Source organism: Pristiophorus japonicus, chromosome 1, assembly GCF_044704955.1.
Source record: "Pristiophorus japonicus isolate sPriJap1 chromosome 1, sPriJap1.hap1, whole genome shotgun sequence".
Taxonomy (NCBI): domain Eukaryota; kingdom Metazoa; phylum Chordata; class Chondrichthyes; family Pristiophoridae; genus Pristiophorus; species Pristiophorus japonicus.
Genome location: NC_091977.1, coordinates 1,397,091 through 1,519,913, shown reverse-complemented (window position 1 = coordinate 1,519,913; position 122,823 = coordinate 1,397,091). Strand labels below are relative to the sequence as shown.

Here is a 122,823-nt window from a genome sequence, read left to right as displayed (position 1 = left end):
AGACCATTGAATCAGATGGTAGACAGAGGATGAAGAGAGAATCGGATACATTCCCAGAGAGAGGAGGGATTGAGAAAGTAAAACAAAGGGGAAGAATGAGCAGGGGACAGTGGAATGGGTCTGAGGGAATCCTGAGCCCAGCGCTCACCTCCATGGGAGCCAGGCTGCTGTCCAGAATGGCTGGTGTGGGGCAGGCACAGAAATACTGGTTTACCCTCATTCTCTGCACATAGCTCTTATTGTCAGTCTTTACACTTTTGGGTCCTGTTGCTATTTATTGTTAAAGTGAAAATTAAAAGTAAAAAATTAGTCTCATCGACACGAAATAATGTTTTTTTATTTGTTCACAGGATGTGGGCGTTGCTGCCAAGGCCGGCATTTATTGCCCATCACTAACTGCCCCTTGAGAAGGTGGTGGTGAGCTGCCTTCCTGAACCGCTGCAGTCCGTGTGGTGAAGGTGCTCCCACAGTGCTGTTAGGGAGGGAGTTCCAGGATTGTGACCCAGTGACAATGGAGGAAAAGCAATATATTTCCAAATCAGGATGGTGTGTGACTGGGAGGGGAACGTGGAGGTGGTGGTCTTCCCATGGACCTGCTGCCCTTGTCCTTCTGGGTGGTCGAGGTCGTGGGTTTGGGAGGTGCTGCCGAAGAAGCCTTGGCGAGTTGCTGCAGTTCATCTTGTAGATGGTACACACTGCAGCCAGGGGGCGCCGGTGGTGGAGGGAGTGAGTGTTGAAGGTGGTGGATGGGGAGCCAATCAAGCGGCTGCTTTGTCCTGGATGGTGTCGAGCTTCTCGAGTGTTGTTGGAGCTGCACTCATCCAGGCAAGTGGGGAGTATTCTATCACACTCCTGACTTGTGCCTTGTAGATGGTGGAAAGGCTTTGGGGAGTCAGGAGGTGAGACACTCACCACAGAATACTCAGCCACTGACCCGCTCTTGTTGCCACAGTATTTATGTGGCTGGTCCGGTTAAGTTTCTGGTCAATGGTGATACCTAGGATGCTGAAGGTGGGGGATTCGGTGATGGTAATGCTATTGAATGTTAAGTGGCAGTGGTTAGACTCTCGGTAGTCATTGCCTGGCACTTGTGTGGCATGAATGTTACTTGCCACTTATCAGCCCAAGCCTGAATGCTATCCAGATCTTGTTGTATGCAGGCATGGACTGCTCCATTATCTGAGGAGTTGTGAATGGAACTGAACACTGTGCAGTCAGCAGCGAACATCCCCCACTTCTGACCTTATGATGGAGGGAAGGTCATTGATGAAACAGCTGAAGATGGTTGGGCCTAAGACACTGCCCTGAGGAACTGCTGCAGCGATGTCCTGGGTCAGGGATGATTGAACTCCAACCACCACAACCATCTTCCTTTGTGCTGGGTATGTCTCCAGCCAGTGGAGAATTTTCCCCCTGATTCCCATTGACTTAATTACTAGGGCTCCTGGATGCCACACTTGTTTGAGAGGAGACCGATGGGGCGGTAATTGGTCGGATTGGATTTGTCCTGCTTTTTGTGGACATTGTCAGGTACACGCCAGTGTTGTAGCTGTACTGGAACAGCTTGGCTAGAGGCGAGACTAGTTCTGGAGCATGTGTTCAACGCAACAGCCGGGCTGTTATCGAGGCCCATAGCCTTTGCTGTATCCCGTGCACTAAGCCACTTCTTGGTGTCACATGGAGTGAATCGAGTTGGCTGAAGACCGGCTTCTGTGATGGTGGGGACCTCAGCAGAAAGCCACTCAGTACTTCTAGCTGAAGACGGTTGCAAAGGCTTCAGCCTTGTCTTTTACGCTCACAGCTGGTTTCCGCCATCATTGAGGATGGGGATATTCGTGGAGCCTTCTCCTCCCATTAGTTGTTTAATGGTCCACCACTAAACAACTAATGGGAGGAGGAGGCTCCATGAATTCACGTCTGGATGTGACAAGACTGCAGAGCTTTGATCTGATCCGTTGATTGTGGGATCGCTTAGCTCTGTCTATAGCATGCTGCTTCTGCTGTGTAGCATGTATGTAGTCCTGTGTTGCAGATTCTCCAGGTTGGCACCTCATTTTTAGGTTTGTCTGGTGCTGCTCCTGGCATGCTGTTTCTCCACTCCTCATTGAACCAGGGTTGGTCTCCTGGCTCGATGGTAATGGTAGAGTGAGGGATATGCCGGGCCATGAGGTTACAGATTGTGGTGGAATACAATTCTGCTGCTGCTGATGGCCCACAGCGCCTCAGGGATGACCAGATTTGATCTTCTAGATCTGTTCTGAATCTATCCCATTGAGTACGGTGGTAGTTCCACACAACACGATGGAGGGTGTCCTCAGTGTGAAGACGGGACTTTGTCTCCACAATGACTGTGTGGTGGTCACTGCTACCAATGCTGTCATGGACAGATGTATCTGTGACAGGTAGATTGGTGAGGACAAGGTCAAGTAGGTTGCTCTCTCGTATTGGTTCTCTCACCACCTGCCGCAGGCCCAGTCTGGGAGCTATGTCCTTCAGGACTCGGCCAGTTCGGTCAGTAGTGGGGCTACCGAGCCACTCCTGGTGATGGACATTGAAGTCCCCCACCCAGAGTACATTCTGTGCCCTTGCTACCCTCAGTGCTTCTACCAAGTGGTGTTGAACATGGAGGAGAACTGATTCATCAGCTGAGGGAGGGCGGTAGGTGGGAATCAGCAGGAGGTTTCTGTGTCCATGTTTGACCTGAAGCCATGAGACCTCATGGGGTCCGGAGTCAATGTTGAGGACTCCCAGGGCCACTCCCTCCACACTGTATACCACTGAGCCACCACCTCAGGTGGGTCTGTCCTGCCGCTGGGATGGTGATGGAGGAGTCTGGGACATTGTCTGAAAGGTATGATTGTGTAAGTATGAGTACGTCAGGCTGTTGCTGAACTAGTCTGTAGGACAGCTCTCCCAATTTTACCACGTCCCCAGATGTGGGTGAGGAGGACTTTGCCGGGTGGGCTGGGCTGGGTGGGCCGTTGTCGTGTGTGAAGCAGGTACCGAGGTCGATGTCGGGTGGTCCGTCCAGTTTTATTCTTCTTGTTTTTCGTAGCGGTTTGTTACAACTGAGTGGCTTGCGCTGTGATTGCAGAGGGCAGTTAAGGTCAACCACATTGCTGTGGGTCTGATTTCCTTTCAATTGGATTAATGTAGAAGCAAATACCAAAAAAACACCAGGAACATCAGTCCACCTGGTCTCAGGCACCATTTGCCAGTTACATTCGAGTGTGTGGAGAAGGAGCTGTCCATCAGATGTACGGGCAGGCAGTAACACGGGGGGGGAGGGGGAGTGTGTGGGGGCAGGGGGAGGGCGTGGGGGGGGGAGGGGGAGTGTGTGGGGGGAGGGGGAGGGCGTGGGGGGGAGGGGGAGTGTGTGGGGGGAGGGGGAGGGCGTGGGGGGGAGGGGGAGTGTGTGGGGGGAGGGGGAGGGCGTGGGGGGGGCAGGGAAGGGGAGTGTGTGGGGGGAGGGGAGGGCGTGGGGGGGGGAGGGGGAGTGGAGGAAGGGTGGGGACGGTACAGGGGGGAGGGGAACGGTGTGGGGGGAGTGGGAGGCGGAGGGGTTGGTGCGGGATGGGGAGAGGGCAAGTGTGAGGAGGGGGTGGAGGATGGGGATTATGGGGCGGGGGGGCGGTGGAGGAGAGGGAGTGGAGAGGGGGAGTGTGGGGGAGGGGAAGTGAGGTGGAGGGGGAGTGTAGGGGTAGTGTGGGGGAGGGGAAGTGTGGGGGGAGTGTGGGGGAGGGGAAGTGTGTGTGGTGGGGGAGGGGGAGTGTGGGGGGAGTGTGGGGGTAGTGGGGGGGAGGGGGATTGTGGGGGAAGTGTGGGGGAGGAGGAGTGTGGGGGAGGGTGGGGGGAGTGGGCGGGAGGGGGAGTGTGGGGGAGGGGGAGTGTGGGGGGAGGGGGAATGTGGGGAAGGGGGAGTATGGGGGAGGGGGAGTATGGGGGAGGGGGAGTATGGGGGGAGTGTGGGGGAGGGTGTGTGGGGGAGTGGGAGGGGAGCAGGACGTCAGTCACCATGACGACGGGTTCACAAGTTGGGAAATTATTTGTGTTTAAAACGTTCCACTTTCCTCGTACATCCTCCATTGTACTCCGATGCTGATGTTACAGAATACACCCAGACTTTCACAATCTGTGAACAGAACTAATGTGGTCTGTTTATGGCCAGGCTGAGTTGCTGGCTTTTCTCTGAAACCTGTCTGCAGCACTTCCTGTGCTGAAGGGGCATCATTTGTAAAACGTATGTTACAGCAAGCAAACCCTCTTTACACACAGGCTGGTGAAAATGTGGAACTCACTGCCCCAATAGTTTGTGGATGCTGCGACAATTGAAATGTTCAAGGCTGAGGATGGAAGATCTTTGTTGCGTAAATGTATCAAGGGATATGGAGCAACAGTGGGTGAATGGAGTAGATCGAGAGATCAGATATAATCTAATTGAACGGCAGTTAATAGGCTCAAGGAGCCTGTTCACAATTTGAGTTAGTGACTATTCATTTGTGTATTCTGAGTTATAATTAAAACTTACCAAATAAACCTCTGATCTGGGTTAAAATATTTCATATAAGGACCATCAAGTGACCTGCGCTCCGTGGTCACACTCTCGCCTCTGAGTTGGATGGTTGGAGGTTCAAGGGCGTTAAGTACAAGACATTGTTCACATTGATCAGTTAAAAACTGCCAAAGAGTAAATACTACACTGATGGTGTTTCCCACAGACCATGATACGGAGCCTTATGGTTGCCGGGACAACACTGGCCACGACCAAAGCTGAGGGAAGATGGAGAACATCAATGTGCTTTGAGATGCGATGGTGCACTGAAGATACGGGAAGGGGAGAGTCTCCGCTGGAGATGTTATTGTTCTGTAATAAATCCCCTACGTGTGGCTACACATTACGGGGTGGGGACCGAGTCAGGTCATCCACCTTTCTCTCTCTCTAAATGTAAAACCCATTATACAGCGGCCATCCACCTCACAGAAACAGAAACAGCAGAGCGATCAGAACCCTCTCAATGTTTGTGATATATGAGCCCTGAGGAGCCCTGTTCTTTCTAAAACAACATGGTTATCTCATCATCATCATCATCATAGGCAGTCCCTCGGAATCGAGGAAGACTTGCTTCCACTCCTCAAGTGAGTTCTTCCGTGGCTGAACAGTCCAATACGAGAACCACAGTCCCTGTCACAGGTGGGACAGATAGTTGTTGAGGGAAGGGGTGGGTGGGACTGGTTTACCGCACGCTCTTTCTGCTGGCTGCGCTTGATTTCTGCACGCTCTCTGCGTTGAGACTCGAAGTGCTCAGCGCCCTATACCTGGCCTTTTTCAGCTTATAAAGGCCTTGGCGAGGATAGACTGGCAAATGATACTTAAAGGATTGACAGTGGATAGGCAATTGCAGACATTTATAGAGTACTTGGATGAACTTCAACAATTGTACATTCCTGTCTGGAGTAAAAATAAAAAGGGGAAGGTAGCTCAATCATGGCTAACAAGGGAAATTAAGGATAGTGTTAAAGCCAAGGAAGAGGCATATAAATTGGCCAGAAAAAGCAGCAAACCTGAGGACTGGGAGAAATTTAGAATTCAGCAGAGGAGGGCAAAGGGTCTAATTAAAAGGGGGAAAATAAAGTGTGAGAGGAAGCTTGCACGGAACATAAAAACTGACTGCAAAAGCTTCTATAGATGTGTGAAGAGAAAAAGATTAGTGAAGACCAACATCGGTCCTTTGCAGACACAATCAGGTGAATTTATAATGGGGAACAAAGAAATGGCAGACAAATTGAACAAATACTTTGGATCTGTCTTCACTGAGCAAGACACAAATAACCTGGAAATCCTCGGGGTTCGAGGGTGTAGTGAAAAGGAGAAACTGAAGGAAATCCTTCTTAGTCAGGAAATTGTGTTAGGGAAATTGATGGGATTGAAGGCCAATAAATCCCCAGGGCCTGATAGGCTGCATCCCAGAGTACTTAAGGAAGTGGCCCCAAAAATAATAGTGAATGCTTTGGTGATCATTTTCCAACATTCTATTGATTCTGGATCAGTTCCTATGGACTGGAGGGTAGCTAATGTAACACCATTTTTTTAAAAAGTAGGGAGAGATAAAGCCGGTAATTATAGACTGGTTAGTCTGACATCGGTGGTGAGGAAAATGTTGGAATCAATCATTAAAGATGAAATAGCAGCGCATTTGGAAAGCAGTGACAGGATCGGTCCAAGTCAGCATGGGTTTATGAAAGGGCAATCATGCTTGATAAATCTTCTAGAATTTTTTGATGATGTAACTGGTAGAGTGGACAAGGGAGAACCAGTGGATGTGGTGTATTTGGACTTTCAAAAGGCTATTGACCAGGTCCCACACAAGAGATTGGTGTGCAATGTCAAAGTGCATGATATTGGGGGTAATGTACTGGCGTGGATGGAGAACTGGTTGGCAGAGAGTTGGGATAAACGGGTCCTTTTCAGAATGGCAGGCAGTGACTAGTGGAGTACCGCAAGGCCCAGTGCTGGGACCCCAGCTCTTTACAATATACATTAACAATTTAGATGAAGGAATAGAGTGTAACATCTCCAAGTTTGCGGATGACACTAAACTGGGTGGCAGTCTGATTTGTGAGGAGGACGATAAGAGGCTGCAGAGTGATTGGACAGGTTGTCCACTCTCCTAGTTATATCCTCTAAAAATTCCAGAAGATTTATCAAGCATGATTTCCCTTTCACAAATCCATGCTGACTTGGACCTATCATGTCACCTCTTTCCAAATGCGCTGCTATGACATCTTTCGTAATTGATTCCATCATTTTACCCACTACCGATGTCAGGCTGACCGGTCTATAATTCCCTGTTTTCTCTCTCCCTCCTTTTTTAAAAGTGGGGTTACATTGGCTACCCTCCACTCCATAGGAACTGATCCAGAGTCTATGGAATGTTGGAAAATGACTGTCAATGCATCCACTATTTCCAAGGCCACCTCCTTAAGTACTCTGGGATGCAGTCCATCAGGCCCTGGGGATTTATCGGCCTTCAATCCCATCAATTTCCCCAACACAATTTCCCGACTAATAAGGATTTTCCTCAGTTCCTCCTTCTTACTAGACCCTCTGACCCATTTTATATCCGAACGTTGTTTGTGTCCTCCTTAGTGACAGAGGGAAGTAGAATGGGGGCAGAAGCAAAAGATAGAAAGAAAAGTGGAGGGCAGAGAAATCCAAGGAAAAATCAAAAAGGGCTACATTACAGCAAAATTCTAAAGGGGCAAAGTGTGTTAAAAAGACAAGCCTGAAGGCTCTGTGCCTCAATGTGAGGAGTATTCGTAAGAAGGTGGACGAATTAACTGCACAGGCAGCAATTAATGAATATGATATAATTGGCATCAAACACACAAGTTGGTCTGCAGGTACAATAATAATCAGGAAGGCAAATGGAATGTTGGCCTTTATTGCAAAAGCAGAGCAGTCCTGCTACAACTGTACAGGGTATTGGTGAGGCTATACCTGGAGTAGTGCATACAGTTTGGTCTCCGTATTTAAGGAAGGATATACTTGCATTGGAGGCTTTTCAGAGAAGGCTCACTCGGTTCACTCCGGAGATGAGGGAGTTGACTTATGGAGATAGGTTGGGTAGCTTGTGCTGATAAACATTGGAGTTCAGAACAATGAGAGGTGTTCTTATTGGAACATATCATATAATGAGGGGGCTCGACAAGGTGGATGCAGAGAGGATATTTCCACTCATAGTGGAACTAAAACTAGGGGACATTGTCTCAGAATAAGGGTTCACCCATTTAAAACTGAGTTGAGGATTTTCTTCTCTCAGATGGTTGTAACTCTGTGGAATTCACCTGTGTAGGGTGGGTCATTGAATAAATTTAAGTCGGAGATCGACAAATTTTTGAGCGACAAGGAAATAAAGGGTTAGAAGTAAAGAAACCTCGAAACATAGAAATGTACAGCGCAGAATGAGGCCATTCTGGCCCATTGTGTCCGCGCCGGCCGACAAAGAGCCACACGGCCCTCGGTCAGCAGCCCTGAAGGTTACATATAAACCTATAAACAATGGCGGAAAGGCAAAGAGCACCCAGCCCAACCAGTCCGCCTCACACAACTGCGACACCCCTTACACTGAAACATTCTACACTCCACCCCAACCGGAGCCATGTGATCTCCTGGGAGAGGCAAAAACCAGATAAAAACCCAGGCCAATTTAGGGAGAAAAAAACCTTCGAAAATTCCTCTCCGGCCCATCCAGTTGATCGAAACTAGTCCAGGAGATCACCCTGGCCGTATTCGATTCCCTGCAGTACTTACCATTATATCTGCACCGTCCAACAAGAGGTCATCCAGTCTAATCCCAATTACCAGCTCTAGGTCTGTAACCCTGCAGGTTACTGCACTTCAAGTGCCCATCCAACCATCTCTTAAAAGTGGTGAGGGTTTCTGCATCCACCACTCTTCCAGGCAGTGAGTTCCAGATCCCTACAACCCTCTGTGTAAAGAAGCGCCCCCTCAAATCCCCTCTCAACCACCTTAAAACTATGCCTCCTTGCAATAGCCCCCTCTACCAATCGAATAGACCGTTACTATCCACTATGTCCAGGCCCCTCAATATTTTGTATACCTCGATGAGGTCTCCTCTCAACCTCCTCTGTTCGAATCAGAACAAACCCAGCCTATCCAATCTGTCCTCATAACTAAGATTCTCCATTCCCGGCAGCATCCTAGTAAATCTCCTCTGCACCCTCTCTAGTGCAATCATGTCCCTCCTATAATACGGCAACCAAAACTGCATGCAGTACTTCAGCTATGGCCTAACGGAATTATTATATAATTTAAGCATAACCTCCCTGCTCTTGTATTTTATGCCTCGGCCAATAAAGGCAAGCATTCCGTATGCCTTCTTAACCACCTTATCCACCTGGCCTGCTACTTTCAGGGATCTGTGGACAAGCACTCCAAGGTCCATTTGTTCATCTACACTATTAAGTGGCCTCCCACTTAATGTGTATACCCTTTCCTTATTAGCCCTCCCAAAGTGTATTACCTCACACTTCTATGAATGAGATTGGGAACATTCTTCCTGCACCTAACCTGTCTGAACCCATCATAATTTTAAACGTTTCTATGAGGTCCCCTCTCATTCTTCTGAACTCCAGTGAATACAAGCCCAGTTGATCCAGTCTTTCTTGATAGGTCAGTCCCGCCATTCCGGGAATCAGTCTGGTGAACCTTCGCTGCACTCCCTCAATAGCAAGAATGTCCTTCCTCAGCTTAGGAGACCAAAACTGTACACAATACTCCAGGTGTGGCCTCACCAAGGCCCTGTACAACTGTAGCAACACCTCCCTGCCCCTGTACTCAAATCCCCTCGCTATGAAGGCCAATATGCCATTTGCTTTCTTAACTGCCTGCTGTAACTGCATGCCAACCTTCAATGACTGATGTACCATGACACCCAGGTCTCGTTGCACCTCCCCTTTTCCTAATCTGTCACCATTCAGATAATAGTCTGTCTCTCTGTTTTTAACCACCAAAGTGGATAACCTCACATTTATCCACATTATACTTCATCTGCATTTACCCACTCACCTAACCTATCCAAGTCGCTCTGCAGCCTCATAGCATCCTCCTCGCAGCTCACACTGCCACCCAACTTAGTGTCATCCGCAAATTTGGAGATACTACATTTAATCCCCTCGTCTAAATCATTAATGTACAATGTAAACAGCTGAGGCCCCAGCACAGAACCTTGTGGTACCCCACTAGTCACTGCCTGCCATTCTGATAAGTACCCATTTACTCCTACTCTTTGCTTCCTGTCTGACAACCAGTTCTCAATCCATGTCAGCACACTACCCCCAATCCCATGTGCTTTAACTTTGCACATTAATCTCTTGTGTGGGACCTTGTCGAAAGCCTTCTGAACGTCCAAATACACCACATCAACTGGTTCTCCCTTGCCCACTCTACTGGAAACATCCTCAAAAAATTCCAGAAGATTTATCAAGCATGATTTCCCTTTCACAAATCCATGCTGACTTGGACCTATCATGTCACCCCTTTCCAAATGCGCTGCTATGACATCCTTAATAATTGATTCCATCATTTTACCCACTACCGATGTCAGGCTGACCGGTCTATAATTCCCTGTTTTCTCTCTCCCTCCTTTTTTAAAAAGTGGGGTTACATTGGCTACCCTCCACTCGATAGGAACTGATCCAGAATCAATGGAATGTTGGAAAATGACTGTCAATGCATCCGCTATTTCCAAGGCCACCTCCTTAAGTATTCTGGGATGCAGTCAATCAAGCCCTGGGGATTTATCGGCCTTCAATCCCATCAATTTGCCCAACACAATTTACCGACTAATAAGAATTTCCCTCAGTTCCTCCTCCTTACTAGACCCTCTGACCCCTTTTATATCCGGAAGGTTGTTTGTGTCCTCCTTAGTGAATATCGAACCAAAGTACTTGTTCAATTGGTCCGCCATTTCTCTGTTCCCCGTTATAACCTCCCCTGATTCTGACTGCAGGGGACCTACATTTGTCTTTACTAACCTTTTTCTCTTTACATATCTGCAGAAACTTTTGCAATCCGTCTTAATGTTCCCTGCAAGCTTCTTCTCATAGTCCATTTTCCCTGCCCTAATCAAACCCTTTGTCCTCCTCTGCTGAGTTCTAAATTTCTCCCAGTCCCCGGGTTCGCTGCTATTTCTGGCCAATTTGTATGCCACTTCCTTGGCTTTAATACTATCCCTGATTTCCCTTGATAGCCACGGTTGAGCCACCTTCCCTTTTTTATTTTTACGCCAGACAGGAATGTCCAATTGTTGTAGTTCATCCATGCGGTCTCTAAATGTCTGCCATTGCCCATCCACAGTCAACCCCTTAAGTATCATTCACCAATCTATCCTAGCCAATTCATGCCTCATACCTTCAAAGTTACCCTTCTTTAAATTCTGGACCATGGTCTCTGAATTAACTGTTTCATTCTCCATCCTAATGCCGAATTCCACCATATTATGGTCACTCTTCCCCAAGGGGCCTCACACAACGAGATTGCTAATTAATCCCTCTCATTACACAACACCCAGTCTAAGATGGCCTCCCCCGTAGTTTGTTCCTCGAGATATTGGTCTAGAAAACCATCCCTTATGCACTCCAGGAAATCCTCCTCCACCGTATTGCTTCCAGTTTGGTTAGCCCAATCGATGTGCATATTAAAGTCACCCATTATAACTGCTGCACCTTTATTGCATGCACCCCTAATTTCCTGTTTGATGCCCTCCCCAACATCACTACTACTGTTTGGAGGTCTGTACACAACTCCCACTGACGTTTTTTGCCCTTTGGTGTTCTGCAGCTCTACCCGTATAGATTCCACACCATCCAAGCTAATGTCCTTCCTAACTATTGCATTAATCTCCTCTTTAACCAGCAATGCTAACCCACCTCCTTTTCCTTTTATTCTATCCTTCCTGAATGTTGAATATCCCTGGATGTTGAGTTCCCAGCCCTGAACATCCTGGTTTCCCTTGTCCTCACCTTTCTCCACCAGCCTCCACGCTCAACGGATCATCCTCCGGCATTTCCGCCACCTCCAGCGTGATCCCACCACCAATCACATCTTCCCCTCCCCTCTCAGTGTTCCGAAGGGACCGCACCCTCCCTGACACCCTGGTCCACTCCGCAGTCACCCCGAGCACTCCCTCCCCTTCCCACAGCACCTTCCCGTGCAAGTGCAGGAGATGCAACACCTGCCCTTTTACCTCCTCCCTTCCCACTATCTAGGGCCCCAAATACTCCTTTCAAGTGAAACAGCGATTTACTTGTACTTCTTTCAGTTTAGTATACTGTATTCACTGCTCACGATGTGGTCTCCTCTACATTGGCTGACCACTTTGTGAAACACCTCCGTTCAGTCTGTAAAGGTGACCCTGAGCTTTCGGTCACCTATCACTTTAATTCCCCGCTCCACTCCCACTCTGACCTCTCCGTCCTCGGTCTCCTAAACTGTTCCAACGAAGCTCAACTCAAGCTCGAGGAACAGCGCCTCATCTTTCGTTTAGGCACTTTACAGCCTCTGGACTCAACACCCAGTTCAACAATTTCAGCCGTAACCCCTGCCCATCTTTTGCTCTCTTTCCTCCTTTTTTAACCCCTCCCCCCTCCCCCCCCCACACCCCCCCCTCCCCCTCCCCCCACACCCCCCAACCTCCCCTCCCACCCCCCCACCCCCGCTGATCTTATGTATTTTTTCTCTGTCTCTGTTTCCGATGGCAGCTGGTAATTATTCCACTGTTCACACCCAATCTAGACTCATCTTTTCTAACTTCCACCATCATCATCTCAAGGCGGCCCATTTTCCGTTTTCTCTCTCTAATCTCTCCTGTCTTCCACCCGATCACAGACCTTCCCTGTTGTTCTTTCCTCCCCTCCCCCTTTCAGTGCTTTTAAAGAATCTGTTCCTTTTGTACATTCACCGGTTCTGACGAAGGGTCATCGACCTGAAACGTTAACTCTGTTTCTCTCCACAGATGCTGCCTGACCCGCTGAGATTTCCAGCATTTTCTGTTTTTATTTCAGATTCCGGCATCCGCAGTATTTTGCCTTTGTGTTCAGTAATGGCAGACTTGCTGAATAATTACTTTGTGTCAGTTTTCACAGCGGAGGAGTAGGATAATATACCTGACATTCCAGGCAAACTAATAAAGTATCAAGGAGCGGAACTCACTAAAGTTAATGTAAGCAAGAAAATAGTATTAGAAACAATGATGGCACAACAGAGCACCAATCTCCAGGACCTGGAGCGAGCAGCAGTTTCACGGAAAGCCATGAACTCCGCCCGCATCAGACCCTCCGAGCCGGCAACGTTCCGGCCAGTGTGACTGAGCACAGGGAGACATTTCAGCTGATTGGAGAGAGCCAACGTGGATTTGTAAAGCCTTTGTCATCTCTAACAAATTCATTGCTTTTTTTGAGAAAGTAACTAAAGTGGTAGAGGAATGTCTGTGGATGTAGTTGAACATCCAGAAGACATTAGATAAGGGAAGGGGAAGGCTGCAAAGCCCAAGAAGACATCGGGTGAACAATCAAGGAACAGCAAGAGGCAACGTGCAATCCTCATTGGGGCCTCCACCTTCAGGCACACAGACAGCACCCTTTGTAGTTGACCAACTGACTATTGAGGCGCCACAGGGATCAGTGCTGGGGCCTCAACTATTTACAATCTATATTAATGACTTGGATGAAGGGACCGAGTGTAACGTAGCCAAGTTTGCTGATGATACAAAGATGGGTGGGAGAGCAAGTTGTGAGGAGGACACAAGAAATCTGCAAAGGGATACAGGCAGGCTAAGTGAGTGGGCAAAACATAGTTGTATGGAGATGGAGTATAATGTGGGAAAATGTGAGGTTATCCACTTAGGCAGAAAAAAATAAAGAAGCAAATTATTATTTAAATGAAGAAAAATTACAAAGTGCTGCAGTACAGAGGGACCTGGGGGACCTTGTGCATGAAACACAAAAGGTTAGTATGCAGGTACAGCAAGTGATCAGGAAGGCCAATGGAATGTTGGCCTTTATTGCAAGGGGGATAGAGTATAAAAGCAGAGAAGTCTTGCTACATTTATACAGGGTGCTGGTGAGGCCACACCTCGTACTGCGTACAGTTTTGGTCTCCTTATTTAAGAAAGGATATACTTGCATTGGAGGCAGTTCAGAGAAGGTTCACTAGGTTGATTCTGGAGATGAGGGGGTTGACTTATGAAGATAGGTTGATTAGGTTGGGCCTCTACAAATTCGAGTTCAGAAGATGAGTGGTGATCTTATTGAAACATGTAAGGTAAAGAGGGGCCTCGGAATAAGATGGATGAATTAACTGCGCAGATAGCAGTTAACGGATACGATGTGATTGGCATCACGGAGACATGGCTCCAGGGTGACCAAGGCTGGGAACTCAACATCCAAGGGTATTCAGCATTTAGCAAGGATAGACAGAAAGGAAAAGGAGGCGGGGTGGCGTTGCTGGTTAAAGAATAAATCAATGCATTTGCCCACTCACCTAACCTGTACAAGTCACCCTGCAGCCTCTTAGCATCCTCCTCACAGCTCACACCGCCACCCAGCTTAGTGTCATCTGCAAACCTGGAGATATTACACTCAATAACTTCATCTAAATCAATAATGTATATTGTAAAGAGCTGGGGTCCCAGCACTGAGCCCAGCGGCACCCCACTAGTCACTGCCTCCCATTCTGAAAAGAATCCGTTAATCCCGACTCTCTGCTTCCTGTCTGCCAACCAGTTCTCTAACCATGCCAATACACTACCCCCAATCCGATGTGCTTGGATTTTGCAAACCAATCACTTATGTGGGACCTTGTCAAAGGGCTTTTGAAAGTCCAAATACACCACATCAACTGGTTCTCCCTTGTCCACTCTACTAGTTACATCCTCAAAAAATTCCAGAAGATATGTCAAGCATGATTTCCCTTTCATAATCCATGCTGACTTGGACCGATCCTGTCACTGCTTTCCAAATGTGCTGCTATTTCATCCTTAATAATTGATTCCAATATGTTCCCCACTACTGGTGTCAGGCTAACCGGTTTATAATTAACTGATTTCTCTCTCCCTCCTTTTTTAAAAAGTGGTGCTACATTAGCTACCCTCCAGTCCATAGGAACTGATCCAGAGTCAATAGACTGTTGGAAAATGATCACCAATGCATCCACTATTTCTCGGGACACTTCCTTAAGTACTCTGGGATGCAGACTATCAGGCCCCGGGGATTTATCGGCCTTCAATCCCATCAATTTCCCTAACACAATTTTCTGACTCATAAGGATTTCTTTCAGTTCCTCCTTCTCACTAGACCCTCGGTCTCTCGTATTTCCGGAAGGTTATTTGTGTCTTCCTTAGTGAAGACAGAACCAAAGTATTTGTTCAATTGGTCTGCCATTTCTTTGTTCCCCATTATAAATTCGCCTGAATCTGACTGCAAGGGACCTACGTTTGTCTTCACTATTCGTTTTCTCTTCACATATCTATAGAAGCTTTTGCAGTCAGTTTTTATGTTCCCTGCAAGCTTACTCTCAAACTCTATTTTCCACCTCCAAATTAAGTACTCCCAGAGTACTTAAGGAAATGGCCCTAGAAATAGTGGATGCATTGGTAATCATTTTCCAACAGTCTCTCGACTCTGGATCAGTTCCTATGGATTGGAGGGTAGCTAATGTAACACCACTTTTTAAAAAAGGAGGGAGAGAGAAAACGGGTAATTATAGACCGGTGAGTCTGACATCAGTAGTGGGGAAAATGTTGGAATCTATTATTAAGGATGAAGTAGCAGCACATTTGGAAAGTGGTGACAGGATCAGTCCAAGTCAGCATGGATTTATGAAAGGGAAATCAAGGGAGAACCAGTGGATGTGGTGTATTTGGACTTTCAAAAGGCCTTTGACAAGGTCCCACATAAGCGATTGCTGTACAAGATCAAGGCACATGGTATTGGGGGTAATGTACTGGCAGGGATAGAGAATTGGTTGGCAGACAGGAAGCAGAGAGTCGGGATAAACGGTTCCTTTTCGGAATGGGAGGCATTAACTAGTGGAGTACCGCAGGGCTCAGCGCTGGGACCCCAGCTCTTCACAATATACTTTCATGATTTGGATGAAAGAATTGAGATATCTCAAAGTTTGCAGATGATACGAAATTGGGTGTCGGTGTGAGCTGTGAGGAGGATGCTAAGATGTTGCAGGGTGACTTGGACAGGTTACAAGAGTGGGCAAATGCATGGCAGATGCAGTATAATGTGGATAAATGTGAGGTTATCCACTTTGGGAGCAAAAACACGAAGGCAGAATATTATCTGGATGGTGGCAGATTAGGAAAAGGGGAGGTGCAACGAGACCTGGGTGTCATGGTACATCAGTCATTGAAAGTTGGCATGCAGGTACAGCAAGGGTTAAAAAGACAAATGGTATGTTGGCCTTCATAGCGAGGGGATTTGAGTATAGGAGCAGGGAGGTCTTACTGCAGTTGTACAGGGCCTTGGTGAGGCCTCACCTGGAATATTGTGTTCAGATTTGGTCTCCTACTCTGAGCAAGGACGTACTTGCTATTGATGGAGTGCAGCGAAGGTTCACCAGACTGAATCCAGGGATGGCTGGACTGACATATGAGGAGAGACTGGATACTGGGCGTTTATACATTGGAGTTTAGAAGGATGAGAGGGGATCTCATAGAAACGTATAAGATTCTGACGGGACGGGACAGGTTAGATGCGGGAAGAATGTTCCCAATGTTGGGGAAGTCCAGAACCAGGGTACACAGTCTTAGGATAAGGGGTAGGCCATTTAGGACTGAGATGAGGAGAAACTTCTTCACTCAGAGAGTTGTAAACCTGTGGAATTCCCTGCCGCAGAGAGTCGTTGATGCCAGTTCATTGGATATATTCAAGAGGGAGTTAGATGTTGCCCTTATGGCTAAATTGATCAAGGGGTATGGAGTGAAAGCGGGAAAGGGGTACTGAGGTGAATGATCGGCCATGATCATATTGAATGGTGGTGCAGGCTCGAAGGGCCGAATGGCCTACTCCTGCACCTATTTTCTATGTTTCTATGTTTCTATGTAAACCCTTTGTCCTCCTCAGGTTTGCTGCTTTTTCTGGCCAATTTATATGCCTCTTCTTTGGATTTAACACTATCCCTAATTTCCCTTGTTAGCCACGGTTGAGCCACCTTCCCCATTTTATTTTTACTCCAGATAAGGATGTACAATTGTTGAAGTACAAACATGTGATCTTGAAATGTTTGCCATTGCCTATCCACTTTCAACCCTTTAGGTATCATTTGCCAGTCTATTCCAGCCAATTCACGTCTCATACCATCGAAGTTACCTTTCCTTAACTTCAGGACCCTAGTCTCTGAATTAACTGTGTCACTCTCCATCCTAATAAAGAATTCTACCATATTATGATCGCTCATTCCCAAGGGGCCTCGCACAACAAGATTGCTAATTAGTCCTTTCTCATTACACATCACCCAGTCTAGGATGGCCAGCTCTCTAGTTGGTTCCACGACATATTGGTCCAGAAAACCATCCCTAATACACTCCAGGAAATCCTCCTCCATCGTATTGCTACCAGTTTGGTTAGCCCAATCTATATGTCGATTAAAGTCGCCTATGATAACTGCTGTACCTTTATTGCCCATCCCTAATTTCTTGTTTGATGCTGTCCCCAACCTCACTACTACAGTTTGGTGGTCTATACACAACTCCCACTAGCATTTCCTGCCCTTTGGTATTCTGTAGCTCCACCCATATAGATTCCACATCATCCAGGCTAATGTCCTTCCTTACTATTGCATTAATCTCCTCTTTACCCAGCAATGCCACCCCGCCTCCTTTTCCTTTTTGTGTATCCTTCCTGAATATTGAATGCAACTTGATGTTGTGTTCCCAGCCTTGGTCACCCTGGAGCCATGTCTTCGTAATCCCAGTTACATCATATCCGTTAACAGCTATCTGCGCAGTTAATTCAGCCTCAATGCGAGGAGTATTCGGAATAAGGTGGATGAATTAACTGGGCAGACAGCAGTTAACGGATATGATGTAATTGGCATCACGGAGACATGGCTCCAGAGTGACCAAGGCTGGGAACTCAACATCCAGAGGTATTCAACATTTAGGAAGGATAGGCAGAGAGGAAAAGGAGGCGGGGTGGCATTGCTGGTTAAAGAGGAAATTAATGCAATAGTAAGGAAGGACATTAGCCTGGATGATGTGGAATCGGTATGGGTGGAGCTGCGGAATACCAAAGGGCAGAAAACGCTAGTGGGAGTTGTGTACAGACACCAAACAGTAGTAGTGAGGTTGGGGACAGCATCAAACAAGAAATAAGGGATGTGTGCAATAAAGGTACAGCAGTTATCATGGGCAACTTTAATCTACATATTGATTGGGCTAACCAAACTGGTAGCAATGCGGTGGAGGAGGATTGCCTGGAGTGTATTAGGGATGGTTTTCTAGACCAATATGTCGAGGAACCAACGAGAGAGCAGGGTGATGTGTAATGAGAAGGGACTAATTAGCAATCTTGTTTAATGAGGCCCCTTGGGAAAGAATGACCATAATATGGTAACATTCTTTATTAAGATGGAGAGTGACACAGTTAATTCGGAAACTAGTGTCCTGAACTTAATAAAAGGTTACTTCGACAGTATGAGGCTTCAATTGGCTTGAATAGACTGGTAAATGATACTTAAAGGGTTGACGGTGGATAGGCAATGGCAAACATTTAAAGATCACATGGTTGAACTTCAACAATTGTACATCTCTGTCTGGAGTAAAAAATAAAACGGGGAAGGTGGCTCAACCGTGACTAACAAGAGAAATTAAGGATAGTGTTAAAGCCAAGGAAGAGGCAGATAAATTGGCTGGAGAAAGCAACAAACCTGAGGACTGGGAGAAATTTAGAATTCAACAGAGGAAGACTAAGGGTTGAATTAAGAGGGGAAAATAGAGTACGAGAGGAAGCTTGCAGGGAACATAAAAACTGACTGCAAAAGCTTCGATAAATATGTGAAGAGAAAAAGATTAGTGAAGACAAACATAGGTCCCTTGCAGTCGGATTCAGGGGAATTTATAATGGGGAACAAAGAAATGGCAGACCAATTGAACAAAGGGTTCTTTCTTCACGAAGGAAGACACAAATAACCTTCCGAATGTACTAGGGGACAGTGGGTCTAGTGAGAAGGAGGAACCGAAGGATATCCATATTAGGCGGGAAATTGTGTTCGGGAAATTGATGGGATTGAAGGCCGATAAATCCCCGGGGCCTGATAGTCTGCATCCCAGAGTACTTAGGGAAGTCGCCCTAGAAATAGTGGATGCATTGGTGATCATTTTCCAACAGTCTATCGACTCTGGATCAGTTCCTACGGACTGGAGTGTAGCTAATGTAACACCACTTTTTAAAAAAGGAGGGAGAGAGAAAACGGTTAATTATAGACGAGTTAGCCTGTCATCAGTAGTGGGAAAAATGTTGGAATCAATCATTAAGGATGAAATAGCAGTGCATTTGGAAAGCAGTGACAGGATCGGTCCAAGTCAGCATGGATTTATGAAAGGGAAATCATGCTTGACAAATCTTATGGAATTTTTTGAGGATGTAACTAGCAGAGTGGACAAGGGAGAACCAGTGGATGTGATGTATTTGGACTTTCAAAAGGCTTTTGACAAGGTTCCGCACAAGAGATTGGTGTGCAAAATCAAAGTGCCTGCTATTGGATGTAATGTACTGACGTGGGTAGAGAACTGGTTGGCAGACAGGAAGCAGAGAGTCGGGATAAATGGATCCTTTTCAGAATGGCAGGCAGTGACTAGTGGAGTGCCGCAGGGCTCAGTGCTGGGACCCCAGCTCTTTACAATATACATTAACGATTTAGATGAAGGAATTGAGTATAATATTCTAAGTTTGCGGATGACACTAAACTGGGTGGCGGTTTGAGCTGTGAGGAGGATGCTAAGAGGCTGCAGGGTGACTTGGATAGGTTAGGTGAGTCAGCTAATGCATGGCAGATGGAGTATAATGTGGATAAATGTGAGGTTATCCATTTTGGGGGCAAAAATACGAAGGCAGAATATTATCTGAATGGCGGCAGATTAGGAAAAGGGAAAAGGGGAGGTGCAACAAGACCTGGGTGTCATGGTTCATCAGTCATTGAAAGTGGGCATGCAGGTACTGCAGGCAGTGAAGAAGGCAAATTGTAAGTTGGCCTTCATAGCTAAGGGATTTGAGTATAGGAGCAGGGAGGTCTTACTGCAGTTGTACAGGACCTTGGTGAGGCCTCACCTGGAATATTGTGTACAGTTTTGGTCTCCTAATCTGAGGAAGGACGTTCTTGCGATTGAGGCAGTGCAGCGAAGGTTCACCAGACTGAATCCAGGGATGGCCGGACTGACATATGAGGAGTGACTGGATCAACTGGGCCTTTATACATTGGAGTTTAGAAGGATGAGAGGGGATCTCATAGAAACGTATAAGATTCTGACGGGACTGGACAGGTTAGATGCGGAAAGAATGTTCCCGATGTTGGGGAAGTCCTGAACCAGGCGACACAGTCTTAGGATAAGGGGTAGGCCATTTAGGATTGAAATGAGGAGAAACTTCTTCACCCGGAGAGTTGTTAACCGATGCAATTCCCTGCCGCAGAGAGTTGTTGATGCCAGTTCATTGGATATATTCAAGAGGGAGTTAGATATGGCCCTTGCGGCTCAGGGGATCAAGGGGTATGGAGAGAAAGCAGGAAAGGGGTACTGAGGGTGTGATCAGCCATGATTTATTGAATGGCGGTGCAGGCTCGATGGGCTGAATGGCCTACTCCTGCACCTATTTTCTATGTTTCTATGTTTCTATCCACCTTATTACGAATGCTCCTCGTATTGAGACGCAGAGCCTTCAGGCTTGTTTTTTTAAGCCTCTTTGTCCTTTTAGAATTATGTTGTAATGTGGCCCTTTTTGATTTTTGCCTTTGATTTCTCTGCTCTCCAGCTTTCCTTATCTCCTTTCTACCTTTTGCTTCTGCCCCCATTTTACTTTCATCTGTCTCCCTGCATAGATTCCCATCCCCCTGCCATATTAGTTTTAACGCTCCGCAACAGCACGAGCCAACACTCCCCCCAGGACATTGGTTCCGGTCCTGCCCAGGTGCAGACCGTCCGGTTTGTACTGGTCCCAGCTCCCCCAGAACCTCTTCCAATTATTTCCCTTTCATAAAACCATGCTGATTCTGCTTGATAGAATTATGCTTTTGCAAGTGTCTCACTGCTGCTTCCTTCATAATGGACTCCAGCATTTTCTCAACGACAGTTGTTAGGCGAACTGGTCAATAGTTTACTGCTTTTGCTCTGCCTCTTTTTAAAAAAGTGGCATTACATTTGTGGTTTTGCAATCCACTGCGACCGCCCCAGAATCCAGGGGAATCTGGTAGATTACAACCAATGCATTCAGTATCCCTGCCGTTACTTCCCTTAAGACCCGAGGGTGTAAGCATCAGGTCGAGGGGACTTGTCCGCCTTTAGTCCCATCATTTTAACGATTACTACTTCATTACGAAGGAAGACACAAATAACCTTCCGGAAATATTTGGGGACTGAGGGTCTAGTGAGAATGAGGAACTGAAGGAAATCCTTATTAGGCGGGAAATAGTGTTTGGGAACTAGATGGGTTTGAAGGCCGATAAATCCCCAGAGTACTTAAGGAAGTGGCACAAGAAATAGTGGATGCATTGGTGATCATTTTCCAACTGTCTATCAACGCTGGATCAGTTCCGATGGACTGGAAGGCAGCTAATGTAAAGCCACTTTAAAAAAAATGAGGTATAGAGAAAACAGGTAATTATAGACAGGTTCGCCTGACATCAGTAGCGGGGAAAATGTTGGAATCAATTATTAAAGATGAAATAGCAGCGCATTTGGAAAGCAGTGACAGGATCGGTCCAAGTCAGCATGGATTTATGAAAGGGAAATCATGTTTGACAAAGCTTCTAGAATTTTTTGAGGATGTAACTGGTAGAGTGGACAAGGGAGAACCAGTGAATGTGGTGTATTTAGAGTTTCAAAAGGCTTTTGACAAGGTCCCACACAAGAGATTAGTGTGAAAATTAAAGCACATGGTATTGGGGGTAATGTACTGACATGGTTAGAGAACTGGTTGGCAGACAGGAAGCGGAGATTCGGGAAAAACGGGTCCTTTTCAGAATGGCAGGCAGTGACTAGTGGGGTACCGCAGGGCTCAGTGCTGGGACCCCAGCTCTTTACACTATACATTAATGATTTAGATGAAGGAATTGAGTGTAATATCTCCAAGTTTGCAGATGACACTAAGCTGGGTGGCGGTGTGAGCTGTGAGGAGGACGCTAAAAGGTTGCAGGGTGAATTGGACAGGTTAGGCGAGTGGGCAAATGCATGATAAATGCAGTATAATGTGGATAAATGTGAGGTTATCCACTTTGGGGGTAAAAACACGAAGGCAGAATATTATCTGAATGGCGGCAGATTAGGAAAATGGGAGGTGCAATGAGACCTTACTTGAATCTATTTTCCCAGTCCACTTTAGCCAACTCTGCCCTCATACCTTTGTTTTCTCCTTTATTTAAGTTTAGGACACTGGTTTGAGAACCAACTTTCTCATCCTCCCAACAGAATGTGAAATTCAACCACGTTATGGTCATTCATTCCACATCTAAGATAGCCTGCTCCATGGTTGGTTCCGCAACATGCCGTTCAAGGAAACTATCCAAGATACACTCTATCAACTCTTCCTCAAGGCTACCCTGGCCAATTTGCATTGTCCAATTAATATGAAGGTTAAAATCGCCCATGATTATTTCCGTTCCTTTATTACAAGCCTCCATCTGCCACCATCTTATTGAATGCAGAGCAGGCTCGAGGGGCTCAATGGACTACCCCTGCTCCATTTATTATGCTCTTATGTTATAGTCGGACAAGCTCGAGAAAATCATGCAATCTGTTTTTCGTATTTTGTTAATAAATGTTATTAGAGTCGATGTTAATCTCCAAAGGGCCACAGCTGTTTCAAAAACGCAATTATACGTTTCTCGTGTGAGGAGTTTTTTCTGTCAGGTTTAGTTAGGAAATATCAGGTTCATTGCACAATCAGGATGTGTTACTGTTGGAGATTCGTCGGGGCAATAATGGAGGGTGAAACATTCGGCAATATTCCATGTGAGTGTTAATAGCCAATTGTCCTGGGGAATTAGCTCAAATGGTAGAGCGCTCGCTTTGCATGTGAGCGGTAGCGGGATCAATGCCTGCATTCTCCACTATTCTTTTAAAGACAAACGTCGGTCCCCTGCAGTCAGAATCAGGGGAAGTCATAACGGGGAACAAAGAAATGGCAGACCAATTGAACAAGTACTTTGGTTCGGTATTCACTAAGGAGGATACAAACAACCTTCCGGAGATAAAAGGGGTCAGAGGGCCGAGTAAGGAGGGGGAACTGAGGGAAATCTTTATTAGTCGGGAAATTGTGTTGGGGAAATTGATGGGATTGAAGGCCGATAAATCCCCAGGGCCTGATGGACTGCATCCTAGAGTACTTAAGGAGGTGGCCTTGGAAATAGCGGATGCATTGACAGTCATTTTTCAACATTCCATTGACTCTGGATCAGTTCCTATGGAGTGGAGTGTAGCCAATGTAACCCCACTTTTTAAAAAAGGAGGGAGAGAGAAAACAGGGAATTATAGACCGGTCAGCCTGACCTCCGTAGTGGGTAAAATGATGGAATCAATTATTAAGGATGTCATAGCAGTGCATCTGGAAAATGGTGACATGATAGGTCCAAGTCAGCATGGATTTGTGAAAGGGGAATCATGCTTGACAAATCTTCTGGAATTTTTTGAGGATGTTTCCAGTAAAGTGGACAAAGGAGAACCAGTTGATGTGGTATATTTGGACTTTCAGAAGGCTTTCGACAAGGTCCCACACAAGAGATTAATGTGCAAAGTTAAAGCACATGGGATTGGGGGTAGTGTGCTGACGTGGATTGAGAACTGGTTGTCAGACAGGAAGCAAAGAGTAGGAGTAAACGGGTACTTTTCAGAATGGCAGGCAGTGACTAGTGGGGTGCCGCAAGGTTCTGTGCTGGGGCCCCAGCTGTTTACATTGTACATTAATGATTTAGACGAGGGGATTAAATGCAGTATCTCCAAACTTGCAGATGACACTAAGTTGGGTGGCAGTTGAGCTGCGAGGAGGATGCTATTAGGCTGCAGAGTGACTTGGATAGGTTAGGTGAGTGGGCAAATGCATGGCAGATGAAGTATAATGTGGATAAATGTGAGGTTATCCACTTTGGTGGTAAAAACAGAGAGACAGACTATTATCTGAATGGTGACAGAATAGGAAAAGGGAAGGTGCAACGAGACCTGGGTGTCATGGTACATCAGTCATTGAAGGTTAGCATGCAGGTACAGCAGGCGGTTAAGAAAGAAAATTGCATGTTGGCCTTCATAGCAAGGGGATTTGAATACAGGGGCAGGGAGGTGTTGCTACAGTTGTACAGGGCCTTGGTGAGGCCACACCTGGAGTATTGTGTACAGTTTTGGTCTCCTAACTTGAGGAAGGACATTCTTGCTATTGAGGGAGTGCAGCGAAGGTTCACCAGACTGATTCCCGGAATGGCGGAACTGACCTATCAACAAAGACTGGATCAACTGGGCTTGTATTCACTGGAGTTCAGAAGAATGAGAGGGGACCTCATGGAAACGTTTAAAATTCTGACGGGTTTAGACAGGTTAGATGCAGGAAGAATGGTCCCAATGTTGGGGAAGTCCAGAACCAGGGGTCACAGTCTGAGGATAAGGGGTAAGCCATTTAGGACCGAGATGAGGAGAAACTTCTTCACCCAGAGCGTGGTGAACCTGTGGAATTCTCTACCACAGAAAGTAGTTGAGGCCAATTCACTAAATATATTCAAAAGGGAGTTAGATTAAGTCCTTACTACTCGGGGGATCAAGGGTTATGGCGAGAAAGCAGGAATGGGGTACTGAAGTTTCATGTTCAGCCATGAACTCATTGAATGGCGGTGCAGGCTAGAAGGGCTGAATGGCCTACTCCTGCACCTATTTTCTATGTTTCTATGTTTCTATGACAGTGGAGGCAACAAAACTAATATATTAGCGACTATTAGCAAGGTCACGGGAACTCTCTCAGATTGTGCAGGTCATCTTGTTCCTTGTTAACAGTAAACTTCAGGCTAAATTGATTCGCAGTTAAACATTCAAGATGGCCTTTATGTCAAGGTGTGCAGGTTTGGAGAAAAGGGACGTCACTTCTGTGTAGATTCTGGGCAAAGGCTCACACATTGCATGCTACCTCACCATGTTGGTATGACACGCTTTGCCTTCAACAACTCAATCCTGGCTGTCTCTTATTAATCCTTCTGAACCACAGGAGCAGATTTAAATTCTCATCTCAAAAAAACATAGAATGGATATTGTTTTTGGAAGGAAAACACTTGATTATCCGAATGATTGTTCTGTAAAATATTTTTAATTATTAAACCAGACACTAGCATTAACATTGTTTCCAACATTTGTTGGGACGTGTTGAGAATGTAAAGCTGAACTAACATGCACTCAGTCTAAACATCAACCCACACAAGCCTCAAGCCTTTAGTGCTCTCAGTTATTTCTTAGGTTTAACACCATTTTTTCATTGAAGTGCTCCCAAAACAACTTTCCATGGGAACAAATGCGCTTGTAGAACTGTAGCCTAATTGAATATTAAAAAGCGCTTCCCTCCCGCCCTGGTCTTGTTCAGCTTTAATCAGACAGACACTCATTCACATCAACATTTCCAGTTCAGGCCCGGCTTGTTGGGTTACATCTCCACAGTTCAACTTTGTCACCATTACTGCCGATAACGTGAAACACTAGGAATGGTTTACCTGAAAAGGATCAACAAGGTATTCGCTGTCCAGAGATCGGGATCATTTTGTTTACAGAACAATTAACCAAATAATAAATATATTCCAACTCTCACCCAGTGCCCAGTGCTTTCCCCTCAGCCCCAGGATCCTGATCTGCCCGGGCCGGGCCTGGAGGTGCAGCACAACACAGCGTTAATGTAGATGATGCGGATGTTAATGTTTAGGTTTCCATTATATCTCCAGGTGGCTATCCACGACACATCTTGTAGGATATCCTCTATATCTCCTGTAGCATGTCGACTATATCTTCTGTAGGATATCCGTTTTATCTCCTGTAGGATATCGACGATATCTTCTGTAGGATATCCGTTTCATCTCCTGTAGGATACCCAATAAGTCTGCAGTGCGATATCCACCATATCTCCTGTAGGATATCCTCGATATTTCCTGCAGGATACCCACTATATCTCCTGTAGGATATCCTCGATATTTCCTGCAAGGTACCCACTATATCTCCTGTAGGATATCCTCGATATTTCCTGCAGGGTACCCACTATATCTCCTGTAGGATATCCTCGATATTTCCTGCAGGATACCCACTATATCTCCTGTAGGATATCCTCGATATTTCCTGCAGGATACCCACTATATCTCCTGTAGGATATCCTCGATATTTCCTGCAGGGTACCCACTATATCTCCTGTAGGATATCCTCGATATTTCCTGCAGGATACCCACTATATCTCCTGTAGGATATCCTCGATATTTCCTGCAGGATACCCACTATATCTCCTGTAGGATATCCTCGATATTTCCTGCAGGATACCCACTATATCTCCTGTAGGATATCCTCGATATTTCCTGCAGGATACCCACTATATCTCCTGCAGGATATCCTCGATATTTCCTGCAGGATACCCACTATATCTCCTGTAGGATATCCTCGATATTTCCTGCAGGATACCCACTATATCTCCTGTAGGATATCCTCGATATTTCCTGCAGGGTACCCACTATATCTCCTGTAGGATATCCTCGATATTTCCTGCAGGATACCCACTATATCTCCTGTAGGATATCCTCGATATTTCCTGCAGGGTACCCACTATATCTCCTGTAGGATATCCTCGATATTTCCTGCAGGGTACCCACTATATCTCCTGTAGGATATCCTCGATATTTCCTGCAGGATACCCACTATATCTCCTGTAGGATATCCTCGATATTTCCTGCAGGGTACCCACTATATCTCCTGTAGGATATCCTCGATATTTCCTGCAGGGTACCCACTATATCTCCTGTAGGATATCCTCGATATTTCCTGCAGGATACCCACTATATCTCCTGTAGGATATCCTCGATATTTCCTGCAGGGTACCCACTATATCTCCTGTAGGATATCCTCGATATTTCCTGCAGGGTACCCACTATATCTCCTGTAGGATATCCTCGATATTTCCTGCAGGATACCCACTATATCTCCTGTAGGATATCCTCGATATTTCCTGCAGGGTACCCACTATATCTCCTGTAGGATATCCTCGATATTTCCTGCAGGGTACCCACTATATCTCCTGTAGGATATCCTCGATATTTCCTGCAGGATACCCACTATATCTCCTGTAGGATATCCATTACCTCTCAGAACTCTGAAATGATTCTAAACACTAGAATACTTTCCACAGACTGAACTACTGACCACACCACTTCATACTTTACAGGACCAGAAGGAAAGGCAGAATTTTCCACAGCAGTTAAACATTAGCAGGACTGACACTGGAACAGTCCATTGCTTACCCAGTGCCAGGTTGAGTGGCATTTATGTAAAGCGTGGTCGACAGGATCTGCCATGGGACCTGGTGTTGGACCTCCTTACTGTGCTGGGTTACGGGGATTGGTGCAGGCCACCAGCTGGGCCGAGCTGCTCCCCTTAGCCACTCGACCACTTCTTGGGTGAACAAACCGCTATCTGCCGCTGCCCTCGACTGCCGCTGCAAATCACCTGGCCTCACTTCTGGGAAGGGGAAGGGTCAATGACATCAACCAGCCGATGGGAAATGACCCTGCCGCCAGCTTTGTGCTGGGTACCAGAGCTGTATATGCTGTGCCGAGCGCGAGTGAGGACATACATAAGTGAGGCAGGGAGGGGTCCTGAGGAACACCATCCGATTGTCTAGACAAGGGATGTCGCCATCTTAGTGCAGGCGGGAGACCAGCTGCTTTAGGCGGTGTGTTAGGGGACACCATCCTTTCCAGAGGATCCTGACAGATCGCCACTCCCCTCCCAGGGAGCCCTGTGTAGACAGTGTGTGAGTGAGTGTGATAATATTCACCATGAGGGAGAGTGGCTCGGACACAATGGGCCTGAAATTCCGGCCTCGCTGGGTCCAGATGGAATGTGCATGGACCCGCCAACGCCTTTAAAAAGCCAGTTTTTGGGGTGTGCTGTGCATCACTGAAAACTGGCTTTTCCGATCTGTCAAAGATTTCTCCATATGGATTCTCCATATCCCGGGGAGAAGAACATTTGTGTGGGTGAGATTGGGGCATTTGCCCAAATCATGTCCAGTGAATGTCCTTCAAACTCTTACACCAGGTAAAAGCAGGTCGATAAATTACTTTTACCAGCAGAAGAGTTTTAAAACATATGAAAAATAAATTTAAATACATATTTTTACAGTAAAAACCCTATCCACTGAGCTACATTTATTTTAAACCCTATTAAAACATGTTAAAAAAATACCCAAAAATATTTTTTTTTCCAAAACATTTAATTAACTTTAATTTCAATTCATTTTCAATATGTGAGGTGTTTTTTAATTTATTATATTGCGTTTCATTTTTTAGGGAGTTATTCTCATTGATAATAATGGGACACATAAAAGCGAGGTTCCCATTATTATCAATGAGAATACTGCAGAGTGATTGGTGGCCCAGGCCCATGTGACTCCAGCTTTACTGTATGTATGGGGAAGTCGCTTTCCCGGACGCTACACATGAAATGAAGGCCTCAGACGGGAATCGAAGGCGTCTCCGGGACCACCAGGTGTTTTTGTAAAAAATGTTCCAGTCGGAGGCGTTTGTCGGAAGGTGCCTCCAACCGGAATTCCCCCCGCGACCCCCCCATTATCAGGCAGCATTGAGTTCTGAGGCTGGAAAGTCTCCACTGCTTCTTATCGTTTAATGAATTTTACAATTACAAGAAAGGGATATTTCACCACATTCCTAAACTGCTCCCGGAACTTAGTCTGTGTCACGGCATAAATACCAGTGTTTGTGCAACAACTCAGCTGCTGCAGCATGAATCCTATTTCATCGACAAACAGAGGTATACCTACATGACGTGTAATCCAACCAATCCGGTTTGCCACAAGAACCAGCATATACACTGTCCATAACAGTATGAAATTCCCCGAGATAACAAACAGTGAAATGATGGATTTCATGCGACTCTCCATCTCGGGGTCTCTGGGACTCTCCCCACTGCTGTGACCACGGAGTCTCCTGCGGGCTCTACTGGCCTCTAAAATGTGTCTGACGGTGAGAGCATTGAGCAGCAGGATCAGAACAAATGGGACACACGGGGTTAGAATATAATGAAGGAGCTCGAATGCTGCCCAGCCCAGTGATGTATAATTAGTGATTTTGATATCACAAAACCAGGGTTTGTTGCTAAGCACATACCTACTTGTGAACATAAAATACCAGGGTATGTTCTTTAAACAGCTCAGCACAGTCACTGTTCCCAGAACCACAGCCGCCATTCTCTCGGTGCAATATTTAGTTTTCAGCTTTTGGCAACAAATGGCCACAAATCGATCAAAAGTGAAAGTGACGGTGAACCAGACAGAACAGTCTGTGGCTGCATAAAGCAGGGCGGCGTGGATATTACACAGGGGGATGGACCGGATGAAAAGAAACTGTTCCATATAACGAATCGGAATGTGCCTCAGTATCAGATCCAGGATCACGACCAGTAGATCCGCTGTTGCCATGGTCACCAGGTAGCGAGTGACACATTTGGAGAGTCCGCACTTTCCCCGGGACAGGATCACTATCGTCACTAGGTTCACTGTGAGGAAAGCAAATAACCAGGTAAATTAAACATCCGGCTGTGAGCAAGAGCAGAAGATTGATGGAATTCGGTCTGCAATCTGCAAATCATTAGCGACATGAAATGATATAATCTAATTCTAGTACCTGAGGAACTGAATACAGGGTTAATTGCAATAATAATAAGGAATCAATAAATGAAATGGGGATCGAGACAGCATGAAATTAACAGATGTTTGATCAATGAGAGATTAAATGATAGATCTAACTTTAGCCCAGCAGGCAACAACACCGCCCAAGGTAACAGGGACACAAGGGTCAAGAACCTCTGAGGAAGCCTCCGTGTGGCGGGATCAGTCAGCACCGAGAGCGGTGCGATTCGCTTCTGTACCACTGTGTTGGCGGAGGGGGAGGGCGGGGGGGACCTGATTGAATTCTTGCTCCTGCTGAGGATATGGATTCTAATTAGAACTGAAAATGAGTGCAACAGAAATTAACATCTACTGCAATTTTGGCATGCAATAATTACAGGTACTTCTACTTATAATGTATGAAGCTAATATGACGATGTTAAGGTATTAAATACAAGTGTACAATAGTTAGAAAGATAACTGGGCTGTAGTAAGTCTTTTGACCAATGAGTTTTCCATCTTTTTGTTGAAATTGTCACTCATTGAAAGTAAGAATTTCCGAATAACATAGCAAAGAATGGACTCTGAATAAAATAAATAGTTATCATTGACCAGGGAATGTCCAACTAAATGCATTTTTTAGCATCAAAATTGGACGAATAATTCATAGAAACACAGAAAATAGGTGCAGGAGTAGGTCATTCAGCCCTTCGAGCCTGCCCAACATTCAATAAGATCAGGGCTGATCATTCCTTCAGTACCCCGTTCCTGCTTTCTATCCATACCCCTTGATCCCTTTAGCCGCAAGGGCCATATCTAACTCCCTCTTGAATATATCCAATGAATTGGCATCAACTACTCTCTGCGGCAGGGAATTCCACAGGTTAACAACTCTCTGAGTGAAGAAGTTCCTCCTCATCTCAGTCCTAATGGCTTACCCCTTATCCTAAGACTATGTCCCCTGGTTCTGGACTTCCCCAACATCAGGAACATTCTTCCTGCATCTAACCTGTCCAGTCCCATCAAAATTTTATATGTTTCTATGAGATCCCCTCTCAGCCTTCTAAACTCCAGTGAATACAGGCCCAGTCGATCCAGTCTCTCCTCATATGTCAGTCCTGCCATCCCGGGAATCAGTCTGGTGAAACTCCGCCGCACTCCCTCTCTAGCAAGAACGTCCTTTCTCAGGTTAGGAGACCAAAACTGAACACAATATTCCAGATGGGGCCTCACCAACACCCTGTACAACTGCAGCAAGACTTCCCTGCCCTTATACTCAAATCCCCTTGCTATAAAGGCCAACATACCATTTGCCTTCTTCACCAACTGCTGTACCTGCAAGCCAATCTTCAATGACTGATGAACTATGACACCCAGGTCTCGTTGCACCTCCCCTTTTCCTAATCTGCCGCCATTCAGATAATATTCTGCCTTTGTGTTTTTGCCCCCAAAGTGGATAACCTCACATTTATCCACATTATACTGCATCTGCCATGTATTTGCCCACTCGCCTAACCTGTCCAAATCACCCTGCAGCCTCTTAGCATCCTCCTCACAGCTCACACCGCCACCCAGTTTAGTGTCATCTGCAAACTTGGAGACATTACACTCAATTCCATCATCCAAATCATTAATATATATTGTAAAGAGCTGGGGTCCCAGCACTTAGTCCTGCGGCACTTCACCAGTCACTGCCTGCCATTCTGAAAAGGACCCGTTAATCCCGACTCTCTGCTTCCTGTCTGCCAACCGTTCTCTATCCACGTCAGTATATTACCCCCAATATTATGTGCTTTGATTTTGAACACCAATCTCTTGTGTGGGACCTTATCAAAAGCCTTTTGAAAGTCCAAATACACCACATTCACTGGTTCTCCCCTGACAACTTGACTAGTTACATCCTCAAAAAATTCCAGAAGATTTGTCAAGCATGATTTGCCCTTTGTAAATCCATGCTGACTTGGACTAATCCTATCACTGCTTTCCAAATGTGCTGCTATTTCATTCTTAATGATTGATTCCAACATTTTCCCCACTACTGATGTCAGGCTAACTGGTCCATAATTACCCGTTTTCTCTCTCCCTCCTTTTTCAAAAAGTGGTGTTCCATTAGCAACACTGCAGTCCATAGGAACTGATCCAGAGTTGATAGACTGTTGTAAAATGATCACCAATGCATCCACTATTTCGAGGGCCACTTCCTTAAGTTCTCTGGGATGCAGACTATCAGGCCCTGGGGATTTATCGGCCTTCAATCCCGTCAATTTCCCTAACACAATTTCTCGCCTAATAAGGATATCCTTCAGTTCCTCCTTCTCACAAGACCTTTGGACCCCTCGTACATCCGGAAGTTTATTTGCATCTTCCTTTGTGAAGACAGAACCAAAGTACTTGTTCAATTGGTCTGCCATTTCTTTCTTCCCCATTATAAATTCACCCGAATCCGACTGCAAGGGACCTACGTTTGTCTTCACTAATCTTTTTCTCTTCACATATCTATAGAAGCTTTTGCAGTCATTTTTTATGTTTCCGGCAAGCTTCCTCTCGTACTCTATTTTCCTCCTCTTGTTAAACCCTTTGTCCTCTTCTGCTGTATTCTAAGTTTCTCCCAGTCCTCCGGCTTGCTACTTTTTCTGGCTAATTTGTATGCCTCTTCCTTGGATTTAACACGATCCTTAATTTCCCTTGTTAGCCACGGTTGAGCCACTTTCCTCGTTTTATTTTTACTCCAGACAGGGATGTACAATTGTTGAAGTTCATCCATGTGATCTTTAAAGGTTTGCCATTGCCTATCCACTGTCAACCCTTTAAGTATCATTTGCCAGTCTAATCTAGCCAATTCACGCCTCATACCATCAAAGTTACCCTTTCTTAAGTTCAGGACCCTAGTTTCTGAATTAACTTTGTCACTCTCCATCTTAATAAAGAATTCTACCATATTATGGTCACTCTTCCCCAAGGGGCCTCACACAACAAATGTTCTAATTATTCCCTTCTCATCACACATCACCCAGTCTAGGATGTCCAGCTCTCTGGTTGGTTCCTCGACATATTGGTCTTGAGCCTGTCCAAGTCACCCTGCAACCTCTTAGCAATCTCCTCACAGCTCACACCGCCACCCAGTTTAGTGTCATCTGCAAACTTGGAGATATTACACTCAATTCCATCATCTAAATCATTAATATATATTGTAAAGAGCTGGGGACCCAGCACTGAGCCCTGCGGCCCTCCACTATTCACTGCCTGCCATTCTGAAAAAGACCCATTAATCCCAACTCTCTGCTTCCTGTCTGCCAGCCAGTTCTCTATCCACGTCAGTACATTATCCCCAATACCACGTGCTTTGATTTTGCACACCAATCTCCTGTGTGGGACCTTGTCAAAAGTCCAAATACACCACATCCACTGGTTCTCCCTTGTGCACTCTACCAGCTACTTCCTCAAAAAATTTCAGAAGATTTGTCAAGCATGATTTCCCTCTCACAAATCCATGCTGACTTGGACCGATCCTGTCACTGCTTTCCAAATGCACTGCTATTTCATCCTTAATGATTGATTCCAACATTTTCCTCACCACCGATGTCAGGCTAACCGGTCTATAATTACCTGTTTTCTCTCTCCCTCCTTTTTAAAAAAGTGGTGTTTCATTAGCAACCCTCCAGTCGATAGGAACTGATCCAGAGTCGATAGACTGTTGGAAAATTATCACCAATGCATCCACTATTTCTAGGGCCACTTCCTTACGTACTCTGGGATGTAGACTATCAGGCCCTGGGGATTAATCGGTCTTCAATCCTGTCAATTTCCCGAACACAATTTCCTAACTAATAAGGATATCCTTCAGTTCCTCCTTCTCACTAGACCCTCGGTCCCTGAGTACATCCAGAAGGTTATTTGTGTCTTCCTTTGTGAAGACAGAACCAAAGTACGTGTTCAATTGGTCTGCCATTTCTTTGTTCCCCATTATAAATTCACCCGAATCCGACTGCAAGGGACCTACGTTTGTCTTCACTAATCTTTTTCTCTTTACATTTCTACAGAGGCTTTTGCAGTCAGTTTTTATGTTTCTGGCAAGCTTCCTCTCATACTCTATTTTCCCCTCTTAATGAAACCCTTTGTCCTCCTCTGCTGAATTCTAAAATTCTCCCAGACCTATGGTTTGCTGCTTTTTCTAACTAACTTAGAAACATAGAAACATAGAAAATAGGTGCAGGAGTAGGCCATTCGGCCCTTCTAGCCTGCACCGCCATTCAATGAGTTCATGGCTGAACATGCAACTTCAGTACCCCATTCCTGCTTTCTCGCTATACCCCTTGATTCCCCCTAGTAGTTAGGACTTCATCTAACTCCTTTTTGAATATATTTAGTGAATTGGCCTCAACAACTTTCTGTGGTAGAGAAATCCACAGGTTCACCACTCTCTGGGTGAAGAAATTTCTCCTCATCTCGGTCCTAAATGGCTTACCCCTTATCCTTAGACTGTGACCCCTGGGTCTGGACTTCCCCAACATTGGGAACATTCTTCCTGCATCTAACCTGTCTAACCCCGTCAGAATTTTAAACATTTCTATGAGGTCCCCTCTCATTCTTCTGAACTCCAGTGAATACAAGCCCAGTTGATCCAGTCTTTCTTGATAGGTCAGTCCTGCCATTCCGGGAATCAGTCTGGTGAACCTTCACTGCACTTTCTCAATAGCAAGAATGTCCTTCCTCAGGTTAGGAGACCAAAACTGCACACAATACTCCAGGTGTGGCCTCACCAAGGCCCTGTACGACTGTAGCAACACCTCCCTGCCCCTGTACTCAAATCCCTTCGCTATGAAGGCCAACATGCCATTTGCTTTCTTAACTGCCTGCTCTACCTGCATGCCAACTTTCAATGACTGATGTACCATGACACCCAGGTCTCGTTGCACCTCCCCTTTTCCTAACCTGTCACCATTCAGATAAGAGTCTGTCTCTCTGTTTTTACCACCAAAGTGGATAATCTCACATTTATCCACATTATACTTCATCTGCCATGCATTTGCCCACTCACCTAAACTATCCAAGTCGCTCTGTAGCCTCATAGCATCCTCCTCGCAGCTCACATTGCCACCCAACTTGGTGTCATCCGCAAATTTGGAGATACTACATTTAATCCCCTCGTCTAAATCATTAATGTACAATGTAAACAGCTGGGGCCCCAGCACAGAACCTTGCGGTAACCCACTAGTCACTGCCTGCCATTCTGAAAAGTCCCCATTTACTCCTACTCTTTGCTTCCTGTCTGACAACCAGTTCTCAATCCATGTCAGCACACTACCCCCAGTCCCATGTGTTTTAACTTTGCACATTAATCTCTTGTGTGGGACCTTGTCGAAAGCCTTCTGAAAGTCCAAATATACCACATCAACTGGTTCTCCCTTGTCCACTCTACTGGAAACATCCTCAAAAAATTCCAGAAGATTTGTCAAGCATGATTCCCCTTTCACAAATCTATGCCGACTTGGACCTATCATGTCACCTCTTTCCAAATGCGCTGCTCTGACATCCTTAATAATTGATTCCATCATTTTACCCACTACCGATGTCAGGCTGACCGGTCTATAATTTCCTGTTTTCTCTCTCCCTCCTTTTTTAAAAAGTGGGGTTACATTGGCTACCCTCCACTCGATAGGAACTGATCCAGAGTCAATGGAATGTTGGAAAATGACTGTCAATGCATCCGCTATTTCCAAGGCCACCTCCTTAAGTACTCTGGCATGCAGTCCATCAGGCCCTGGGGATTTATCGGCCTTCAATCCCATCAATTTCCCCGTCACAATTTCCCGACTAATAAGGATTTCCCTCAGTTCCTCCTCCTTACTCGACCCTCTGACCCCTTTTATATCCGGAAGGTTGTTTGTGTCCTCCTTAGTGAATACCGAACCAAAGTACTTGTTCAATTGGTCTGCCATTTCTTTGTTCCCCGTTATGACTTCCCCTGATTCTGACTGCAGGGGACCTACGTTTGTCTTTACTAACCTTTTTCTCTTTACATATCTATAGAAACTTTTGCAATCTGTCTTAATGTACCCTGCAAGCTTCTTCTCGTACTCCATTTTCCCTGCCCTAATCAAACCCTTTGTCCTCCTCTGCTGAGTTCTAAATTTCTCCCAGTCCCCGGGATCGATGCTATTTATGGCCAATTTGTATGCCACTTCCTTGGCTTTAATATTATCCCTGATTTCCCTTGATAGCCACGGTTGAGCCACCTTCCCTTTTTTATTTTTACGCCAGACAGCAATGTACAATTGTTGTAGTTTATCCATGCGGTCTCTAAATGTCTGCCATTGCCCATCCACAGTCAACCCCTTAAGTATCATTCGCCAATCAATCCTAGCCAATTTACGCCTCATACCTTCAAAGTTACCCTTCTTTAAGTTCTGGACCATGGTCTCTGAATTAACTGTTTCATTCTCCATCCTAATGCAGAATTCCACCATATTATGGTCACTCTTCCCCAAGGGCCTAGCACAACGAGATTGCTAATTAATCCTCTCTCATTACACAACACCCAGTCTAAGATGGCCTCCCCCCGAGTTGGTTCCTCGACATATTGGTCTGGAAGCCCATCCCTTATGCACGCCAGGAAATCCTCCTCCACCGTATTGCTTCCAGTTTGGTTAGCCCAATCTTTGTGCATTTTAAAGTCATCATTGTAACTGCTGCACCTTTATTGCATACACCCCTAATTTCCTGTTTGATGCCCTCCCCAACATCACTACTACTGTTTGGAGGTCTGTACACAACTCCCACTGATGTTTTTTGCCCTTTGGTGCTCTGCAGCTCTACCCATATAGATTCCACATCATCCAAGCTAATGTCCTTCGTAACTATTGCATTAATTTCCTCCTTAACCAGCAATGCTACCCCACCTCCTTTTCCTTTTATTCTATCCTTCCTGAATGTTGAATTCCCAGCACTGATCATCCTGGAGCCACGTCTCTGTAATCCCAATCACATCATATTTGTTAATATCTATTTGCAGAGTTAATTCTTCCACCTTATTGCGGATACTCCTTGCATTACGACACAAAGCCTTCAGGCTTGTTTTTTTTAACACCCTTTGTCCTTTTAGAATTTTGCTGTACAGTGGCCCTTTTTGTTCTTTGCCTTGGGTTTCTCTGCCCTCCACTTTTCCTCATCTCCTTTCTGTCTTTTGCTTTTGTCTCCTTTTTGTTTCCCTCTGTCTCCCTGCATTGGTTCTCATCCCCCTGCCATATTAGTTTAACTCCTCCCCAACAGCACTAGCAAACACTCCCCCTAGGACATTGGTTCCGGTCCTGCCCAGGTGCAGACCATCCGGTTTGTACTGGTCCCACCTCCCCCAGAACCGGTTCCAATGCCCCATGAATTTGAATCCCTCCCTGCTGCACCACTGCTCAAGCCACATATTCATCTGCGCTATCCTGCGATTCCTACTCTGACTTGTATGCCTCTTCTTTGCAATTAATACTATCCTTAATTTCCTTTGTGAGGCACGGTTCAGCCACCTTCCCCATTTTATTTTTACTCCAGACAATTGCTGAAGTTCTTCCATATGATTTTTAAAGGTTTGCCATTGCCTAGCCACTGTCAACCCTTTAAGTATCATTTGCCAGTCTAATCTCACCAATTCACACCTCATACCAATTAAGTTACCTTTCCTTAAGTTCAGGACCCTAGTTTCTGAATTAACTTTTCACTCTCCATCTTAATAAGGAATTCTACCATATTATGGTCACTCTTCCCCAAGGGGAAGACTGCTAAGAAAACAACAAGATTGCTAATTAGTCCCTTCTGATTAGACATCACCCAGTCTAGGATGGCCATTTCTCTGGTTTGTTCCTCGACATATTGATCTAGAAAACCGTCCCTCATACACTCCAGGAAATCCTCTTTCTCCACATTGCTACCAGTTAGGTTAGCCCAATCAATATGTAGATTAAAGTCGCCCATGATAACTGCTGTACCTTTATTGCACACATCCCTTATTTCTTGTTTGATGCTGTCCCCAACCTCATGACTACTATTTGGTGGCCTGTACACAACTCCCACTCGCGTTTTCTGCCTTTTCGTATTCCGTAGCTCCACCCATACCGATACCACATCATACAAGCTAATGTCCTTCCTTATTATTGCATTAATTTCCTCTTTAACCAGCAACGCCACCCCCACTTCCTTTCCTTTCTGTCTATCCTTCCTAAATGCTGAATACCCTTGTATGTTGAGTTCCCAGCCTTGGTCACCCTGGAGCCATGTCTCTGTGATGCCAATCACATCGTATCCGTTAACTGCTATCTGCGCAGTTAATTCATCCACCTTATTCCGAATACTCCTCGCATCGAGGCACAGAGCCTTCCGATTTGTCTCTTTAACACACTTTGACCCTTTAGAATTTTGCTGTAAAGTGGCACTTTTTGTTTTTTGCCTTGGATTTCTCTGCCCTCCGCTTTTACTATTCTCCTTTCTATCTTTTGCTTCTGTCTCCATTTTATTTCCCTTGGTCTCCCTGCATAGGTTCCCATCCCCCTGCCATATTAGTTCAACTACTCCCCAACAGCACGAGCAAACACTCCCCCTAGGACATTGGTTCCGGTCCTGCCTAGGTGCAGACAGCCCGGTTTGTACTGGTCCCACCTCCCCCAGAACCGGTTCCAATACCCCAGGAATTTGAATCACTCCCTTCTGCACCACTGCTTAAGTCACATATTCATCTGAGCTATCCTGCGATTCCGACTCTGACTAGCATGTGGCACTGGGAGCAATCCTGAGATTACTACCTTTAATGTCCTGCTTTTTAATTTAGCTCCTAGTTCCCTAAATTCATTTTGTTGGACCTCATCCTGTTTTTTAACCTATATCGTTGGTACCTATATGTACCACGACAACTGACTATTCACCCTCCCTTTTCAGAATGTCCTGCACCCGCTCTGAGACATCCTTGACCCTTGCACCAGGGAGGCAACATACCTTCTTGGAGTCTCGGTTGCGGCCGCAGAAACGCCTATCTATTCCCCTTACAATTGAATCCCCTATCACTATAGCTCTCCCACTCTTCTTCCTGCCCTCCTGTGCAGCAGAGCCAGCCACGGTGCCATGAACTTGGCTGCTGCTGCCCTCCCCTGATGAGTCATTCCCCTCAACAGTACCCAAAGCTGTGTATCTGTTTAGCAGGGGGATGACCGCAGGGGACCCCTGCACTACCTTCCTTGCACTGCTCTTCCTGTTGGTCTTCCATTCCCTATCTGGCTGTATACCCGTCTCCTACAGTAAGACCAACTCACTAAACGTGCTATTTACGTCATTCTCAGCATCGTGGATGCTCCAGCGTAAATCCAGCCGCAGCTCCAGTTTCGCAATGTGGTCCGTCAGGAGCTGCAGGCGGATACACTTCCCGCACACGTAGTCGTCAGGGACACCGGAAATGTCCCTGACTTACCACATAGTACAGGGAGAGCATAACACGTGTCTGAGCTGTCCTGCCATTGACTTAACCCTTAGATAAACTTAATGTGGCAACAACAAGGCTAAAGGTTAGTTACTGATATAGAAAAGAAAAAAGAAAAGCTACTTACCAATCACCAGCCAATCACTTACCCCCTTGGCTGTGACGTCACCTTTTAATTTCTTTATACTTCTTTTTTGCCTTCTCTCCCCGCTGCAGCTGCACAAGCCAGGCCTTTATAGGCCTCACCAACACCACGCACTCCCACCTCTCGGACTGCCGCCGGGCCTTTATAGGCCTCACCAACACCACGCACTCCCACCTCTCGGACTGCCGCTGGGCCTTTATAGGCCTCACCAACACCACGCACTCCCACCTCTCGGACTGCCGCTGGGCCTTTATAGGCCTCACCAACACCACGCACTCCCACCTCTCGGACTGCCGCCGGGCCTTTATAGGCCTCACCAACACCACGCACTCCCGTCTCTCGGACTGCCGCCGGGCCTTTATAGGCCTCACCAACACCACGCACTCCCGCCTCTCGGACTGCCGCCGGGCCTTTATAGGCCTCACCAACACCACGCACTCCCACCTCTCGGACTGCCGCCGGGCCTTTATAGGCCTCACCAACACCACGCACTCCCACCTCTCGGACTGCCGCCGGGCCTTTATAGGCCTCACCAACACCACGCACTCCCACCTCTCGGACTGCCGCCGGGCCTTTATAGGCCTCACCAACACCACGCACTCCCACCTCTCGGACTGCCGCCGGGCCTTTATAGGCCTCACCAACACCACGCACTCCCACCTCTCGGACTGCCGCTGGGCCTTGATAGGCCTCACCAACACCACGCACTCCCACCTCTCGGACTGCCGCCGGGCCTTTATAGGCCTCACCAACACCACGCACTCCCGCCTCTCGGACTGCCGCTGGGCCTTTATAGGCCTCACCAACCACGCACTCCCGCCTCTTGGACTGCCGCTGGGCCTTTATAGGCCTCACCAACCATGCACTCCCGCCTCTCGGACTGCCGCTGGGCCTTTATAGGCCTCACCATCCACGCACTCCCAACTCTCGGACTGCCGCTGGGCCTTTATAGGCCTCACCATCCACGCACTCCCAACTCTCGGACTGCCGCTGGGCCTTTATAGGCCTCACCAACACCACGCACTCCCACCTCTCGGACTGCTGCTGGGCCTTTATAGGCCTCACCAACACCACGCACTCCCGCCTCTCGCTGCCGCTGGGCCTTTATAGGCCTCAGCAACACCACAAACTCCTGCCTCTTGGACTGCCGCCGCCTCTTGCTGCCGCTGGGCCTTTATAGGCCTCCCGACTCGACGAACTTCCGTCTCTAGGACTGCCATGATCAGCCATGATCATATTGAATGGTGATGCAGGCTCGAAGGGCCGAATGGCCTACTCCTCCACCTATTCCACAGGTAAAGTGCTGCCAAATGCTTCTGTAAAGTATCGGAACACAAATGGATATGATTTATTCTTGCTTTCTTTCACATGTTGGTTTTCAACTTGTGCATATTATATTAGATGGAAAAATATCAAAGGATTGTGTTGTCATGAATACTTCAGTTACAACCACTGGCATTCTTCATGCTGAATTAAAGCAGGGTACAATAGAGAATTGCTCCGATTCTCACTGAGAGACCCACTGAGCTGTGGCAGACCTGCATGAGATTCAGTTGCAAACTCAAAACAAAGATTGCAAATAAATGTCTTGAAATCTGGCTCAATGAGCATTTTGTGAGATTGAAAATGATCCTGATAAATCTGGTCCAACCATCAGAAGCAGTGGCAGTAATGCAACACTGGAGAATGTGGAAAATGAGGCAGTGGCTGGAACTGAATGATTAGAAACATGGAACCACAGAAATTAGGAGCAGTGGTAGGACATTCGGCCCTTCGAGTCTGCACCGCCATTCAAAATAATCATGGCTGATCCTCTATCTCAACACCATACCCCACGTTTTCCCCGTAGCCCGAGAGAAACACAGTGACCGCTTCAGGTCAAGGACCTGTCATCATTTGGTGACGTCCCTAAACTTAGAAAACCTTCTTCTGATATAATACAAATGAGCAGTGCAGCGAGCATTCTGAAATTCTGAAAATAAAGTGTCCTATCCGATACCTTTGCTTGAGCTGAACAGAGAACATTTTAATCTTGATGTCAGAATACAATTTACTGAATCAATAGCCGACAGCACGCAACGGACAGGGAAAGACAAGGAGAGAAATAAAGTTAAAATGATTAACAGAATGAATAGCCGTGTAAAGAGACTTGCCCGGAACACCAACAGCAGCGAGGAACCAGGGACACTAACAGCGAGGTACCAGGGACACGAACAGCGAGGTTCCTGGGACATTAACAGCGAGGTACCAGGGACACTAACAGCGAGGTTCCTGGGACATTAACAGCGAGGTACCAGATACACGAACAGTGTGATACCAGGGACACTAACAGTGAGGTACCAGATACACTAACAGTGAGGTACCAGATACACTAACAGCGAGGTACCAGATACACTGACAGTGAGGTACCAGATACACTAACAGTGAGGTACCAGATACACTAACAGTGTGATACCAGGGACACTAACAGCGAGGTACCAGATACACTAACAGTGAGGTACCAGATACACTAACAGTGAGGTACCAGATACACTAACAGTGAGGTACCAGTTACACTAACAGTGAGGTACCAGATACACTAACAGTGAGGTACCAGATACACTAACAGTGAGGTACCAGGGACACTAACAGTGAGGTACCAGATAAACTAACAGTGAGGTACCAGATACACTAACAGTGAGGTACCAGGGACACTAACAGTGAGGTACCGGATACACTAACAGTGAGATACCAGGGACAAAAACAGTGAGGTACCAGGGACACTACCAGTGAGGTACCAGGGACACTAACAGTGAGGTACCAGATACACTAACAGTGAGGTACCAGATACACTAACAGTGAGATACCAGGGACACTAACAGTGAGGTACCAGGGACACTAACAGTGAGGTACCAGATACACTAACAGTGAGGTACCAGATACACTAACAGTGAGGTACCAGATACACTAACAGTGAGGGACCAGGGACACAAACAGTGAGGTACCAGATACACTAACAGTGAGATACCAGGGACAAAAACAGTGAGGTACCAGGGACACTAACAGTGAGGTACCAGGGACATTAACAGTGAGTTACCAGATACACTAACAGTGAGGTACCAGGGACACTAACAGTGAGGTACCAGATACACTAACAGTGAGGTACCAGGGATACTAACAGCGAGGTACCAGATACACTAACAGCGAGGTACCAGATACACTAACAGTGAGGTACCAGGGACACTAACAGTGAGGTACCAGGGACAATAACAGTGAGGTACCAGGGACACTAACAGTGAGGTACCAGGGACACTAACAGTGAGGTACCAGATACACTAACAGTGAGGTACCAGATACACTAACAGTGACGTACCAGGGACAATAACAGTGAGGTACCAGGGACACTAACAGTGAGGTACCAGGGACACTAACAGTGAGGTACCAGATACACTAACAGTGAGGTACCAGGAACACTAACAGCGAGGTACCAGATACACTAACAGCGAGGTACCAGATACACTAACAGTGAGGGACCAGATACACTAACAGTGAGGTACCAGGGACACGAACAGTGAGGTACCAGATACACTAACAGCGAGGTGCCAGGGACACTAACAGTGAGGTACCAGATACACTAAAAGTGAGATACCAGATACACTAACAGTGAGGGACCAGATACACTAACAGTGAGGTACCAGGGTCACTAACAGCGAGGTACCAGATACACTAACAGTGAGGTACCAGATACACTAACAGTGAGGTACCAGATACACTAACAGTGAGGTACCAGATACACTAACAGTGAGGTACCAGATACACTAACAGTGTGATACCAGGGACACTAACAGCGAGGTACCAGATACACTAACAGCGAGGTACCAGGGACATTAACAGTGAGTTACCAGATACACTAACAGTGAGGTACCAGGGACACTAACAGTGAGGTACCAGATACACTAACAGTGAGGTACCAGATACACTAACAGTGAGGTACCAGATACACTAACAGTGAGGTACCAGATACACTAACAGTGAGGTACCAGGGACACCAACAGCGAGGTACCAGATACACTAACAGCGAGGTACCAGGGACATTAACAGTGAGTTACCAGATACACTAACAGTGAGGTACCAGGGACACGAACAGTTAGGTACCTGATACACTAACAGTGAGGTACCAGATACACTAACAGTGAGGTACCAGGGACACTAACAGTGAGGTACCAGGGACACTAACAGTGAGGTACCAGGGACAATAACAGTGAGGTACCAGGGACAATAACAGTGAGGTACCAGGGACACTAACAGTGAGGTACCAGGGACACTAACAGTGAGTTAAAAGATACACTAACAGTGAGGCACCAGATGCACTAACAGTGAGATACCAGGGACAAAAACAGTGAGGTACCAGGGACACTAACAGTGAGGTACCAGGGACATGAACAGTGAGTTACCAGATACACTAACAGTGAGGTACCAGGGACACTAACAGTGAGGTACCAGATACACTAACAGTGAGGTACCAGGGACACTAACAGCGAGGCACCAGATACACTAACAGCGAGGTACCAGATACACTAACAGTGAGGGACCAGATACACTAACAGTGAGGTACCAGGGACACTAACAGTGAGGTACCAGATACACTAACAGCGAGGTACCAGGGACACTAACAGTGAGGTACCAGATACACTAACAGTGAGATACCAGATATACTAACAGTGAGGAACCAGATACATAGAAACATAGAAACATAGAAAATAGGTGCAGGAGTAGGCCATTCGGCCCTTCTAGCCTGCACCGCCATTCAATGAGTTCATGGCTGAACATTCAACTTCAGTACCCCATTCCTGCTTTCTCGCCATACCACTTGATCCCCCTAGCAGTAAGCACCTCATCTAACTCCTTTTTGAATATATATAGTGAATTGGCCTCAACAACTTTCTGTGGTAGAGAATTCCACAGGTTCACCACTCTCTGGGTGAAGAAGTTCCTCCGCATCTCGGTCCTAAATGGCTTACCCCTTATCCTTAGACTGTGACCCCTGGTTCTGGACTTCCCCAACATTGGGAACATTCTTACTGCATCTAACCTGTCTAACCCCGTCAGAATTTTATATGTTTCTATGAGGTCCCCTCTCATTCTTCTGAACTCCAGTGAATACAAGCCCAGTTGATCCAGTCTTTCTTGACAGTGAGATACCAGATACACTAACAGTGAGGTACCAGATACACGAACAGTGAGGTACCAGGGACACTAACAGTGAGGTACCAGGGACACTAACAGTGAGGTACCAGGGACAATAACAGTGAGGTACCAGGGACAATAACAGTGAGGTACCAGGGACACTAACAGTGAGGTACCAGGGACACTAACAGTGAGGTACCAGATACACTAACAGTGAGGTACCAGATACACTAACAGTGAGGTACCAGGGACAATAACAATGAGGTACCAGGGACACTAACAGTGAGGTACCAGATACACTAACAGTGGGGTACCAGATACACTAACAGCGAGGTACCAGATACACTAACAGCGAGGCACCAGATACACTAACAGTGAGGTACCAGGGACACTAACAGTGAGGTACCAGGGACACTAACAGTGAGGTACCAGATACACTAACAGTGGGGTACCAGATACACTGACAGTGAGGTACCAGGGACACTAACAGTGAGGTACCAGATAAACTAACAGTGAGGTACCAGATACACTAACAGTGAGGTACCAGGGACACTAACAGTGAGGTACCGGATACACTAACAGTGAGGGACCAGGGACACAAACAGTGAGGTACCAGATACACTAACAGTGAGATACCAGGGACAAAAACAGTGAGGTACCAGGGACACTAACAGTGAGGTACCAGGGACATTAACAGTGAGTTACCAGATACACTAACAGTGAGGTACCAGGGACACTAACAGTGAGGTACCAGATACACTAACAGTGAGGTACCAGGGACACCAACAGCGAGGTACCAGATACACTAACAGCGAGGTACCAGATACACTAACAGTGAGGTACCAGGGACACTAACAGTGAGGTACCAGGGACAATAACAGTGAGGTACCAGGGACACTAACAGTGAGGTACCAGGGACACTAACAGTGAGGTACCAGATACACTAACAGTGAGGTACCAGATACACTAACAGTGACGTACCAGGGACAATAACAGTGAGGTACCAGGGACACTAACAGTGAGGTACCAGGGACACTAACAGTGAGGTACCAGATACACTAACAGTGAGGTACCAGGGACACTAACAGCGAGGTACCAGATACACTAACAGTGAGGGACCAGATACACTAACAGTGAGGTACCAGGGACACGAACAGTGAGGTACCAGATACACTAACAGCGAGGTGCCAGGGACACTAACAGTGAGGTACCAGATACACTAACAGTGAGATACCAGATACACTAACAGTGAGGGACCAGATACACTAACAGTGAGGTACCAGGGTCACTAACAGCGAGGTACCAGATACACTAACAGTGAGGTACCAGATACACTAACAGTGAGGTACCAGATACACTAACAGTGAGGTACCAGATACACTAACAGTGAGGTACCAGATACACTAACAGTGTGATACCAGGGACACTAACAGCGAGGTACCAGATACACTAACAGCGAGGTACCAGGGACATTAACAGTGAGTTACCAGATACACTAACAGTGAGGTACCAGGGACACTAACAGTGAGGTACCAGATACACTAACAGTGAGGTACCAGATACACTAACAGTGAGGTACCAGATACACTAACAGTGAGGTACCAGGGACACTAACAGCGAGGTACCAGATACACTAACAGCGAGGTACCAGGGACATTAACAGTGAGTTACCAGATACACTAACAGTGAGGTACCAGGGACACGAACAGTGAGGTACCAGATACACTAACAGTGAGGTACCAGATACACTAACAGTGAGGTACCAGGGACACTAACAGTGAGGTACCAGGGACACTAACAGTGAGGTACCAGGGACAATAACAGTGAGGTACCAGGGACAATAACAGTGAGGTACCAGGGACACTAACAGTGAGGTACCAGGGACACTAACAGTGAGGTAAAAGTTACACTAACAGTGAGGCACCAGATACACTAACAGTGAGGTACCAGGGACAATAACAGTGAGGTACCAGGGACATAACAGTGAGGTACCAGGGATACTAACAGTGAGGTACCAGATACACTAACAGTGAGATACCAGATACACTAACAGTGAGGGACCAGGGACACCAACAGTGAGGTACCAGATACACTAACAGTGAGATACCAGGGACAAAAACAGTGAGGTACCAGGGACACTAACAGTGAGGTACCAGGGACATGAACAGTGAGTTACCAGATACACTAACAGTGAGGTACCAGGGACACTAACAGTGAGGTACCAGATACACTAACAGTGAGGTACCAGGGACACTAACAGCGAGGTACCAGATACACTAACAGCGAGGTACCAGATACACTAACAGTGAGGGACCAGATACACTAACAGTGAGGTACCAGGGACACTAACAGTGAGGTACCAGATACACTAACAGCGAGGTACCAGGGACACTAACAGTGAGGTACCAGATACACTAACAGTGAGATACCAGATACACTAACAGTGAGGAACCAGATACACTAACAGTGAGGTACCAGGGACACTAACAGCTAGTTACCAGATACACTAACAGTGAGGTACCAGATACACTAACAGTGAGGTACCAGATACACTAACAGTGAGGTACCAGGGACATTAACAGTGAGGTACGAGATACACTAACAGTGAGATACCAGATGCACTAACAGTGAGGAACCAGATACACTAACAGTGAGGTAGCAGGGACACTAACAGCTAGTTACCAGATACACGAACAGTGAGGTACCAGGGACACTAACAGTGAGGTACCAGGGACACTAACAGTGAGGTACCAGGGACAATAACAGTGAGGTACCAGGGACAATAACAGTGAGGTACCAGGGACACTAACAGTGAGGTACCAGGGACACTAACAGTGAGGTACCAGATACACTAACAGTGAGGAACCAGATACACTAACAGTGAGGTACCAGGGACAATAACAATGAGGTACCAGGGACACTAACAGTGAGGTACCAGATACACTAACAGTGAGGTACCAGGGACACTAACAGTGAGGTACCAGGGACAATAACAGTGAGGTACCAGATAAACTAACAGTGATGTACCAGATACACTAACAGTGAGGTACCAGATACACTAACAGTGAGGTACCAGATACACTAATAGTGAGGTACCAGATACACTAACAGTGAGGTACCAGATACACTAACAGTGAGGTACCAGGGACACTAACAGTGAGGTACCAGGGACACTAACAGTGAGGTACCAGATACACTAACAGTGGGGTACCAGATACACTAACAGCGAGGTACCAGATACACTAACAGCGAGGTACCAGATACACTAACAGTGAGGTACCAGGGACACTAACAGTGAGGTACCAGGGACACTAACAGTGAGGTACCAGATACACTAACAGTGGGGTACCAGATACACTAACAGTGAGGTACCAGATACACTAACAGTGAGGTACCAGATACACTAACAGTGAGGTACCAGGGACACTAACAGTGAGGTACCAGGGACACTAACAGTGAGTTACCAGATACACTAACAGCGAGGTACCAGGAACATTAACAGTGAGGTACCAGGGACACTAACAGCGAGGTACCAGGGACACTAACAGTGAGGTACCAGGGACACTAACAGCGAGGTACCAGATGCACTAACAGCGAGGTACCAGATACACTAACAGTGAGGTACCAGGGACACTAACTGTGAGGTACCAGATACACTAACAGTGAGGTACCAGATACACTAACAGCGAGTTACCAGATACACTAACAGTGAGGTACCAGATACACTAACAGTGAGGTACCAGATACACTAACAGTGAGGTACCAGATACACTAACAGTGAGGTACCAGGGACACGAACAGTGAGGTACCACGGACACTAACAGTGAGGTACCAGATACACTAACAGTGAGGTACCAGATACATAACAGTGAGGTACCAGGGACACTAACAGTGAGGTACCAAATACACTAACAGTGAGGTACCAGATACACGAACAGTGAGGTACCAGAGACACTAACAGTGAGGTACCAGGGACACTAACAGTGAGGTACCAGATACACTAACAGTGAGGTACCAGATACATGAACAGTGAGGTACCAGGGACTATAACAATGAGGTACCAGGGACACTAACAGTGAGGTACCAGATACACTAACAGTGAGGTACCAGGGACACCAACAGTGAGGTACCAGAGACAATAACAGTGAGGTACCAGATACACTAACAGTGAGGTACCAGATACACTAACAGTGAGGTACCAGATACACTAACAGTGAGGTACCAGATACACTAACAGTGAGGTACCAGATACACTAATAGTGAGGTACCAGATACACTAACAGTGAGGTACCAGATACACTAACAGTGAGGTACCAGGGACACTAACAGTGAGGTACCAGGGACACTAACAGTGAGGTACCAGATACACTAACAGTGGGGTACCAGATACACTAACAGCGAGGTACCAGATACACTAACAGCGAGGTACCAGATACACTAACAGTGAGGTACCAGGGACACTAACAGTGAGGTACCAGGGACACTAACAGTGAGTTACCAGATACACTAACAGCGAGGTACCAGGAACATTAACAGTGAGGTACCAGGGACACTAACAGCGAGGTACCAGGGACACTAACAGTGAGGTACCAGGGACACTAACAGCGAGGTACCAGATGCACTAACAGCGAGGTACCAGATACACGAACAGTGAGGTACCAGGGACACTAACTGTGAGGTACCAGATACACTAACAGTGAGGTACCAGATACACTAACAGCGAGTTACCAGATACACTAACAGTGAGGTAGCAGATACACTAACAGTGAGGTACCAGATACACTAACAGTGAGGTACCAGATACACTAACAGTGAGGTACCAGGGACACGAACAGTGAGGTACCACGGACACTAACAGTGAGGTACCAGATACACTAACAGTGAGGTACCAGATACATAACATTGAGGTACCAGGGACACTAACAGTGAGGTACCAAATACACTAACAGTGAGGTACCAGATACACGAACAGTGAGGTACCAGAGACACTAACAGTGAGGTACCAGGGACACTAACAGTGAGGTACCAGATACACTAACAGTGAGGTACCAGATACACTAACAGTGAGGTACCAGGGACACTAACAGTGAGGTACAGGGACACTAACATTGAGGTACCAGGGACATTAACAGTGAGTTACCAGATACACTAACAGCGAGGTACCAGGGACACTAACAGTGAGGTACCAGGGACACTAACAGTGAGTTACCAGATACACTAACAGCGAGGTACCAGGTAACACTAACAGTGAGGTAACAGGGACATTAACAGTGAGGTACCAGGGACACTAACAGTGAGGTACCAGGGACATTAACAGTGAGTTACCAGATACACTAACAGTGAGGTACCAGGGACATGAACAGTGAGATACCAGATACACTAACAGCGAGGTACCAGATACACTAACAGTGAGGTACCAGTGACACTAACAGTGAGGTACCAGATACACTAACAGTGAGGTACCAGATACACTAACAGTGAGATATCAGGGACAAAAACAGTGAGGTACCAGGGACACTAACAGTGAGGTACCAGGGACATTAACAGTGAGTTACCAGATACACTAACAGTGAGGTACCAGGGACATGAACAGTGAGATACCAGATACATTAACAGCGAGGTACCAGATACACTAACAGTGAGGTACCAGTGACACTAACAGTGAGGTACCAGATACACTAACAGTGAGGTACCAGATACACTAACAGTGAGATATCAGGGACAAAAACAGTGAGGTACCAGGGACACTAACAGTGAGGTACCAGGGACATTAACAGTGAGTTACCAGATACACTAACAGTGAGGTACCAGGGACACTAACAGTGAGGTACCAGATACAATAACAGTGAGGTACCAGGGACACTAACAGCGAGGTACCAGATACACTAACAGTGAGGTACCAGATACACTAACAGCGAGGTACCAGATACACTAACATCGAGGTACCAGATACACTAACAGTGAGGTACCAGATACACTAACAGTGAGATACCAGGGACATTAACAGTGAGATACCAGATACACTAACAGCGAGGTACCAGATACACTAACAGTGAGGTACCAGATACAGTAACAGTGAGTTACCAGATACACTAACAGCGAGGTACCAGATACACTAACAGTGAGATACCAGATACACTAACAGCGAGGTACCAGATACACTAACAGTGAGGTACCAGGGACACTAACAGCGAGGTACCAGATACACTAACAGTGAGGTACCAGGGACACTAACAGTGAGGTACCAGATACACTAACAGTGAGGTACCAGGGACACGAACAGTGAGGTACCACGGACACTAACAGTGAGGTACCAGATACACTAACAGTGAGGTACCAGATACACTAACAGTGAGGTACCAGGGACACTAACAGTGAGGTACCAGATACACTAACAGTGAGGTACCAGATACACTAACAGTGAGGTACCAGATACACTAACAGTGAGGTACCAGGGACACTAACAGTGAGGTACCAGATATACTAACAGTGAGGTACCAGATACACGAACTGTGAGGTACCAGAGACACTAACAGTGAGGTACCAGATACACTAACAGTGAGGTACCAGATACACTAACAGTGAGGTACCAGATATACTAACAGTGAGGTACCAGATACACGAACTGTGAGGTACCAGAGACACTAACAGTGAGGTACCAGGGACACTAACAGTGAGGTACCAGATACACTAACAGTGAGGTACCAGATACACTAACAGTGAGGTACCAGGGACACTAACAGTGAGGTACCAGGGACACTAACAGTGAGGTACCAGGGACATTAACAGTGAGTTACCAGATACACTAACAGCGAGGTACCAGGGACACTAACACTGAGGTACCAGGGACACTAACAGTGAGTTACCAGATACACTAACAGCGAGGTACCAGGGACACTAACAGTGAGGTAACAGGGACACTAACAGTGAGGTACCAGGGACACTAACAGTGAGGTACCAGGGACATGAACAGTGAGATACCAGGGACACTAACAGCGAGGTACCAGATACACTAACAGCGAGGTACCAGGGACACTAACAGTGAGGTACCAGATACACTAACAGTGAGATACCAGATACACTAACAGTGAGGAACCAGATACACTTACAGTGAGGTACCAGGGACACAACAGTGAGGTACCAGATACACTAACAGTGAGGTACCAGATACACTAACAGTGAGGTACCAGATACACTAACAGTGAGGTACCAGATACACTAACAGTGAGGTACCAGGGACACTAACAGTGAGGTACCAGATACACTAACAGCGAGGTACCAGCGACATTAACAGTGAGTTACCAGATACACTAACAGTGAGGTACCAGGGACACTAACAGTGAGGTACCAGATACACTAACAGTGAGGTACCAGATACACTAACAGCGAGGTACCAGATACACTAACAGTGAGGTAGCAGATACACGAACAGTGAGGTACCACGGACACTAACAGTGAGGTACCAGATACACTAACAGTGAGGTACCAGATACATAACATTGAGGTACCAGGGACACTAACAGTGAGGTACCAAATACACTAACAGTGAGGTACCAGATACACGAACAGTGAGGTACCAGAGACACTAACAGTGAGGTACCAGGGACACTAACAGTGAGGTACCAGATACACTAACAGTGAGGTACCAGATACACTAACAGTGAGGTACCAGGGACACTAACAGTGAGGTACAGGGACACTAACATTGAGGTACCAGGGACATTAACAGTGAGTTACCAGATACACTAACAGTGAGGTACCAGGGACATGAACAGTGAGATACCAGATACACTAACAGCGAGGTACCAGATACACTAACAGTGAGGTACCAGTGACACTAACAGTGAGGTACCAGATACACTAACAGTGAGGTACCAGATACACTAACAGTGAGATATCAGGGACAAAAACAGTGAGGTACCAGGGACACTAACAGTGAGGTACCAGGGACATTAACAGTGAGTTACCAGATACACTAACAGTGAGGTACCAGGGACATGAACAGTGAGGTACCAGATACACTAACAGTGAGGTACCAGATACACTAACAGCGAGGTACCAGATACAATAACAGTGAGGTACCAGGGACACTAACAGCGAGGTACCAGATACACTAACAGTGAGGTACCAGATACACTAACAGCGAGGTACCAGATACACTAACATCGAGGTACCAGATACACTAACAGTGAGGTACCAGATACACTAACAGTGAGATACCAGGGACATTAACAGTGAGATACCAGATACACTAACAGCGAGGTACCAGATACACTAACAGTGAGGTACCAGATACACTAACAGTGAGGTACCAGATACACTAACAGTGAGATACCAGATACACTAACAGCGAGGTACCAGATACACTAACAGTGAGGTACTAGGGACACTAACAGCGAGGTACCAGATACACTAACAGTGAGGTACCAGGGACACTAACAGTGAGGTACCAGATACACTAACAGTGAGGTACCAGGGACACGAACAGTGAGGTACCACGGACACTAACAGTGAGGTACCAGATACACTAACAGTGAGGTACCAGATACACTAACAGTGAGGTACCAGGGACACTAACAGTGAGGTACCAGATACACTAACAGTGAGGTACCAGATACACTAACAGTGAGGTACCAGATACACTAACAGTGAGGTACCAGGGACACTAACAGTGAGGTACCAGATACACTAACAGTGAGGTACCAGGGACACTAACAGTGAGGTACCAGATATACTAACAGTGAGGTACCAGATACACGAACTGTGAGGTACCAGAGACACTAACAGTGAGGTACCAGGGACACTAACAGTGAGGTACCAGATACACTAACAGTGAGGTACCAGATACACTAACAGTGAGGTACCAGGGACACTAACAGTGAGGTACCAGGGACACTAACAGTGAGGTACCAGGGACATTAACAGTGAGTTACCAGATACACTAACAGCGAGGTACCAGGGACACTAACACTGAGGTACCAGGGACACTAACAGTGAGTTACCAGATACACTAACAGCGAGGTACCAGGGACACTAACAGTGAGGTAACAGGGACACTAACAGTGAGGTACCAGGGACACTAACAGTGAGGTACCAGGGACATGAACAGTGAGATACCAGGGACACTAACAGCGAGGTACCAGATACACTAACAGCGAGGTACCAGGGACACTAACAGTGAGGTACCAGATACACTAACAGTGAGATACCAGATACACTAACAGTGAGGAACCAGATACACTTACAGTGAGGTACCAGGGACACAACAGTGAGGTACCAGATACACTAACAGTGAGGTACCAGATACACTAACAGTGAGGTACCAGATACACTAACAGTGAGGTACCAGATACACTAACAGTGAGGTACCAGGGACACTAACAGTGAGGTACCAGATACACTAACAGCGAGGTACCAGCGACATTAACAGTGAGTTACCAGATACACTAACAGTGAGGTACCAGGGACACTAACAGTGAGGTACCAGATACACTAACAGTGAGGTACCAGATACACTAACAGCGAGGTACCAGATACACTAACAGTGAGGTAGCAGATACACGAACAGTGAGGTACCACGGACACTAACAGTGAGGTACCAGATACACTAACAGTGAGGTACCAGATACATAACATTGAGGTACCAGGGACACTAACAGTGAGGTACCAAATACACTAACAGTGAGGTACCAGATACACGAACAGTGAGGTACCAGAGACACTAACAGTGAGGTACCAGGGACACTAACAGTGAGGTACCAGATACACTAACAGTGAGGTACCAGATACACTAACAGTGAGGTACCAGGGACACTAACAGTGAGGTACAGGGACACTAACATTGAGGTACCAGGGACATTAACAGTGAGTTACCAGATACACTAACAGTGAGGTACCAGGGACACTAACAGTGAGGTACCAGGGACACTAACAGTGAGTTACCAGATACACTAACAGCGAGGTACCAGGGACACTAACAGTGAGGTAACAGGGACATTAACAGTGAGGTACCAGGGACACTAACAGTGAGGTACCAGGGACATTAACAGTGAGTTACCAGATACACTAACAGTGAGGTACCAGGGACATGAACAGTGAGATACCAGATACACTAACAGCGAGGTACCAGATACACTAACAGTGAGGTACCAGTGACACTAACAGTGAGGTACCAGATACACTAACAGTGAGGTACCAGATACACTAACAGTGAGATATCAGGGACAAAAACAGTGAGGTACCAGGGACACTAACAGTGAGGTACCAGGGACATTAACAGTGAGTTACCAGATACACTAACAGTGAGGTACCAGGGACATGAACAGTGAGATACCAGATACATTAACAGCGAGGTACCAGATACACTAACAGTGAGGTACCAGTGACACTAACAGTGAGGTACCAGATACACTAACAGTGAGGTACCAGATACACTAACAGTGAGATATCAGGGACAAAAACAGTGAGGTACCAGGGACACTAACAGTGAGGTACCAGGGACATTAACAGTGAGTTACCAGATACACTAACAGTGAGGTACCAGGGACACTAACAGTGAGGTACCAGATACAATAACAGTGAGGTACCAGGGACACTAACAGCGAGGTACCAGATACACTAACAGTGAGGTACCAGATACACTAACAGCGAGGTAGAGATACACTAACATCGAGGTACCAGATACACTAACAGTGAGGTACCAGATACACTAACAGTGAGATACCAGGGACATTAACAGTGAGATACCAGATACACTAACAGCGAGGTACCAGATACACTAACAGTGAGGTACCAGATACAGTAACAGTGAGTTACCAGATACACTAACAGCGAGGTACCAGATACACTAACAGTGAGATACCAGATACACTAACAGCGAGGTACCAGATACACTAACAGTGAGGTACCAGGGACACTAACAGCGAGGTACCAGATACACTAACAGTGAGGTACCAGGGACACTAACAGTGAGGTACCAGATACACTAACAGTGAGGTACCAGGGACACGAACAGTGAGGTACCACGGACACTAACAGTGAGGTACCAGATACACTAACAGTGAGGTACCAGATACACTAACAGTGAGGTACCAGGGACACTAACAGTGAGGTACCAGATACACTAACAGTGAGGTACCAGATACACTAACAGTGAGGTACCAGATACACTAACAGTGAGGTACCAGGGACACTAACAGTGAGGTACCAGATACACTAACAGTGAGGTACCAGGGACACTAACAGTGAGGTACCAGATATACTAACAGTGAGGTACCAGATACACGAACTGTGAGGTACCAGAGACACTAACAGTGAGGTACCAGGGACACTAACAGTGAGGTACCAGATACACTAACAGTGAGGTACCAGATACACTAACAGCGAGGTACCAGCGACATTAACAGTGAGTTACCAGATACACTAACAGTGAGGTACCAGGGACACTAACAGTGAGGTACCAGATACACTAACAGTGAGGTACCAGATACACTAACAGCGAGGTACCAGATACACTAACAGTGAGGTAGCAGATACACTAACAGTGAGGTACCAGGGACACTAACAGTGAGGTACCAGATACACTAACAGTGAGGGACCAGATACACTAACAGTGAGGTACCAGATACACTAACAGCGAGGTACCAGCGACATTAACAGTGAGTTACCAGATACACTAACAGTGAGGTACCAGGGACACTAACAATGAGGTACCAGATACACTAACAGTGAGGTACCAGATACACTAACAGTGAGGTACCAGATACACTAACTGTGAGGTAGCAGGGACACTAACAGTGAGGTACCAGGGACACTAACAGTGAGGTACCAGGGACAATAATAGTGTGGTACCAGGGACAATAACAGTGAGGTACCAGGGACACTAACAGTGAGGAACCAGGGACACGAACAGTGAGGTACCAGATACACTAACAGTGAGGTACCAGATACACTAACAGTGAGGTACCAGGGACAATAACAGTGAGGTACCAGGGACACTAACAGTGAGGTACCAGGGACACTAACAGTGAGGTACCAGATACACTAACATTGAGGTACCAGATACACTAACAGTGAGGTACCAGGGACACTAACAGCAAGGTACCAGATACACTAACAGCGATGTACCAGGTACACTAACAGTGAGATACCAGGAACACTTACAGTGAGGTACGAGATACACTAACATCGAGGTACCAGGGACAATAACATCGAGGTTCCACGGACAATAACAGCGAGGTACCAGGGACACTAACAGCGAAGTACCAGATACATGAACAGTGAGGTACCAGATACACTAACAGCGAGGTATGAGGGACACTAACAGTGAGGTACCAGATAAACTAACATTGAGGTACCAGGGACACTAACAGCGAAGTACCAGGGACACTAACAGCGAGGTACCAGATACACTAACAGTGAGGTACCAGGGATACTAACAGCGATGTACTGGGGACACTAACATGGAGGTACTGGGGACAGCAACAGTGAGGTACCAGATACACTAACAGCGAGGTACCGGTGACAGTAACAGTGAGGTACCAGATACACTAACAGCGAGGTACCAGATACACTAACAAACAGGTACCAGATACACTAACAGCGAGGTACCAGATACACTAACAAACAGGTACCAGATATACTAACAGTGAGGTACCAGATACACTAACAGTGAGGTACCAGATACACTAACAGTGAGGTACCAGATACACTAACAGTGAGGTACCAGATACACGAACAGCGAGGTACCAGATACACTAACAGTGAGGTAACAGTGAAACTAACAGCGAGGTACTAGATACACTACCAGCAAGGTACGACATACACTAACAGTGAGGTACCAGGGACACTAACAGTGAGGTACCAGATACACTAACAGTGAGGTACCAGATACACTAACAGTGAGGTACCAGATACACTAACAGTGAGGTACCAGGGACACTAACAGTGAGGTACCAGGGACACTAACAGTGAGGTACCAGGGACAATAACAGTGAGGTACCAGGCACAATAACAGTGAGGTACCAGGGACACTAACAGTGAGGTACCAGGGACACTAACAGTGAGGTACCAGATACACTAACAGTGAGGTACCAGATACACTAACAGTGAGGTACCAGGGACAATAACAATGAGGTACCAGGAACACTGACAGTGAGGTACCAGATACACTAACAGTGAGGTACCAGGGACACTAACAGTGAGGTACCAGGGACACTAACAGTGAGGTACCAGATAGACTAACAGTGGGGTACCAGATACACTAACAGCGAGGTACCAGATACACTAACAGCGAGGTACCAGATACACTAACAGTGAGGTACCAGGGACACTAACAGTGAGGTACCAGGGACACTAACAGTGAGGTACCAGATACACTAACAGTGGGGTACCAGATACACTAACAGTGAGGTACCAGATACACTAACAGTGAGGTACCAGGGACACGAACAGTGAGGTACCACGGACACTAACAGTGAGGTACCAGATACACTAACAGTGAGGTACCAGATACATAACAGTGAGGTACCAGGGAGACTAACAGTGAGGTACCAAATACACTAACAGTGAGGTACCAGATACACGAACAGTGAGGTACCAGAGACACTAACAGTGAGGTACCAGGGACACTAACAGTGAGGTACCAGGGACACTAACAGTGAGGTACCAGATACACTAACAGTGAGGTACCAGATACACTAACAGTGAGGTACCAGGGACAATAACAATGAGGTACCAGGGACACTAACAGTGAGGTACCAGATACACTAACAGTGAGGTACCAGGGACACTAACAGTGAGGTACCAGAGACAATAACAGTGAGGTACCAGATACACTAACAGTGAGGTACCAGATACACTAACAGTGAGGTACCAGATACACTAACAGTGAGGTACCAGATACACTAACAGTGAGGTACCAGGGACACTAACAGTGAGGTACCAGGGACAATAACAGTGAGTTACCAGATACACTAACAGCGAGGTACCAGGAACATTAACAGTGAGGTACCAGGGACACTAACAGCGAGGTACCAGGGACACTAACAGTGAGGTACCAGGGACACTAACAGCGAGGTACCAGATGCACTAACAGCGAGGTACCAGATACACTAACAGTGAGGTACCAGGGACACTAACTGTGAGGTACCAGATACACTAACAGTGAGGTACCAGGGACACGAACAGTGAGGTACCACGGACACTAACAGTGAGGTACCAGATACACTAACAGTGAGGTACCAGATACATAACAGTGAGGTACCAGGGACACTAACAGTGAGGTACCAAATACACTAACAGTGAGGTACCAGATACACGAACAGTGAGGTACCAGAGACACTAACAGTGAGGTACCAGGGACACTAACAGTGAGGTACCAGATACACTAACAGTGAGGTACCAGATACACTAACAGTGAGGTACCAGGGACACTAACAGTGAGGTACCAGGGACACTAACATTGAGGTACCAGGGACATTAACAGTGAGTTACCAGATACACTAACAGCGAGGTACCAGGGACACTAACAGTGAGGTACCAGGGACACTAACAGTGAGTTACCAGATACACTAACAGCGAGGTACCAGGGACACTAACAGTGAGGTAACAGGGACATTAACAGTGAGGTACCAGGGACACTAACAGTGAGGTACCAGGGACATTAACAGTGAGTTACCAGATACACTAACAGTGAGGTACCAGGGACATGAACAGTGAGATACCAGATACACTAACAGCGAGGTACCAGATTCACTAACAGTGAGGTACCAGTGACACTAACAGTGAGGTACCAGATACACTAACAGTGAGGTACCAGATACACTAACAGTGAGATATCAGGGACAAAAACAGTGAGGTACCAGGGACACTAACAGTGAGGTACCAGGGACATTAACAGTGAGTTACCAGATACACTGACAGTGAGGTACCAGGGACACTAATAGTGAGGTACCAGATACACTAACAGTGAGGTACCAGGGACACTAACAGCGAGGTACCAGATACACTAACAGTGAGGTACCAGATACACTAGCAGCGAAGTACCAGATACACTAACATCGAGGTACCAGATACACTAACAGTGAGGTACCAGATACACTAACAGTGAGATACCAGGGACATTAACAGTGAGATACCAGATACACTAACAGCGAGGTACCAGATACACTAACAGTGAGGTACCAGATACACTAACAGTGAGGTACCAGGGACACTAACAGTGAGGTACCAGATACACTAACAGTGAGGTACCAGGGACACTAACAGTGAGGTACCAGATACACTAACAGTGAGGTACCAGGGACACTAACAGTGAGGTACCAGATACACTAACAGTGAGGTACCAGGGACACTAACAGTGAGGTACCAGATACACTAACAGTGAGGTACCAGGGACACTAACAGTGAGGTACCAGATACACTAACAGTGAGGTACCAGATACACGAACTGTGAGGTACCAGAGACACTAACAGTGAGGTACCAGGGACACTAACAGTGAGGTACCAGATACACTAACAGTGACGTACCAGATACACTAACAGTGAGGTACCAGGGACACTAACAGTGAGGTACCAGGGACATGAACAGTGAGTTACCAGATACACTAACAGCGAGGTACCAGATACACTAACAGTGAGGTACCAGGGACACTAACAGTGAGGTACCAGATACACTAACAGTGAGGTACCAGATACACTAACAGTGAGATATCAGGGACAAAAACAGTGAGGTACCAGATACACTAACAGTGAGGTACCAGATACACTAACAGCGAGGTACCAGATACACTAACAGCGAGGTACCAGCGACATTAACAGTGAGTTACCAGATACACTAACAGTGAGGTAACAGATACACTAACAGCGAGGTACCAGATACACTAACAGCGAGGTACCAGCGACATTAACAGTGAGTTACCAGATACACTAACAGTGAGGTACCAGATACACTAACAGTGAGGTACCAGATACACTAACAGTGAGGTACCAGATACACTAACTGTGAGGTAGCAGGGACACTAACAGTGAGGTACCAGGGACACTAACAGTGAGGTACCAGGGACAATAATAGTGTGGTACCAGGGACAATAACAGTGAGGTACCAGGGACACTAACAGTGAGGAACCAGGGACACGAACAGTGAGGTACCAGATACACTAACATTGAGGTACCAGATACACTAACAGTGAGGTATCAGGGACACTAACAGCAAGGTACCAGATACACTAACAGCGATGTACCAGGTACACTAACAGTGAGATACCAGGAACACTTACAGTGAGGTACGAGATACACTAACATCGAGGTACCAGGGACAATAACATCGAGGGTCCACGGACAATAACAGCGAGGTACCAGGGACACTAACAGCGAAGTACCAGATACATGAACAGTGAGGTACCAGATACACTAACAGCGAGGTATGAGGGACACTAACAGTGAGGTACCAGATAAACTAACATTGAGGTACCAGGGACACTAACAGCGAGGTACCAGGGACACTAACAGCGAGGTACCAGATACACTAACAGTGAGGTACCAGGGACACTAACAGCGATGTACTGGGGACACTAACATGGAGGTACCGGGGACAGCAACAGTGAGGTACCAGATACACTAACAGTGAGGTACCGGGGACAGTAACAGTGAGGTACCAGATACACTAACAGCGAGGTACCAGATACACTAACAAACAGGTACCAGATACACTAACAGCGAGGTACCAGATACACTAACAAACAGGTACCAGATACACTAACAGTGAGGTACCAGATACACTAACAGTGAGGTACCAGATACACTAACAGTGAGGTACCAGATACACTAACAGTGAGATATCAGGGACAAAAACAGTGAGGTACCAGGGACACTAACAGTGAGGTACCAGGGACATTAACAGTGAGTTACCAGATACACTGACAGTGAGGTACCAGGGACACTAATAGTGAGGTACCAGATACACTAACAGTGAGGTACCAGGGACACTAACAGCGAGGTACCAGATACACTAACAGTGAGGTACCAGATACACTAACAGCGAGGTACCAGATACACTAACATCGAGGTACCAGATACACTAACAGTGAGGTACCAGATACACTAACAGTGAGATACCAGGGACATTAACAGTGAGATACCAGATACACTAACAGCGAGGTACCAGATACACTAACAGTGAGGTACCAGATACACTAACAGTGAGGTACCAGATACACTAACAGCGAGGTACCAGATACACTAACAGTGAGGTACCAGGGACACTAACAGTGAGGTACCAGATACACTAACAGTGAGGTACCAGATACACTAACAGTGAGGTACCAGATACACTAACAGCGAGGTACCAGATACACTAACAGTGAGGTACCAGGGACACTAACAGTGAGGTACCAGGGACACTAACAGTGAGGCACCAGATACACTAACAGTGGGGTACCAGATACACTAACAGCGAGGTACCAGATACACTAACAGCGAGGTACCAGATACACTAACAGTGAGGTACCAGGGACACTAACAGTGAGGTACCAGGGACACTAACAGTGAGGTACCAGATACACTAACAGTGGGGTACCAGATACACTAACAGTGAGGTACCAGATACACTAACAGTGAGGTACCAGGGACACGAACAGTGAGGTACCACGGACACTAACAGTGAGGTACCAGATACACTAACAGTGAGGTACCAGATGCATAACAGTGAGGTACCAGGGAGACTAACAGTGAGGTACCAAATACACTAACAGTGAGGTACCAGATACACGAACAGTGAGGTACCAGAGACACTAACAGTGAGGTACCAGGGACACTAACAGTGAGGTACCAGGGACACTAACAGTGAGGTACCAGATACACTAACAGTGAGGTACCAGATACACTAACAGTGAGGTACCAGGGACAATAACAATGAGGTACCAGGGACACTAACAGTGAGGTACCAGATACACTAACAGTGAGGTACCAGGGACACTAACAGTGAGGTACCAGAGACAATAACAGTGAGGTACCAGATACACTAACAGTGAGGTACCAGATACACTAACAGTGAGGTACCAGATACACTAACAGTGAGGTACCAGATACACTAACAGTGAGGTACCAGGGACACTAACAGTGAGGTACCAGGGACACTAACAGTGAGTTACCAGATACACTAACAGCGAGGTACCAGGAACATTAACAGTGAGGTACCAGGGACACTAACAGCGAGGTACCAGGGACACTAACAGTGAGGTACCAGGGACACTAACAGCGAGGTACCAGATGCACTAACAGCGAGGTGCCAGATACACTAACAGTGAGGTACCAGGGACACTAACTGTGAGGTACCAGATACACTAACAGTGAGGTACCAGGGACACGAACAGTGAGGTACCACGGACACTAACAGTGAGGTACCAGATACACTAACAGTGAGGTACCAGATACATAACAGTGAGGTACCAGGGACACTAACAGTGAGGTACCAAATACACTAACAGTGAGGTACCAGATACACGAACAGTGAGGTACCAGAGACACTAACAGTGAGGTACCAGGGACACTAACAGTGAGGTACCAGATACACTAACAGTGAGGTACCAGATACACTAACAGTGAGGTACCAGGGACACTAACAGTGAGGTACCAGGGACACTAACATTGAGGTACCAGGGACATTAACAGTGAGTTACCAGATACACTAACAGCGAGGTACCAGGGACACTAACAGTGAGGTACCAGGGACACTAACAGTGAGTTACCAGATACACTAACAGCGAGGTACCAGGGACACTAACAGTGAGGTACCAGGGACACTAACAGTGAGTTACCAGATACACTAACAGCGAGGTACCAGGGACACTAACAGTGAGGTACCAGGGACATTAACAGTGAGTTACCAGATACACTGACAGTGAGGTACCAGGGACACTAATAGTGAGGTACCAGATACACTAACAGTGAGGTACCAGGGACACTAACAGCGAGGTACCAGATACACTAACAGTGAGGTACCAGATACACTAACAGCGAAGTACCAGATACACTAACATCGAGGTACCAGATACACTAACAGTGAGGTACCAGATACACTAACAGTGAGATACCAGGGACATTAACAGTGAGATACCAGATACACTAACAGCGAGGTACCAGATACACTAACAGTGAGGTACCAGATACACTAACAGTGAGGTACCAGGGACACTAACAGTGAGGTACCAGATACACTAACAGTGAGGTACCAGGGACACTAACAGTGAGGTACCAGATACACTAACAGTGAGGTACCAGGGACACTAACAGTGAGGTACCAGATACACTAACAGTGAGGTACCAGGGACACTAACAGTGAGGTACCAGATACACTAACAGTGAGGTACCAGGGACACTAACAGTGAGGTACCAGATACACTAACAGTGAGGTACCAGATACACGAACTGTGAGGTACCAGAGACACTAACAGTGAGGTACCAGGGACACTAACAGTGAGGTACCAGATACACTAACAGTGACGTACCAGATACACTAACAGTGAGGTACCAGGGACACTAACAGTGAGGTACCAGGGACATGAACAGTGAGTTACCAGATACACTAACAGCGAGGTACCAGATACACTAACAGTGAGGTACCAGGGACACTAACAGTGAGGTACCAGATACACTAACAGTGAGGTACCAGATACACTAACAGTGAGATATCAGGGACAAAAACAGTGAGGTACCAGATACACTAACAGTGAGGTACCAGATACACTAACAGCGAGGTACCAGATACACTAACAGCGAGGTACCAGCGACATTAACAGTGAGTTACCAGATACACTAACAGTGAGGTACCAGATACACTAACAGCGAGGTACCAGATACACTAACAGCGAGGTACCAGCGACATTAACAGTGAGTTACCAGATACACTAACAGTGAGGTACCAGATACACTAACAGTGAGGTACCAGATACACTAACAGTGAGGTACCAGATACACTAACTGTGAGGTAGCAGGGACACTAACAGTGAGGTACCAGGGACACTAACAGTGAGGTACCAGGGACAATAATAGTGTGGTACCAGGGACAATAACAGTGAGGTACCAGGGACACTAACAGTGAGGAACCAGGGACACGAACAGTGAGGTACCAGATACACTAACATTGAGGTACCAGATACACTAACAGTGAGGTATCAGGGACACTAACAGCAAGATACCAGATACACTAACAGCGATGTACCAGGTACACTAACAGTGAGATACCAGGAACACTTACAGTGAGGTACGAGATACACTAACATCGAGGTACCAGGGACAATAACATCGAGGTTCCACGGACAATAACAGCGAGGTACCAGGGACACTAACAGCGAAGTACCAGATACATGAACAGTGAGGTACCAGATACACTAACAGCGAGGTATGAGGGACACTAACAGTGAGGTACCAGATAAACTAACATTGAGGTACCAGGGACACTAACAGCGAGGTACCAGGGACACTAACAGCGAGGTACCAGATACACTAACAGTGAGGTACCAGGGACACTAACAGCGATGTACTGGGGACACTAACATGGAGGTACCGGGGACAGCAACAGTGAGGTACCAGATACACTAACAGTGAGGTACCGGGGACAGTAACAGTGAGGTACCAGATACACTAACAGCGAGGTACCAGATACACTAACAAACAGGTACCAGATACACTAACAGCGAGGTACCAGATACACTAACAAACAGGTACCAGATACACTAACAGTGAGGTACCAGATACACTAACAGTGAGGTACCAGATACACTAACAGTGAGGTACCAGATACACTAACAGTGAGATATCAGGGACAAAAACAGTGAGGTACCAGGGACACTAACAGTGAGGTACCAGGGACATTAACAGTGAGTTACCAGATACACTGACAGTGAGGTACCAGGGACACTAATAGTGAGGTACCAGATACACTAACAGTGAGGTACCAGGGACACCAACAGCGAGGTACCAGATACACTAACAGTGAGGTACCAGATACACTAACAGCGAGGTACCAGATACACTAACATCGAGGTACCAGATACACTAACAGTGAGGTACCAGATACACTAACAGTGAGATACCAGGGACATTAACAGTGAGATACCAGATACACTAACAGCGAGGTACCAGATACACTAACAGTGAGGTACCAGATACACTAACAGTGAGGTACCAGATACACTAACAGCGAGGTACCAGATACACTAACAGTGAGGTACCAGATACACTAACAGTGAGGTACCAGATACACTAACAGCGAGGTACCAGATACACTAACAGTGAGATACCAGATACACTAACAGCGAGGTACCAGATACACTAACAGTGAGGTACCAGGGACACTAACAGCGAGGTACCAGATACACTAACAGTGAGGTACCAGGGACACTAACAGTGAGGTATCAGATACACTAACAGTGAGGTACCAGGGACACGAACAGTGAGGTACCAGGGACACTAACAGTGAGGTACCAGATACACTAACAGCGAGGTACCAGATACACTAACAGTGAGGTACCAGGGACACTAACAGCGAGGTACCAGATACACTAACAGTGAGGTACCAGGGACACTAACAGTGAGGTATCAGATACACTAACAGTGAGGTACCAGGGACACGAACAGTGAGGTACCAGGGACACTAACAGCGAGGTACCAGGGACACTAACAGCGAGGTACCAGATACACTAACAGTGAGGTACCAGGGACACTAACAGCGATGTACTGGGGACACTAACATGGAGGTACCGGGGACAGCAACAGTGAGGTACCAGATACACTAACAGTGAGGTACCGGGGACAGTAACAGTGAGGTACCAGATACACTAACAGCGAGGTACCAGATACACTAACAAACAGGTACCAGATACACTAACAGCGAGGTACCAGATACACTAACAAACAGGTACCAGATACACTAACAGTGAGGTACCAGATACACTAACAGTGAGGTACCAGATACACTAACAGTGAGGTACCAGATACACTAACAGTGAGATATCAGGGACAAAAACAGTGAGGTACCAGGGACACTAACAGTGAGGTACCAGGGACATTAACAGTGAGTTACCAGATACACTGACAGTGAGGTACCAGGGACACTAATAGTGAGGTACCAGATACACTAACAGTGAGGTACCAGGGACACTAACAGCGAGGTACCAGATACACTAACAGTGAGGTACCAGATACACTAACAGCGAGGTACCAGATACACTAACATCGAGGTACCAGATACACTAACAGTGAGGTACCAGATACACTAACAGTGAGATACCAGGGACATTAACAGTGAGATACCAGATACACTAACAGCGAGGTACCAGATACACTAACAGTGAGGTACCAGATACACTAACAGTGAGGTACCAGATACACTAACAGCGAGGTACCAGATACACTAACAGTGAGGTACCAGGGACACTAACAGTGAGGTACCAGATACACTAACAGTGAGGTACCAGATACACTAACAGTGAGGTACCAGATACACTAACAGCGAGGTACCAGATACACTAACAGTGAGGTACCAGGGACACTAACAGTGAGGTACCAGGGACACTAACAGTGAGGCACCAGATACACTAACAGTGGGGTACCAGATACACTAACAGCGAGGTACCAGATACACTAACAGCGAGGTACCAGATACACTAACAGTGAGGTACCAGGGACACTAACAGTGAGGTACCAGGGACACTAACAGTGAGGTACCAGATACACTAACAGTGGGGTACCAGATACACTAACAGTGAGGTACCAGATACACTAACAGTGAGGTACCAGGGACACGAACAGTGAGGTACCACGGACACTAACAGTGAGGTACCAGATACACTAACAGTGAGGTACCAGATGCATAACAGTGAGGTACCAGGGAGACTAACAGTGAGGTACCAAATACACTAACAGTGAGGTACCAGATACACGAACAGTGAGGTACCAGAGACACTAACAGTGAGGTACCAGGGACACTAACAGTGAGGTACCAGGGACCCTAACAGTGAGGTACCAGATACACTAACAGTGAGGTACCAGATACACTAACAGTGAGGTACCAGGGACAATAACAATGAGGTACCAGGGACACTAACAGTGAGGTACCAGATACACTAACAGTGAGGTACCAGGGACACTAACAGTGAGGTACCAGAGACAATAACAGTGAGGTACCAGATACACTAACAGTGAGGTACCAGATACACTAACAGTGAGGTACCAGATACACTAACAGTGAGGTACCAGATACACTAACAGTGAGGTACCAGGGACACTAACAGTGAGGTACCAGGGACACTAACAGTGAGTTACCAGATACACTAACAGCGAGGTACCAGGAACATTAACAGTGAGGTACCAGGGACACTAACAGCGAGGTACCAGGGACACTAACAGTGAGGTACCAGGGACACTAACAGCGAGGTACCAGATGCACTAACAGCGAGGTGCCAGATACACTAACAGTGAGGTACCAGGGACACTAACTGTGAGGTACCAGATACACTAACAGTGAGGTACCAGGGACACGAACAGTGAGGTACCACGGACACTAACAGTGAGGTACCAGATACACTAACAGTGAGGTACCAGATACATAACAGTGAGGTACCAGGGACACTAACAGTGAGGTACCAAATACACTAACAGTGAGGTACCAGATACACGAACAGTGAGGTACCAGAGACACTAACAGTGAGGTACCAGGGACACTAACAGTGAGGTACCAGATACACTAACAGTGAGGTACCAGATACACTAACAGTGAGGTACCAGGGACACTAACAGTGAGGTACCAGGGACACTAACATTGAGGTACCAGGGACATTAACAGTGAGTTACCAGATACACTAACAGCGAGGTACCAGGGACACTAACAGTGAGTTACCAGGGACACTAACAGTGAGTTACCAGATACACTAACAGCGAGGTACCAGGGACACTAACAGTGAGGTACCAGGGACACTAACAGTGAGTTACCAGATACACTAACAGCGAGGTACCAGGGACACTAACAGTGAGGTACCAGGGACATTAACAGTGAGTTACCAGATACACTGACAGTGAGGTACCAGGGACACTAATAGTGAGGTACCAGATACACTAACAGTGAGGTACCAGGGACACTAACAGCGAGGTACCAGATACACTAACAGTGAGGTACCAGATACACTAACAGCGAAGTACCAGATACACTAACATCGAGGTACCAGATACACTAACAGTGAGGTACCAGATACACTAACAGTGAGATACCAGGGACATTAACAGTGAGATACCAGATACACTAACAGCGAGGTACCAGATACACTAACAGTGAGGTACCAGATACACTAACAGTGAGGTACCAGGGACACTAACAGTGAGGTACCAGATACACTAACAGTGAGGTACCAGGGACACTAACAGTGAGGTACCAGATACACTAACAGTGAGGTACCAGGGACACTAACAGTGAGGTACCAGATACACTAACAGTGAGGTACCAGGGACACTAACAGTGAGGTACCAGATACACTAACAGTGAGGTACCAGGGACACTAACAGTGAGGTACCAGATACACTAACAGTGAGGTACCAGATACACGAACTGTGAGGTACCAGAGACACTAACAGTGAGGTACCAGGGACACTAACAGTGAGGTACCAGATACACTAACAGTGACGTACCAGATACACTAACAGTGAGGTACCAGGGACACTAACAGTGAGGTACCAGGGACATGAACAGTGAGTTACCAGATACACTAACAGCGAGGTACCAGATACACTAACAGTGAGGTACCAGGGACACTAACAGTGAGGTACCAGATACACTAACAGTGAGGTACCAGATACACTAACAGTGAGATATCAGGGACAAAAACAGTGAGGTACCAGATACACTAACAGTGAGGTACCAGATACACTAACAGCGAGGTACCAGATACACTAACAGCGAGGTACCAGCGACATTAACAGTGAGTTACCAGATACACTAACAGTGAGGTACCAGATACACTAACAGCGAGGTACCAGATACACTAACAGCGAGGTACCAGCGACATTAACAGTGAGTTACCAGATACACTAACAGTGAGGTACCAGATACACTAACAGTGAGGTACCAGATACACTAACAGTGAGGTACCAGATACACTAACTGTGAGGTAGCAGGGACACTAACAGTGAGGTACCAGGGACACTAACAGTGAGGTACCAGGGACAATAATAGTGTGGTACCAGGGACAATAACAGTGAGGTACCAGGGACACTAACAGTGAGGAACCAGGGACACGAACAGTGAGGTACCAGATACACTAACATTGAGGTACCAGATACACTAACAGTGAGGTATCAGGGACACTAACAGCAAGATACCAGATACACTAACAGCGATGTACCAGGTACACTAACAGTGAGATACCAGGAACACTTACAGTGAGGTACGAGATACACTAACATCGAGGTACCAGGGACAATAACATCGAGGTTCCACGGACAATAACAGCGAGGTACCAGGGACACTAACAGCGAAGTACCAGATACATGAACAGTGAGGTACCAGATACACTAACAGCGAGGTATGAGGGACACTAACAGTGAGGTACCAGATAAACTAACATTGAGGTACCAGGGACACTAACAGTGAGGTACCAGATACACTAACAGTGAGGTACCAGGGACACTAACAGTGAGGTACCAGATACACTAACAGTGAGGTACCAGATACACGAACTGTGAGGTACCAGAGACACTAACAGTGAGGTACCAGGGACACTAACAGTGAGGTACCAGATACACTAACAGTGACGTACCAGATACACTAACAGTGAGGTACCAGGGACACTAACAGTGAGGTACCAGGGACATGAACAGTGAGTTACCAGATACACTAACAGCGAGGTACCAGATACACTAACAGTGAGGTACCAGGGACACTAACAGTGAGGTACCAGATACACTAACAGTGAGGTACCAGATACACTAACAGTGAGATATCAGGGACAAAAACAGTGAGGTACCAGATACACTAACAGTGAGGTACCAGATACACTAACAGCGAGGTACCAGATACACTAACAGCGAGGTACCAGCGACATTAACAGTGAGTTATCAGATACACTAACAGTGAGGTACCAGATATACTAACAGCGAGGTACCAGATACACTAACAGCGAGGTACCAGCGACATTAACAGTGAGTTACCAGATACACTAACAGTGAGGTACCAGATACACTAACAGTGAGGTACCAGATACACTAACAGTGAGGTACCAGATACACTAACTGTGAGGTAGCAGGGACACTAACAGTGAGGTACCAGGGACACTAACAGTGAGGTACCAGGGACAATAATAGTGTGGTACCAGGGACAATAACAGTGAGGTACCAGGGACACTAACAGTGAGGAACCAGGGACACGAACAGTGAGGTACCAGATACACTAACATTGAGGTACCAGATACACTAACAGTGAGGTATCAGGGACACTAACAGCAAGATACCAGATACACTAACAGCGATGTACCAGGTACACTAACAGTGAGATACCAGGAACACTTACAGTGAGGTACGAGATACACTAACATCGAGGTACCAGGGACAATAACATCGAGGTTCCACGGACAATAACAGCGAGGTACCAGGGACACTAACAGCGAAGTACCAGATACATGAACAGTGAGGTACCAGATACACTAACAGCGAGGTATGAGGGACACTAACAGTGAGGTACCAGATAAACTAACATTGAGGTACCAGGGACACTAACAGCGAGGTACCAGGGACACTAACAGCGAGGTACCAGATACACTAACAGTGAGGTACCAGGGACACTAACAGCGATGTACTGGGGACACTAACATGGAGGTACCGGGGACAGCAACAGTGAGGTACCAGATACACTAACAGTGAGGTACCGGGGACAGTAACAGTGAGGTACCAGATACACTAACAGCGAGGTACCAGATACACTAACAAACAGGTACCAGATACACTAACAGCGAGGTACCAGATACACTAACAAACAGGTACCAGATACACTAACAGTGAGGTACCAGATACACTAACAGTGAGGTACCAGATACACTAACAGTGAGGTACCAGATACACTAACAGTGAGATATCAGGGACAAAAACAGTGAGGTACCAGGGACACTAACAGTGAGGTACCAGGGACATTAACAGTGAGTTACCAGATACACTGACAGTGAGGTACCAGGGACACTAATAGTGAGGTACCAGATACACTAACAGTGAGGTACCAGGGACACTAACAGCGAGGTACCAGATACACTAACAGTGAGGTACCAGATACACTAACAGCGAGGTACCAGATACACTAACATCGAGGTACCAGATACACTAACAGTGAGGTACCAGATACACTAACAGTGAGATATCAGGGACATTAACAGTGAGATACCAGATACACTAACAGCGAGGTACCAGATACACTAACAGTGAGGTACCAGATACACTAACAGTGAGGTACCAGATACACTAACAGCGAGGTACCAGATACACTAACAGTGAGATACCAGATACACTAACAGCGAGGTACCAGATACACTAACAGTGAGGTACCAGGGACACTAACAGCGAGGTACCAGATACACTAACAGTGAGGTACCAGGGACACTAACAGTGAGGTATCAGATACACTAACAGTGAGGTACCAGGGACACGAACAGTGAGGTACCAGGGACACTAACAGTGAGGTACCAGATACACTAACAGCGAGGTACCAGATACACTAACAGTGAGGTACCAGGGACACTAACAGCGAGGTACCAGATACACTAACAGTGAGGTACCAGGGACACTAACAGTGAGGTATCAGATACACTAACAGTGAGGTACCAGGGACACGAACAGTGAGGTACCAGGGACACTAACAGCGAGGTACCAGGGACACTAACAGCGAGGTACCAGATACACTAACAGTGAGGTACCAGGGACACTAACAGCGATGTACTGGGGACACTAACATGGAGGTACCGGGGACAGCAACAGTGAGGTACCAGATACACTAACAGTGAGGTACCGGGGACAGTAACAGTGAGGTACCAGATACACTAACAGCGAGGTACCAGATACACTAACAAACAGGTACCAGATACACTAACAGCGAGGTACCAGATACACTAACAAACAGGTACCAGATACACTAACAGTGAGGTACCAGATACACTAACAGTGAGGTACCAGATACACTAACAGTGAGGTACCAGATACACTAACAGTGAGATATCAGGGACAAAAACAGTGAGGTACCAGGGACACTAACAGTGAGGTACCAGGGACATTAACAGTGAGTTACCAGATACACTGACAGTGAGGTACCAGGGACACTAATAGTGAGGTACCAGATACACTAACAGTGAGGTACCAGGGACACTAACAGCGAGGTACCAGATACACTAACAGTGAGGTACCAGATACACTAACAGCGAGGTACCAGATACACTAACATCGAGGTACCAGATACACTAACAGTGAGGTACCAGATACACTAACAGTGAGATACCAGGGACATTAACAGTGAGATACCAGATACACTAACAGCGAGGTACCAGATACACTAACAGTGAGGTACCAGATACACTAACAGTGAGGTACCAGATACACTAACAGCGAGGTACCAGATACACTAACAGTGAGGTACCAGGGACACTAACAGTGAGGTACCAGATACACTAACAGTGAGGTACCAGATACACTAACAGTGAGGTACCAGATACACTAACAGCGAGGTACCAGATACACTAACAGTGAGGTACCAGGGACACTAACAGTGAGGTACCAGGGACACTAACAGTGAGGCACCAGATACACTAACAGTGGGGTACCAGATACACTAACAGCGAGGTACCAGATACACTAACAGCGAGGTACCAGATACACTAACAGTGAGGTACCAGGGACACTAACAGTGAGGTACCAGGGACACTAACAGTGAGGTACCAGATACACTAACAGTGGGGTACCAGATACACTAACAGTGAGGTACCAGATACACTAACAGTGAGGTACCAGGGACACGAACAGTGAGGTACCACGGACACTAACAGTGAGGTACCAGATACACTAACAGTGAGGTACCAGATGCATAACAGTGAGGTACCAGGGAGACTAACAGTGAGGTACCAAATACACTAACAGTGAGGTACCAGATACACGAACAGTGAGGTACCAGAGACACTAACAGTGAGGTACCAGGGACACTAACAGTGAGGTACCAGGGACACTAACAGTGAGGTACCAGATACACTAACAGTGAGGTACCAGATACACTAACAGTGAGGTACCAGGGACAATAACAATGAGGTACCAGGGACACTAACAGTGAGGTACCAGATACACTAACAGTGAGGTACCAGGGACACTAACAGTGAGGTACCAGAGACAATAACAGTGAGGTACCAGATACACTAACAGTGAGGTACCAGATACACTAACAGTGAGGTACCAGATACACTAACAGTGAGGTACCAGATACACTAACAGTGAGGTACCAGGGACACTAACAGTGAGGTACCAGGGACACTAACAGTGAGTTACCAGATACACTAACAGCGAGGTACCAGGAACATTAACAGTGAGGTACCAGGGACACTAACAGCGAGGTACCAGGGACACTAACAGTGAGGTACCAGGGACACTAACAGCGAGGTACCAGATGCACTAACAGCGAGGTGCCAGATACACTAACAGTGAGGTACCAGGGACACTAACTGTGAGGTACCAGATACACTAACAGTGAGGTACCAGGGACACGAACAGTGAGGTACCACGGACACTAACAGTGAGGTACCAGATACACTAACAGTGAGGTACCAGATACATAACAGTGAGGTACCAGGGACACTAACAGTGAGGTACCAAATACACTAACAGTGAGGTACCAGATACACGAACAGTGAGGTACCAGAGACACTAACAGTGAGGTACCAGGGACACTAACAGTGAGGTACCAGATACACTAACAGTGAGGTACCAGATACACTAACAGTGAGGTACCAGGGACACTAACAGTGAGGTACCAGGGACACTAACATTGAGGTACCAGGGACATTAACAGTGAGTTACCAGATACACTAACAGCGAGGTACCAGGGACACTAACAGTGAGGTACCAGGGACACTAACAGTGAGTTACCAGATACACTAACAGCGAGGTACCAGGGACACTAACAGTGAGGTACCAGGGACACTAACAGTGAGTTACCAGATACACTAACAGCGAGGTACCAGGGACACTAACAGTGAGGTACCAGGGACATTAACAGTGAGTTACCAGATACACTGACAGTGAGGTACCAGGGACACTAATAGTGAGGTACCAGATACACTAACAGTGAGGTACCAGGGACACTAACAGCGAGGTACCAGATACACTAACAGTGAGGTACCAGATACACTAACAGCGAAGTACCAGATACACTAACATCGAGGTACCAGATACACTAACAGTGAGGTACCAGATACACTAACAGTGAGATACCAGGGACATTAACAGTGAGATACCAGATACACTAACAGCGAGGTACCAGATACACTAACAGTGAGGTACCAGATACACTAACAGTGAGGTACCAGGGACACTAACAGTGAGGTACCAGATACACTAACAGTGAGGTACCAGGGACACTAACAGTGAGGTACCAGATACACTAACAGTGAGGTACCAGGGACACTAACAGTGAGGTACCAGATACACTAACAGTGAGGTACCAGGGACACTAACAGTGAGGTACCAGATACACTAACAGTGAGGTACCAGGGACACTAACAGTGAGGTACCAGATACACTAACAGTGAGGTACCAGATACACGAACTGTGAGGTACCAGAGACACTAACAGTGAGGTACCAGGGACACTAACAGTGAGGTACCAGATACACTAACAGTGACGTACCAGATACACTAACAGTGAGGTACCAGGGACACTAACAGTGAGGTACCAGGGACATGAACAGTGAGTTACCAGATACACTAACAGCGAGGTACCAGATACACTAACAGTGAGGTACCAGGGACACGAACAGTGAGGTACCACGGACACTAACAGTGAGGTACCAGATACACTAACAGTGAGGTACCAGATACATAACAGTGAGGTACCAGGGACACTAACAGTGAGGTACCAAATACACTAACAGTGAGGTACCAGATACACGAACAGTGAGGTACCAGAGACACTAACAGTGAGGTACCAGGGACACTAACAGTGAGGTACCAGATACACTAACAGTGAGGTACCAGATACACTAACAGTGAGGTACCAGGGACACTAACAGTGAGGTACCAGGGACACTAACATTGAGGTACCAGGGACATTAACAGTGAGTTACCCGATACACTAACAGCGAGGTACCAGGGACACTAACAGTGAGGTACCAGGGACACTAACAGTGAGTTACCAGATACACTAACAGCGAGGTACCAGGGACACTAACAGTGAGGTACCAGGGACACTAACAGTGAGTTACCAGATACACTAACAGCGAGGTACCAGGGACACTAACAGTGAGGTACCAGGGACATTAACAGTGAGTTACCAGATACACTGACAGTGAGGTACCAGGGACACTAATAGTGAGGTACCAGATACACTAACAGTGAGGTACCAGGGACACTAACAGCGAGGTACCAGATACACTAACAGTGAGGTACCAGATACACTAACAGCGAAGTACCAGATACACTAACATCGAGGTACCAGATACACTAACAGTGAGGTACCAGATACACTAACAGTGAGATACCAGGGACATTAACAGTGAGATACCAGATACACTAACAGCGAGGTACCAGATACACTAACAGTGAGGTACCAGATACACTAACAGTGAGGTACCAGGGACACTAACAGTGAGGTACCAGATACACTAACAGTGAGGTACCAGGGACACTAACAGTGAGGTACCAGATACACTAACAGTGAGGTACCAGGGACACTAACAGTGAGGTACCAGATACACTAACAGTGAGGTACCAGGGACACTAACAGTGAGGTACCAGATACACTAACAGTGAGGTACCAGGGACACTAACAGTGAGGTACCAGATACACTAACAGTGAGGTACCAGATACACGAACTGTGAGGTACCAGAGACACTAACAGTGAGGTACCAGGGACACTAACAGTGAGGTACCAGATACACTAACAGTGACGTACCAGATACACTAACAGTGAGGTACCAGGGACACTAACAGTGAGGTACCAGGGACATGAACAGTGAGTTACCAGATACACTAACAGCGAGGTACCAGATACACTAACAGTGAGGTACCAGGGACACTAACAGTGAGGTACCAGATACACTAACAGTGAGGTACCAGATACACTAACAGTGAGATATCAGGGACAAAAACAGTGAGGTACCAGATACACTAACAGTGAGGTACCAGATACACTAACAGCGAGGTACCAGATACACTAACAGCGAGGTACCAGCGACATTAACAGTGAGTTACCAGATACACTAACAGTGAGGTAACAGATACACTAACAGCGAGGTACCAGATACACTAACAGCGAGGTACCAGCGACATTAACAGTGAGTTACCAGATACACTAACAGTGAGGTACCAGATACACTAACAGTGAGGTACCAGATACACTAACAGTGAGGTACCAGATACACTAACTGTGAGGTAGCAGGGACACTAACAGTGAGGTACCAGGGACACTAACAGTGAGGTACCAGGGACAATAATAGTGTGGTACCAGGGACAATAACAGTGAGGTACCAGGGACACTAACAGTGAGGAACCAGGGACACGAACAGTGAGGTACCAGATACACTAACATTGAGGTACCAGATACACTAACAGTGAGGTATCAGGGACACTAACAGCAAGATACCAGATACACTAACAGCGATGTACCAGGTACACTAACAGTGAGATACCAGGAACACTTACAGTGAGGTACGAGATACACTAACATCGAGGTACCAGGGACAATAACATCGAGGTTCCACGGACAATAACAGCGAGGTACCAGGGACACTAACAGCGAAGTACCAGATACATGAACAGTGAGGTACCAGATACACTAACAGCGAGGTATGAGGGACACTAACAGTGAGGTACCAGATAAACTAACATTGAGGTACCAGGGACACTAACAGCGAGGTACCAGGGACACTAACAGCGAGGTACCAGATACACTAACAGTGAGGTACCAGGGACACTAACAGCGATGTACTGGGGACACTAACATGGAGGTACCGGGGACAGCAACAGTGAGGTACCAGATACACTAACAGTGAGGTACCGGGGACAGTAACAGTGAGGTACCAGATACACTAACAGCGAGGTACCAGATACACTAACAAACAGGTACCAGATACACTAACAGCGAGGTACCAGATACACTAACAAACAGGTACCAGATACACTAACAGTGAGGTACCAGATACACTAACAGTGAGGTACCAGATACACTAACAGTGAGGTACCAGATACACTAACAGTGAGATATCAGGGACAAAAACAGTGAGGTACCAGGGACATTAACAGTGAGTTACCAGATACACTGACAGTGAGGTACCAGGGACACTAATAGTGAGGTACCAGATACACTAACAGTGAGGTACCAGGGACACTAACAGCGAGGTACCAGATACACTAACAGTGAGGTACCAGATACATAACAGTGAGGTACCAGGGACACTAACAGTGAGGTACCAAATACACTAACAGTGAGGTACCAGATACACGAACAGTGAGGTACCAGAGACACTAACAGTGAGGTACCAGGGACACTAACAGTGAGGTACCAGATACACTAACAGTGAGGTACCAGATACACTAACAGTGAGGTACCAGGGACACTAACAGTGAGGTACCAGGGACACTAACATTGAGGTACCAGGGACATTAACAGTGAGTTACCAGATACACTAACAGCGAGGTACCAGGGACACTAACAGTGAGGTACCAGGGACACTAACAGTGAGTTACCAGATACACTAACAGCGAGGTACCAGGGACACTAACAGTGAGGTACCAGGGACACTAACAGTGAGTTACCAGATACACTAACAGCGAGGTACCAGGGACACTAACAGTGAGGTACCAGGGACATTAACAGTGAGTTACCAGATACACTGACAGTGAGGTACCAGGGACACTAATAGTGAGGTACCAGATACACTAACAGTGAGGTACCAGGGACACTAACAGCGAGGTACCAGATACACTAACAGTGAGGTACCAGATACACTAACAGCGAAGTACCAGATACACTAACATCGAGGTACCAGATACACTAACAGTGAGGTACCAGATACACTAACAGTGAGATACCAGGGACATTAACAGTGAGATACCAGATACACTAACAGCGAGGTACCAGATACACTAACAGTGAGGTACCAGATACACTAACAGTGAGGTACCAGGGACACTAACAGTGAGGTACCAGATACACTAACAGTGAGGTACCAGGGACACTAACAGTGAGGTACCAGATACACTAACAGTGAGGTACCAGGGACACTAACAGTGAGGTACCAGATACACTAACAGTGAGGTACCAGGGACACTAACAGTGAGGTACCAGATACACTAACAGTGAGGTACCAGGGACACTAACAGTGAGGTACCAGATACACTAACAGTGAGGTACCAGATACACGAACTGTGAGGTACCAGAGACACTAACAGTGAGGTACCAGGGACACTAACAGTGAGGTACCAGATACACTAACAGTGACGTACCAGATACACTAACAGTGAGGTACCAGGGACACTAACAGTGAGGTACCAGGGACATGAACAGTGAGTTACCAGATACACTAACAGCGAGGTACCAGATACACTAACAGTGAGGTACCAGGGACACGAACAGTGAGGTACCACGGACACTAACAGTGAGGTACCAGATACACTAACAGTGAGGTACCAGATACATAACAGTGAGGTACCAGGGACACTAACAGTGAGGTACCAAATACACTAACAGTGAGGTACCAGATACACGAACAGTGAGGTACCAGAGACACTAACAGTGAGGTACCAGGGACACTAACAGTGAGGTACCAGATACACTAACAGTGAGGTACCAGATACACTAACAGTGAGGTACCAGGGACACTAACAGTGAGGTACCAGGGACACTAACATTGAGGTACCAGGGACATTAACAGTGAGTTACCCGATACACTAACAGCGAGGTACCAGGGACACTAACAGTGAGGTACCAGGGACACTAACAGTGAGTTACCAGATACACTAACAGCGAGGTACCAGGGACACTAACAGTGAGGTACCAGGGACACTAACAGTGAGTTACCAGATACACTAACAGCGAGGTACCAGGGACACTAACAGTGAGGTACCAGGGACATTAACAGTGAGTTACCAGATACACTGACAGTGAGGTACCAGGGACACTAATAGTGAGGTACCAGATACACTAACAGTGAGGTACCAGGGACACTAACAGCGAGGTACCAGATACACTAACAGTGAGGTACCAGATACACTAACAGCGAAGTACCAGATACACTAACATCGAGGTACCAGATACACTAACAGTGAGGTACCAGATACACTAACAGTGAGATACCAGGGACATTAACAGTGAGATACCAGATACACTAACAGCGAGGTACCAGATACACTAACAGTGAGGTACCAGATACACTAACAGTGAGGTACCAGGGACACTAACAGTGAGGTACCAGATACACTAACAGTGAGGTACCAGGGACACTAACAGTGAGGTACCAGATACACTAACAGTGAGGTACCAGGGACACTAACAGTGAGGTACCAGATACACTAACAGTGAGGTACCAGGGACACTAACAGTGAGGTACCAGATACACTAACAGTGAGGTACCAGGGACACTAACAGTGAGGTACCAGATACACTAACAGTGAGGTACCAGATACACGAACTGTGAGGTACCAGAGACACTAACAGTGAGGTACCAGGGACACTAACAGTGAGGTACCAGATACACTAACAGTGACGTACCAGATACACTAACAGTGAGGTACCAGGGACACTAACAGTGAGGTACCAGGGACATGAACAGTGAGTTACCAGATACACTAACAGCGAGGTACCAGATACACTAACAGTGAGGTACCAGGGACACTAACAGTGAGGTACCAGATACACTAACAGTGAGGTACCAGATACACTAACAGTGAGATATCAGGGACAAAAACAGTGAGGTACCAGATACACTAACAGTGAGGTACCAGATACACTAACAGCGAGGTACCAGATACACTAACAGCGAGGTACCAGCGACATTAACAGTGAGTTACCAGATACACTAACAGTGAGGTAACAGATACACTAACAGCGAGGTACCAGATACACTAACAGCGAGGTACCAGCGACATTAACAGTGAGTTACCAGATACACTAACAGTGAGGTACCAGATACACTAACAGTGAGGTACCAGATACACTAACAGTGAGGTACCAGATACACTAACTGTGAGGTAGCAGGGACACTAACAGTGAGGTACCAGGGACACTAACAGTGAGGTACCAGGGACAATAATAGTGTGGTACCAGGGACAATAACAGTGAGGTACCAGGGACACTAACAGTGAGGAACCAGGGACACGAACAGTGAGGTACCAGATACACTAACATTGAGGTACCAGATACACTAACAGTGAGGTATCAGGGACACTAACAGCAAGATACCAGATACACTAACAGCGATGTACCAGGTACACTAACAGTGAGATACCAGGAACACTTACAGTGAGGTACGAGATACACTAACATCGAGGTACCAGGGACAATAACATCGAGGTTCCACGGACAATAACAGCGAGGTACCAGGGACACTAACAGCGAAGTACCAGATACATGAACAGTGAGGTACCAGATACACTAACAGCGAGGTATGAGGGACACTAACAGTGAGGTACCAGATAAACTAACATTGAGGTACCAGGGACACTAACAGCGAGGTACCAGGGACACTAACAGCGAGGTACCAGATACACTAACAGTGAGGTACCAGGGACACTAACAGCGATGTACTGGGGACACTAACATGGAGGTACCGGGGACAGCAACAGTGAGGTACCAGATACACTAACAGTGAGGTACCGGGGACAGTAACAGTGAGGTACCAGATACACTAACAGCGAGGTACCAGATACACTAACAAACAGGTACCAGATACACTAACAGCGAGGTACCAGATACACTAACAAACAGGTACCAGATACACTAACAGTGAGGTACCAGATACACTAACAGTGAGGTACCAGATACACTAACAGTGAGGTACCAGATACACTAACAGTGAGATATCAGGGACAAAAACAGTGAGGTACCAGGGACATTAACAGTGAGTTACCAGATACACTGACAGTGAGGTACCAGGGACACTAATAGTGAGGTACCAGATACACTAACAGTGAGGTACCAGGGACACTAACAGCGAGGTACCAGATACACTAACAGTGAGGTTCCAGATACACTCACAGCGAGGTACCAGATACACTAACATCGAGGTACCAGATACACTAACAGTGAGGTACCAGATACACTAACAGTGAGATACCAGGGACATTAACAGTGAGATACCAGATACACTAACAGCGAGGTACCAGATACACTAACAGTGAGGTACCAGATACACTAACAGTGAGGTACCAGATACACTAACAGCGAGGTACCAGATACACTAACAGTGAGATACCAGATACACTAACAGCGAGGTACCAGATACACTAACAGTGAGGTACCAGGGACACTAACAGCGAGGTACCAGATACACTAACAGTGAGGTACCAGGGACACTAACAGTGAGGTATCAGATACACTAACAGTGAGGTACCAGGGACACGAACAGTGAGGTACCAGGGACACTAACAGTGAGGTACCAGATACACTAACAGTGAGGTACCAGATACACTAACAGTGAGGTACCAGATACACTAACAGTGAGGTACCAGGGACACTAACAGTGAGGTACCAGATACACTAACAGTGAGGTACCAGGGACACTAACAGTGAGGTACCAGATACACTAACAGTGAGGTACCAGATACACGAACTGTGAGGTACCAGAGACACTAACAGTGAGGTACCAGGGACACTAACAGTGAGGTACCAGATACACTAACAGTGAGGTACCAGATACACTAACAGTGAGGTACCAGGGACACTAACAGTGAGGTACCAGGGACACTAACAGTGAGGTACCAGGGACATGAACAGTGAGTTACCAGATACACTAACAGCGAGGTACCAGATACACTAACAGTGAGGTACCAGGGACACTAACAGTGAGGTACCAGATACACTAACAGTGAGGTACCAGATACACTAACAGTGAGATATCAGGGACAAAAACAGTGAGGTACCAGGGACACTAACAGTGAGGTACCAGGGACATTAACAGTGAGTTACCAGATACACTAACAGTGAGGTACCAGGGACACTAACAGTGAGGTACCAGATACACTAACAGTGAGGTACCAGGGACACTAACAGCGAGGTACCAGATACACTAACAGCGAGGTACCAGATACACTAACAGTGAGGGACCAGATACACTAACAGTGAGGTACCAGGGACACTAACAGCGAGGTACCAGGGACACCAACAGTGAGGTACCAGGGACACTAACCGCGATGTACTGGGGACACTAACAGTGAGGTACCAGATACACTAACCGCGATGTACTGGGGACACTAACAGTGAGGTAACAGATAAACTAACAGTGAGGTACCAGATACACTACCAGCAAGGTACGACATACACTAACAGCGAGGTACCAGGGACGCTAGCAGCGAGTACCAGGGACACTAACAGCGAGGTACCGGGAACACTAACAGCGAGGTACCAGGGACACTAACAGCGAGGTACCAGGGACACTAACAGTGAGGTACCAGATACACTAACAGCGAGGTACCAGGGACACTAACAGCGAGGTACCGGGGACACTAACAGTGAGGTACTGGGGACACTAACAGCGAGGTACCAGATACACTAACAGCGAGATAACAGTGTAGTGTAACAAAATTTGCAGATGACACAAAGATTAGTGGGAAAGCGGGTTGTGTCGAGGACACAGAAATGCGGCAAAGAGATTTAGATACGTTAAGTGAATGGGCTAAGGTTTGGCAGATGGAATACAATGTCGGAAACTGTGAGGTCATCCACCTTGGAAATAAAAATAGTAAAAGGGAATATTATTTGAATGGGGAGAAATTACAACATGCTGCGGTGCAGAGGGACCTGGGGGTCCTTGTGCATGAAACTCTTTTCGAGTTTATCTGTAAAACAAAACATTAAACCGTGCCACCCGACCTGGGTGACACACCAGACATTTACAAGGCCCTTTTTTTCCTTTTTTTTTTGTGTTTTTCTTTTTTTTTTGGTTTTTTATTTGGGCACTAAAATCACAATTTTTCCCCAGTGCCCCCTATAAAAGGGAAGGGGGACACTAAAAGCACTGGCAATTAAAACAAATTAAACTTAAAAAACGTAAAATCAAATTAAAATTTGGTTGCCGGGCGTGATGATGCACTCCAGTCCCTCCGGTGCCCACCTCTCGCGGAAGGCCGCGAGCGTACCGGTGGAGACCGCGTGCTCCATCTCCAAGGACACCCTGAACCGGATGTAAGAGCGGAAGAGAGGCAGGCAGTCAGGTTGAACGACCCCCTCGACCGCCCACTGCCTGGACCGGCTGATGGCACCCTTGGCCGTGCCCAGGAGCAGTCCTACGAGGAGGCCTTCGGACCTACCCGCTCCCCTCCGCACAGGGTGCCCAAAGATCAGGAGAGTGGGACTGAAGTGCAGCCAGAATTTCAGGAGCAGCCCCTTCAAATAATAAAACAGGGGCTGCAACCTTGTGCTTTCCATAAAAACATGGAACACGGACTCTTCCAGACCGCAGAAATTGCAGGCGGCCTGGGAGTCCGTGAACCGGCTTAAAAATTTGTTGCACGGCACTGCTCCGTGCACCACCCTCCAGGCCAAGTCCCCGATGAATAGTGGGAGGACCCCTGCGTAGAGTGCCCTCCATCAGGGACCCCCGCCTCCTCCGGACGGCAAGATGGTGCGCCATGGCGTGTCCGGACGGCCGGCGAGGATGGCAAAGTTGAGGGTGTGCAGGAGCAGCCCGTACAGGAAACCCCTCCGCGCGGAACTGAAAGGCACGGAGGGGATTTCCCCGAGGCGGCTCAAGTTGTGAGGCGCTGGCCCCCGAGGGAGGTTCCGGGGTTTGGCGCCGATGAGGAATTCCGTCCGGACGGGGGTCAGTTCGGACGGGATCTCCCCACGTGCTTGAGCCTCCTCGATGCACCTAACGGAGTCAGGGCCCAGAGCTGTTTTTAGCGACTCGATGGCATCGGCCGCGTGGCGGACGTTGGCAGAATTTAGGCGCCGCGCTAGCGTGTCTGGCGCCATCCAGCCCGCTCCTCCGCCATCGAGCAGGTCCCTGACCCTGGTCACCTCACCAGCCACAGCCCTCTCTTCCGACCGCCACATGAAGCCTCGGTCGTGGACGTACGGATTCCCGAGCAGCGGCTCCTGCAGGACGGCCGCCACTCCAGCCGGCGGAGATCTGCGCTTGGTGGAGACTTTGTTCCAGACCCTGATGAGTTCCCTGTAAAAGACAGGCAGCTCCCGGAGGGCGGTCCTGACACCCCCCAAGTTCACAAACAGGAGCTGCGTGTCGTAATTGAGGTCGCGCTGCTGGCGGAAGAAATACGTCGCCAGAGCACACCACCTAGGATGGGGCTCGACGTAAAGGTATCTCTGCAGGGTCTGAAGACGGAAAGTCGCGAGCTGGGCGCTGACGCACACCAACGACTGACCGCCCTCCTCAAGCGGGAGACTCAAGACCGCGGCAGAGACCCAGTGCTTCCTGTTGTTCCAGAAGAAGTCCACCAGCTTCTTCTGTATCTTGGCGACAAACGCAGGGGGAGGGGTCAAAGTGACCAGCCGGTACCACAACATTGCGGCCACCAGCTGGTTTAATGACTAGCGCTCGACCCCTGTAGGACAGCACTCGGAGCAGTCCTGTCCAGCGCCCTAGGCGAGCGGCGACCTTGGCCTCCAGCTCCTGCCAGTTCGCCGGCCAGGCTCCCTCGTCGGGGCTAAGGTAGACTCCCAGATAGAGGAGATGGGTCGTGCTCCAGGCAAAAGGCCTGAGCTCCTCCGGCAGGGAGTCCACCCGCCACTGACCCACCAGGAGTCCGGAACATTTCTCCCAGTTGATCCTGGCGGAGGATGCAGCCGAGTAAATCTCCTGGCACTCACGCATCCTCCGCAGGTCAGCGGGATCCTCTACCGCGAGGAGCACGTCATCGGCGTAAGCCGAGAGGACGACCTCCACGCCCGGCCCTTGCAGAGCCAGTCCCATCAATACGTCCGCAAGAGGCGCAGGAAAGACTCCACGCAAACGGCGTATAACTGGCCGGACATGGGGCATCCCTGGCGCACCCCTCTCCTAAAGCGAAGGGGCGCCGTCAAGAACCCGTTAACCTTAATCAGACACTCCGCGGCGGCGTACAAAAGTCGGATCCGGGCGACGAAATGCGTCCCGAACCCGAAAGCGTGCAGAGTTCCGAGCAGATAGTCGTGATCCACCCTGTCGAACGCCTTCACTTGGTCGAGGGATAGGAAGGCGACCGACAGACCAGCCTCCTGGGAACAATGGATGAGGTCCCGGACCAGATGGATGTTATCGTGGATTGTCCGGCCCGGGACCGTGTAGGACTGGTCGGGGTGGATCATGTGGTCCAGCACGGCACCAAGGCGAGCAGACATCGCCCTGGCGAAGATTTTGTAGTCCGTGCTGAGGAGGGAGACCGGGCGCCAGTTCTTAAGGAGGCGGAGATCGCCCTTCTTAGGCAGCAGGACGATGACTGCCCTGCGCCAAGAGAGGGGCATCTCCCCGGTCGCCAGACTTTCCCCCAGGACCCGCGCGTAGTCGCCCCCCAGGACGTCCCAGAACGCCCTGTGGAACTCCACGGTCAGCCCGTCCAGCCCCGGGGATTTTCCCCTCGAGAGCCGGGAGAGGGCACCGGTCAGCTCCGCCAGGCTTAGCGGAGCTTCCAGATTTTCGGCGCCCTCCGGGCTGACCTTCGGCAGGTCCTCCCACAAAACTCTACGCGCTTCCTCGCTGGACGGATCCGGAGAGAACAGAGCCCCGTAATATTCACGGGCCCTGTTGTTGACGCCCTCCGGATCCGAGACGAGAGAGCCGTCGTCGGCCAGCAGCGTCAAGAGCTGCTTACGGACATTCTGCCTTTTTTCCAGCGAGTAGAAGAAGGGGGAGCCGCGGTCCAGATCCCGCAGGAACCGGATCCGCGACCTCACGACCGCGCCTCGGGATCCGACGAGCTGCAGGTCCTTCAGCGCGGCCTTCTTCGCTTCGTACACCGTCCGCAGGGCCGGGTCCTGGATGACTTGACCGAGACGGGCTTCCAGGTCGAGCACCTCTTTTTCAAGGCGCCCGACTCTGGCCGCCCGCCTCTTGGTCGACCCCCTCGCGTACTCTTGACAGAAGACGCGGACGTGAGCCTTGCCCACGTCCCACCATAGCCTCAAGGAGGGGAAGCCCCCCTGCTTCCTTCTCCAGTCGGACCAGAATCGACGGAACGAGTCCTGGAACCGCACGTCCTCCAGCAGCCGGTTGTTAAAGTGCCAGTACGCGGACCCCGTCCTCGCGCGGAGCGAAGCGAGCTCCGCCCACACCAGGTGGTGGTCCGAACACGGCACCGGCCGCATGGAGGCCGCCGGGACGCAGGAAACGTACGCCCGAGACACGTAAAGGCGGTCGACTCTGGACCATCCGACTCCAGGCCTCACCCAAGTAAAGGCGCTGGAGTCGGGGTGGAGATTTCGCCAGACGTCCACCAAGTCGAAGGACCCGACCAGGTCCCTCAACTTCTCCATCGCCGTCATGCTCTGCGGGGCACCGGAGCGGTCCCTCGCCTCGAGGGTGCAGTTAAAATTCCCCCCCAGAGGACATTGCAGTCGCCGACGTCGACGGAGCCAAGAAGAGCGGACACCTCATCAAAGAAGCGCATTTGCTGCGGGCCGGGCTGAGGGGCGTACACGTTCACGAGATGGAGCGGCACGTCCCCCAGGCGAACCGTTATGTGCAGCAAGCGGCCTGGCATGGGCTCCTCGACCCCCAAGATCTCCGGCTGAAAATGCGGGCCCAGCAAGATGGCCACCCCACTAGAAATGGCGGTGAGGTGGCTCATGCGGACCTCTCCTTGCCATTCCAGGAGCCACGTGGCTTCGTCTCCCGGAACGGTGTGGGTTTCTTGCAGGAAGCACACCGCATATTTCCCCTCCCGCAGGAGCGAAAAATTGTCAAATCTACGGCGTGCCCCTCTGCCGCCGTTGATGTTGAGGCTGGCTATGGTTATCTTCATGGCAAAAGCATAGTGCAACCTCTACCTTAACCTATTGCGGGGGAGGGAGCGGAGTCTTTTGTTGACCTCCACTCCTTCAGCAGCCCAGCGAGGAACTTTTTGAGCCGGCACATATCAAGGCCTTGCGCCCTTGATAAGGGCCCGCCCGCGTATTAGTGGCGACGCGGACGGAAGCGATGAGCAGCCCCGGCTCGGACCATCTTTCCCGGGCCAGATGGGCTCGGTTGCGGCGACCCTGGCTCTCGACCAAAAAGTCCCGGAGATCCTCTACGGGAATGAGGGGGGACTCAGCGGCGGGCACGAGGAAATCCACCTCCTCACTGGCGATGGACTCGAGATCTTCACCCGCGTCCTCCACCGAGTCCCCGTCCCCCTCCGGGAGGTCGCCGCTAGCAGCCGGCCTGTCGACCGCATGAGGTACGGCAAACGGCCCAGCCGCTCCATCTGGCCCTGGCTCTGCCCCGATCCCACCCCCAGGATCGTCGGCAGAGGAGTCCCCACTGGGCTCTTTTAGAATTGGTGCTGGGTCGGGAAGCGACAGCGGAAGGGGTTCCTCCTCCGCCCCAGGAGCCGGGGAACACGGAGAGACCCGGCCATAGAAAATCCCCAGACCCTCCAAGTGCTCCAGCTCCAAAGTAGGGGGCGAGGGTGGGTGTTCCTCCCCCTCCCCGCCGCCACCCCCCGGCCCAGCGTGTACAGATTCATTAAAAGTGTTAATACTTTGTATTTCTGCCGAGTCGAGCGACTCCCGGGGGAAGTTGGATATTGGCTGGGCGGGCTCAGGTTCGGCCTTTTCGGCCCCGCCCGCCTCAGTCCCCGGGACGCTCGACCCGGCGGCTACGCATTCCTCCGCTGGCCCCACGCCCCCCACGACAGGTAGATTTTTCACGCCATCCCCGGGAGGCAGCGGCTGGGCAACCTCGACTGCCTCACCTCCCAGGGGACAGACTCCTCTCGCCTACGGCGCAGTTTGGGGGCGCGGGTGGGGGACGCGGGACACGCGGCGGGCACCGACTCCTCCCCGGAAGGATGTTGTTCACCCCGCGTCATTGGAGCGGCACCTCTTTTTTTTCCTGGGGGGGCACGGAGACACCCGGGTCTGCCGAGGCCTCCCGCTCCACTCCCCCCTTTTTCTTATCTTGCCCTCTGCGGTATTAGTCAAGGGCTCGGGCACGGGCTCAGGGAACCCCGCGCTCGCTGGTGACGGGGTTGGGCCGATCGCGGTGAACAGCTTGTCTGGCGCACTAAGGGGACCCGCCTCTAGGTGTTTCGCCTTCTTCCGCGCCTTCTTTCCGGCCGGACGCTCTCCCTCCCCCCCGCCGGAGGCCGTGAAAACAAAGGCCCCCGACGATGCCCGCGCACCCACAGCTCCCGGCACGCGGACGCTACTGGGGGGAGGGGTGGCGGCGACGCCAGCCTTGGCCGCCCTCGGTGGTTTGGCGGCTTTGGAGGCGGGGCAGTTCTTGCGAACGTGCCCCACCTCCCTGCAGGCATGGCACCGCACGCCGTCCGAAGTCCAGAAGACGCGGTAGGCAGTCCCCTCGTGCACCACATTAAAATTCCCCTCCGTCGTCTCCTCCCTCGCCAGCCGGACAAAGAGCTGGCGGCGGAAGGAGAACACATGGCGCAGGCTGTTCTCCCTGAGGCCGAGCGGTATGGGGTTGATCCCCGACCTTACCTCCCCCAGTTGGTGTAGGTGAGGGAGGAGGAGCTCAGCGGGAACAAAGGGCGGGACGTTTGATAGAATGACCCTCTGCGCGGTGGCCTCGAGAGGATCCACCGGCAGGAACGTCCCGCCCACCGTGAGCCCCTTTTCAAGGGCCAGGGACACCGCCCGCTTTGACCCCAGGAAGAACACGGCCTTCCCAGACATCTTGGAGGCTGCGACAATGGCCGAGGGGCCGACTACCCCAGCCATCGCCCGCACGCACTCCTCAATGCTCATTGTGGGGTGAGTGTAGCTCTTGACCCTGTGTTTCGTAGTTATAAGTCTGAATGGTGGCAGGGCAGCAGGTGACGCAGGAGGTGCCGTGGATGTGGATGCCGCCTGCGCATAAGTCCTAGCTGGCCCTGCCACCGGCGTAGATGGGGTCGCCATCACGGGGTCCCTTTAAGGGCTACACCCACCCCAAAGTCACAGGCCTTAATGGTCTTTAAATGGCCTCATTTAATAGACTGAGCAGAGGAGCTCTTAACGAGGCACACCTCTCCCCTAGTTGGCAATTGGGGAGGGGCCTTGCTCCCTCTGCTCAGTTGTCTTAATTGTTTTATATTTTTCCAATCAATTTGGGAGGAAAAGGGCTCTCAGAGAGAGAGGGGAGAGACAGAGAGTAACAGAGAAAGAGAGAGGGGGGTGGGAAGGGGGGAAACTGCGAGGGCAGGTCTCCCCTCGCAGCTGTGGGTGGGTGCAATCCCCAGATGGCAAACAAAAATAGTTTTTGGGGTGGTCTTCGGGTGAGGGGAGAAGATGCCTTCACCTGGTGCAGCTGGAGCCACACAGGCATACACTCCCAACGATGTTAATTAGGGTAGATTAATTGTTTCTTCAGCCTGGTAGCTCCAGCTATCCCAGGCTAGGCAATGGGGGAGGGGTGCTTCAAAGGTGTGTGGGGCCTAGTTGTAAGCAAGGCCCCCACACACACTTCCACATGCACACAACCCCCGCGATGTTTCGGCCCCCGACTGGTCTTCTTTCCTCCTCCCACCGATACAGCAAAGTCTTTTAGGGACTGCACCAATACACCCACCTGTAGAATGGTAGAGTCTCCCTCCTTCCACACTGGATGGTGTTGTTGGTCTTTCCCCATCTCTCCAACTCTTTGTAGAAATGGTGAAGTTGTTCAAGTTTTCTGCTTTTTCCTCCTCTCCCTCTGGGTGAAAGTTGGTGGTGAAGCCCCTTCCTTCCTTCCTTCTCTTCCTGGGCTGATTCACAGGCCCAGCCAGGAGCAAAAGCAGCAGCTCCTTCTCTCACTGCTCACAGCTCCAACTGTTTAGGCCACGCCTCCACTGCTCCACAATTGGCCCAGGTGCAGCAGCTAATCAGGAAGGCGAATGGAATGTTGGCCTTCATTGCGAGAGGGATGGAGTACAAAAGCAGGGAGGTCCTGCTGCAACTGTACAGGGTATTGGTGAGGCCGCACCTGGAGTACTGCGTGCAGTTTTGATCACCTTACTTAAGGAAGGATATACTAGCTTTGGAGGGGGTACAGAGACGATTCATGAGGCTGATTCCGGAGATGAGGAGGTTACCTTATGATGATAGATTGAGTAGACTGGGTCTTTACTCGTCGGAGTTCAGAAGGATGAGGGGTGATCTTCTAGAAACATTTGAAATAATGAAAGGGACAGACAAGATAGAGGCAGAGAGGTTGTTTCCACTGGTCGGGGAGACGAGAACTAGGGGGCACAGCCTCAAAATACGGGGGAGCCAATTTAAAACTGAGTTGAGAAGGAATTTCTTCTCCCAGAGGGTTGTGAATCTGTGGAATTCTCTGCCCAAGGAAGCAGTTGAGGCTAGCTCATTGAATGTATTCAAATCAAAGATAGATAGATTTTTAACCAATAAGGGAATTAAGGGTTACGGGGAGCGGGCGGGTAAGTGGAGCTGAGTCCACGGCCAGATCAGCCATGATCTTGTTGAATGGCTAAGCAGGCTCGAGGGGCTAGATGGCCTATTCCTGTTCCTAATTCTTAATGTTCTTATGTTCTTATGTACTTCTCCCGACAGTTCTGATACCTCGTCACCCACCCCACTATTGGTGTCCAGGAGTGATCATGTAAGGTCAATGCTCTCCGCACTCATTGCCATCATCTGAACCACATCTGTTAGATCCTGCACCTGAGGAGAGCGCTGTCGAGCTCTCCTTCCCCTCCTCACCCTGGGTGTGGCTCACTACATCCCACTGGGACCCACAGCCTCGGACAGTGGGGCCCTGGGTGTGGCTCACTACATCCCACTGGGACCCACAGCCTCGGACAGTGGGGCCCTGGGTGTGGCTCACTACATCCCACTGGGACCCACAGCCTCGGACTGTGGGAACCCATGGAATGTCCCAGCAACACTCGTACCACTCAGGAAAAGGGTTGGCACCTCAATGGGGGACACCTGCACCTCCTCCAGAGTGAGTACAACCCCTCCCCCTCACCCTCATGCTCTTGGTCTGGAAGGTGGGATTGTCTTGTCCGCGTCTCAATCTTCTGCATCGTCAAGGTTGGCCTCAAGTTCTGCAAAATATAACAGAACAGACAAATGGTTAGCAGCAGAGGAGGGGCCAGGGTGGGTGGTAGGAGTAGGCTCACACAGTGCAGGCAGCAGGCTGATTTGAAGGACCACGATGAATGATAGCACATTGCATCAACTGAAGTGTAGCTGATAGAGACATCCCCATGAACCGAAGCGTGGCTAGCCCGCGCGGTACTTAACATTTAGCAAAGGCAGACTGTGGAATTTGCAGGACTTACCCTCTCCCTCGAGTGTGGGCCCAGCTTGTGTCGTGGTGATTGCTTTTCTCCAGGCAGGACCCATCAAAGCAGTGAGCCTCTCTTCCAAGGGTGTCAGTGGGTGCAGGTTTACCAGGCTCCTCCTGTTCGAGTTCTTTCCCTTTTGTTGTGTGCCAGCTTCCTCTGCAAAGATGAAAACATAACTTTTGAGGGAGGGTGTCTTTCTGCTGGGTGGGACATGCAGCTGGTCACATTTACAATTGCAATTCCATTGAATAAATGAAAATATTCCTTACACTGACTACTTGACCAAGGTCCTGCCACTTCTCTCTGCACCGACCTCCAGACCTCGGGGTGGTCAGCATTGCACCGTAATCTTCTGCAAGTTGGTTCCAGCGTTTCTTCATTTCTTTTGGTGAAACTTATATGTGACCTCTGCTGGTGTCCAGCTCGTGCCATCTGGCCTCAATCACAGTAACTAGTGCGTCCACTTCACCCTGTAAGGAATTCTAGGTCCTTGTGCCGCGTTGCATCTTGTATTGCAGCTCGGATTTTTCCAATGAGAATTAAAGTTCTCACACCCAACTGGTCCTTTACAAATGGCCGAAAGCAGACCGAGAGCTGTCCTGTACATGCGCGCCCATAGCAATCACGTCAAAAACGTTCATTTTTTTCACGCATGCGCAGAAGGGGGGCATTGTTTTTTCGGCGCAGACATTAGGCTCCACCCCCTGAAGATACAGGGCAGGCTGCGTGGCCCCAATTTCAAACAATAGAACGGGGAAACTTGCTGCTTATTTTTTTGGAGTTGAGGCGTAACTCTGGCAATACGCTAAAAAACGGCATTGGGGAAATTTGAGGCTATAGACCTTACGTACTTCCTGAATACCCGCTGAATGAATTCATTAAACAGTGATAAAGTAAAACTGTGATTGGTGAAAATAAGACACTTACTGTGTGTGAGAACAGACGGAAGGAGAAACACACAGAAACTGAACATCAAACCAGCTGGCATTTTGCTGCAGACAAATCGTCGACTCATTTCACAGATTCACTCTCTTTCCCTGTAAGAAATACACACATAGATACAGATATATATTGTACCAGAAAACCACCAGACGTAAAACTGAGGCACATTTCTTCAATATGTTTAACACTTCAGACTGTGAAGAAAAATAAAACAGATAAAACAGCTTACCAAATGATTTCCTCACGCATGGGAACACCATCACCTCCAAGTTCCCCTCCAAGTCACATGTCACCCTGTCTATATTCTTGAACTCCCTCCCTAAGGGCATTGTAGGAATATCTTTGCCACACGGACTGCAGTGGTTCAAGAAGGCGGCCCATCACCAGCTTCTCAAGGGCAACTAGAGATGGGCAAAAATGCCAGCCTTACCAGCGACGCCCATATCCCGAGAAGAATTATAAATAAAATATATTTGAAAGACCTTTACCAGGCCGTTATGCACCCCGGCAAAAAGGTATTACAGAATACCATCTCACAAACTGATGTAAAACATAAACTACTGGTCGGGATTGGGGTTAAAAGAAATAGTTAGCAAAAGGAAAGTCTTGGTGTGACTATCACTAACACTGAGCCAAATCAGAGTTAACTTAGTTCCATCACACCTGACCACCGCTACATTTTGCACCTCAGTTGTGTGATCTATTTGGCAGCCTTCCCTCAGGTTGGTGCTCTCTGTAGTGACCAATGAAACTCTTTGTAAATGAGGTTGTATCAAATCAGCAGCCTGGAGTTGGAAGCTATCTTGAGGCTGAGACTCATAGGCCTAGAAACTCGATGGGGCAGCGCCCATTTTTTGGGCACAAGCTGGATCCCTAATCTTCCAATATGGTGGGCAGCGATGTCATAGGGTTGAGATGATTGGCTTGAAATTGTCACAACCATCGTCGTCGCTCATTCCCACTGATACCAGTTTTACAGGGGCTCCTTACTGCCTCACTTGGTTAAATGCTGTCTTGATTTCAAGCACAGTATATAAGTACCAGTTCTTTCTCTCTAATGCGTGTGTGCATGCACATACACGTGTGTGCGTGTGTGGAACTGGGTTGGAGTGAAGCTGAAGAGACACCATTCCTTGTACAAGATCTCCCACTTTGTGCTTATTCTCTCAGCAGCATTTCTTGTTCTCTACATCTCAGGCAGAATCTATACAAGTAACTGATTCGCTCCAGGATTCGGTTCTCTCTGATGGATACAAAGATAATTGCTCACTATATTCTTCAATGGCGTCACTCCTTTCTATAGAGACATTGAAGATTACATCAGAGCAAGTTGTCCCGTTGTGTCTGTGCCAAAACTTTGCTCGAACAATCCAAAAACTAATCCCACTGCCCCACTCTCTCTCAGCCCTAAATCTTACCCCGCTTCAAATATTTATCCAATTTTCCCTTAAAGATACACAAACGTATCTGTGAGAGTGTTCCACTGAGCCACGGCTGACACCTTATATACAGAGTCTTGTGTCTGAAAGTTAGGTGAAACTAATCATTTTTATATTTAGTGTTACAAATAAAACGTAGAATACCAACTCCGAAACACGAGCTAAAATGTTTTCTTATGAATCTTTGAAATGTCGGACAATAATGAAATGGTGGTGGGCTTGTTTAATTGGTCCTGACTTTGGTCATGTGAGAGACCCAAAGCAGTAGATCGTTATCTTAGTGTCACTGTTTCGCATTAACCACATTTACATCCTTCACTGAACTGTCAAGGCCCAGGTAACTGTAAATGGGAAGCAATCCTTCCGTTTAAATATTTCCAAACAGAATTCTTGAAAGGCAGTAGGGGTTAAATTGAATAACCCCTGAGAACGTGATAGAGCGTTCTAATCTCCATCAATCAGGACTCAACCCAAACATTCATGTGTTTCACCTCACCCTCACACACTTAGCACTTTTGCAATCCTCCAACCTACATCTCACAGCTTGCACACACAGGCAGCTATTCAACCATGTCAGTCACATCACCCAGACAGATTGCACAATACTCACTGACACACTTCCATCTTTCTCGGTGGAGAAGGTAATGCAGAACCGGATGAAGCAGGGACTAACCGGAGAGGGTGAGGCGTGTCTGCATGTTGGAACCTCTATGGAGATACGATGCTGGCCATTTTGGGAAGGGCCATTGTTGAGGCCGTGGCCACCAGCGGGGCTGAGACCATTGAAGATAAGGGCATCCACATTCCTAATCCTCATTCTCTCATCCCACCTCTGTCCCATCCCACAATCTCTTCTGACTGAGAAGCTGCAGATGGTGTAAACAAGCACTTCTTACTTTCTCCTCGCCCCTCACCACAACCCTTCACGTGTCACTTTTCATTTGAAATAGCCAGGAACTACAAGCTGCCCAGACAGTGGAGGCAGAGCAGGAAGACACACCGTCACTGGGTTTCACAGTCGCAGCCACCAGCTCACATACTGACATTGTGTGTAATTGCAAGAGGAAAGAGGTGGGATCTGCACACGGTGAGACACTGGGCACAAGTGCGCTGCAGCCAGGGCAGGGGGAAATGACAGCTCAGGTAGCAGCTCGCCGCAGGTTGAGGTCACGCACTAGTTCTGATACAGAGGACTCAGCTAATGACTTCGATGGGCCAGGCTACACCAGAGGCTGCTGGGTGGACACACCGGCAGCTTGCCAGAAGCCTACCTTCAATGTTAAGGAGCATGGACAACTCAGGCACTAACTTGGCACAGGGCATTGTGCAGAGCTTGGAGCCCATCATTTCCAACATGGAACGGGTGGCTACCTCCAGCAGCACACCTGTGGAACCAACCAGGACACAGCGTCTGATGGCCAATGTCCCAGCTTCCATTGCAACACAAGCAGCACCCACCCAAAGTCTGAGTGTTGCAGAGGAAGCTCACACTGTTGTCAGGCAATCTCAGCTTGTGGTCATTGGATCTTCAGACTGTTGTCAGGTAATCTCAGCGTGTGGTCTTTGGATCCTCAGACTGTTGTCAGGCAATCTCAGCTTGTGGTCATTGGATCCTCAGACTGTTGTCAGGTAATCTCAGCGTGTGGTCTTTGGATCCTCAGACTGTTGTCAGGCAATCTCAGCTTGTGGTCATTGGCAGCTCAGACTGTTGTCAGGTAATCTCAGCTTGTGGTCATTGGATCCTCAGACTGTTGTCAGGCAATCTCAGCTTGTGGTCATTGGATCCTCAGACTGTTGTCAGGCAATCTCAGCTTGTGGTCATTGGAGGCTCAGACTGTTGTCAGGTAATCTCAGCTTGTGGTCATTGGATCCTCAGACTGTTGTCAGGTAATCTCAGCTTGTGGTCATTGGAGGCTCAGACTGTTGTCAGGTAATCTCAGCGTGTGGTCATTGGATCCTCAGACTGTTGTCAGGTAATCTCAGCTTGTGGTCATTGGATCCTCAGACTGTTGTCAGGTAATCTCAGCGTGTGGTCATTGGATCCTCAGACTGTTGTCAGGTAATCTCAGCTTGTGGTCATTGGATCCTCAGACTGTTGTCAGGTAATCTCAGCTTGTGGTCATTGGATCCTCAGACTGTTGTTAGGCAATCTCAGCTTGTGGTCATTGGAGGCTCAGACTGTTGTCAGCAGGTTTGTAAACAGGGGTAAGTTGAGGTGTCAGGCGCTCCACCATCAGTTTAAGTGAAGGAAAGTGAGCTGCACTGTGACTAACTGGCTGATCTATCTCGGAGTGAATGTGGCCGGCTGCAATATCTCAACATCTTTGCTTCATGAAGGGAACACAATGAAAACATCAACCAGCAGATTAGAGAGAAGGTTGTGAGCTTTGAAAGGTTGGTATTAACCTATTGATCTTGTATCATGTTTTGTGAAAGTCATAATGAGCAATATGAACAGTTTAACAGATACAGTAATACTGATGCACAGTAGGATGAAATAGTTCATTTTGTTGTTGGTAGATTATCCCTGGCATTGCTCATAGGTAGTCTGGGGCCTGTAGCCTGGTTACTGAGCCCCACTCTCAGATCCATTACTGCATGCTCTCTCTCTCTGCTCTGAAAATGTAGACAACCACTTATCATTGGTCCATCTCCCATGGCATTGCTCAGCATAGTCTGGCAGATGGGCAATAGTCACAAATCCTTACTGGGACCCACTCTAAAGTCCCAGACAGACATTCACTCCCAGCTACCTGCAACTACACAACAGAGATTAAAGGAACTGGTTCATCCCCCGTGACCTTTCTCTCGGGCAAGTCTAATTGAAAAGCCCTGGCTCCAGCAACACAGAGTCCAGCAAGAATTGGTCTCAGCTCCATATAAAGCTTCCCCCCCCCCAGCTCCTCCATCTCCCTGGCACCGACACAGCATCAGTGTGTCCTGATCAATGCTGTGCTGCACCACTCTTGATTTGAGCGTCCAGCTCTACAGCGCTCCAAACCCAAGAAACACAAACGCTGCTTCAGAAGGAGATTAGAGCGCTGGAATCATCCTCCACCCAGAGATGGGGACACGGAGAAGGCAAACAATGCCATCCCTGCCCATCGCCCTGCACCCTCTTCTCTGGGTCGTAACCGTGTGCAAACCTGTTATTGCAAACTAGCCCATCCAATCATTGTAACCTAAAGCCAAAGGGTTTTTGCCAAACACAGTTGCATCAAGGTGGGGCCCCTTTAACTGGATGGGTCAATCCGTACATCACAGGGTAAGCCTGACCCTACACTGTGCATCACAGTGAGATCAGACCTCACAATAGGTTCGTTAAAAGCGGTAACTTGAGGCACCACCAGTTTAAGTGAAGGAAAGCGAGCTGCACTGACTGTGATCTCTCTAGGAGTGAATGTGGCCGGCTAGAAGACCTGGTGAAGGGAGCGTGAACAATGGAATCATGGCCAACCAGCTGACAGTCAGAAGGCTGTTGGTATAGAAAGTTTGTTTATTCCAGCTTGTATAATTCCCCATTAAAGTCAGAGTATGTAACAGCATAGTCCACTGCAGTGACCATGCAGACATCAATGCTCAAATCCTGCAAACTAAAACCAGATCAGTGCACGTTCATTGTTCTGATTTTTTTTAAAATTTGTTCATTGGAAGTGGGCGTCGCTGGCAAAATCAGCATTTATTGCCCATCCCTAATTGCCCCTTGAGAAGGTGGTGGTGAGCCACCTTCTTGAACCGCTGCAGTCCGTGTGGTGAAGGTTATCCCACAGTGCTGTTAGGGAGGGGGTTCCAGGATTTTGATCCAGCGACGATGAATGAACAGCGATATGCTTCCATATCAGGATGGTATGTGACTAGGAGGGGAACATGGAGGTGGTGGTGTTCCCATGCTCCTGCTGCCCTTGTCCTTCTAGGTGGTAGAGGCCGCGGGTTTGGGAGGTGCTGCCGAAGAAGCCTTGGCGAGTTGCTGCAGTGCATCTTGTAGACGGTGCATCTGATCAGCTGGTCCCAGACCCTGGGATAATCTGTGGGACAAGGACTCAATGAGGAAGTCTTATCCCAGGTGTGACTGGTGTCCTCTGATCTTGCCAATCCCTGGATCCTTGCCAAGGACCTCCTCCTAGGTCAGCTGGCTCAGGTACTGCCACCAAAATCCCTCCGATGGTGTCAGAGAAGCTCGTTGTGGCAGTCATGCTGGTTCACCTGATGGCATTGCACTCATTCTGGACCATCTCGCGGATTCTGAAGGTGAACATTGCCCAACTCCAGAACCTTTAATACTCAGGTGGCATCAGAATGTGTGACCAGTAACATTACATGAAAAGAAACAAGTTGGGCTTTTGCACCCAGAATCTCTTGTAAGCATTTACAGTTTAAATGGTTTACTATACAAGGGTAGCTCTAGAGTACCTGTAGTTGTTTTTTGCGATGTTGAGAGGTTTTTTAAATCTGTAATTTCTTCTTCTGCTAGAGGTACACGGTTGGCGTCAGAATGAGAGAGCGGAAATAGATGGTTTTATCAAAGTACTTACAGTCAAAAGTTGTGAGTAATGAAACCACAAAGACAAGTGGATCAGATACACAAGAGAGAGCACATTGTGACAGAAATCAAATCAAAGCCAGCAGAGATACCACAAAAGGGGAACATCATCATCATAGGCAGTCCTTCGGAATCGAGGAAAACTTGCTTCCACTCTTAGCATGAGTTCTTAGGTGGCTGTACAGTCCAAAAGGGGAACAATGCAACTGAAACTCTCCTCACACCATCCCTCTGTGTCCCATCCATTTCTCAGTGCCAACTCTACATCCTATCATTTGTTTTTAATTTGACCAATAACCAATATGCGCCCCCACCCCTTCACCACCCCCCCCCCCCCACCACCCCCACAGACCCATCTAGCCCTCATGTCCCTGCATCGGCATCAAGCACCAACCCTGCTCCAACTCCAGGCTCAGTTCGGCACTGCTTGGAGTTAACAGCACTGGCACTGGGCAAAGCCCAGTCCGTGCAGTCATCTCCAAGCAATGCTGGCCAGAGGTCCACCTTGGGACTAAACAGGAAAGTCTCATGAGTGGACGCTCTGATTGTTGCCCCGATGGTGTAGAGTGGGACAGGTTGGTTAAGGCCACCAGCCAGCCAGTCTCTGCCATTCCAGTCCACACCACCGGGACCATCTGAGTACCGGTGGTGTCTCTGTGGAGTGCAGCCAGAGCTAAGTCCACGGCACCATGGGTGGCTCAGCTGCACAGGGCGGGAAGGAAGAAGAATGGAAGAACTATAGTGTTAGGGGATTCGATAGTCAGGGGAGCAGACAGGTGTTTCTGCGGCCGCAGGTGTGATGCCACCTCCCTGGTGCCGGTGTCAAGGATATCACTGAGCGGCTGTAGGGCATTATGGGGAGAGATGGTCCATATCGGGACCAAGGTGGTTAAGAAGGCATACAGAATGCTTACCTTTATTAGCTGAGGCATAGAATATAAGAGCAGGTGGGTTATGCTTGAACTGTATAAAACACTGGTTCGGCCACAGCTGGAGTACTGCGTGCAGTTCTGGTCAACACATTACAGGAAGGACGTGATTGCACTGGAGAGGGTACAGAGGAGATTGTCGAGGATGTTGCCGGGAATGGAGAGTCTTAGCTATGAGGACAGATTGGATAGGCTGGGGTCTGTTTTCCTTGGAACAGAGGAGGTTGAGGGTATGATTGCACTTGCACAGAAGAAAAAATTGGAAAGCGCATTGATAGTGAAGCAACAAGAAATACTACAGAAGTTCGCTGAGGAACAATTCAGTTTCATCCCAACAGGAATGCAAGAGCTAATGATTCACAATCCTCAATCAGGTCATTGAGGTGTATAAAATTATGAGGGGCCTAGATAGAGTGGATAGAAAGGGCCTACTTCCCTTAGCAAAGGGGTCAACAACCAGGACCATAAAATTAAAGTAATTGGTAGAAGGTTTAGAGAGGATTTGAGGGGAAATGTCTTCACAGAGGGTTGTGGGGTCTGGAACTCACAGCCTGAAAGGGTGGTAGAGGCAGAAACCCTCACCACATTTGAAAAGTATTTGGATGTGCACCTGAAGTGCCGTAACCTGCAGGGCTATGGACCAAAAGCTGGAAAGTGGGATTCGGCTGGATAGCCCCTTTGTTGACCGGCGCGGACACGATGGGCTGAAATGGCCTCCTTCCGTGCTGTAAACTTCTATGATTCTATGATTCTAGATTATCAAAAGGCCTTCGATAAGGTACCACAAAATAGACTGATGAACAAGGTCAGAGAATGCGGTCAGGCGACAAGTAGCAGAATGGGTAGCTAGCTGGCTTCAAGACAGAAAACAGAGAGTGTCAGAAGGAGGGGAATGGTGTTCCACAAGGATCGGTGCTAGCACCACTGCTGTTCACAATTTATATTAACCATTTAGACATTGGAATCAAAAACACAATTTCTAAATTTGCCGATGACACCAAATTGGCAGGGTAGTCAATTCTGAGGAGGACTACAACAAATTACAGGAAAGCATTAATAAACTTGTAGAATGGGCATCGAATTGGCAAATGAATTTCAACACAGTTAAATGTGAGGTATTACATTTTGGTAAGAAGAATAGGGAGGCCACTTATTACTTGGAGTCTGGGTGGGGTAGAGGAACAAAGGGATCTTGGAGTACACATACACAAACTGCTAACAGTAGCAACACAAGTTAACAAGGCCATTAAAAAAAAGCAAACCAAGCACTAGGGTTTATTTCCAGAGGGATAGAATTTAAAAGTATTGAAGTTATGCTAAACTTGTATCGAAGCTTAGTTAGAACACACTTGGAATACTGCATACAATTCTGGCCACCTTATTATAGAAAGATTTAGAGGCACTGGAGAGGGTTCAGAGAAGATTTACAAGGATGATACGAGAAATGTGAGGGCATACCTATTAGGAAAGGATGAACAGGCTGGGTCTCTTTTTGCTTGATAAAAGGCTGTGGAGTAACCTGATAGAGGTCTTTAAAATTATGAAAGGTTTTGATAGACTGGATGCAGATAGAGTTTTTCCACTTTACGAGTTTAAACTAGCTTGGCAGGGGGTTGGGAACCTGAGAACACATTCAATAGGGAAGGAAGTAAAGCAGAAATTGGATAGCAAGAATTTAGAAAGCGAATCTGTAAGGCAGAGGAAACAAGGGTTACTAAGTAATAATCAAGTAGGTCTTCCTGTGCTAAATGCTATATACTTTAATACAAGGAGTATAGCGATTAAGGCAGATGAGATAAGAGCACAGGTAGACACTTGGGAGTATGACATTGTAGCCATTACAGAAACATGGCTGAAAGAGGGGCAGGTTTGGCAGATCAAGATTCCTGGTTACAGGATATAGGATTTTTAGCCAAGACAGAAAGGGGGGGGGGGGGGGGTAAAAAGGGTGTGTGGGGGGCGGGGAGGGAGGTCATCGGTCTGACTTCAGAAGCTCACAGGAGTCATTTGAAGATTAAAGACGAGCTTACATTTTTTAGGCAATCTTTATTTTTCATTCCAACATTTTGTCCATTGTCCAACTGGAATTTAGGGTGAGAAGGGCGGACCCTGCAAGGGAACAGAATCTCTGGCCCCCAGGACAAATTGATCAAAGTGAGTGTATTCCATGGGAGCCAGCGCCAGATCCAATCAATAAACTGCACCATCTTGCCAGCTTCTGACTGGGGATTGTCCTTGGGCTCAGTTATTGACTGGGTGAACTCTCTGAGCCACACACCAGGCAGGTCCCAGAGACAATTCCCAGTCTGTACATACAAATGTACAAAAAGACTATCAGTAGAGAAAGACTCTGACAGAATAACCTGGCATGTTCCTGTCCCACCTTCCAGTAACACTATCTCTCAGAACATACAAAGAAACGTGGCCAATTCAGGAAAAGCCTCCGGGCAATTGCTCTCCAACTTTCTGAGGCTCCAGGGAGAGCACTGTTGCTCCAGTAACATCACAACATAAAGTGTCCACTTACTCCCTGTAACTGGCAATGTCCTCTCAGAAACTTTTCAACTTCCCCTTTTAAAGGTCTGTAGTGAGCCCACACTCACCATATGATCTCACACTCACTCTGAGTTCATGACCCTCCTGTCCTCCCTCAATCACTCCCTCCATGTAAATTCCTCAACCCATATTCACAGACACCTCCTTGACCTTGCAATCTCTCCTTGCCTTGTTACTCCAACAGTGTCAATTATAGATGAGGCCATCTCTGACCATTTCCTTGTATCGCTCTAGACCCACACCTACCTTCCCCAAGACAAACCTACTTCCTTCTGCATCAGTCCCTGGAAAAAAAACTCTCTCCAAACTCTCTTACAACTGCACTTATCAACTCAAAACGGTCCAATCTTTGGCCCTCTTTTAACAATGGCATTTCTGCAGCCACCGATCTGCTCAACCACACCACCACCACCACCTTTGATTCCCTAGTCCCTATTAAAAATAATACGCTCTCCGTTACCCCTGGTACAACCCTCATCCCACTGACCCGCTCTCTTCACATAGCCCTATGTCAATCCCAAACTAATCCCGCTATCCCACTCTCTGCCCATAGCCTTGTATCAATCCCAAACTAATACCACTGCCCCGGTCTCTCCCCATAGCCCTGTATCAATCCCAAACTAATCCTGCTGTCCCGCTCTCTCCCCATGGCCCTGTATCAATTCCAAACTAATCCCACTGCCCCGCTCTCTCCCCATAGTCCTGTATCAATCCCAAACTAATCCCACTGCCCCATACTCTCCCCATATACCAGTGTCTGCCAAAACCTAAGTCCACTGCCCCGCTCTCTCCGCATAGCCCTGTATCAATCTCAAACTAATCCTACTGCCCCACTCTCTCCCGATAGCCCTCTGTCGCTTCACAGATATCTCCCCGAGGGAGAGGGACTGAGAGACACCAGTCAGTGTACAGACATGTTCCCGAGAGAGAGGACTGAGAGACACCAGTCAGTGTACAGATATCCCTGAGGGAGAGGGACTGAGAGACACCAGTCAGTGTACAGATATCCCTGAGGGAGAGGGACTGAGAGACCCCAGTCAGTGTACAGATATCCCTGAGGGAGAGGGACTGAGAGACCCCAGTCAGTGTACAGATATCCCTGAGGGAGAGGGACTGAGAGACACCAGTCAGTGTACAGATATCCCTGAGGGAGAGGGACTGAGAGACACCAGTCAGTGTACAGATATCCCTGAGGAAGAGGGACTGAGGGGGTATTGAGTCAGTGTACAGATATCTCCCCGAGAGAGAGGGTATTGAGAGACAGCAGTCAGTATACAGATATTCCTGAGGGATAGGGACTGAGAGACACCAGTCAGTGTACAGACATTTCTCCGAGAGAGGGTACACCAAACAGTGTACAGATATCGCCCAGGCCAGGTACAGCTATGGAATTTCCAGCCCAGAGAGAGGGATAGAGAGAAAGACCGAGAGGGGAAATTGCTTTGTTTTTTTAATACCAGATTTATTTAGTATTTAAAAAAATTCAGCTTTGCAAGAGCCCAAGCTGGGATTTGAACTTCACATAACTAATGCAGGTTGATCACACCTCTGGTAACATCACCACAACACCAACACATCTGATACAGTCTGGGATGTCAATAAACATACCCAAGAGATGCACAAACACACATGCTGGACACGAGACTCCCAAAGCAAGCGCTCTACTTGGAACTCCTTCATGGCAAACGAGCCAAAGGTGGGCAGAGGAAACGTTACAAGGACACCCTCAAAGCCTCCCTGATAAAATGCAACATCCCCACCGACACCTGGGAGTCCCTGGCCAAAGACCGCCCTCAGTGGAGGAAGAGCATCCGGGAGGGCGCTGAGCACCTCGAGTCTCATCGCCGAGAGCATGCAGAAATCAAGCGCAGGCAGCGGAAGGAGCGTGCGGCAAACCAGTCCCACCCTCCCCTTCCCTCAACCACTGTCTGTCCCACCTGTGACAGGGACTGTGGCTCTCGTATTGGACTGTTCAGTTACCTAGGGACTCATTTTTAAGAGTCTTCCTCGATTCCAAGAGACTGCCTAGGATGATGATGATGGATCTATCTTTTCCCATCTCCCTCTTGTCTTTCAGGACTATCAACACCCCCAGGGAACACTGGCAGACATTGCTTCACAATTTAATTGTCTCAGCTTCTTTACTGTAAACACTTCCCATTCTCGCTACATCACAGCCACACTCTTTCATTCTCACACCATTCAACCAATTTTTCCAGGTGAATATTTACAAAATAACAACTCAATCTGGGGTTTAAAAACTAAACTATCTTTCCGTTTCAACAACAAGAGCTTGTATGATCCATTTGTATTTGTACTTGCAAAACTATATCATCACATTAAATGGTTCAAGCTCACCATTTTCCTCAGAATGGGCACTTGGTGCGATACCTGCCCTGGGAGTGTTTGATGGGGCAGTTACAGGGAGCTTTACTCTGTATCTAACCCCGTGCTGTACCTGCCCTGGGAGTGTTTGATGGGACAGTGTAGAGGGAGCTTTACTCTGTATCTAACCCCGTGCTGTACCTGCCCTGGGAGTGTTTGATGGGACAGTGTAGAGGGAGCTTTACTCTGTATCTAACCCCGTGCTGTACCTGCCCTGGGAGTGTTTGATGGGGCAGTTACAGGGAGCTTTACTCTGTATCTAACCCCGTGCTGTACCTGCCCTGGGAGTGTTTGATGGGGCAGTGTAGAGGGAGCTTTACTCTGTATCTAATCCGTGCTGTACTTGCCCTGGGAGTGTTTGATGGGACAGTTACAGGGAGCTTTACTCTGTATCTAACCCCGTGCTGTAACTGCCCGGGGAGTGTTTGATGGGGCAGTTACAGGGAGCTTTACTCTGTATCTAATCCGTGCTGTACCTGCCCTGGGAGTGTTTGATGGGACAGTGTAGAGGGAGCTTTACTCTGTATCTAACCCCGTGCTGTATCTGCCCTGGGAGTGTTTGATGGGGCAGTTACAGGGAGCTTTACTCTGTATCTAACCCCGTGCTGTACCTGCCCAGGGAGTGTTTGATGGGACAGTTACAGGGAGCTTTACTCTGTATCTAACCCCGTGCTGTACCTGCCCGGGGAGTGTTTGATGGGACAGTTACAGGGAGCTTTACTTTGTATCTAACACTGTGATGTACCTGCCCTCTCGGTCTCTCTCTCTCTGTCTGAGGGTTCAGGTACAGAGATTATTAAAATGTCATGAACAGGTATGGAAAATAATCAAAAAGGCTAATGGAATGCGGGCCTTTATATCTGGAGAACTTGAGTACATGAAGTTATGCTGCAGCTGTACAAACCCTGCACCACACCTTCGGGAGGATATATTGGCCTTGGAGGGAGCGCAGCGTAGGCTCACCAGAATGATACCTGGACTTCAAGGGTTAAGTTACGAGGAGAGATTAGACAACTTAGGGTTGTATTCCCTGGAATTCAAAAGGTTAAGGGGGGAATCTGATCATAGTTTACAGGATATTGGGCTCAAGTTTCGGCCTGAGTTGCTCCTATTTTTTTGGAGCAACTAGTTTAGAAATTGCAATTCTCGGCATTTAGTTTGCTCCAGTTCTAGTGAGTTAGAATCGTTCCATTTCAGAACAGATTTCTTTTTCAAAAGGGGGCGTGTCCAGCCACTTACGCCTGTGTTGCAAGTTTAGGCAGTGAAAACTTACTCCAAACTAACTTAGAATGGAGTAAGTGTAGATTTTTGTACGCTCAGAAAAACCTTGCCTACACTTAGAAATCAGGCGAAGGGATGGAGAGATGGGCGGGGGTTGGGGGGAGGAGGAGGAGAAGAAACGAAGAAGCCGAACCCGCCGAAGACTTCAGGCAGCTGCCGGGCCACCGTCACCACCGACTTTTCGGGCGGGGCCCGCCCCCAGCGAGATGCCGGGTGGGCGGGTCCCGCCGCCGATGAGGTAAGTACTCGGCCGGGGATAGGGGTGACGTCCCTTCGGCCAGGGATAAGACCATCGGCTGGAGACAGGACGCGCTGGGAGGGCCGGGAGCTACCGCGCACGCGCACAGTTGCCGGCACTGTTTTTGGCGCAGGGCTGTAGCACCGGCCCAGCAGCTCCTGCTGTGCCGCGCCGGGCTGGAAACGGGCCGACAGCTATCGGAGGATCGCGAGGTCAGTATTCGGCGCAATTTCTGTTCTACAAATTAGGCGAGCCGCTCCGATGTGCGCCGTTCTAGCGGGGGCCCAAAACTTGAGCCCATTAAGGGGAACAGACAGAGTAGATAGAGAGAAACTGTTCTGCTGGTTGGGGCGGGGGTGTCTAAAAATTAGAGCCAAACCTTTCCGGAGTGAAGTTCGGAAACACTTCTACCCACAAAGGGTGGTAAAAGTTTATAACTTTCTTCCGCAAAATGCAATTGGTGCCAGTTCAATTGTTAATTTTAAATCGGAGATTGATAGCTTTCTGTTAATCAAAGATACTGAGGGATATGGGCCAAAGGCGGGTCGATGGAGTTAGGTCGCAGATCAGCCATAACCTCAGTGAATGGCGGAGCAGGCTCGAGGGGCTGAATGGCCTCCTCCTGTTCCTGTGTTACTTCTCTGGAGCAGTCTGTAACACTCCCGCTGTGAGTGCAACACTGACAGACTCGGCTTGGCATGTTTTCTGCTCTTCTCCCTCTTTCCCCCCACAGACCTATGGATTAATCAATTCATCCTTTCTGGATTTCAGGCTGGAGGTGTGTGCAGCAGCAGCATTTTTTGTAAGCCGACTGAGAGAGATGTAAGGGGCCTGTGTCCCTGGGCTTTCAGCTGCTGCATCCCAGAGTGAAAGGAAATGAATGGTCAGCCATTAATCCCTCTGCTGGAACCTGTTGTGTATCTGTAAAACATGCACTCCCATTTTCTGCCACTAGGGAGCTCATCCCCTGAAGTCCCAAGGGATCCCAGCATCCCTTGGGAGCACTGTATATAAGCCGGCCCCTAAGGCCTGTTCCTCACTCTGGAGTGTCTCATTAAAGACTGAGGTCACTGTTACTTTAACCTCCCTGTGTGCAGCCTCATCTATGTTAGGAACACAACAACTGGCGACGAGTATACGAATCCAACGCAAAGACGCAGCAAACTGTGGGCATCTTGGAGAAGTTCTCGGAGGGTGAGGACTGGAAAGCCTATATATTTTGTAGCCAACGAGCTGGATGGAGAAGGAAGCGCTGCAAAAAGGAGAGCAGTCCTCCTCACAGTCTGCGGGGCACCGACCTACAGCCTCATGAAGAATCTTCTGGCTCCAGTGAAACCCACAGATAAGTCGTATGAGGAGCTGTGTACACTGGTTCAGGAGCATCTTAACCCGAGGGAGAGCGTGCTGATGGCGAGGTATCAGTTCTACACGTGCCAGCGATCTGAAGGTCAGGAAGTGGCGAGCTATGTCGCCGAGCTAAGGCGACTTGCAGGGCAATGTGAGTTTGATGGCTACCTGGAGCAAATGCTCAGAGACTTTTTTGTACTGGGCATTGGCCACGAGACCATCCGATGAAAACTTTTGACTATAGAGACACCGACCCTCAGTAAGGCCATTGCGATAGCACAGGCGTTTATGTCCATCAGTGTTAACACCAAACAAATCTCTCAGCACACAAGTGCTAGCAATGTTCATAAATTAACTGGAACTGTGTTTGCGAGCAGAAATGTACAGGGCAGAACCCACGAGTCTGCAAGTGCCAGCAGGCCTCAGGTGACCCAGATGACTCAGAATCCCCAACAAAGGATGAATGCAAGGCAATTCACACCTTGTTGGCATTGTGGAGGCTTCCATTCAGCCTATTCATGCCACTTCAAAGGGTATGTTTGCAAGAGCTGTGGAACAATGGGGCACCTGCAACGAGCTTGCAAGTGAGCTGCAAGCTCTGCAAAACCTGCGAACCACCATGTGGCAGAGGAAAATCGGTCCATGGTGGATCAAAGCAATTTCGAGCCTCAGAGAGAGGAGGCAGATGCTGAAGTACATGGGGTGCACACATTTTCGATGAAATGTCCACCTATAATGCTAAACGTAAAATTGAATGGCTTACCCGTAGCCATGGAACTGGACACTGGCGCTAGCCAATCCATTGGAGTAAAAAGATGTTTGAGAAACTGTGGTGTAACAAGGCATTCAGACCAGCCCTGAGCCCCATCCACACGAAACTGAGAATGTACACCAAAGAGCTTATCACTGTCCTGGGCAGCGCCATGGTCAAGGTCACCTACGAGGGCACTGTGCACGAACTGCCACTCTGAATTGTCCCGGGCGATGGCCCCACACTGCTTGGAAGGAGCTGGCTGGGCAAAATCTGCTGGAACTGGGATGACATCCGAGCACTATCACATGTCAATGAGGCCTCATGTACCGAGGTTCTTCACAAATTTCCTTCACTTTTTTAGCCAGGCATTGGAAACTTTTCTGGGGCGAAGGTGCGGATCCACTTGGTCCCAGAGGCATGACCCATTCACCACAAGGCACGAGCGGTACCTCACATGATGAGGGAGAGAGTGGAAATCGAGCTGGACAGGCTGCAACGCGAGGGCATCATCTCCCCAGTGGAATTCAGCGAGTGGGCCAGCCCGATTGTTCCAGTACTCAAAAGTGATGACACGGTCAGGATTTGCAGCGATTATAAAGTAACTATTAATTGTTTCTCGCTACAGGACCAATACCCGCTACCTAGGGCAGACGATCGATTTGCGACGCTGGCAGGGGGCAAGATGTTCACCAAGCTCGACCTGACTTCGGCCTATATGACGCAGGAGCTGGAGGAGTCTTCGAAGGGCCTCACCTGCATCAACACTCACAAGGGATTGTTCATCTGTAACAGATGCCCGTTTGGAATTCGGTCGGCTGTAGCGATCTTCCAGAGAAACATGGAGAGCCGACTCAAGTCGGTACCACACACGGTGGTCTTTCAGGACGACATATTGGTCACTGGTCGGGACACCGCCGAGCACCTACAAAACCTGGAGGAGGTCCTCCAGCAACTGGATCGTGTAGGGCTGCGGCTGAAGAGGTCGAAATGCGCCTTCATGGCAACAGAAGTGGAGTTTTTGGGGAGAAAGATCGCGGTGGATGGCATTCAGCCCACAGACGCCAAGACAGAGGCTATCAGGAACGCGTCTGGGCCACAGAACATCACGGAGCTGCGGTCGTTCCTGGGATTCTTCAACTATTTTGGTAACTTCTTACCGGGGTTAAGCACCCTTTTAGAGCCCTTACATGTGATATTGCGCAAAGGTGAGAACTGGGTATGGGGAAAAAACCAAGTAATTGCTTTTGAGAAAGCCAGAAACATTTTATGCTCCAACAAGCTGCTTGTGTTGTATAACACGTGTAAAAGACTTGTGCTAGCATGTGATGCATCGTCGTACGGAGTCGGGTGTGTATTACAACAAGCTAACGTTGCAGGGAAGTTGCAAACTGTTGCCTATGCCTCCAGGAGCTTCCCTAAGGCCAAGAGGGCCGATAGCATGATTGAGAAAGAGGCATTAGCGTGTGTGTTCGGGGTAAAGAAAATGCATCAGAAACTGTTTGGCATCAAATTTGAGCTGGAAACCGATTACAAGCCCCTCACATCCCTGTTCGCTGAAAACAAGGGGATAAATACTAATGCCTCAGCCTGCATACAAAGTAGGGCACTCACACTATCAGCCTATAACTATACCAGCCGCCACAGGCCAGGCACCGAGAACTGTGCGGATGCTCTCAGTCGGCTACCATTGCCCACCACGGGGGTGGAAATGGCGCAGCCTGAAAACTTGTTGATGGTGGCGCTGCCCGCAGACTTGTTGATGGTCATGGAAGCATTTGAAAATGATAAATCACCTGTCACGGCCGGCCAGATTAGGACTTGGACCAGCCAAGATCCTCTGATGTCCCGAGTAAAAAACTGTGTACTGCATGGGAACTGGGCCAGCATCCCTGTTGAAATTCAAAAGCCAATCAAGCCGTTCCAGCGACGAAAGGACGAGCTGTCCATTCAGGCAGATTGCCTGTTGTGGGGTAACCGCGTAGTGCTACCCAAAAAGGGCAGGGAGACGTTCGTCTTGGATCTCCACAGCACACACCCGGGTATAGTAATGATGAAAGCGATAGCCAGATCCCACGTGTGGTGGCCCGGTATCGACTCTGATTTAGAGTCCTGTGTACGACAATGCAGCGTATGTGCTCAGTTGAGCAATGCGCCCAGAGAGGCACCACTAAGTTTGTGGTCCTGGCCCTCCAGACCATGGTCGAGGATCCATGTCGACTATGCGGGCCCGTTTCTCGGTAAAATGTTCCTGGTGGTGGTGGATGCTTTTTTAAAATGGATTGAATGTGAAATAATGTCGGGAAGCACTGCCACCGCCACCATTGAAAGCCTGAGGGCCATGTTTGCCACCCATGGCCTGCCTGACATACTGGTCAGTGACAGCGGGCCATGTTTCACCAGTGCCGAATATAAAGAATTCATGACCCGCAATGGGATCAAACATGTCACCTCAGCCCCGTTTAAACCAGCCTCCAATGGGCAGGCAGAGTGGGCAGTACAAACAATCAAACAGAGCCTTAAACGAGTCACAGAAGGCTCACTCCAAACCCGCCTGTCCCGAGTACTGCTCAGCTAACGCACGGGACCCCACTCACTCACAAGGGTGCCCCCGGCTGAGCTACTCATAAAAAGGACACTTAAAACCAGACTCTCGCTGGTTCACCCCAACCTGCATGATCAGGTAGAGAGCAGGCGGCAACAACAAAATGTAAACGATGGTCGCGCCCACTGTGTCACGGGAAATTGATCTGAATGACCCTGCGTATGTGCTAAACTATGGACATGGTCCCAAGTGGATCGCGGGCACGGTGATAGCTAAAGAAGGGAGTAGGGTGTTTGTAGTCAAACTAGACAATGGACAAATTTGCAGAAAGCACCTGGACCAAACGAGGCTGCGGTTCACAGACTGCCCTGAACAACCCACAGCAGACACCACCTTTTTCGAGCCCACAACACACATCCAAAGAATCAACGACACCACCACGGACCAGGAAATCAAACCCATCACGCCCAACAGCCCAGCAAGGCCAGGCTCACCCAGCAGCCCTGCAGGGCCAACAACACGCCAGCCCAGCGAGGGCACAGCCAACACACCAGAACAGACATTTGTACCGAGGCGGTCCACCAGGGAAAGAAAGGCTCCCGACCGCCTCACCTTGTAAATAGTTTTCACTTTGACTTTGGGGGGTGCGGGTGATGTTGTGTATCTGTAAAGCATGCACTCCCATGTTCCGCCACCAGGGAGCTCATCCCCTGAAGTCCCAAGGGATCCCAGCATCACTTGAGAGCACTGTAAATAAGCCATCCTCTAAGGCCTGTTCCTCACTCTAGAGTGTCTTATTAAAGACTGAGGTCACTGTTACTTTAACCTCCCTGTGTGCAGTCTCATCTGTGTTAGGAACACAATAGAAGTGACCGAGGTTCCCCACAAAAGCTAACTTTAATTCAGGCTCCGTTTGATTGTGTAGGCCCCGCAACCCCCGACCCTGTAAAACTGCTGTCCGAATAACGGCCATTGCTCAGAAATAAGATTCGCTGCATCGATCAAAGGCTCTTATCCGTGTCTTCTTCCTCTCAGGGAGACAGTCTGTGTGTGTGTGTGTGTGTGAGTATCTCTCGTTCTCTGTCTCTGTGAATGTCTCTCTCTCCGGCTCTCTCTCTGTCTCTGTCTCCGAAGGATCTGGGGGTCCTTGTACATGAAACACAAAAAGTGAGTATGCAGGTTCAGCAAGTAATCAAGAAGGCAAATGGAATGTTGGCCTTTATTGCAAGGGGGATGGAGTATAAAAGCAGAGAAGTCCTGCAACAACTGTTCAGGGCACTGGTGAGACTACAGCTGGAGTACTGCGTACAGTTTCGATCTAATTTAAGTAGAGATACACTTGCATTGGAGGCAATTCAGAGAAGGTTAACGAGGTTGACTCCTGAGATATCGGAGTTGTCATATGAAGAAAGGTTAAGCAGGTTGGGCCGATACCTATTGGAGTTTAGAAGACTGACAGGTGATCTTATTGAAACATATAAGATTATGAGGAGGCTCAACAGGCTAGATGCAGAGAGGATGTTTCCCCTCGAGGGGGAATCTAGAACTAGGGGGTATAGTTTCAGAATAAGAGGTCGCCCATTTAAAATGTAAATGAGGAAGAATTTCTGCTCTCAGAGAGTTGTGAATCTTTGGAATTCTCTACCCCAGGGAGCTGTGCAGGCTGGGTTATTGAATATATTTAAGGTGGAGATAGACAGATGTCTGACTGATGAGGGAGTCAAGGGTTATGGGCAGAGGGCAGGTAAGTGGAGCTGAGTCCATGATCAGATCAGCCATGATCTTATTGAATGGTGGAGCAGGTTCGAGGGGCCAGATGGCCAACTCCTGGTCCAGTTTCTTATGTTCTTATGTCTTATGAATGTTCGAAATCTCCCTCATCATTTAATCAAAGCAGCCAATTCCAGGTTCTAGCTTTTCTGTAAAAGTCTCTGAATGAACGGTTTGAACAGACACCCTGCACCAATTCGAATGATGAGGATAATTATCTGGGCTGTGACAAAACTCACTGATATTATTCTAGCTCTGGATGCTGAGCTGTGTTGTAAACCATCTCCCACCATGCTTGGTTCCCAAGAGTAGATGTCTCCTTTTCGTACAGTGGGGCATTTTGCTACGTTAAACGCGCTTTATAAATGCAAGTTATTATTGTTGTGTATTGATTGAAAGGTTTTATCTCTCCAGGTTATCTGGGAAGATCGGGGGGTTTCTGCAAGTCTGTGCTTATGTCCTCCTGTGTGGTCCCGATATCTCCAGTAGTGACCAGGCTCTCTAATGCGTTGTTCTCATTGTTCAGTACAGGCAAGGACACAAACATCTCCAAGAGAAAGCTGCCAATTAACAATTCTCTCCTGCACTTTCCTGCCTCTCACTATAATGTACCCGTAGGTGCTCTCACACGTCTGTCAGTCACCGAGGACAATGCCCCGAGACCCCATTTGGTGGGGCACTTTCTCTGCTTCCATCACACACCGTCAATCACTGCCTCTCACACCATTTTACTCAATCCATTAATTACCATTTTGTCTCATTCCTGAGCTCTGGAGGAACTTTACTGTCCAACACAATATTATCATCAACCTGTAAAACATAAGAGTTCATTCCCAACTTGGGCCAAGTCAGCAATGCATTTTTGTTTATTTTATCATTTCAAACTTATCCCAAATCCAGAGAACAATATTGTGGGACTGGCAGGACTTGTCATTGTTCAATTTTATATCCCCTTGCCCCACAGCATTGGGCAGGAAGCACTTAGCCTGGAGCCTTTGAAACAAATGATGGTCCCCAGGAGATTACATGGTGGTGGTGTGGGGGTGAGGGACGGAAGGAGTGGTCAGTCATTGATGCTCTGGCCATCATGGTGTGGGCCAGGCTTGATGGACCGGCTGGTCTTTTCCTGCCCGTCAATGTGTAATAATGTGCGGCTTGTGTTCCGTACATCAGAATTCTGTTCCATTTCACACTAACACTAAAAGGACACAGGCAGGCAAATGTTGCCAAGGCAGGGACTTCATTTCCCAGAGGCTGTGCTCTAAAGGATCATTTCATTCATTATGAACCTTGCTCATTATATTTCTGTGTTGTGTTGTATCTCTAGTTTTTAGATAAATATTTTCTGCTTCATGGTATTAATAAATTATAAATACCTGTAAATATATTTTAGTCAATTCAGCATCTTTTTAAAAACCTTTTCCTCAGTTCAATATTCTGCCATTTCTGAAGCAGTGTTGCACTGGGAGACTACAGCTCATTCAGTCTGCAGCTTATTACACATTGGGTCATTGTTAACCTTGCAGTCCATGCTGCTCTGTAAATGCAGGCTACAGTAAAGAGATAGCTCCCAGATAATGGTGACACAGCCTACTGCTAGGGAATGGGTCAGGATCACAGAGTGAGAACTGCTATCTAAAATAAGTGAAGTGAAACGGGAACAATAGCAATCTGTTTTTATGGATGAAATTCAAAGTTTGTTCTACACAATACAACGTCAAACAATGATTTCAGATTAACAACAACTTGTATTTATATAGCGCCTTTAACGTAGCTTCACAGGAGTTTTATGCGATTAAAAACTGACACCGAGCCACATAAGTAGAAATTAGCACAGGTGACTAAAAGCTTGGTCAAAGAGATAGGTTTTAATGGGCGTCTTGAAGGAGGAAAGAGAGGTAGAGAGGCGGAGAGGTTTAGGCAGGGACTTCCAGAGCTTGGGGCCCAGGCAACAGAAGGCACGGCCACCGATGGTTGAGCGATTATAATCAGGGATGCCCAAGAGGGCAGAATTTGAGGAGTGCAGATATCTTGGGGGGTTGTGGGGCTGGAGGAGATTACAGAGATAGGGAGGGGCGAGGGCCATAGAGGGATTTGTAAACAAGGATGAGAATTTTGAAATAGAGGCGTTGCTTAACCGAATGTAGGTCAGTGAGCACAAGGGTGATGGCTGAACTGGACTACGTGCGAGTTAAGACACGGGCAGCCGAGTTTTGGATGACTTAAGGTTATGTTGAGTCATGAGAACCAGCCAGCCAGGAGTGCATTCGAAGAGTCAAGTCTAGTGTAGGCATGGCTGAGGGTTTAAGTAGCGGATGAGCTTGGCAGGGGTGGAGACAGGAGATTTCATGGAGGTGGTAATAGACCGTCTTAGTTATGCTGCGGATTTGTGGTCAGAAGCTCATTTTAGGGTCAAATATGACACCAAGGTTGCGAACAGTCTGTTTCAGCCTCAGACAAAGGTTGGGGAGTGGGATGGAGTCAGTGGCTAGGGAACAGAGTTTGTGGCGGGGACCAAAAACAACGGCTTCGGTCTTCCCAATATTTAATTGGAGAACATTTCTGCTCATCCAGTACTGGATGTCGGACAAGCAGTCTGACAATTTAGAGACCGAGGAGGGGGCGAGGTAGAGCTGAGTGTCATCAGCGTACATGTGGAAACTGACTCCGTGTTTTCGGATGATGTTGCCAAGGGGCAGCATGTAGATGAGAAATAGGAGGGGGCCAAGGATAGATCCTTGGCGGGGGGGCACCAGAGGTAATGATGTGGGAGTGGGAAGAGAAGCCATTGCAGGAGATTCTCTGGCTATGATTAGATGGATAAGAATGGGACCAGGCGAGTGCAGTCCCACCCAGCTGGACGATGGTGGAGAGGCGTTGGAGGAGGGTGGAGTGGTCAGCTGTGTCAAAGGCTGCAGACAGGTCGAGAAGGACGAGGAGGGAGAGTTTACCACAGTCACAGTCACACAGGATGTCATTTGTGACTTTGATGACAGCGGTTTCGGTACTGTGACAGGGGCAGATATCTGATTGGAGGGATTCGAACATGGAGTTGCAGGAAAGATGGGCATGTATTTGGGAGGTGACAACACATTCAAGGACTTTGGAAAGGAAAGGGAGGTCGGCAGTAGCTTGCAAGGACAGAGGGGGAAAGGTTTAGTTCTTTGAGGAGGGGTGATTGATGACAGCAGATATGAGGGAGAGGGAGACAGTACCTGAGGAGAGTGAACTGACAACAATATCAGCTAACATGGGAGCCAGAAATGGAAGTTGGGTGGTGAGCATTTTGGTGGGAATAGGGTCAAGTGAGCAGGAAGTGGGTCTCATGGGCAGGATGAGCTCGGAAAGGTCATGAGGGGAGATCGGAGAGAAACTGGAGAAAGATGCAAGTTCAGGGCTAGGGGAAGGGGAGAGCCTCAGAGAAAGCTTGGCCCAGTGGGCTAGGGGAGGGGGGAGCCTCAGAGGTAGTTTCACCCAGTGGGTTAGGGGAGGAGGGAGCCTCAGAGGTAGTTTGACCCAGTGGGCTAGGGGAGGGGGGAGCCTCAGAGGTAGTTTCACCCAGTGGGTTAGGGGAGGGGGGAGCCTCAGAGGAGGTTTGGCCCAGTGGGTTAGGGGAGGAGGGAGCCTCAGAGGTAGTTTGACCCAGTGGGCTAGGGGAGGGGGGAGCCTCAGAGGTAGTTTGACCCAGTGGGTTAGGGGAGGGGGGAGCCTCAGAGGAAGTTTGGCCCAGTGGGTTAGGGGAGGGGGGAGCCTCAGAGGTAGTTTCACCCAGTGGGTTAGGGGAGGGGGGAGCCTCAGAGGTAGCTTGGCCCAGTGGGTTAGGGGAGGGGTGAGCCTCAGAGGTAGTTTCACCCAGTGGGTTAGGGGAGGGGGGAGCCTCAGAGGAAGTTTGACCCGGTGGGTTAGGGGATGGGGGAGCCTCAGAGGAAGTTTGGCCCAGTGGGTTAGGGGAGGGGGGAGCCTCAGAGGTAGTTTCACCCAGTGGGTTAGGGGAGGGGGGAGCCTCAGAGGAAGTTTGACCCGGTGGGTTAGGGGATGGGGGAGCCTCAGAGGAAGTTTGGCCCAGTGGGTTAGGGGAGGGGGGAGCCTCAGAAGAAGTTTGGCCCAGTGGGTTAGGGGAGGGGGGAGCCTCAGAGGTAGTTTGACCCAGTGGGCTAGGGGAGGGGGGAGCCGCAGAGGTAGTTTGACCCAGTGGGTTAGGGGAGGGGGGAGCCTCAGAGGTAGTTTGACCCAGTGGGTTAGGGGAGGGGGGAGCCTCAGAGGTAGTTTGACCCAGTGGGTTAGGGGAGGGGGGAGCCTCAGAGGTAGTTTGACCCAGTGGGTTAGGGGAGGGGGGAGCCTCAGAGGAAGTTTGGCCCAGTGGGTTAGGGGAGGGGGGAGCCTCAGAGGTAGTTTGACCCAGTGGGTTAGGGGAGGGGGGAGCCTCAGAAGAAGTTTGGCCCAGTGGGCTAGGGGAGGGGGGAGCCTCAGAGGTAGTTTGACCCAGTGGGTTAGGGGAGGGGGGAGGCTCAGAAGAAGTTTGGCCCGGTGGGCTAGGGGAAGGAAGGGAACTCACAGAGGCAGCTGATCAAATGGTGTCAATCTCTGAGACAAAGAAGTCCATGAGCTCCTCACACTTGTTGGAGGTGAGTGTGGTGGAGACAGGGGAGAGGGGTTTAAGAAGACGGTTAGCAGTGGAGAATAGTAACCGGGGTTTATCTTTGCATTCCAGAATGATTCTGGAATAGTGAGCAGTTCTTGGCAGACGAGAGCAGGACCCGATAATGCTTTACGTGCTCCAGCCAGATCTGGCGATGAATGGCTAAACCAGTTCTCCGCCATATCTGTTCAAGTCTGCGACCCTTGGACTTATGGGAATGAAGATGAGGGCTGTAGCAGGGGGAATGGCCAGGGTGAGAGAGAGTAATAGTTTTAATCGGGACTCGAGCAAAGGTGTTGTTAGGATGTGATTGAACAGATTGCTAGCTGTAGAAATGTCATGGCGAATGGAGGTCCAAAGACTGCTCAGATTCATAAGTGCAGTTAATGGAGTCCTCCTCAACCGTCTTCTTCCCGTAGCCGAGGAACTCCTCCTGGAATCACAGAGCGGATTTCGTCCCCTACAGGACACGATGGATATGATTTTTGCAGCGCGACAGCTACAGGAAAAATGCAGGGCACAGCGCCAGCCCTTATACATGGCCTGCTTCAACCTTACAAAGGCCTTTGGCACTGTCAACCGCGAGGGTCTATGGAGCGTCCTCCTCCGTTTTAGATGCCCCCAAAAGTTTGTCACCATCCTCCGCCTGCTTCACGACGACATGCAGGCCGTGATCCTTACCAACGGATCCATCACAGACCCAATCCACGTCCGGACCGGGGTCAAACAGGGCTGCATCATCGACCCCTCTTCTCAATCTTTCTCATTGCCATGCTCCACCTCACAGTCAACAAGCTCCTCGCTGCAGTGGAACTAAACTACAGAACCAGAATCCGGCCCAGGTCCAAGACCACCCCAATCTCTGTCGTCGAGTTGGTGAGAGGGGAGCGACCTGTCAAAAGCCCAGAGGGAGATCGAGAGCCAGCGGCAGTTGGTGAGAGGGGAGCGAGCTGTCAAAAGCCCAGCGGGAGATCGAGAGCCAGCGGCAGTTGGTGAGAGGGGAGCGACCTGTCAAAAGCCCAGCGGGAGATCGAGAGCCAGCGGCAGTTGGTGAGAGGGGAGCGACCTGTCAAAAGCCCAGCGGGAGATCGAGAGCCAGCGTACTGGTGCAGCTACAGCGGGAGAGAAAGCAAAATAGAAGTAGAAAGTAATCAAAAAGTGACGTCACAGCCAATGGGGTAAGTGATTGGCTGGTGATTGGTGAGTAGCTTTTCTTTTATTTTTATATCAGTAAGTGAACTATAACATTGTTATTACCAATTTAAGGGTATCTAAGGTTAAGACATGGCAGGAGAGCTCGGTCATGTGATATGCTCCTCCTGTACCATGTGGGAACTCGGGGACACTTCCGGTGTCCCTGGGCGCTACGTGTGTGGGAAGTGTATCCGCCTCGAGCTCTTGACGGTCCGCGTTGCGGAATTGGAGCTGAAGGTGGATTCACTCTGGAGCATCCACGATGCTGAGAATGACGTGAGTATCATGTGTAGTGAGTTGGTCTTACCGCAGGAGAAGGGTCCACAGCCAGATAGGGAATGGAAGACCAACAGGAAGAGCAGTGCAAGAAAGATAGTGCAGGAGTCCCCTGTGGTCATCCCCCTGCAAAACAGATACACTGCTTTGAGTACTGTTGGGGAGGATGACTCATCAGGGGAGGGCAGCAGCAGCCAAGTTCATGGCACCGTAGGTGGCTCTGCTGCAAAGGAGGGCAGGAAAAAGAGTGGGAGCGCGATAGTGATAGGGGATTCGATGGTGAGGGGAATAGATAGGCGTTTCTGCGGACGCAACCGAGACTCCAGGATGGTATGTTGCCTCCCTGGTGCAAGGGTCAAGGATGTCTCGGAGCGGGTGCAGGACATTCTGAAATGGGAGGGAGAACAGCCAGTTGTCGTGGTGCACATTGGTACCAACGACATAGGTAAAAAAAGGGATGAGGTCCTACGAAAAGAATTTAAGGAGCTAGGAGCTAAATTAAAAAGTAGGACCTCAAAAGTAGTAATCTCGGGATTGCTACCAGTGCCACGTGCTAGTCAGAGTAGGAATCGCAGGATAGCGCAGATGAATATATGGCTTGAGCAGTGGTGCAGCAGGGAGGGATTCAAATTCTTGGGGCATTGGAACCGGTTCTGGGGGAGGTGGGACCAGTACAAACCGGACGGTCTGCACCTGGGCAGGTCCGGAACCAATGTCCTAGGGGGAGTGTTTGCTAGTGCTGTTGGGGAGGAGTTAAACTAATATTGCAGGGGGATGGGAACCTATACAGGGAGACAGAGGGAGACAAAAAGGAGGCAAAAGCAAAAGACAGAAAGGAGATGAGGAAAAGTGGAGGGCAGAGAAACCCAAGGCAAAGAACAAAAAGGGCCACTGTACAGCAAAATTCTAAAAGGACAAAGGGTGTTAAAAAAGCAAGCCTGAAGGCTTTGTGTCTTAATGCAAGGAGTATCCGCAATAAGGTGGATGAATTAATTGTGCAAATAGATGTTAACAAATATGATGTGATTGGGATTACGGAGACGTGGCTCCAGGATGATCAGGGCTGGGAACTCAACATCCAGGGGTATTCAACATTCAGGAAGGATAGAATAAAAGGAAAAGGAGGTGGGGTAGCATTGCTGGTTAAACAGGAGATTAATGCAATAGTTAGGAAAGACATTAGCTTGGATGATGTGGAATCTATATGGGTAGAGCTGCAGAACACTAAAGGGCAAAAATCGTTAGTGGGAGTTGTGTACAGACCTCCAAACAGTAGTAGTGATGTTGGGGAGGGCATCAAACAGGAAATTAGGAGTGCATGCAATAAAGGTGCAGCAGTTATAATGGGTGACTTTAATATGCACATAGATTGGGCTAGCCAAACTGGAAGCAATACGGTGGAGGAGGATTTCCTGGAATGCATAAGGGATGGTTTTCTAGACCAATATGTCGAGGAACCAACTAGGGGGGAGGCCATCTTAGACTGGGTGTTGTGTAATGAGAGAGGATTAATTAGCAATCTCATTGTGCGAGGCCCCTTGGGGAAGAGTGACCATAATATGGTGGAATTCTGCATTAGGATGGAGAATGAAACAGTTAATTCAGAGACCATGGTCCAGAACTTAAAGAAGGGTAACTTTGAAGGTATGAGGCATGAATTGGCTAAGATAGATTGGCTAATGATACTTAAGGGGTTGACTGTGGATGGGCAATGGCAGACATTTAGAGAACGCATGGATGAATTACAACAATTGTACATTCCTGTCTGGCGTAAAAATAAAAAAGGGAAGGTGGCTCAACCGTGGCTATCTAGGGAAATCAGGGATAGTATTAAAGCCAAGGAAGTGGCATACAAATTGGCCAGAAATAGCAGCGAACCTGGGGACTGGGAGAAATTTAGAACTCAGCAGAGGAGGACAAAGGGTTTGATTAGGGTAGGGAAAATGGAGTACGAGAAGAAGCTTGCAGGGAACATTAAGGCGGATTGCAAAAGTTTCTATAGGTATGTAAAGAGAAAGAGGTTAGTAAAGACAAACGTAGGTCCCCTGCAGTCAGAATCAGGGGAAGTCATAACGGGGAACAAAGAAATGGCAGACCAATTGAACAAGTACTTTGGTTCAGTATTCACTAAGGAGGACACAAACAACCTTCCGGATATAAAAGTGGTCAGAGGGTCTATTAAGGAGGAGGAACTGAGGGAAATCTTTATTAGTCGGGAAATTGTGTTGGGGAAATTGATGGGATTGAAGGCCGATAAATCCCCAGGGCCTGATGGACTGCATCCCAGAGTACTTAAGGAGGTGGCCTTGGAAATAGCGGATGCATTGACAGTCATTTTCCAACATTCCATTGACTCTGGATCAGTTCCTATCGAGTGGAGGGTAGCCAATGTAACCCCACTTTTTAAAAAAGGAGGGAGAGAGAAAGCAGGGAATTATAGACCGGTCAGCCTGACCTCAGTAGTGGGTAAAATGATGGAATCAATTATTAAGGATGTCATAGCAGCGCATTTGGAAAATGGTGACATGATAGGTCCAAGTCAGCATGGATTTGTAAAAGGGAGATCATGCTTGACAAATCTTCTGGAATTTTTTGAGGATGTTTCCAATAAAGTGGACAAAGGAGTACCAGTTGATGTGGTATATTTGGACTTTCAGAAGGCTTTCGACAAGGTCCCACACAGGAGATTAATGTGCAAAGTTAAAGCACATGGGATTGGGGGTAGTGTGCTGACGTGGATTGAGAACTGGTTGTCAGACAGGAAGCAAAGAGTAGGAGTAAATGGGTACTTTTCGGAATGGCAGGCAGTGACTAGTGGGGTACCGCAGGGTTCTGTGCTGGGACCCCAGCTGTTTACATTGTACTTTAATGATTTAGACGAGGGGATTAAATGTAGTATCTCCAAATTTGCGGATGACACTAAGTTGGGTGGCAGTGTGAGCTGCGAGGAAGATGCTATGAGGCTACAGAGTGACTTGGATAGGTTAGGTGAGTGGGCAAATGCGTGGCAGATGAAGTATAATGTGGATAAATGTGAGGTTATCCACTTTGGTGGTAAAAACAGAGAGACAGACTATTATCTGAATGGTGACAGATTAGGAAAAGGGAAGGTGCAACGAGACCTGGGTGTCATGGTACATCAGTCATTGAAGGTTGGCATGCAGGTACAGCAGGCGGTTAAGAAAGCAAATGGCATGTTGGCCTTCATAGCGAGGGGATTTGAGTACAGGGGCAGGGAGGTGTTGCTACAGTTGTACAGGGCCTTGGTGAGGCCACACCTGGAGTATTGTGTACAGTTTTGGTCTCCTAACTTGAGGAAGGACATACTTGCTGTTGAGGGAGTGCAGCGAAGATTCACCAGACTGATTCCCGGGATGGTGGGACTGACCTATCAAGAAAGACTGAATCAACTGGGCTTGTATTCACTGGAGTTCAGAAGAGTGAGAGGGGACCTCATAGAAACGTTTAAAATTCTGACGGGTTTGGACAGGTTGGATGCAGGAAGAATGTTCCCAATGTTGGGGAAGTCCAGAACCAGGGGTCACAGTCTAAGGATAAGGGGTAAGCCATTTAGGACCGAGATAAGGAGAAACTTCTTCACCCAGAGAGTGGTGAACCTGTGGAATTCTCTACCACAGGAAGTAGTTGAGGCCAATTCACTAAATATATTCAAAAGGGAGTTAGATGAAGTCCTTACTACTCGGGGGATCAAGGGGTATGGCGT

General features: G+C 48.0%; 1 protein-coding gene across 1 annotated transcript; it reads right to left on the bottom strand.

Moving 5' to 3' along the window:
* Positions 1-28,632: 28,632 nt before the first annotated feature.
* LOC139273575 (probable G-protein coupled receptor 139) lies at positions 28,633-93,272 on the bottom strand. The gene is made up of 2 exons (XM_070890543.1): positions 93,195-93,272; positions 28,633-29,531 (listed from the first exon to the last, which is right to left on the bottom strand). The coding sequence occupies exons 1-2, from the start codon at positions 93,253-93,255 to the stop codon at positions 28,633-28,635; spliced, it is 960 nt and encodes a 319-aa protein (XP_070746644.1). The 5' UTR covers positions 93,256-93,272.
* Positions 93,273-122,823: the final 29,551 nt, after the last annotated feature.

What these genes read in the sequence shown, in the direction of transcription:
- LOC139273575 (XM_070890543.1), bottom strand. Translation starts at nt 93,255, where the DNA reads ATGCCAGCTGGTTTGATGTTCAGTTTCTGTGTGTTTCTCCTTCCGTCT. An exon ending in TCCGTCTGTTCTCACACACA is followed by an intron (nt 29,532 to 93,194) that starts GTAAGTGTCTTA and finishes CTTTCCTCACAG; the next exon opens with TGAACCTAGTGACGATAGTG.